The sequence below is a fragment of the Gymnoscopelus braueri genome, assembly GCF_963280865.1.
Source record: "Gymnoscopelus braueri genome assembly, chromosome: 9".
Lineage (NCBI taxonomy): Eukaryota > Metazoa > Chordata > Actinopteri > Myctophiformes > Myctophidae > Gymnoscopelus > Gymnoscopelus braueri.
The window spans coordinates 29,967,100-30,111,278 of record NC_137610.1 but is presented as its reverse complement, the minus strand read 5'-3'; the positions used below and the strand labels follow the sequence as shown (position 1 = coordinate 30,111,278).

General features: G+C 41.9%; 3 protein-coding genes across 6 annotated transcripts in view; 1 reads left to right on the top strand and 2 right to left on the bottom strand.

Annotated features, from left to right (window-relative positions):
• Window positions 1-17,036, bottom strand: part of acanb (aggrecan b) — a 25,122-nt gene extending 8,086 nt beyond the window's left edge. For both annotated transcript variants that reach the window (XR_013933720.1, XM_080437095.1), the window contains exons 1-13: window positions 16,914-17,036; window positions 7,710-7,788; window positions 7,169-7,552; window positions 6,154-6,328; window positions 5,511-5,638; window positions 4,466-4,759; window positions 2,925-3,161; window positions 2,466-2,640; window positions 2,093-2,220; window positions 1,654-1,947; window positions 1,113-1,214; window positions 558-677; window positions 1-464 (exon numbers count right to left, since the gene is read on the bottom strand). The exon at window positions 1-464 is cut by the window's left edge and continues 874 nt beyond it. Coding sequence is in view for 1 of the 2 variants with exons in the window: in XM_080437095.1 (XP_080293221.1) it covers window positions 1-464; window positions 558-677; window positions 1,113-1,214; window positions 1,654-1,947; window positions 2,093-2,220; window positions 2,466-2,640; window positions 2,925-3,161; window positions 4,466-4,759; window positions 5,511-5,638; window positions 6,154-6,328; window positions 7,169-7,552; window positions 7,710-7,782 (2,574 nt within the window). In the remaining variant the exon portion in view is untranslated. The remainder of the gene's footprint in view (window positions 465-557; window positions 678-1,112; window positions 1,215-1,653; window positions 1,948-2,092; window positions 2,221-2,465; window positions 2,641-2,924; window positions 3,162-4,465; window positions 4,760-5,510; window positions 5,639-6,153; window positions 6,329-7,168; window positions 7,553-7,709; window positions 7,789-16,913) is intronic.
• Window positions 17,037-35,453: 18,417 nt separating this feature from the next.
• On the top strand, window positions 35,454-103,470 carry ppip5k1b (diphosphoinositol pentakisphosphate kinase 1b). 3 transcript variants are annotated; one of them, XM_080436758.1, is made up of 29 exons: window positions 35,454-35,574; window positions 51,216-51,852; window positions 54,138-54,333; window positions 54,978-55,068; window positions 55,498-55,583; window positions 58,032-58,186; window positions 58,572-58,673; window positions 59,295-59,456; window positions 59,674-59,795; window positions 61,298-61,399; window positions 63,767-63,853; window positions 64,271-64,346; window positions 65,171-65,280; window positions 67,734-67,819; window positions 70,171-70,296; window positions 75,081-75,202; window positions 75,540-75,722; window positions 75,853-75,994; window positions 76,558-76,781; window positions 77,328-77,455; window positions 77,630-77,744; window positions 78,778-78,885; window positions 79,142-79,258; window positions 79,513-79,653; window positions 80,765-80,891; window positions 89,712-89,774; window positions 99,170-99,307; window positions 100,382-100,489; window positions 102,678-103,470. In XM_080436758.1, the coding sequence occupies exons 2-29, from the start codon at window positions 51,670-51,672 to the stop codon at window positions 102,767-102,769; spliced, it is 3,492 nt and encodes a 1,163-aa protein (XP_080292884.1). In that variant the 5' UTR covers window positions 35,454-35,574; window positions 51,216-51,669; the 3' UTR covers window positions 102,770-103,470. The 3 variants fall into 3 exon arrangements, with proteins under 3 accessions (XP_080292884.1, XP_080292883.1, XP_080292885.1); XM_080436757.1 differs by lacking the exon at window positions 89,712-89,774 and adding an exon at window positions 84,879-85,031; XM_080436759.1 differs by lacking the exon at window positions 89,712-89,774.
• A 13,712-nt stretch (window positions 103,471-117,182) lies between these two features.
• map1ab (microtubule-associated protein 1Ab) overlaps window positions 117,183-144,179 on the bottom strand; it is a 50,965-nt gene continuing 23,968 nt past the window's right edge. Inside the window, exons 2-6 of the mRNA XM_080438113.1 lie at window positions 134,417-134,499; window positions 133,631-133,768; window positions 119,659-131,650; window positions 118,804-119,036; window positions 117,183-117,756 (exon numbers count right to left, since the gene is read on the bottom strand). Of these exons, the coding sequence (XP_080294239.1) occupies window positions 117,601-117,756; window positions 118,804-119,036; window positions 119,659-131,494 (12,225 nt within the window). The 5' untranslated portion in view covers window positions 131,495-131,650; window positions 133,631-133,768; window positions 134,417-134,499 and the 3' untranslated portion in view covers window positions 117,183-117,600. The remainder of the gene's footprint in view (window positions 117,757-118,803; window positions 119,037-119,658; window positions 131,651-133,630; window positions 133,769-134,416; window positions 134,500-144,179) is intronic.

Sequence of the window (144,179 nt, the reverse complement as noted above, 5' to 3'; positions counted from 1 at the left end):
CGTGGGGTGAGCTTTGGAGATTTCCACCATCTGCCCGTCCACCATGATGACAGTTGTGTCCTCGCCGCTCACGTCTCCGCTTCCAGTGGTGGAACCCAAATCTGGATGTGGATGCAGTCCGCTGAAGCCAGGGTGGAATCTGTCCACCTCTAGACCAGACCCAGAGGCCGATCCAAGTCCACCAACTCCAGATTCAACCTCTCCGCTGGGGTAAACGGTGTCTACGCTTCCCTCGCCAGCCTCCTGGGGGCCTCCGTGGGTGGATCCCTCTCCGGAATCAATCTCATCCCCACGGCCGCTGAAGGAGACAGACACAGACCCATCGCCACTGGTACCCGACACACCGGACGCCCCAGACCCATCCCCACTAGGACCGACCACAACACCGCTGCCGCTGGCGGAGACCTCGGTTGAACCAGACTCAGACACGTCCACAGGCACCACAGGAGGGACGATGGGGCTCACTAGAGAACACACAGGAAGAAGAGAATATTGTCATCACAAGAATTGATCATTTTTTTGTCTGCAACTGTTCTTGGTTTGGTTTGCAATCTTACCAGGAGTAAGGTGGTGGTCTGTTGTGCTGGTTGTCTGATTGATGATGACCTCCTTTATCACTACAGTCACATTCACTGTAGTCTCATTCTGAATCTGAACTGGAGCTATAGTGGGCATAACTGGGAAAACAAAACAAAAAACAGTTCCACTTCACTGAGACAACCAGTTAATATCACTGTCAGTCCTGCTACAGGATTTCTTACCTACACAGTTCTGGGTTCAGAATTGATACAATGTACAAGAGAATTTTTGTGATGTTGTTAAATAAAACATCAGGTTAAAGTTCGTTATAGCAACAGCAATGACAATGGTAGTAGTAGTAGTAGTAATAATAATAACAATAATAATAATTATAATATAGGCTATTTGTACACTTTTGTCAAACTGCAACTTTGACCATTTTATGACAAGAAAAAAGTGTGTATTTTGATCATTCTTCATGATGAAGTATAGAAATCAAGGACCGTGTTGTATAGTAATGACAAAAGTATGGTTTTAATTAAAACATTAAGATATACCCTAGAACAAGTTTGTGTGTACAGTAGAAGTCTTACTTGGAATCATTTGGTCGGTTATAATGGTCTTCTTGGTTATAACTTCTTCCACAACAACAGTCGCTACTGTTTCATTTTCAAGCACAACAACAGGGGTCTCAGCTGAGGAAATGTAAAACCACCATCATTTTCAGCATAAGGTTAGGTTTCAAATTAATTCTGCTATAGTTAGCCCATTTACCCTGTTAAAACATAATGTGAGATTCCTGTGCAATACAACTGCTGAATATACAGTATTAACTGCAATTTACAATGAGTGTAAATTGTCCAAATTGAGTGTAACATTTGTATACCTTACATTTCTCTAGTCAAATAATAGTACAGTAATGCATTGAGAACCCATCTACTGTATAAGACAGAATCAGCATCCAATTTATTGTAAGTAAGTAAGTTTTCACATACTACATAGGAATTTGACTACTGTAGGTGTTTGCTCACATACACACACAGACATACTGCATAAATATCAGAAACAATAAATGTACAAGATTGAAGTGGGAAAATAAGTAGGATGGGCTATGTCTGCTTAAGGTTTCCCTACCTCTGACACAGTAGGCATCGTAGCGAGAGTGTTGGTCGGGGTATCCAGTCCGGTTAGGGAAGGCGTAGATGGTATGCACCCCGGCTCGGCCTCCTCCACAGTGAGCCCGGGGGTTGGTGATTGGGTAGCGGACACTATGGTCCAACAGCCAGCCAGGACGACACTTGTCCAGTCCCTGGTTCCAGGCTGCATACAGCTCTCCGCTCGTAGCCAGCGTGGTGTTGAGCTTCTGGCAGTGCTGCACAGCCTCCTCGTAGGAGAAGCTGTCGTAGTCGCTGGTGTAGAACACCTCACCTGGGGGACAGCGAGAGATCTATCGATAATACATTTCTAACCAAGGAATTGGTTAGTAAGTTGTACTGTCTTTCTCTTGTCACAGTCTTCTTGCAACACATCAGATTTGTGCATCTGCAGCTAACAGTGTGTTGATGTCTCTCACCTCGGAGACGATCGACGTAGCAGAAGACATCGTAGCGTTCAGTGGTGGGTCTCAGGCCATAGGACCTCACGCCTGGTAGGAGGTCCAGATTACCTGAACACCTGTCTCTGGGAGACACTATGGGATACCTGGACACAGAACAGAAAATGGGTTTCTTGGCTCTATATTGGTTTAATCGAGACACACTTTAGGTGTCAGTTCCAAAGACCAGTTTGAAATCGCCACTCTAATAGACCATAACCACCTAAACCCTGAATACTTTATCGCACATCAAATAGCTGAATGTTTGCCTATTTCTGCAGAAAGTTTGCCTATTATGACATGCCAAGAATAGGGAAGCCAGGGTTCATGTGGTTAATACAGTATGTCTCACCTGACAGTCTGGTCTCTGAGCCAGCCTGCATCACAGTGGTGCAGACCCTTCTCATAGGCAGCCTGGAGCTGCTGGCCGCTGGCTATGACAGCTCCTACCCGCTGACACGCGAGCTGGGCCTCCGGGAAGGTCAGGGCATACCGTCCAGTGATAGACCTGTAGTGGAACACCACTCCTGGGGGCAGGAAGGAGGGGGGGGGGCATTTGGACAAGAGAGGAAGAAGGAAGAACAGTGGAGATGGAGAAAGAAAGGGAGAGATGGAGGTACAATGAAAGAGTGGAATGGAGGACAATGGGAGAAGAGGGGAGGGGAGAAATGAGAGACAGAAAGGGATGGGGAAAGCGTAAATGTAAAGAAAACGACAACAATGGAATAAAGTTTTGATTTTGGCTTTAGAAATGAGTAGCAATTCAATTTAACATCACCCCTTCTATTATAAATTATAACTATTCACTGACCAGTAGCAGCCATAGCAGTGTCCAAGTGTCTTAGGTCCAGTCCTACTATCACTTTGCCAGATGTGTCGGTGACACTGGGGGGGACAGGCAGAGGGGAGAGGGTTGCCAGTTCTCCAAGGGCCTCCTCCTCCCTTCTCCCAGGTGTGGTGAGGTGGTCTGGGTAGCCCACGGGCGCAGGGGTGATGCGGATGATGTCAGGGAAGGGTGTGGTTAGCACCGGTCCAACAACCTCACCTTCTGTTATAGACAGCACATTATCATTATTCTACTGTATAAATGAATGAATGAATGAATTTTATTTGTATAGTGCTTTTCCAAACAAAGAAGTGCTTTACATACATGATTAAAAACCGCAAACATCAGCAAGAGAAAGAATAAAATAAGAAAACATAAGAAAACATAAACAAAAACATAAAAACATAAAATAAAATAAAATAAACGGCATTTGAAATCAGTCCATAAAACAATCCTTAGGAAAAACACTATATACAAATGTGTTTTCAAAAGCGATTTAAAAGAGGACACTGACTCTGCTAACCTAAGGTCTGAGGGTAGGGCATTCCAGAGCAACGGTGCCCGGGCCGAAAAGGCCCGCCCCCCCGTGTGACAAAGTGTGTTGTGGGAGGATCCAGGAGGGCCCAATCCGAGGATCTAAGCTGGCGAACTGGCTCATGAGGTTTTAGCATGTCCACAATGTATGGAAGGATCAGTGTGCATTGTACCATGATGTTTTATCTATTTATTATGTAGTGCAGTGTTGCTACTTTACTACACTTTACTGCACTTTTAATCCGATCTACAAGCTCACAATTATTTTCGCTATTTTTGAAAATAGGGCATAAGTGTTTAGGCAAGACCACCGCATATGGATGCATAATACAGTACCTTCAGTTATGCTAACAATGACTTTGACCTCTGATATTAGGCGCAGAATGCTTGAAGCCCTGAATGAATTAATGTAAGCCTTGCCGAGCCATGTGGCCCATAGGGCAGGAGCCTATCTCCTGTTTCTGTAGTGTGGATGTACGGCGGCTTGATGTACAAGTACACCCACTGGACATGACGCTAGTATGTCACAGGGACTTACTCCCAATCCAACCCTTGATGCTGAGTGCCAAGCAGGGAGGCATGGGGTCCCATTTATTTTGTCTTTGGTATGACCTGGCCAGGAAATAAACCTGAGCTCCAAATCTCAGGGCGGACACTTTAACCACAAGGCCACTGAGCTGGTGGAAGCTATATGTAATGAAGTTTCACCCAAATCGGAGCCCAAATGAAGGCAGTAGAGTGATGAGAATATTTTTCTATTCACACTGTTTGCAGTATAATAACAATGACCTTGACTTTTGACCTTGACCTCAGGCACAGAATCCTGTAATGCAAATTTCAGAAATAATGGGAAATGCAGTCACAAGGACCTACAGTACCAGTGACTTTTAGTGTCTTGTTTTTTGTCTTGATGGCCCTAACCTATTCCCAATAGTATTGATGGTGCATTATGTGGGTTGCGGTCCTTCAACCATCAACTCTAAAAGAGTTACCTTGATAACACACTGCGTCATAGCGTGAGTCAGGGTAGGGGTATCCTGTCTGGTTGGGGTGCAGGTAGACGGTTCTCACTCCCAGCAGCCCTCCTCCACACTGGGGCCTGGCGATGTTGATGGGGTAGCGAACACTCCGGTCACCCAGCCAGCCGGCACTGCACACATCCATGCCAGCCTGCCACGCCAGGTACAGCTCTCCAGTTGTGGCCAAACGTCCGCCCAATTTGCCACACTGGTCTCCGGCTTCGTAGAAGGTGAACTTCTCCACCGACGTGGAGTAGAAGACCCTGCCTGGGAGGACAGAGAGGAGGGTTTGGGTTACGTTTTTATGGTTAAACGTTTTCCATAAAGGATGGTAGGGGAGAGGGAAGGAACGAAAAGCGAGACCCGGTCTGTGATTTGATTGAATCAGTAGATTGAATCACTAACACAGGTATGTTTCTACAAATTGAGACTCAAGCCTTATCAAACCTTGATTGAATAAAATATGTAAGTTTATGGTGGGTTTCAAATGACCAGGTGCCAATTTCAATGGATATAGTTTACCACATATTATATATCTCTGCTGTCGGGCAGAAACCAGCTCCAAAACTCCAAAATGTTCATTTTTCAGGAAATGAAAAAAAACAAAACAAAAAGTGGAGTTAGGAGGTTTTGTCCATCATTGATAAAAACAGCTGAATGGACCTCCAAGCTCACAATGAGGTTGGAGGTCAAAAGGGGGTGGAGCCTGGAGTCAGCAAAACCAGCTAACTCCACCCCCTTTGGTGGAGTTAGCTGGTTTAGCAGACAGTTTGAGGATCCAATGGAGTTAGCTGGTTTTGTCAGAAGTGCTTTTTAATACTTTTCATTGGTTCAATATTTTTTTTACCAACACACAGACGTAAAGGGTGTTCAATAATCCGATACCATACTTTTATATGACAGTTTTTTATACTTTTATACAACTATATGACAGTTTGAATTATCCTGATGATACAGTATATCCCCCACACATCTGGCACAAATATAAAGTGTTCCCAGCACTGTCAGTGGTGTGTACCTGATATCTTCTCAGCAAAACAGTACACATCATAGGTCTCATTAGCATCTCTGACTCCATAGGTTCTCACTCCAGGGAATCCCTCTTTGTCTCCAAAGCAACCATCCCGGGGTTCGTGGATGGGGTACCTGCAGACAAACACACAGCAGGTGTCAATTAATTAACTGACATTTGTAGGCGAGGCAAGAACATGTATATTTTTGAATGTGTGTGATATGTTAACGGCAAGCCTGAACATCTGCCTTCAGACACGTTGAATGTATGCAGACATGACAAGCCTCAGTCAAAGTTATTTTTCTGCTACATTTCCAAAGCAAAATACCCACTGAAGGATAATAAATAGTTCAATGACGGCAGTGTTTTTGGGGGGAGATCAACATTTATTCATCCCCTTAAATCCAGATGGAAATGTCATCACGCTAACTTTTTCCATTTCCACTTTTAGACGTGTTGTAAATATTTTACAAGCCTCTCTATTTTAAGGTTTATATAAATATTTAATATTGTGCAATAGGTCTAAAGTAGCTGGACAAAAACATGAATAAATAGGGAATGAATAATAATGCTAGAATAATGTGCAGTTTTTTCCATCACATTTTGACTTTGTGTGGCGTCCAGAAGAACTGGTCTTTAAGTCCTATACCTGACGGTCTGGTCAGACAACCAGCCAGCGTCACACTGATGGAAGCCGTCGTCATAAGCAGCCTGGAGCTGAAGAGGGGTGGCGATGGCAGCACTGTTCTGAATACACGCTGCCTTGGCTTTCTCAAAGGTCAGGGTATAACGGGTAGAGATTGCTCTGTAATGGAACACAATACCTGGGAGGGAGGGAGGGAGGGTGAGAGAGAGAGAGAGAGAGAGAGAGAGATAGAGAGGTAGTGAGAGGGGGCGTAGAAAGAGAGAGGGGTGAGAGAGGAGAGAAGTGTGTATAGCATGCATTAATTAATGCAACAGACCTGTTGACCTTCAGGTCATACATCTGCTCTCAAATACTACTGGCTAGAACACTAACAATGAAAATAGTCACACCATCACTATAACGTTGGACCGGCTTCGAATGCATTGAATGGGACATTATCACATTTTATCAGACCATTGAATGGGCGAAGCAGGCGACATACCGACCTACCCACGATTTATCAGACCATTCATTGGGCGTAATCAGGTGATACCGACCTACCCGGAGGTAGAGCAGTCCTCACAGCATGATTTACGATTCTGTGCCTATCGGTACATAACTCGGACGGCGCTGAGTAGGCTCAAGCAAACGTCGCAACGTTCGGCACGGCAACTCGCTCCCTTTAATTCGCTCGGTGGTGCCTCACGTGGCTCCAGTTCGCTTGAGACTGCGTGCCTGGTCCGAATCCGAAACTGAAACTTAATTTTATACAAGTCATCTCCGTCGGTAGGTCAGTGTGTCCTGATAGCACCCAATGAATGGTCTGAAAATCGCGGGTAGGTCAGTATGTTGCCTACTTTGCCCATTCAATGGTCTGATAAAACGTGATAATGTCCCATTCACTCAAGGACCCGGCCACCTCAGACATCAGCAACATTATGAAAATCACATAATTACAATTGTTCGGGTGAAATTCACCCATGGTTAGTGTTCTAAATACATTTTAAATGTAAAACCAATGTGAACTATAGTGATGTACCTTGAACCTGAATGTCCACAGAGTCATAGTTGTCCTCGACGCCCTGCATCACCTCACAGCGGTACGTTCCAGAGTCTTTGGACCGCAGCTCCATGATCTCCACGGTGGCATCGGTGGGGACCAGCGGGTAGTTGACCATGGTCACGCGGTCTAGGTACTCCATCTCCACGTGAACTTTGCCGTCCGAGGCCACCAGGATGAGCGTGACCTTGTTCTTGGTGACGTAGGTCCACTTGATGCGGTGGGAGAGCGGGGCGATGGTCGGGGCCCCCGGGTCGTTGACTGTGTTGTCCTGGAAGTAGCACGGCACGACCACTTTACTGCCCAGCAGGGGGCGGAGGGGCATCTCCACGGGGATACTGACACTCAGTGTACCATCTAGGTCTGGAGGTGGAGAGCCATTGGGGTGTGGGTGTTAGTGGAGATAAATAACAGCTCTTTTTTTTCTTTTTTCTTTTTAAGAACAGCTCGAGTAAACAGAGAGAGAATCTAGAATTCAACTGTCTTTACAATCTGTCTGGTAACAGTGTAACAAACTCACCGTCATGGTCTTCAAATGAGATGGTAGCCGTGATGAAGGGCAGACACACGCACAGTAGAATGAGGGGGGTCATGGTTTCCTAGGGAACAGAACAAATGTAACAGTTGTGAAGATTACATTTTATGATTTTATTTAATCAGATTATATTAAAACAGATTAGTGTTTATTTATAAATCTTTGCAAAGTCAACAGTCTGTTGCTAGATGTGTGGAACCCTTCTAGCCTGGTAAACCCTCCCTCCGGAAATCGCATTTGTAATTTATTTCCTGAAATCAAATGGAAATGAGATTTTCCGGAGGGAGGGTTTACCAGGCTAGAACCCTTCATGCACCGTTAGCAAATTTAAAACAATAATACTAACGTCAAAAAAGCTAACTCATGGACATATTTGTAGGCTAGCCTTGTATTTAAAGTAGACATTAGACTCTGTTTCCATGCAACCTGCTTTCTGATCAGCATGATGGAATGGATGTCTATAGCCTATCAGTGGTGGACAAAGTACTCAACCCCATTACTCTTTCATACAATGTAGCAGCAGCATTGTCTGAAGGGAGGCAAACCAATTTTTTTTTAATCTTATGTACCTGACTGTGCACAATTGATGTAACAATAAAGCAGAACCTTGAACCTTGAGTCAAAGTATTGATACTCCTGGTCAAATACTACTACTCAACTACCAGTGAAAGTTGTCCAGTCAAATATTTACTTGAGCTACATTACTGGAGTACTTGTAAGTATTCAAAAGTAAAAATAATTCCAGAAGTCTTTTTAAAATCAATGCATTGCTGTATAAAACAATTCCGCAAAAATTAAATGTGTTACCAGATGAGAGTCAAATATAGTCAAATATTTGTCTTTGAAATATGTCATTAGATTCCAAAAAACAAATACTCAAGTAAAGCACAGATACTCACAAAATTTACTTAAATACAGTACTCAAGTAAATGTAGCCTACTTTATTACTGTCTATCACTGGTCTACGCTACAAGGACACGTAACCATAAATAGAAACCACACACATAATGGATCTACAAAATCCCATTGTGGTGCAAAAATTAAACTAAAGTTATTTAAACTCTTTACAAGAGATGCTTTGCCGTTTTATATGAATGAATGGTTCTATAAATAGCAGAAATCAATCGGAATCGAATGGTGTATTTTATTCAGAGCTGAGCTGAATAACTCTCATACATAGCTATGGGGTTTTCCCCATAGTGGTCATGTAAGCTAATAGTCATAGTGTATATTATTCAGGATGTACAGTAGATTAGCTGTTCAGGGCCCTTTAAACACCTTCCATTGACAAACATGGAAATATATGATGTCAAAAGTCTCTAAGCCATTTGGAAATACTAGACATGGTCAGTGAATGGAACCCTCTTTCTGTGCGCTGGCAGAGGAAACATTTTCACATTGGTACTTAAACTGATTTGTCATCACGGGCAAGAGAAAGAAGTACGACTCATTCACCCAAACGCTGTTTTCATTTGTCTTGTTAAGATCTGTGAAGAGTGGAAATAAGAAGTGGAGATAAATGGCTACGCAATGGACGATTCGTCTGGAACCAGGCTGTGTGTGTGTGTGTGTGTGTGTGTGAAAGAGAGAGAGTGTCAGAGTGAGACAGAACGTGCATGCGTGTGTGTGCCTTGTGTCTGCGATAGTTTTTTAGTGTGTTGTATGCATTTCTGTCTGACGGACAACACACACACACACACACACACACACACACACACACACACACACACACACACACACACACACACACACACACACACACACACACACACACACACACACACACACACACACACACACACACACACACACACAGGGTACATACTTTGTTGTCAATGTAAAGTCACCTTTCCCAACATTACAGCTCATTACTAATAGTTACCAGCAGCAACCTCATCTGAGAGTAGTGTACAGTCACCTTACAGTACAGTAGAGTCTCCTTACATTAGTTAGTCAGTATACTCATACAGTACCGTATTGTCACCTTACAGTAAAGTCAGTATACAATACAGCACAGTACAGTCACTTTAACGTATAGTCAGTATAGCCATACAGTATAGTCAGTATACCTATACAGTAAAGTACATTATAGTCATGTGATAAGAAGACATTTACGTAAGTTTTAAGTAACGTACTGTTGAATAATCTAGGGCACAGTGTAATGGCATGGAATAGGGATCTGTGTAACAAGACTACCATAATCTATATATTTTTTTATTTAATTATTTATCCTTTTGGAAATATGTCTTGTACACATTGTGACCGGCAGTGGCTCAGGGGTAGAGCGCATTGTGTGCGGCAATGGCTCAGGGGTAGAGTGGCCGATAGAGCGGCCGGATGTCCCAATTCGATCCCGGGCTCCCCAGAGTTAGTGTCGAAGTGTCCTTGAGAAAGTCCTAATTGCTGCCGATGAGCAGGTTGGTGCCTTGCATGGTTTCCTCCGCCATCGGTGTGTGAATGTAATGCACAATCTATGTAAATCGCTCTGGATAAATGCACCATTTTCTTTTTCTATATAAATGCAGCATTGTCAAACACGCTTGATGCAAACAACAATAACAACAACAAAAACAGCAACGACAATACAACATCAACAACAGCAGCGTGAGGTCTGTTCAGCAGCTCTGGTTCAGTTGGGTCTGGATGACTGTATTGAGGTGTTCTGAATATAATATCATTCTTCGGTCATACGGAGAGTAGCCAATAATAGGACTGAATCAGTGAGCCATCTGTGACGTGAGGTGATCTTTTAACCTGCTGTCCTCTGCTAGCTTATTATTGTATTGTAATGCTAGATGAAGCTAAAATGCTTCAAAATGTATTTTTTGTGTTCTACATTTTTATCCCACGATTTTTGTAACCCATTTTTTCACCCACTGCCAATTGCTTAAGCTGTTATCCTGGGCGCTACTCTCCCTCTGCCAGCCAGGGGAGAGCCCCGAACTGAGCTCATGTTTCCTTCAATGCATGAGGAGTGAGCAGGCCGCTTCTTATCACCTGACAGGGGAGAGTTTCCCCGGTAGGATGTAGCGTGTGGAAGGAACACGTTATTCAAACCAGTTCCTTTCCCCTCCATCAGGCGCCCCGGCTGACCAGGGGGAGGCAGTATAGAGACCAGGATTACTGCATGTTTTTTGTGAGGGTACCTACCCTAGGGGACACGGGGAGAACATGCAAACTCCACACAGAAAGGCCCTTTCACCTCAAATGCCTCAAAAGGTTAAAGGTGTTGTAAGAGATATTGTCTTGTTAAAATGAGTGTTAAACAGCTCCATGTTCTATATATTTGGAGTCTTAAACATTACTTATAAGCTGAGCCAGTCACTGTCTGGACTAGACTGACACTTTTCAGTTGAATATTGCTGTTGAATATTAGGCTCATAATACTCAAGATTCTTTGGTGCTGATGGGGGATTTCATTAGTGCTTGCATGGAACTTAGAGAGACTGCGCTGGGCAAGGCAAGGCAAGTTTATTTGTATAGCACATTTCACACAAAAGAGCAATTCAAAGTGCTACATAAGGCATGAAAGGGCATTCAATGGTGCAAAAAGGCATTTGAAGCAAAATAAAGTCTAGAAATTGACAAATGAAATAAAAAGGCATAAAATATAGAGACCAAAGTGCAATTATGGTTTTATTACTTCTTCTTATACTATCATGGGGTCCGGGGAGAGGGGAGAGACAGCTGGAGGATGGACAGACCCTAGTCTTGCATAGTAGATGATCAGCCTACGGATACGTGTGGGAAATCTAAATTCAATGGGCTTGCACAGCAGAGACATCCGGCGCTAACATCCTACACCCACTGCATTGAAAACCAATCCTCATACCGTCCCATATGAAGGACCAGCTTAAAGTCTTTGCATTGGTTCTGTGATGATGTTTTGTTTTAGCAAATTCATTGAATTTAGATGTCAGCAGACATATCACTATAGGTAGAGATCTGGCTACATGAGACTAGATAGACTCAGTTTCACCCAAAGGCTGACATGTTGCCTGTAGATTGGTGATCTTTCTGGTGCTAAGAGTGCATCAGGGTGGGGATAGTTGGGTAATGAAGACAAATAATACTTATTTAATGATAATTTGTACGTTAGTAGTTCCACTACTAATGATTGGTTCTCGTTTGCTCAGGAAAACATGTTTGTGCCCCAAGAAACAATTGAAGTTATCAATGTATTAATATTATTTATATTTGAATCCTCTTAAGTTGCAGGTTGTTCAATCCAAGCAGCCTGATAAACGTATTAACTCCTCTATCAAATATTGTTGTCCACTGGTAAATGATAGAAGTTGTAGTTTATTTCAGTCGGTGAAATCGTGCTTTAGCAGCTCAGATTGCAGATCTTACAAAGCACAGAGCCAATTATGACACGACAGCTATATGATCTGCTACAGTGTCCATCAAAACACGGACAGCTATGTCTAAAGGTCAAAGGTTGATTGAGATAAATACCATATCTCTTATCCAGCGTATAATTTAGTAATTACAATCTACTTACAGTAGTGCGATTTACAATGTGCAAGATCAGAGTGAATGGTGGGGACATTTGGCATCATTCTAACTGGCAGAATAGCACTGGCAGCTGTTGCATCGCTGATGATATTCACAGCAAATACGTTCTGCCAAGAAAATAAATATTTATACGAGTGAGTCATAGGCTACATCCTTCCTCCAGATTAACTGGGTGACGGTCACAGCCTCAGCTGGTTTGATATGTAGTTTGACACCCAGGCTGTACAATGAACATGACTCCATTTTAGCCTGACCACAGGACGAGAGTTACTACTAAACATGAGAGAGTGGTTCGCAACCTTTTTTGGATCAGGGCCCACATGAAAATCTTGAAAATGCCCACGGCCCACCCATCTGACCACTTAAGTGGTCAGATGGGTGAGCCGTATACATTTTCAGAGCATGTTTTTTGGTGTTCTGGCTTCTATCAATGGAACTAACATTTAGTGTATTGCCAATAATTTGGGGCCGCTTTCAGGTTAAGCTGCCCATGAATCATTGGCGTAATAATGAGCTGAGGTGACAGGCAGGTTAAGAGAAAGACAGTGACCTCAAGTTTAAAGGTTCATGTCAAGTTCATGACAAATGAGCCGACAGAACACCCGTTAAATGTTTGGCTCTGGTTCAGTGCTACTGCTGCTGTGTACTGAACACTATACAACACTACACGTGCTGCTGTGTGCACCCATAATGATACAATAACATGTACTGTACAGTCATGACCCATGCAGTCATAATTGTGCGTTTGTGCGCAATTGCCCATACATGTATGTTTGTAGGTGAAGGTGTTTATGTGAGGTGAATTTGTGCACTTTTAAGCTCTATCTGTTTGTGTGTGTGTGTGTGTGTGTGTGTGTGTGTGTGTGTGTGTGTGTGTGTGTGTGTGTGTGTGTGTGTGTGTGTGTGTGTGTGTGTGTGTGTGTGTGTGTGTGTGTGTGTGTGTGTGTGTGTGTGTGTGTGTGTGTGTGTGTGTGTGTGAGAGAGAGAGAGACCCAGGAAATGGAGAGGGCCCAATATTTGCTCTGTGGTCTCTGATGTATCCAGGATGGCACGCTGTTCCAGTTTGGACGGACACAGAGCAGATTGACTTTTAGTTGTACACCAGGCTGGCAGAGAGACAAAAGGCCTGGTTTGACATGAAAAGCACCTAAAATGTTTTCAATAAATGATGGATGAGTGGGTCATCAGCACTATCATTGTTCTCTTTTTTTCCATCAAAGAAAGTTTGTTAACCATTTTAAACCTGCCATTTCTATATTGTGTGCATGTCATTGTAGGCAAAAATGTAAGAAAAGTTAAAGATCTACAATATTCATCACACGTCACCGTCATATGACATATGACACCGTGTGGTGAAGTATAAAAAGGGGCATAAGTGGTTAAATGCATATCAGGTTAAGCTGCCCATGAAAATAAAATAAATTTAATTCTGGAAAATAAATGGTGAACTGTGATGACCTATGACCCTTGGTGCTGTCATTCCTTACACAGTAATATCTGCAGTGTTAATTTAACCCTAACAAATGGAATGAAATTGACCCATAAGGGTCTTTTGGTTCCATTCATTTATCCATCGACAAATAGATAAATTAACACAATTTACTGATTATAAGTCTGTGTATAAGGAAGCACATTTTATATTTAATAGAAGGCTACTTCTGCTTGAGTAAAGCATTACATACGCTGTTGCACCTCTGTTTTTTAAGTCAAATTAAGTCATTTACTATGTAAATATATACATTTTTATATTTGACAGAAGCATAAAATGTATTTGTGTCTTTGTGCTTGAGTGAACTAGACCTTGTTAGTAGTGGTGTCCATCACACTTATAGTTATGTAATTATTATTCTCAGAGTACGTCAGTGTTCATGTCTGTCCAGCTCAGTCAAGTAAAAGTATCTTGAAAGACTTCTTTCCACCCTTCTGTCTCTCATTTAAATTCATACTTCCCTCTTAAGCCCGATTTAACTTAAATTAAGCATTAGAGGAAATAAATGTCCTCTTATCAGCCAACTGCAGCAGAGCCCTGCTGGTTTTGAATGATAGAACCACCCTGGATGTGAGTTCATCATGTCATCAACACTGTCAGCACTAATTTACCTCCCAACAAAGACCCGCCTTGTAGCGGCTGTGGCTCTGTCAAGGTGGGCTTCCAGAAGAATGGATAAAGGCCCTGACAGGCCCTGCCAGCAATTAGCCAATAACCTCACAATACATAAACAGAGCAAATGCCAGGGAATACCATTCACTCCCCTGTTACTCTGTCTAGCCAACCAAAACCCTTTTACAGTACCTTTAGCACCTCTTATGGGGCTTACTATCCGATCGTTCAGCGGCTCCTTGTGTCTTTAAAATGCATCATTTAAATCCAGGACCACTTCATAATGTACGCTGGCATTGTGAGTGGGCCAAGCCTGGCCCAACTGGACCAAGCCGAGCCAAGCCAAGCCAATCAGCTCTTTCTACCTCTCCACAGTGTGTCCATTCAGTCATTTGGGCAGGACCCCCCCACCCACCCCACCCGCATTCAGCCACAGTGGTATGCTCCGTTCCCAGTTGAGGTGGAGTGTAATAAGGCCTTGGTCTGTTCCAGTGGTGGGTGGATGTGTGCGTGTGTGTGTGTGTGTGTGTGTGTGTGTGTGTGTGTGTGTGTGTGTGTGTGTGTGTGTGTGTGTGTGTGTGTGTGTGTGTGTGTGTGTGTGTGTGTGTGTGTGTGTGTGAGAGTGTGTTGGGGGGTGGGGGGGCAGAAAGGAGGGTAACCCAGCCAAGGTAAACACGTGCAGGCAAGCATCCAGGGCAGGCAGACCCCCCTCTGTTCTCAACACACACACACACACACACACACACACACACGCACGCACGCGCGTGCGCGCGCGCGCGCACACACACACACACACACACACACACACACACACACACACACACACACACACACACACACACACACACACACACACACACACACACACACACACACACACACACACACATACACACACACACACACACACACACACACACACACACACACACTGGCACTAGAACAGAGTGGACATTGATGCACACATGTGCACGGACACACACACATGCTATTGCCAAGGGAATGTGCAGGTTAGCAAACACATAGACACACATACACACACACACACACCCCCACACACACACACACACACACACGGACCACAACTGCGCACGTGAATGCGCGCACACACACACACACACACACACACACACACACACACACACACACACACCGCCTAGGGAATGTGCGGGAGAGCACGTCTGATGCCCTGCGGTAAAGAAAACCTATGGGAGTGTGTGTGTACTGTATGTATGTTGGTATTGATACATACTGTAACAGTGTGTATGAGAACACACACAGACGTCTATACAGTAGCTGTAATGGGTGGGGAAGGTAAATACATACTCAGCTGTTTACACACACATTAGCATGTACCTGGTCTATAGGATATCATCAAAAATATGAATGCACAGCAGGCACGTACCATATGCTCATATGTCTCCCCCCCCCCCACACACACACACACACACACACACACACACACACACACACACACACACACACATACACACACACACACACACACACACACACACACACACACACACAGTGTCTATCAAGATTCTTTGGAGGCAAAGATTGCGTGAATATTCAAATATATGCTCAATTCCATTTGAGAGTCGTAGCATAATGCCTTACTAGTTGTTTTTTAAATCAATCATTATTCAAAAATCATGAACGTACAATGTGCTACATTCATTCACTCTGCCAAACGTCTATAATACAGCATGGTCATTTGTTGTACACTACAGGACATGAATCTTGTCTCTCTTGTCAATTCAAGATGTCAAATATATTGCTTCACCCCTGCAGATAAACTATCTAGAAAATTCCAAATTTCTTCAATCTGCACATGTTGGTGACATTTACTAAAGCTCTGCCATACAAAAAAGCATTTTTGCATTCATTTCACTGGTAATTGACAACCAAGCACAGCTATCTATTACAGCAGTTCATATAGATATGCGTTTACATGTTTCTTATACAGTAGTTATATTCTCACAAGTCCATAGTATGTCATCATTTAGTGCAATAATTGTTCAAATAATCGAAATGTAACATACGTAGTTAAAAGTTGCGATGTCACTAGAACGCACTACTTCAGCTTTGAAATAAAATATCAAATAATACAATTTGATTAGACATTAACCCAGAATATACAGACTTCAGTCAAACTTGGACAAACCCGCTTATTCACAATAACCTCATGTCATAAAATTGGCTAATTACATTCCTAAATGTCATAAAAGTACATTCCATTAAAAGGATCTACCATCACCACATACTGTATAAACCTCATTATAGACAGACTCACTGCTTTTCTCACCTACATCCATCACTACAACAGATATCCTACACAATGTAATGAATAATGAAGTATTAAGCAAACCTCCCAGGATGCAACAGCATCATCAGTGCCAAAAACAGACCATCAAAACGTCTTGAGTTTGATGCCTCGGCACGGCACCTCAACAAACCTGTCTAGTCTGTTTCCCTCAGGCCTTGATGGTAAGGCCAATGTATCTCTAAAATGACACTAGTGTAGTAGTAGTAGTAGACGTAGTAGTAGTCGTATGTTATACACGTACCGTTCTTTGCTCCAAGGCTCCCAGCGCCAGAGACTCTAACCTGCGAGCCAAGAGTGTGTCTCGCTGGGTTCGTGACGGACGGAAGACTGAGGGCCTCTGACTCCCCTGTGTGTCAGAGAGCAGAAAGACGCTTTATTCAAACTGCTGCAAGGTTAGCTGTTGGAGAAAGAGAGAAAGAGAGAGAGAGAGAGAGAGAGAGAGAGAGAGAGAGAGAGAGAGAGAGAGAGAGAGAGAGAGGGGGGGTTGTGAAAAAAGGGAAAGAGGAAGGGGAAGAGAAGGATTGATGGAAGGAGTTGAAGAGAGAGTGAAGAGGAAGATGGAAAGAATGAAGTGGGGGAGAAAGGGAGAGAGGTAGAGGGAGGGGTGAAGAGGTAGAGATGATGAGAGGAACTAGATGGGGAGAGGAGCAAAAAAGAGGACAGAGAGACGGAGATGGAATGAGAGATGAAGAGAGAGAGAGAGAGAGAGAGAGAGAGAGAGAGAGAGAGAGAGAGAGAGGATGCCAGAGGATGAAGTCATTGAAACGGTTGGATTTGAACATCAGAGAATCAGACTGTTAAGTGTTCTTTGTCATATTCCCACGTGGACTTACTGTACCAGCTATGACTCACACTTATAAGATTCTAGCAGTGCTCAACTTCAGTCACAAAACTACATTTTGTGTAAATGTTTCTTCTAGTTTGATTTGACAGCACAATAGAAAGGCAGTGTTTTACTTGACAATACAAGTTAACTACATTACACAGTGAAGTGAATGGAGAGATTCACCACTAACAGTACACTAAATGATACACTCATCACCTGATTCAAATGTTTGCCAACTACAGTAGAACCAATAGAACACACACACACACACACACACACACACACACACACACACACACACACACACACACACACACACACACACACACACACACACACACACACACACACACACACACACACACACACACACACACACACACACACACACACACACACACACACACACAGTGCTCTCTCTCTGACCTAGTAACAGGTAGCTGTCATCTCATCTGTGTTATAGACTGACTGCTGCTGAGATACCTGTGCACACTCTTATATAATATTATGGTTGGCAGATGAATGCACCAATGTTATTTTTGAAACTCTTTAATTAAAATAAAAACTAAGCTTGTGTGAAAAACTAAACAAATTAAACTAGAAAGGTGCGCTCCTCTTAGCACAGATCTCCACCAGGTCTGGTTGCCTACCCAGGGCTTTGTCAGTTGTGGGGTGCAGCTGTCAAGTGTATTAAAGGTGGTTACACGAAATTATTCATTCCTGTATAAAAAGGTCATTTCCTGCTTTCTTGTTTATACTTGAAAAAGACCGAAAGGGTCGAAACGTCGTATACTATCTGCTGTTTGTTAATAAACCTTGGAGCATTGAAAAAGTGAGTTTTGAGCCCCCACTTTGTTCTCTCATATTACTGTTTTGCAGTTAAGGCTCAGCACCAAAGAACAGAGGATGTGCGTTATTTGTTTTTCTGAGTGCAGCTGTCAACACATGAGGAAACTGCGGGGGGTAATAGAGTTTGTAGGACATAAACTGTAGTACCTCCTATGGGCAGAAGTCGCTCTTTATAACATACAATTCTAATTTGGGTATGATTGGATGTTGTAAAATTTTTTATAGATTGGACACTGTTTATGATTTGGGGCATTTTTGGCAAAACACGCCCCTCCTGCAAACTTTGGAAGCCAATCGGAGCTAATCGGAACGGAATATGAAAAATCTGACTGATACATCTTCATCAAATGACTCAAGAGACAATGTGTACTGATATGTGTGTGTTTTGGACAAAATCTGTCGGGGCAGTATAAAAAAGTGGGTTTTGAAGAACACAAAATGGTGGAAATTCTAGTCAGTACTGTGTACTGTGTGTGTGTGTGTGTGTGTGTGTGTGTGTGTGTGTGTGTGTGTGTGTGTGTGTGTGTGTGTGTGTGTGTGTGTGTGTGTGTGTGTGTGTGTGTGTGTGTGTGTGTGTGTGTGTGTGTGTGTGTGTGTGTGTAAACGTATGTGGCAATGTAAACGTATGTTTTCTCATGCCAATAAAGCCCTTTGAATTGAATTGTTTGTTTGTGTGTGTGTGTGTGTGTGTGTGTGTGTGTGCGTGTGCGTGTGTGTGTGCACAGGAGCCACACAGGGTGGGTTTTGAAGAACACAAAATGGTGGACATTCTAGTCAGGCAGAAATGGGCATGGCCCTATATGGGAGCTGATCCAAGGAATCCGGGGAAATCTGTTTGATTGTCTGACCTACAGTCAAACAATTTAAACCTAACCTAGAGTTATGAAGCCAACATTTGAAGTGGCTTGTTACAGCAGTGCAGCTCAGTCGCCTTGTGGTTAGAGTGTCCGCCCTGAGACTGGGAGGTCGGTGTTTGATCCCCGGCTGGGTCATACCAAAGACTAAAAACAGGACCCAATGCCTCCCTGGCATTCAGAATCAAGGGCTGGATTGGGGATAAGTCCCTGCGACATACTAGCATCACGTCCAGGTGGTGTACTTGTACATCAAATACTTCCCCCATTACTACTAGCAATGGGGGTGCAGTTAGGATCATGGCAGTGTACTAATAAAACACATAGCTTTTTAATTATGGCTTTTACTTAATCTTAGCTTTTGCTCTTGCTTACACGTCCTTCCAGTATGGACAACGCAAGTGTTTCACTTGAAATCTCTTCTCTCTTTCAGTCTCTCAGTTTGGACTCAGTGATGCTTGCCCTCTTCCAGCACTTTAGCAAAGATTTAACTAACTGAATGTTGAGGACCTGCAGTATGTAGTATGCACATTAGCCAAGTGACCTACTAGGACATTAGTCAGTGTGAATGTTGGTATAAACTGACTGTTAGATAACAAATGAATGTTGTCGTACATGTTTAGTGTCAGTCGAAAGTCATGTGATTTGACTATACGGGCTGGGAATGTGCAACATATGTTGCCTGCTTTAAGTCAGCGATATCAAGACATATTAGGTGTGTGTGTGTGTGTGTGTGTGTGTGTGTGTGTGTGTGTGTGTGTGTGTGTGTGTGTGTGTGTGTGTGTGTGTGTGTGTGTGTGTGTGTGTGTGTGTGTGTGTGTGTGTGTGTGTGTGTGTGTGTGTGTGTGTGTGCATGAGATTTAAATTAGGCATGTATATTTTTGTGTGCATGAGCTTTATCTGGAGTCGACAAACGCGTGTGAGTGCGTGCGTGACGTGTATGTTTATGCTTGTGCATGCGTGTGTGTACGCACACATCTACCCTCTGTGTCTACGTGCGTTGAGTTCAGAGTTATGTGAACTAACATTGGGCTGAGGTTAAGGAAAACTCGTCGTTTCTAATGGTACCCACTCTGCTCTATTCACAAGCCTTCCATACTGGCTGTGTTCTCCTCTCTGACGCACACTTAACCTTCTGCATCTCTATAAGGAAGCTTGTTAAAAGTCCTGCCACACTAATTTGGTTCTTATTTACCGAGCTCGTAGCTCCACAGTGTTTGTCCAGTAGTTATTCCTGAGAGAAATAGCATCTCGATGGTTTACTCTCCGTCACGTGGGTCAACAAACTGTTTCCTCATGTGACATCAAAGGTTTGAAGAAATAATAACCTTTATTTGTACAGGTTTGTCGTTTGATAGATACGTGTATATATACGCGTATAAATGCAAGAATACCGATGCTGGACTATAAATATCACTTCCTCTGTTGAACTGCATTCTGGGTATTTGTGTATACACGTGAGATGACCAGCACGGAATTTGGTCGGGAATGAGCATTTGGTGTGTATGATATATGAGACCCATGCATGTCAGCCCATTCAGCAGACTTCCTCCGTGAATGTGAGAATGTACTGTGTACTGTGTGTGTGTGTGTGTGTGTGTGTGTGTGTGTGTGTGTGTGTGTGTGTGTGTGTGTGTGTGTGTGTGTGTGTGTGTGTGTGTGTGTGTGTGTGTAAACGTATGTGGCAATGTAAACGTATGTTTTCTCATGCCAATAAAGCCCTTTGAATTGAATTGAATTGTTTGTGTGTGTCTGTGTGTGTGTGTGTGTGTGTGTGTGTGTGTGTGTGTGTGTGTGTGTGTGTGTGTGTGTGCGTGTGCGTGTGCGTGTGCGTGTGTGTGTGCGCAGGAGCCACACAGGGTGGCTCCCTCACCCCACAGAGACACAGATTACGTAAATAGAAACTGAGGTCATCATCAGATACTGTAACATAGTCTGTCCTATGTCCATCACAGCACAATACACTGAATGCTGAACCAGTTCATACAGTATGTTTCTTTCAAATAGAAGCCACACAGTGCATTATAATAGCACTGAGTGGTCCCATAGTGAACCTTTATGCATGCTAACCAGCCCCCCCATAAGTGTCACCGGTATTATTATAGCAGTATTCACAGCAGACGTGTAAGTTAACTGAAACACTAATGTTCTTTGTCTGCAGGCAGAGAACTGAACATTAACAGTGTTGAAGGCGAGACATTTCATTGAGGCAGTTAAAAGTGCAGAGTGGACGGGCTTTATGGGTGGGGGACGGTTTGTGTGTACTTATGTGTACTGCATGTATATGTGTGTGTATATGTATGGAGGTGTCGATCTTATATACCTAGGCCCCTGGGAACCTAGACAGACAGACAGACAGACAGACAGACAGACAGACAGACAGACAGACAGACAGACAGACAGACAGACAGACAGACAGGCAGAATTGTTCTCATAGTCTGCACTTTAAATAGAGGGTATTGTGTTAAAAATAAATAAATAAATGTCAAGGATGTTGTTTTATTTATTTGGTTTAGATGTTCAAGTGAGTTAGTTTGACAGTGAAGTTCTGTTAAAGACGTTGGAGCTGTCAACACATAGATAGACTGGTATGGTACTGTAGCATGTTCATTTGGGTTTTGTTAATTAAGCGTGTGTGTGTCTGTGTGTGTGCATGCATGCGTGTGTGCATGAGTGTGTGCATACGTGCATGTGTGTTGTATGTAGAATTTCACCTCTGACCTATCTGCAATTCTCCATGAATCCAGTTTGAAACAGCTTGATAGCATTACACAACACAGACTCCACCCGAATGCGCTCTCAGAGTGGGCGAGAGAGGTAAACACAAAGCTACCTGTGTCTTCTCTCTCTCTCCCAGACTCTAAATTATCCAAATATAAGCAGCCGCATGCTGGAAACCAGCAGGAATACTGCTGAGTCTGCCGGCTGTTGGGATCAACAGGAACTACAAACAGACACTGATTTTCTTCACTGGGACAAATTGCAAGCTGAAGAAAAAGTGCTGAGGCAACTTATGTTGTATGGGTGGATAAACACACACTTTAAATGCTTTATTTGAAATGTATGATTTAAAATAGCTAATCTGTTTGCATGATATTCAGATGTGAAAGAGGTTCATTCAAATATTGAGGTTAGTTAAATGTTTGGTAAGCCTGCATTAATTTACAGATACAGAGAGATACAGATACCTGTACGCACACACATACACACTAAGCAACATCCCTGCAGAATCAGTCCCAAGAGCCTTATGTAATAACCGGGCAGAGAGAGGGGTTATTAACTACTTCACTACGCCAGTTGGTTTTATACCAACAAGCCAATTAAGGCTTGCTAACTTTAAAAAGAAGGTTCATACTAGAACTTTAAGAACTGGGTAGGGGGTGCAGCAAAGACACCAGAGGTTGCAACATTTTTATTTCCCATTAAAACCACAAACACAATCATATTTTAGGCCACATACTGTTACAGCTAATACAATTATGTATGTCCTCCTCAATAGGAAACCATACTAAAGATTTAACCCAGTAGACCATCAAAGAAAATAAATTATGCGCAGGACACAGAATGAGCTTTTCACCCATTACTAGTAAGTTAAGGAGTCACCACGACTTCAAACGATTTTAAGAATTGTATTTAAGAAAATGAATAGAAGATTAAAACCTGTATGGAATAAAAGGAATGAAGGATGAGGGGATGAAGGGATGAAAGGGTGAGGTGAGGTGAGGGTATATGAACAGAGGGAAGAATGATGAGGAAGAATGGAGGTGGGGTGAAGACAATAGCGGTCATATATTATGACATTTTGCATAGAGGACTATTTCCAGACCTCAGTACCGGTATGTTAGACTGAAGAAGAATCATATGGCCTCAGACAGGTGCTCCATAAGGCACTCTTATGTCTGTGTTTATTTACATTGCATACAGGTGAGTATAAGAATAGGGAGGGGTCCTGTTACTGACTCTGTCCTTACTGGCCTCATATCAAATGACAGTGACTCGGCTTATATAAGTCTGAGGTTGAGAACTTTGTCACATGGTGTTAAACCTTAACATTAAAACAAAGAAACTAGTCACCCCCACACACACACACACACACACACACACACACACACACACACACACACACACACACACACACACTGTCAATGTTCTCTCTCCATCACGGTGAAATAACAGGGATTACAAGACAATATTTTCGAGCTGCGTTCGCTTCCAGCGTTCGCGCGTCTTACTTGTAATCAAAAGCCACCAGGTGTAGATTGACGACCAGTCCTTACAAGTGCCTGGGTGTTTAAGTGGATAAACTGAACTGGAAAGAGAATACAATTCACCTCCATTTTTAAGAAGGCTCGGTAGGTTATTTTTCCTTGAATGCCTTTTAACATGGGTAGGAAACCTTTAGAAACTTTTTATCATATTTTGTGACTAGTGATTTATGTCCTCTAAAGTATACTCAGGGAAAGTGGTGTAGCCTCCTGAGATGGTTTCAGATGCTGAGCTCGTGGGAGAACAAACAGACCATGATGGACTGAGTGATTGCATTGCAGTCCATCCAGTTTCTAAGGCGGGGAGATGGGACTGGAGTGGTGGAAGACGTACACAATGTCAAAACAGTAAAAGTAACAGTAAAAGTAACAGTAAAAGTCCTGTATACAACTTTTTACTTGAGCAAAAGTACAAAAGTATTGGTATCAAAATATGCTTACAGAACTAAAAGTAAAAGTACTCCTTATGACTGCCAGGCTCCTATACAGACGGGACTGTGATGCCTTTGCCAATGACGAAAATGAGCAAATGAGGCTACTTGTCTTAAAATCCCACAATGCACAGGGGGCCCCTGCAAATTCAAGAAAAACATGGAGCTGAAGAGAGGCTCTCCAAGTGGTGGAATTGAAGCTGACAGTGAAAAAAAGACCTGAGCCTGAAAATGGCAAATTTACAAGCTCACAGTGCGTCACATGATCACATCGTGGCACATTGTGAGCTTGTAGATCTACTATTTTTGATGTGTGACACTATCGTTCACCATAACCTGAACCATTATTTCATTTGACAAAGAAAAGATAGGAGAAATACATTACATCATAATAACCATAATTAGTATTCTTTTAAATAAAAATAACTAAATATTAGAATTATGAGAAAACAGTATCGTTAACCCAGTATCGTGATTCGTATAGAATCATGAGTTGGTTGAATCGCTACAACCCCTGTGTGTGTGTGTGTGTGTGTGTGTGTGTGTGTGTGTGTGTGTGTGTGTGTGTGTGTGTGTGTGTGTGTGTGTGTGTGTGTGTGTGTGTGTGTGTGTGTGTGTGTGTGTGTGTGTGTGTGTGTGTGTGTGTGCGTGCGTGCGTGTGTATGTGTGCGTGTGCGTGTGTATGCGTGCGTGCGTCTGTGCGTGTGTGTGTGTACTGTATGTCCGTCCTGTCATAAGCCTCCTTTCACACATGCCTGGCTGACCATCTCCCCCTCCTCCAGGTGTGCGTGCGTGCGTGCGTGCGTGCGTGCGTGCGTGCGTGCGTGCGTGCGTGCGTGCGTGCGTGCGTGCGTGCGTGCGTGTGTTTCTGCGTATTCTGTTGACACAACCTCTTACTGTCTATCAGGGGAAAGGGGCCTTTCTACAGCTCCTCTCCATATAAATGAAAGGGAGCTTTATGGCCACCAGTGGGCTAAATATGTTCCTGTATATCGGTGTACATGTGTATGCATATGTGTATGTATACTGTATAGTGTGATCCCTGCTAGCAGCACTGGGGAGTCTGGACAACCTGGATGTGCAGGACTCTCATCACTCTTGACAGACTTCAACTACAATACCATAAGCAGCTATTATGAATGTTTCTGTCCCAGTTGTTGCACAGTACATAGTCCTGTACACTTAAAATCATTGTGAATATGGATATGAACACATGGCCCCCTGCAGACATATCCCACGTTATATCATGTACAGCAGCCAACATACATTTTGTTACAGCTGCACTAATATCGCAGCCTGGGGAGAATTCAAGTACAAGTACTTACAAGTACTTAATTGTCACATTTATGGGGCATAAGCCTGGATGAGTTCAGCAGCCTGACAGCAGGCGGCGCAGACTTTTCTGGCTCTTCCTGAACACACCTGTGGATTATACCAGGGACAATGACTTGGACTTTAGCCCCCCCTCGGACACACCTGTGGACTACACCAGGTACAAATGACTTTTTGTTGCACTCCCTCATGGAGCTACTTGCGGATTATACTAGGGTCAGTCCACTCTAGGTGGACACGCACTGACCTTTTGCACCTTAATCCCTTGTATAACGCACTGACTTTTTTTTGGTCTTTTTTTATTGTGCTCCTTTTCCTCTAAGCACCTTAACGTCCATTGTCTATCATGCACAGTATAAGTATAACATGCACAGTATACAATACATTGCTGCTATGCTCAGGCACCTTAGTTTAGTTTTTTTTAGTTTTTTTTATTATCTCAGGTAATTTGTAAATATGTAGATAACTTGTCTGGCCTTCTGTTGCTCTCTTGTTTTGATCTCCTTCCCACCTGCCCCCCACCCTCTTCTTCTCCCCCTCCCCTCTTCTTTCTATGGAAACTAACGTTGCGATGGGAACGATGTACAAAAAAGAATTTCACCCACTTTTTTACCTTGTAAACCTGTGATGTGACAATAAAACTGATTCTGATTCTGATTATGATTATGATACTAGCTGGTAGCAACATTGTAGGCAGTGATATTCTTGAACATCAGCATTCCTCAACTGTGTGAAGTGAAGAAATAACTACTGTACAGCCTTGCGGCCATGGCTGAAGCATCTTCCTTATCAGGCATTGATGCAGCCAGTCAGGGTGCACCTGTAGAAGCTGCAGAGAATCCATGTTGAACCCCTTCAGTTTGTGGAGGAAGAAGAGCCATTGTCTCAGCGCCTTGACAGCGGTGCCCTTATGGTGTGACCAGCCCAGGTCCTCACTCATGTGGACCCCGAGGAACATGAAGTTGCTCACTCTCTCTCCACTCCAGTCCCATTAGCGGTGCCGGGTGCGTGTGTTCCCTATAGCCTCCTATTGTCTACGATCGTCTCGTTTGTTTTGCTGAAGCCCTTATCTTGGGCGTTGCCTTACCTTTATGCCTAAATCTTTTAGAACGTTTAAAACGTCTAGGCCATAAGCCTTAGGGGTAAGGCGACGCGCAAGAAGATAGGGCCCTAGTTCCTCCCTGCACTCTTCCTCACCCAAGTTGTCTGTAATCAAGTCGATTACAGTGATGATGTCATCAACAAACTTTGTGATAGTGTTGGAGCTGTGTTTGGCCACACAGTTGTGAGTGAACGGGGAGTACAAGCAGAGGCAGAGCACTCATACTTGGGTAGCCCTGGTTGTCAGTGCAGGAGGTACTGGCGACATTCTGTACCACCTGGGAACGGCCTGTCAGGAAGTCCATCATCAAGTTGCACAGGGTGCTGTTGAGTCCTACAAATAGGTCTATCTATGAGCTTGATGACAAGCTTTGAGGGCACAATAGTGAACTGCAGTCAATGAACGGCATTGACAGTGGACGGTGGATCTGAGAAGAGTTCTCAGTGGGACTTTTTTCTTTTCATCATCTCCGCTAGACTGAAGGCAGGGGGAGATTATGTTTTTGACCCTGTGTACCTGTGTCTCTGTCCATGGCTAATCTCACAAACCACTACACCGATCAGTGTTAGATTTCTTGTACACACTGCCAGTATTCCTATACATGTAGGCAATCGATTCCTGAATATTTTTCACATAGAGTCAGTCATCAATTTTTTTGTGTGAATATAAAATCTCAGATCCACCAAGCTTATGGTCAGTCGGGAGCCATAATTCATGTGGAACTCCATATTTAGGCATGACTGACTCATGGCGGAGATTTACACTCCACTGAGTGCACCTTAGGTGCAAACCTACCTATACAAGGATTCTGAAATGATGGTGTTGAGGAATTCTGTATCAATTAGTAATTGTTGAGGCAAACAGAGTCGGAGACGGAGACACTTCACGTTATAAGATAGACGTTTAATACATGAGCTCTAGGGAGGAGTACATTAAACATTCAGGGTGGTGGTAAAGTAGTTATTTGAGGAAAGCAGGAAGGAAGCCCAGTTGTAGGCTACAAAGATAAGCGAGGAACTCGCTTGTGTCACGTGACCAAGCTGTACCCAAAACTACCACACCAGTCCTCTGCCGTGGTACAGTATATGGACTCTATGATACTCAGATGACCAAAATATCAAGAGGCAAAAGGTGAACAACATACTGTAATAACAATTTGCGGTGTATTCTACCATGATTATTGTATAATCCTTATATTTTTCATGTACTTTAGGCTGTTTGGTTTTAGCTGATGTGGATGCTGACTCACCAGTTTCATTCATTACTTTCACTGAGTGCTGCCAGTGTGTTTTCCTGACTCAGCAACCATAGTTGACTCACATTCATAACTCAGTACTTCTATGATCATTATGAACCTCAACCACAGTCACATAACAGACACGTCTATGTGCTGTAGTTAATGCATCATGGCAACTGATCACATTCTGCCCCTTTCTGGGCATCTCTCTCTCTCTCTCTCTCTCTCTCTCTCTCTCTCTCTCTCTCTCTCTCTCTCTCTCTCTCTCTCTCTCTCACTCACTCACACACACACACACACACACACACACACACACACACACACACACACACACACACACACACACACACACACACACACACACACACACACACACACACACACACACACACACACACACACACACACACACACACACACACACATTGAACATGCACTGCCCTTTTAATCCACCATTAGTGACTAAGTACACATCACTCCCATCAGTGGAAAGTCTGTGAGGGAAGTTTCCTGTTTTAACGGTTTTTATTTGGCAATGAAGTTAATTTAGTAACAGGACACATTTTTTAACAGTCTTCACTCTATAGCCTGATACCGCTACACACACACACACACACACACACACACACACACACACACACACACACACACACACACACACACACACACACACACACACACACACACACACACACACACACACACACACACACACACACACTCCTGTCTGTCATCTCTGTATTTTGTTGTGAGGCATATCAAGATTGTATATTTTTAAAGATGCTGAATTAATGAACAAACCAAATACAAATACAAATACCACATTCAAACACAAATCAATCATTTACAAACATTTGCTAATAAATCAGTTGTATACAAAACTATTCACCCCGGGTTTCCTCTCTGCTTCTCGCTGTCGATTAGCACTATAAATCTCAGACAAAGGCCTGTTTTCTTCACAGACTGTCCAAATCCAAGACGGCTACTAACTCAATCTGCTGCCAAGGGTGCAGCACCACGGGAGCCACTTTTACTCATACATGGGTGAGACACAATTAATTTCAGTTGATGCTATATTGTACCCATCAATGGTTACTAGAGTTGTTAGAGTTGAATAGTATCTAATGCAAAAAGCAACACACATTTTTATTCAACCAATCCACATGCAGGAAGGAGGCGCTTTGTCTGGTACAATGACCTTCTTAGATAAGACAAATCAATAAAGCTGATTCATTATCTATTCCAATATGACATAGTTCAGGGTTCTTAGTTGATTTAAGAACCCTGAGCCATATGGCTTGTCATCTTAAGACTTTTAAGAGAAAATGATTTCCAGCTTTGCAACTTCAATCAGTCGGTAACAAGCGTCTTACTGAGGAACCCGTCGACCCGACGAACTCTGAAGGAGAAGAAGAAAGAGCTTCTCAGAGATGTTTCATCACATTCATTTTTTTTCAGTCACATTACATAATTTCTAATGAATGCTTAAAGAGTCTTGAATGTTGCCAGGGATGCAGGGACGAGAGAGAGCGAGAGAGAGCGAGAGAGCGCGAGAGAGAGCGAGAGAGAGCGAGAGAGAGAGAAAGAGAGACACACACAGACAGACAGGCAGACAGACAGACAGACAGACAGACAGACAGACAGACAGACAGACAGACAGACAGACAGACAGACAGACAGACAGACAGACAGACAGACAGACAGACAGACAGACAGACAGACAGACAGACAGACAGACAGACAGACAGACAGACAGACAGACAGACAGACAGACAGAGTCAGGGAGACAGAGTCAGGGAGACAGAGTCAGGGAGACAGACAGAGTCAGGGAGACAGACAGAGTCAGGGAGACAGAGTCAGGGAGAAGAGGAAGAAAAGAGGAAAGGAGCAGAAGAGAAGAGAAGAGCAGATGGATGGTGAAGAGATGAAAGGCAGGGGGGGAGTGGATATCAGGGAGAGAGACCGGATTAGAGTAAGAGAGGAAGTGAAGCTGGGGAGAGGAGCGAGAGAAGAGGAGAGAAGAGTCGCTTATTGGCTTTTAGGGAACACTAATTCCTTATGCCACTGCACAGACTGGGCACTCATTCCCCTGTTACATGATGGGATTGGGAGCCTCCTCTCCACATTCTCCTGTCAGACTGCCAGGCCCACATTAGCCACAGCAGCCAGTCCGTCTGGCTACCCAGCAGAGACCAACGGACATGGCCTTATAAGTTGCTGCAGACCGACTACAGACACAGCCTTTTAGCCGTCTATAAGCTCTGTTCCATCACAGACCGACTATAGTCACGGCCTTATACGTTGCCCTCTATAGGAGAATGGGAGTCCACTGCCACGCCTCAGCCACCTTATAAGTTGCCATCTATAGGCTCTGTGCCACCAGAGACCGACTTATAAGAGGTTGTTTATAGTCTCAAGTTTAAAACCAGAGACCAACTACGGAGTGGACACAGCCTTATAAGTGGCTATAGACACTCTCTAGCCAGAGACTGACTAGTATGTATTGTACGTCTTATAGGGATAGGGAAATTCATGCGCCAGAGAGACAGCATAGCAGTTCAAGTTACAAGTACAGATACAGATACATGTGGTTCATAGTAGTTAATAAATAACAGCCTGACATATCCCCCATCCGTGTTGTATTCTAGGTGGGAGAGGGTGGCATGCAATACCTTGGAGTGAGATAGTGTCATCGGTAGAGACTGACAATGGACACAGCCTTATCAGAGGCTGTCTATAGATACAGTCCCACCAGAGACTGTCTGCAGTATGTTCCATCCTAGAGACTCAATGCAGCACCACTAGTATCAATTTGTTATAGAACACTTGTTATAGGACACTAGTACAAGTCTAGTATAGCACACTAGTAGAAATCTGTTATAGAACATTAGGAACAATTAGTACAATCTGTTATAACAGTAGTGCTACCAGTCGTGTATGGGATAAGGAGTGTGGAAATCAGACATGGGAGAAGACCTCAAGAGGCGGCTGTTCATAGCTACAGTGGAGTCAGTACTGCTGTATGGGGCTGAGACATGGACCCTCACAGCAAAACAGGAATTGGATGGAGTCCACACAAGAATGCTACGAATGGCACTAGATCGTGTCACATGGACCTCGGGTCACAGACAAAGTCAGAGAGTGAAGGAGGAGGCTGGCAGGGCACTGCGTCAGGCACCCAGTGGCAAGCAAACCGAAACTATGGGAGCCAACCCAGGGCAAAGCCAGGAAAGGCAAGAAGCGCACCGCCTACGTAGATGCACTGCGGTGCGACATCTTAGCTAACAACACTGTAGAGCTCAAGACCCTGATAGGACCCTGATAGGAGAGTGTGGAGGGCAGCTATTCAGGAGTCCCAAGATGGTGTTGGCTAGACCGCACTCTCACATCGCAGCGCATCACACTACCATTCTGTTATAGAAAACGAGTACAATCTGTTAAATAACAGTAGTACCAATGTGTTATAGAACACTAGTAACAGAGAACACTAGTACAAGTTAAACCATATAGTGCCAGTCTGCTATACAGTAAGACACTGCCAGTCCATTATAGAACAGTAGTACCAGCCTGGTTATAGAACATGGTTGTCTTCATTACTAGAATCAAACACCTGTATGTTCTGTTTAAATCTGCTGTGTTAAGAAGAACTTGAACATCCAAGATTCCACATACCGATGTGGAAAACTGTCCCGACAAATGAAAAGGTAGTCCGGCTGGGATTTCACGGGATTTCACGACAATGTAGGCAGGAAGTTGTTTGAAATCTCTACTGGCTGCTGGCCTCTCTATTATACAGTCATTCTGTGAACCATCAAAGGTCGCAGTTTTACACTCAGTGTTTTGCTTCCATTCTGCGCCTGTGTAAACTCCAATGTTTCCTTAGCTGAGAATCTCAAGCAGCAGTGTTTGTTGGATGTGTTTCATTGATGTTTGACACAGGGAATTCCTTAAGCAGAGAGGTTGGGTCACACACAGCGACAGTCACCTTGTCACTTGGTCATCTGTCGCATAACCCATAGGGAGGATACAGCTTTAACTTGTGCCAATTGGTCAGTTGCCATATAACCCCTAGTGCAGTGTTTCCCAACCCCGGCTTCCGAGACCCCTTTGAGGGGGCGCCAAAGATCTCAGGGGGGGTGAGAGGCCTTGTCTGTTTTGAGGTAGGCCTAGTAAAAAAAAAAATCACAAAATCATAATAGAATTTTCTGAAAACATTTTAAATTTGTCAAAATAGCCCATCTACATCGACGCGTTGTGAACTTGTAGATCGGTTGTTTTCACTATTTTAAAATGTTTTCCAAAAATAAAAATAAAAGCCTAATAAGATTAGACATAAGGGATAAGGCCCGAGGTCTTCACCTATAGTGTATGCTTTCATTTCAGCACCTTGGTACAATGAACGATGAGTGGCTCCCTCATCTGGATGGTCAGGGATTACACAGAAATGTGAGAACATGCAGGTCATAAAACTAAAACTCTGTTTGTATTCAAAAGACTATTCTATTCTATTCTATTCTATTCTATTCTATTCTATTCTATTCTATTCTTCATCTTCACTGACCTTCTTGTTTTCTGGATGTCAGACAGTCGATTAGTTATTTGTTATTTGATTAGTTTTTTTTTTAAAACATCACAATTACATTGGACGGAACCAGATGCATTGTTTACAGTGTATATAGCACGAGTGCTAATTTTCAACACCTGTCCACAGGAAGCTTTTTTAAAATACAGTAACACCAATCTAAAACAATCAGGTACAAAAAATTATATATATATATATATATATATATATATATATATATATATATATATATATATATATATATATATATATATATATATATTTATATATATATATATATATATACATACATACATACATACATACATACATACATACATACAATGTATGTATGTATGTATGTATGTATGTATGTATGTATGTATGTATGTATGTATGTATGTATGTATGTATGTATGTATGTATGTATGTCATACATACATACATACATACATACATACATACATACATACATACATACATACATACATACATACATACATACATACATACATACATACATACATACATACAGTACATACATACATACATACATACATACATATATATGTATACACATATAGGCTACCTTGTACACACATGAAAGCAACAGGATAGATGGCAGATGCAATCTTTGTGAAGATGTTTCATAGGCCTATACATATCGAGGTTTGACACATCTGCTCCATGTTTATTTAGTGTGAGTTTATTTTTATCTGGGAAATATTCTGTTCTCATACCAGTGTTATTCCACAGACTGGAGGCACACACACGCACGCATGCACGCACGCACGCACGCACGCACGCACGCACACACACACACACACACACACACACACACACACACACACACACACACACACACACACACACACACACACACCAGCTGACATTGTTTGATCTGATTAAGTGTGGTTGTTAATTCATTGCAAAGATTACATATTTTTCTCATTCCCAACAGTCTGTAAAGATTCTGAAATGTGGGAGCTATTAATGGACATTGAGCACGAGGATGTCCCACACAAACGTACATGCATGGTTATGCCACATTGCCACTGGAGGGCTCGACCGATAGACTGTAAAAAGGAACGACCCTGAACCTGGAGAGTATCATTTGGGAAGGAAAAAATATGCAGAATTCTGAAACAGTGCAATACTTCAATCTTACCGCCAGGTGGCAACGACAAAGCACTTTCTGAACTTTAAACAGCTGTTTCCTGTTACACCGAACTTTGTGACTTACAGTACAGTTACAGTATAAGATGGTGTTTGACTTTCAGATTATTTCAACCAAGTGTTGAATGCACAAAAACTTCATTCATTTAGAAATAGTTGATTTGTTTTCCTCAGCATTCATATTGAATGTTATAGGCCTACTAGGGGTCACCATAGCTGAGTGGTTAGTGAGCCCGCCTAGGGAGCCAGAGGCCCTGGTTGCCCCAGGTTCGAATCCAGGCCAGGTCAGCATATGTGTCGATGAAATGATAACTGTCCCTGAGCAAGACTCTTAACCCCTAACTGCTCACAGGTTCTCATTGTAAACAAGACCGCAAGGACTTAACTGAACGACCTGTTAAAAAAAGGATTATCCATTATCCATACTGTGATTCACATGAAATGCAAGTGTACCAGAGATTATTTCAACATGTTTAAGTCTGGGATATTAAATCCTTGACTTTATGCTGTCCTGTCCCTATAGACATATATAGTCTAGGTCCTAGAGGTCAATGACCGATTGGTTGCAGTTGCAGACGATGAGATAATCAACCATGGTGCTACAGCCAACTGTGCCTCACTCAAACGCTAATGAGGGGAGGCTCCCATTACCCCATCACTCATGGTGTCTTCCAAAATAAATACAACAAAGGTTAACTGAACACAATAATAAAGTTGATTGTGTTCAGTTTACCATTATTTGTTGTACATATAGAAAAACGTACATAATATTTAGTTATGTATCACCATAAGTAAGTTAATAATTATTACACATGTATTCAAACAATGAAAATTGTAAAACATGAACTGTCCTAATTTGTTATTCCTTTTATAACTACAACTCAATATTTAATCACAAGATTATCCTTGTTTTCATTTATTCGTTTTAATTTAAAAGAGGGAGCTTACAAATTGTATATTGTGCATAAGACTTATACAGATACAGTACAGTATCACATAATGTTTCACGGGCGTGGGAAATTAAAATGAAGGTATGTTGGTGCTTGTATACAAGCTCCCGCCTTTATTGATTGACTGAGTTGAATTTTAAGTTTCAATCAATCAATCAATCAATCAATCAATCAATCAATCAATTTTGATTGGAAGATAACATGCTGCATAAACATGCTGCTAGAATGAAAGGTAAAATGACTGGATCTATTTTTCAAAACTATGTATAGATGTAATAACATACTGTATAACCCTGTTGTAGACATAACAGTCTACAGGACAATACAATTTGTAGATCATGAACACTTAGGAAGGAAGTGTACAGTACTGGAAAGATATTTGGATGCCATTATTGCATTTTCCTGACTATCTTTCTCAAAGACACTGCTGATCTAATGTGACTGAATTGATCTAAAAAAAAGAGACTAAACACTGACTGACTGCATCACCGGGAACTGCGGGAAGGTCACGACTTTTTTGTTCACTCAAATCCTCCAGTGAATCTTTTATTTATGCATTCTGAAAATAAGGAACCATAGCGGTAGCGACCTCTGTAGTCACCCATTTGAATGGGGTCACCAAGTTCTTTTCAACACCCTGACTAAGAGGAAGGAGAAACCATGGGAGAAACTCGTTGCTGCCAGGCGTGAACTTTGGCTCTGCGTCAAATAATGAAACACAGCGGAATTGGATCGTCTTATATCTTCGAAATAATTGCATTGTGTTAAATTTGGTGTCATACGTAAAGCTACTTTAAAACTGCATTTGGTTTAAAACATTATTCACATATAGATGTTTTACTACAGGTGGTTGTATTGGTAACCGGGGAAGACTCGCCCCAAAACACACTCGCCCTCATTTATTTTGTTCGCGGACCGCTCGCCCGGCCCCCGGAGGTTCTTGTACTCTTGTGTTCATTTTACTGAGGTTACGTTTAGGAATAAGGTTAGGTTCAGGCATAGTTTTACTGAGGTTACGTAATTTACGTTTAGGAGTAAAAAAAAGAGGTGACCGTTCCGATGTCGCCGGATTAGACCCGCGGTGACTCGGTGAGCGTGTTTTGGGGCGAGCATACTTGTAATTCGTTGTGTGTACATTTTATTTTGAAACGTGCACCCGGAAGCCGTGTCTTTGTTTGTGACGATGCACTTGACAGCAGCAACTTTGGTGTGTTGTACTCATGTGTGCCAGTCAGTCTGCCACAGAGCTGCATCCCACAGACACAGTATAGTAACAAAGCACAACGATAAGGAAGTTGACAGCTGATCGTATTCAGCCGGTGAGTTCAGCATACTTTCTAAGTTTTCACTGTCGTCTTGCTGGGGTTGTGTTGTGTCACTTGAAAGTGACTTAAAAGTTGACTTCCTCAGGATATGAAGGAAGATGGTTTCAGTGTCAGAAAGAATTATATTTTGACAGGTTATAGGCCGACGAGATTTTATGTTTTAATTGTTTTGTTAGCTTTGTGTGGTCTGGGGCGTACACTTTACTACTTTGGGATGTGCCTTCCTTAAACAATCTGTAGTGTTGTGGCTTATACATCATTTGATTGCTACACTCACGCTTTGTTGATGATGCCAACTGAGTTAGAGAACTAGAATGTTTCATTCTGTGATAATAAAACGTACAGCTTGTCTCCGCAGTAAATGAATGGTCAGCCAGCCAGCTAGTGGTCAAAGCGTCGTGCCTGCATGTCAGCAGCTATAGTGGTGGGAAAAATTACTCAAATTTGTACTTAAGTCAAAGTATCAATACTGCAATATAGAAATGCTCTGTTACAAGAGTCTGGAATTCAAAATTTACTTGAGTGAAAGGTATTGGTATCTAAATGTACAAATGTACTTAAAGTACAAAAGTAGAAAGTACTACACTAAGTATTGTGCAGAATGTCCCATTTCAAGTTTTCAAATTCATAAAATGTATACAAATATTTTGAAAATAGCAGATCTTCAAGCTCACAGAGCTTAGATCGGCCATTTTCAAATGGCCGAAATGTATATAGGGCTGAAGTGGTTAATGTATGTTTTGTAATAATTATCAAAATCTACAAAGTAACTAGTAACTAAAGTTTTCAAATAATTGTAGTGGAGTAAAAGTGCAATGTTTGCCTCTGAGATGTTTGGAGTAGAAGTGAAAGTACAGCAAATTGGAAAAAGTAAAGATACCTCAAAATTGTACTTAAGTACAGTACTTGAGTAAATGTACTTGGTTTCTTTACACCACTGTTAATGGTCAATGGTTGTGCCTGTCTTGTGCTGTCATATTATGTTCTAGTTCTGAATCTATAGGAGATATTACTTTATAATGTAACTTTGTTTTTGCCAATTCTGCACGCACGGGGATTAGCATTGTCTCATTGTCATGTTCTCTTCTTTATGTGGACAGACAGAGGTATACGCATCGTCTTCTCCATGACTCACGTTTCACTGTTCACTCAGTCACAGTCATGCAGGGTGATTTATTGCTTTACTTACTGTTAGTGTTTCCTCTTTTAAGGCGGTGTCAGAATGTCTGAACAGCTGTGACCTGGGGAACCCTGCATGGTTCTCATCAGAATAGGCCAGTAACCTGGCATACAGACTTCTTAACCACCCCAGGGTTGACCAGAGTCCCTCAGCAGGGCTCTGTCCTAGTGTCTTTTTATGTTTTCTGTTATTGTGGAGAAAGCTTTCGCTGAAAATAGCCGATCGACAAGCTCACAACGCGATCTGCTATTTTCTGCGAAAGCCTTCCCCACAAATAATAAGGATGCTGGGGTTTAAGTGGTTAAACAACAGAGGACAATATACCTGTACACTATGTTGTACACACTGTGTGTGTGTGTGTGTGTGTGTGTGTGTGTGTGTGTGTGTGTGTGTGTGTGCGCGGGTGTGGTAGAAGATCTCAGCAGCTTCAGTGACACGTGACAGTGTCTGTATGTATCCATATATTTGTGGCCTCAAGTCTGTAATGTGTTGCATTCCCTTTCGCTAGAGGCTTATGAGATGTGCATGTTGTCTTAGCCAGTGCGACCAGTTCAAATTCCTGTACTGTAAATTCCCTGTTCTTTGTGAAAGTAGATTCTTCTAGCACAAATATGCACTTGGCTACTGTGGCCCTGTGGGGTAAAAGGTACACCTGTTGCCTAGTTACATACTGGCGAAGTATTGTCAACATTATTGGAAATAATGTCAGAGCAATGTACTGTCAGCATCATTTGTCTATTGTCTATAGTAGTAGAAGTTGCATCTCGCATTTAGCTATCCAGCGTCGCTTAAAATGAACTGAATAGTAAAGCTGGCATTCTTGCATAGATCACCAACATTGTACACACTTTCAGTATTTAGTTAAATATCATGATTATCCAGAGTGTCTTACAGTGAGTGCAACTTAGTGTGTTTTAACTTGATAAGTAACAGTTACTGTACAATTAGTAAGACAATAAGCTGTTGCTCTTACACAAAGCAGCTGTCAGTGGAATAATCTTCAACACCATAAACAATAACAACCAACCAAGGGCAAGGTCATAGGCTTCCTAATTACTAGATTATTTTAGTACACTGACATCATCTTTGTCTTGATGTTTTACATTTGGAGCACCTAGAGTAGGCAGCTGTAATAAATTCCGGAATAGAGGGCCATGGTCACAGAAGGCAGACAAGTCCATGTAAAGTCCCTAGACATTTTCATTTATATTAGAGGTACATGGTAAAGACAATATATTTTGTATATCCCGGTTGCTAATTTATTCTCCCATTTAGGCTATATTCTTCCTATTCTATATTCTGTATTTCTTTGGGCTGCAACTATCGATTATCTTATTCTTATTCTATCTATTTATTTTAATTATTTGAATAATCAAGAAGCAGTTTTTGATATTTTTATATATTAATGAATCAATGCCAACTAATTTTCTTTTTATGAAATATTCTGATTAACTGTGAAGTTTATGGGGCACCTGATAGCCGAGTGGTTAGGGCCCGTACCACAGCTCTGATGCCTAATATTCTGTTATCTCCTTGAGTCTATTGTATGAATCAGGGTGTACGTGCATTCCTACTCTATAGGGTGTCTTCTGCAACCCTATAAGGATTATTGAATCTAATCATTAACAGGTTTGTTAATGATTTGGACTCATGGCTCCTCATACTGCTTACATGGCGGTTAGATAAGGATTTCAGACCATTCAATTCTAATGACCTTAGACCATTTCACAATAAATGCTCCTTGTCATTCTATATTTTGATCTTGATCTGCACTGTTGTATATGTGTTATTTATACCCGTGACTTTAGCATTTCGGTGGCTAAAACACTGACTGTATACAGTCACTGTGCAGCAGGTGACGGCCTATTTATGAAGGCATAACCCCAGTGTCTTCGATGACAGCTTAAGGAGGAGAGAGAGTCGAGTAGCATTTAAACAGCTTATCCATAGTTCAGACAGATCAAACTCCATAACTAAAACATTTGGGGGTTTATAGCAAAACATTTGCGGCCCTATGTAGTCGTGGAGGAATGCAGGATTTCTGCGTTATTAAAGTGAGCTGAGCTTTCCGCTCTTCCTCTGACATTTCAGCAAATTATTATTATAACTATATAAACAGACATGTCTAGGAATGGTCAAGTAAACACGTATACTATACTTAAATAAAGCCTTGCATTTTTTAAACTTTGACTTGGAAACATGGCTTAGCAGCAAATTCCAAAAATGATGGTGGCAGTTAAAGGTAGGGTAAGTGATATTTGTTTGTTAAAATAAGTGTTAAATTGCTTTATATTCTGATAGTACTCATTGGTGTAGAGTGTTTGTTCAGTAACAAGGGTCTCCCTGTCCCTCCAGCTCTTGATTAAACAGAAAATGTATTTTCAGGTCAGGATACCAATTTCAGCCAATCAGGAGAAAGAACTCAGGATAGTGTTTGAAGTGAATTTGGAGGTGATGATGACACAAAGAAATGACTAGACAAAATTGGAACACTATAACATTGAAGCAGATAAATGGGTACTTTCTCCTGATTGGCTGAAGATTGGCCACCCACCTGAAAATGTATTTTCTGTTTATAAAGAGCTGGAGAGGTGCAGAGACCCAGGCTGCTACTGAACAAACACTCTATAGACGAATCCACAGAAGCGCTGCCTGTAGGCAGCCATAGCTGCGGTGTCGCGGTGTCGCGGTGCGGACACCGCAGCTATGGCTGCTTACAGGCAGCGCGTCTGTGGATTCGTGTATAGTAATGATTACTATCAACATATAGTGCTTTAACCTTTTAACAAAAACATTTTGTTTTAACCTAGAAATATCACTTACCCTACCTTTTACAATATTATTCTTGATACTGACGTCAAATAATCAGTCTGCAAAACCGTAATTGGTCACATCTCTAGTCAGAATCATTAACTTCTGAAGACAGAAGTGACCATATTTGGTCAAGAGGGTGGAGCTGGGCGACAATCACAATGAAGCCATGTCCTAAGCATACCCTGCTTTGTCTGTTTTACTCTAAATGGGACTATCATTTACAAAATGGACATCATGTTGTTTTGAAGAAGACTTGAAATTAGTGATTGAGAACATAAACCCTTTAGGAACATCTTTACTGAGCTAATAATTCTTGAATTGTCATTTTCTCATAGACTTCTTTTTGCAGCCTGTGGAGTCGCCCCTTGCTGGTCTTTAGATAGAATGCAGGTTTAAGTCACTTCCACAATTATTTTTCAGACCAGGAGCTCAGCATATAAAGATCATCTGTAATGGAGGCAGACTCACAAAATCGGCACAAAGTTGTGCTAGGGTTTAGTTCCCATTTATGTCCTTTTTGTTTTCCGATTTAAAAAAAGATAAATGGGGGGGAGGGGTGGGGCATGCCTTTATTTTAACAGTGTAGATTGACAGGAAATGGGGAGAGAGCTCGGGAATCTAACCCGGGACTCGCTGTCAGGCTGCATCAGAGCCTCAGCCTAACTACTGTGATCACCGTCCCCCATTTAAGTCCCTTTACAGGAAAAGCCCCAGATATTCCATACCTTGTGTAATCTGTAATTTCATAGAGGGATTACGATATGATTGAATCCATCCACACTGTTTAATCATTTCACACAATATCTTGCCTATATACATCTGTTTTCATATTAGGACGGTAAACATAATGAACCAAAGGGACACTGAACCTTTATGGTCAATAAAAAACCTATTTGCACTGCCATCTATCTCTCCTAATGGCTTTTGCTTTCAATGTAAACAGCAAAAAAAAAAAAACTCACCAACCCAACTATCTGTTATAAAATGTCCATTTTAAAGGCAGAAGAAGAAGTGAATAATAACAACCTTACTGACTGTATATCCTTTCATAAACCACAGTATATTAGTTACTAATATGTATGTTTTGACTGGAAGCTGTTTCACCCATCGACACTAATGACCATTATTGTCAAATGGCAATACGAAAGTCCCCAAAAACATTGCATCTAATTCACAAACGCCTCATATTGCAGCGTCCCTTACTTTTGTTACTTCATCTTGTTGTCTTGTTTCAATACACCCTAATGGATAGCTTATCATTTGCACAGCGCTCCACAGCAGTTCTATTTTGCCATCTTATCAGTGACACAGCGATAGTGCGAAAAAGAGCTAATGACCTCTGTCATACAACCAGCAGACTTCCTACAGCAGACGGACTCAAAGGTTAAAAGCCTTTTATAGGAGCTGTCGTGTTGATCTGTTTGGCTTGCATTTGTGACAGAGGTGACTCATTGAGGGCCGATGACATGGGAGGGGATGTTTTCAATCAGCCTCCTTTCATGTTATTTCAGGCAGTTAAGGAACTCCTTGTTGCTTGTGGATTGTTTGTGTGTCCTTGTTCTTTGTTCCAGATCAGCTCTTAAGTACAGCTCATTTTACATTTTAGGCTGATGTTCTTCACCAAACCTTTTTTTATAATGAGCGCTACAGTAGAATATTGGCTTCAGTTCTTGCGTGCTGAGACAACACTACACATACATACAACATACATGTACTGACATGGATACAAGCACATGCAGCGGTAGTGCAAGGCCTATGGTGATCATTAAACTATAATATCTCTTCATGTTCAGCATTGAACACACACACACACACACACACACAGTTTAACAATTTATTTATGTCCACACACAGGGAAAGCATACAGGGACACAAATATTTTTTAGACGCAGTAAAGGTTACATTCACAAACTCATGGATATGTCCTCATGATACAACACGCTTGTCACTCAGCACTCCAAGTAGCGGCGGCTCCGCCACATATGGCAGCAGAGACGGCACAATACTTTGCCAGCCTTTCTGCCTCGTCTTTGGGCATCCCAAGTTGTTCGAAACCCTCCAACAACCAGTCCGTGGGTATAATGTCCTTGGCTGGATCACCAGAGGAAACAAACTGCTTAGTCTTGCACTGCTGCTTGGTGTTAAAGCGCCCTCTGTAGTTGTTCTCATGGGCCTGGAGGTCCACCCGTTCCTATTCCGACAGCAGACGGACCCACCGCGGGAAGGCCGCCGGGTCTATTGCCTCTCTTCCCGGTAGCTGTTCACGGGAAGGAGGGGCCGTCAGGTAGCGTCGGCTGTTGGTAGAGTCCATCGGTGAGAAGTGCCTTCTTGTATGCAAGCTACATAGTCCACAGAAATTGCAAATGCATCCACTGCACCTACTACATTGATGATGGTAGTTACAACGGGGCAGTTTAACGTCATGCCCAGAACACTTACATACACACTTACATATTTTATTATCAATAAAGAGGTCAAAGTCAGCGGAGGGAGAAGATTCAGAAAATTATAATAGGCCAGTCATTCATCCATATGGTTCCCCAAAACATACATTGTAACGCCCCCTGACTTCACATTCTCATCTTCTTTTTTTTGTTTAAGTTATTTTCGGGGGCTTTTCTGCCTTTATTGATAGTACAGTGGCGATTATACAGGAAACAAGGCAGGAGAGTAGGGAAGTGACATGCAGCAAATGGTCTCTCCCTCCTCCCGGCCCGGGAATCAAACCAGGGACTTGCTGTCAGTCATCAGAACCTGTGTGGTACACGCCTTAACCATTCAGCTATTGGCGCTCCAGCATCCTCGTTTTCAAATTAGTCCATGGCTGAACTTTTTACTCAGGAGTTTGTTCAAGTATTTGTCGTTTTGAAATACAAATACATTATTTTGTGAAGTAAATTAAATAGCTCTTTTTATTTAATTATTTCATATTGCGTATTAAAAATAAAACCATCCCCAACAAGGCAAGGAAAATGTATTCGTATAGCACAGTCAACAAGGGAATTAAATATTTGGATGTGTTGTCAGTTTTTTCAGGTCAGAATATGGGCTCATAATGTAAATCATCCCAAAAGAATAGCCAAGCCTCGTTGGTACTGGTTTTAAAATAAACAAAAAACACAAATGTTGAACTAGACTGAGATTGGGGTGTGGAGATAGCATTCATACTTGTGGTTTATTATAGTGTAGCGGAAAGATGATCTCCCTGACACTACAGCACACTAAAAGTTTCACTCACTTCTGTCAGTCCTATTAAAAACCTGGACAGCTCTTTCATAGTACTACATTTTAGCTGATACAAACATACAAGAGATTAGTTTTTTCTGTAGCAGTCCTTCAAGTATCAGTGAGCTTTCTTTTTTTCTTCTTTTTACTTAGAGTAGGCAATTATTTTTTACCCCTTTTTCTTCACAATTTAGTCATTACGCCAATTGATTCCTCCCCACACACATTTCTGTGTTGTCACTGCTGTCATATCCTACTGACTCACCTGCCAGTGAGGAGCCCCCACCGGGAGGACGTAGAGCCATCGTCCTACTCCTCCCGCCCAACACTCCCCGCTGACAGGTGCCGCCCAGACCAATGTCACCCTCCCCGCCCGGCTACCCTCCCCTGAACACGGGCCAATTGTGTTCGTAGACGCTCGACAAAGCCGGATGCACCACAGTGGCTTCGAACCCGCAACCTACGTGGTGGTGGGCAGTGACTTTACCACTGCGCCACCCGAGCACCATCAGTGAGCTTTCAGTTACATTTGTGTTATACATTACTGTAGAGAGTAAAAAGTCAGAGTGTTTATTGTATTGATCTGGACAATATCCCCCAGCTTCTAGAAAGCATGGAAATGGCTCAGGCAGGGTTGTTTCATAACTGTTTATTTATGAGTTTGTTTATAAGTGTTGGTGTTACTGGGTGATCCCCCCCAGCACCGAGAGAGGAGCTTCCTTTGGGTTTAGTGAGGCCTGTCAACACCTGCAGGGCTCAAAGCTGATGAGTTATCACTGGGTCACTGTATCCCCAGCAAACGATACCTGACACCTCAACCCCGGCTACCCTATGTCACACACACACACACACACACACACACACACACACACACACACACACACACACACACACACACACACACACACACACACACACACACACACACACACACACACACACACACACACACACACTCTCTCTCTTATGTTCACTGTGGGGGGGTGCCGGACAGGGCTATTCTAGGTTCCAAGATTACGTGAGGCCACATGTGAGACTGAGTTGAGATCTAAGTTGTCAGTAAGTGTCCGTGTTGCTGCAAGACTGCACTTTCAGCTTTCCTTCTGAGACTGTGTAATGTTGTACGTACCGCTAGTCATATACTGTATAGGGCTGGGATGGTATGGAATTTATTTTAGCTAACCCCCCTGTCTTTTATGTATGTGCCTTGTGTATGTACTATATTCAATTCAATAATATCTGTAGAAGTACTCAAGCCGAAACTTGATTAATTATTGGATACACACAAACCCGACCCCCATAGCCCCTCCCCTTAGTCTGAAGTGACTTCTATGTGAAGTGCACTCATGAAACCTTCATCTACAAAAAATAAATGCAAATAAAAGTAAAAAATTGCAGTAATGACTTCAACCCCTTGATATTGTGCGGTGCAGTATATGCATCACATAACTGTGGTAATGCAGTTATTGTCCCAGCGCTAGTCATATACTGTTCATCATTTTAAGTTTCCACAATTAACAGTACGAATAGAATATTGGCAGTAATAATGTAGTAGTTAACCTACAGTGAGCTGCTGAACAATAAAGAACAATAAAGACTAAAGAATAATGCATTTGTATTTTTGTACATTGTGGCTAACAATCAGCATTACTAATAATGATATGTATGAGAAATGAATCATTCTGTTTTTGCATGTCGTCATGCACTCCTAGCCATGTGTGTTCTGTGTTTACCAGAAACGTTAGTTAACTGATCTCCAGCCAACTTGTTCATTTAATACCAGTGGTGCATAAGGGTATTCAGTATCACGCTACTGTATGTCATAATGGGAGTGGCCACCTTACCACAGGCATTCAAACACTGCATGGACTGGAGTTCAGTATTTGGCTTGTAGAGGAAGAAACATTATTCGGTTGCAAGAAGAAGCATGGGTGTACAATTTATCTTGTATACCGTAGTTTTCATTTTAGTTATAGTTTTCTTTTCAACAATTGCCTAATACAGAAGTTTTGTTAATACTATTAACATAGCCTATTTAATCAAAATTATTATTATAATAATTTTGATTATATTATAATATTTGATTATATTTTTGATTATCTGTAATTTATGTGGTTGTGGTTTTGCAGTAAACGCATTGATAAAACGTTCAAAAAATATACCAAGAGTAATCTTTTTTTACAAGAAAATGAATCCACTTTATCTGTAGATGTGTTTGAATACCACTTAATTTCCTAATGGCGTCACTACCAACACTAAAAGCGATAATCAACGAGTGCCTACAGTATCTGCGTCTGTTGAAGAGCTGTTTAATGCATCATGCATGTCTTTTGGTGCGGGAGGAAACCGGAGCAGACGGGTGAACATGCAACCTCTACATAGAAAGACCCCCTTCAGGTTTCAAACACTGAGCCGCCCCAGAGCAGTGTTGCCATGTCTGCTTATCATAAGCGACTTTGACTTGTTTCTTTGTAAAGTTTCTTGTAAAAAATTGGTGCTTGCGTTTTTTTGGGCTTGTTTCTAAAGTGTATAGTTGCTTATTTGGGCTTGCTTCCTAATGTTGTTTAAACCAGTGGTTCTCAAACATTCTCATGTCAAGGACGCCCAATTTAACATTTGTCTGCAGACTGCCATCTGAAAATATTTTGTGCCAGGGACCCACGTACCAGATATGTGCTGTTAACTCTCTCAGTGCCACGCCCGACATATCCCGAGTTTTTCCCGAGTACCCTCAGTGCCAGCACGAGAAATCCCGAGTTTTTACTTTTGACTGTGGTCGCGCTATTCTGTATATTTTTCATGATCACTTTCGCTTCCTGACTACATCAGACTCACCCGGAGCCGGATGTAAAAAAAAAAATTCATTTCCGGGTCACGTTGTTTTTCTCCGGTGATTTTCGGCCAGAATAGGGAAAGTCACGGTTTTTCACACGGTATAAAAAGCGAACGGAGAGGTCCACGTCTACTCTCTTTGGTCTGGGTGACGATCAGTCATCGTAGTCGTGTATCGCATTGTAATTTAGCCCGATCAACGATTATCGAAAATGTCAACATCCGGTTCTGACCGGATATGACGTGAGCCTGTTTGGGAGGGGGCGAGTGAGCCAGCGAGATCATCAATGTGTCGATTTGTTGCTCTCTACTGGTAGAACTGTATTATGGGTTTAAAACCCCAATCAGATCATTTATTTGAATGAAAAATTACAAAATTACAAAATAAAAAAAAACGCAAATTCCTGGCAGTTTGGGAGTACTTTATGAAAATACTCTTGGCACTGAAAGAGTTAAAGGGGAAGACCACCCATTTTCAATATTTAACTATGTCATTAATATAGCATAAAGGAGTTGTGTGGAAATAAGAAAAATTTTAAATGTTAAAAATTTTAAATGTTAAACCCAAATTGATTTTGGGTTTAACATTGCAAATTACACCATGATGAGTCATCACGGTGTAATTTGCAATGTTAAACCCAAAATCAATCCTCCAGTTCAACGCAACACAGAAAGGGGGGAACTTTTTTCTTATTTCCACACAACTCCTTTATGCTATATTAATGACATAGTTAAATATTGAAAATGGGTGGTCTTCCCCTTTAAGATATTTCAAAAAACTATTCCACATTTGTCACTTTTTTCAAGATTTTCTTTTGAAAATAGCAGATCTACAAGCTCACAACACGTCACATCGTAACGTGTTGTGAGCTTGTAGATCGGCCATTGGCTATAAATAGCCAATGTACTGTATATAGGTTTGTGCTCATGTGGCCTAGTCGCTTCTTTCGGGCTTGTTTTCATAGACCTGGTTGCTTATATCTCTCGCAAAATCTGGCAACACCGCCACAGAGTTTTGCAGTTGTGAAGCACCTCATGAACCTCTGCTGTATCATGTTTAATGTGCAAACAAACAATATTGTGATTAAAAAAAGAGTTTCTAAGTGTTTCTGATTGCTTTTCCAGGTGGCTGGTTAGCTACAAACATGATCCACATGAGCTAACTTTAGCTTCTGTTGAACCGATGCCAAAGCATCCTAACACTAAACACTGTTAGAGATAACATCGTTTTTTTGCAATGTCAATGTCATGCATCCAATCAGGAGGTGTCCTGTAACATTAGCTAATCAGATGTCATTATCTTTTTTTTAATGTCCCCGTTACCAATTACCTACAGTGCAATCCCTAGGGTCCAAATGTGCAACACACATTGAAGGTGGCCTCCTTGATCATTACTATGATCATGTGTGTAATTAATTGATGACATTGAAACATCTGAAACCACAACTGGAACTGGCCCAAATTCTTCTCCAATCACGATGCTGTGTACATAATTAAATGTGCACATGTCATATAATTAAATTAAAAGCACAGCCACAAGGGTAGTACAGAATCTCCTTGGAGGACACACAAATGGAGGACAGTAAAAACCTTGGATGCTTTCATATATTCTGTAAGTTTGATCTACTGAATTTGAGAAATGCTCAGTTTAATTTGCCATCATTCTTTCGTTTTTTTATTTGAGATATCTGATCATTTACAAAATGTTCCAATGTCTCACACTGCTGGACCATCAACACATCTGAAGGACATGCTTAAATTAACTCATGAGTTGTTGTCTCAGTCCCCCTTAATGTTCAACTCGAATCTGCGCCCTTGACCTAGATTGGGGACAGGAACACTGGTGGAGTGCCAGGCGTGAGAGTTGAGTCAAAGGCACTAATGGTGTGTGTATGAAAGACACTCTCCTGTATGTGACAGCAGGGGAAGCGTGTGCGCGAAAATGTTTTTCCGGCTTTGTTACTTTTTAAATTATTTTTTGTTACTTTCATTCGGTACAAAAAATGTACTCCATGAAGTGTAGATGTCGGAGGTTTCCCCCCCTCCTGCGTCCCTGCTTCAGCATCCTAGGACTGCTTGGACTGTGCTGTTGGCTTATAGGACTGTGTTAGCTGTCATATGAGCTTCTGTCTCTTTCTGGAGACTTTCCTCTGAAGTCAGCTGTTTGGATTGAGGATCAGGACACACTGCTGAGCTGACACACTCTGTTTGTGTGCGCGTGGTGGGGGTGGGGGGTTGTGTGTGTGTGTCTGTGTGTGTGTATACTATACACGTGTATGTGACGGAGAGATGTGTGTCTGTGTTCGTTCGTATGAGGATGTGAGAGAGAACCTGACTGAGTGCGTATATATGCATACGCAGTTACGCACGCACTGTAGGCTGTGTGTGCGTCTGTGCATGCATCTGTGTTATGTGTTTACTACTTTGTGTGTGTGCTGTGCTTGACATGTCTGTGTACAACTACTTTATTGTCACATCACAGGTTTACAGGTGTAAGTGGATCCATTCGCAGTTTTGGGGATGGGTAGACGAGTAGAGATACGGGTCAGGTAGTCAAAATATTCCTGACATGAGTAGACTAAAATATACATACATACATAAGGTGCATGGTTACAAGAAATGGCTATGGAATGAGGCAGTTAAAATAGCAGCAGGTACAACACTACGGTATGGTAACAGCCTTTGACCTTTGCTTCGTGCATATAGTCTCACATGCAGGCTAGACATCATTTAGCAGCATATATCAGACATGTCAGTGTAAACCTAGGTGGGAGTTCGAGTATGTGTCAATACGTCTTACTGTCAATGTGTGTCACTCAGACTGCACATGTGTTCTTTCACATCCGTGTTCTTTTGCTTGCGCATGCGCGACATGTCTGTGTACAACATGTGTCAGACTGTCCATACTCTTTCACGTCCATGTTCTTTCGCTTTCATATGTGTACTGTATGTACAGTATGTGGCTATATTGCATGTGTACTTAGAAAACTTCCCTCAGAGCACCCTGCCATGCTATGCCATATCACAGCAAATTCCATGGCAATCCAGCCAATAGTTATGAAAATATGTTGTTCAGGAGTCAGGACGAGTATTGCTGGATGGACGCATTGAACGGATGGTCTGACATTGCCATCCCTTTAGCCCCACTGCCAGCAAGGCTAAATATACTGTTGTTGTGTTTGGACGTGGTCAAATTTAATGTGGTTAAGGATCTGGGAGGGCATCTGAGAGGTGCAGTTCTACTAATGTGACTGTGCTAGTGAGTCTATCCTGTGCTTTGGCTGCAGTTTGTTCAGTCCCTGTATTGCTGTGTGCTGTTGGGCTGGTCTGAGAGGGAACAGCATTGTTAATGGTGATGCTTAGGCTATGTGCTTCTGTATTATGTGGAAGCAGACCATATTCAAGATTTAATTGTATTTGTCACATGCTCACAAGTGTGTGTGCAGTCAAATGTTGGCTAGAAGTAATGACTGTGCTGTCCAACATAAATAGTACACAAGATATATATATAGGCTAATACAAGTAAGGTAATAACACACATAATATAGGCTAATACAAGTAAGGTATTAACACACATAATATAGACTAATACAAGTAAGGGGTAATAACACACATACACAAGCACGCAAGCAGCCACGCACGAATGCACAGTCACTCACACACACACACACACACACACACACACACACACACACACCTTTCAGGTGTAACCAAACACACCCAGTTTATTGTTAAAGGATGTAATTATGGACACAGAGGAACACGAAAACAATAATATTCCAATATGAAAGGGAGCCACAAGATCGTGAGAAAGTTTAGAAATTCAACAACACTGATTGTTACCTTAAACACTGGGCTTCAAATGTTTTGAGTAAATGTTCTGCAGTTCAACGCTTGGGTCTACAGCTGCTGTAAGGCCTATCATATAGCTTAAATTTGTATTTTGGCAAGGAGGACAATTTGTGTTTTGCTATACAGCAAAATAAAATATTCTATAATGTGTTTTTGTCAAGATTTATCAGCTGGAGTCAGAACAGTGGTTCACAAATACTTTCATGTCTAACACCTCCAAATTGATGTATGTATTAGGCCGCAGACCACCATTTGAAAACTTTTTTTTTATTGTTGGAATAGATTTGACCTATTAGATAATTGTCTATACTGTATGAATGGAGATAATAGTGAAGAGTATGAAACCTATGATCTGAATAGTCATTCCTAAAGACATTGTATGTAACTTTGCCCTGCGTTTGTTAACAAAACAATACATATTTATTTTTCCAATCATTTCCCACTAATACCAGCAGTTATGAACTACTGGAATAGTGTGGTCAGTGGTGTTTACCTGCAGAAACACATTGCCCTCTGGCCTTTTCTGTTGTTTTCACTGTTTGTTTTGGTAGTTGGGGATGTTTTTGGGCAACCAAAACAAACAGTGAAAACACCAAAATACAGCAAGAGGGCAATGCGTTTCTGCATGCAAACACCACCACACTACTCCAGTGACTGAGAACTGCTGGTATAGAGGGAAATGATTCTTTATTGTTTTGTTTTGTAAATACAGGTAAAAGTTACATACTATGCCTTTAAATATTCTCTCATTGGGCTAACTTCAAGCATATTATGAAATAATAGTGAAATCAAACTGTTTCTCATTTTGCAAACCACTGAGATAGGACAGAGTGAGTGAGGAAAGTGTCAGCCAACAGGAGAGATGATTTGCATCAGAGGTCGTAAACGCAGAATGTCGTAGGTCATGTGATCAGTACATTAACTTGTGGAGTCATTCATTTCTCTGAATTGAGTTCATCTCAAAGTAGTATCATACAGTACTACTGCTTTAGACTGGTTGTGATTGGATTTCGATGCCCCCAAAGTTGTGGGGCACCAATCAGGTCCCAGTATGCAAATATGGGGCAGGTTGAGACCCAAAAGGGAAATCTCTCCTCGGCCCGGGAACCAAACTAGTGAAAATAGCCTATCTACAAGCTCTCAACCCGTCCGGTCCCGATACGAACCTTTGTGAGCTTGCAGATTTGCAATATTCACTACTTTATTAAAAGTGTATTTTCTTTTTTTATTTATGGAATTATAAATTAAATTTGTTTTGAATTCATTTTAAATTTGTATCTCGCTTCCTAAGCACTTTTGTTTCACTAAATTTAAAATTTTAATAAAAATTGTAATGGCCAGAAATAGATATTAATAATTATGGCACTCAATGAGTTAAAATAATAATTATAAACAAAATGTAAGAAACCAGAAATGAATGGATATTTACTTGTGTCCCATAAAAATTGGTCCTTGACCCAAACTTGGGTCCCGACCCAGTGTTTGGGAAACACTGACACAGACCCTCGTTGATTGATTACTTCCTCTTTTGAGTACTTTTCTAAGGCTCCACCTGTGACATTCTGGCCATGTTATGGCCTGTAGTTGGAATATGTTTTTAACTAATATAAAGCTGTCCTCTTCCTTGTTTGTTTTCACAGGAGATAAGAAACACAAGACATCTCACCTGCAATCACTTTACCCCTTTCATCAACTGAATTAAACGCTTTTTTCTTTTTTTAATCTCTTTCAGGGCCTATACTTTCAAGTCAGATCCTAGCTTTGATTCTCCTCTCTGCTTGGACCATGTTGGCCTGGAGGACTAGAAAAACCCTACCCTGATACTGACTACCTCAAAACAAACACACTCTCTCTCTCTCTCTAGTGGGAGTGTGTGTGTGTGTGGTTGCTATTCTACCTCTCAGGACATTATCATATGTTGTGCTACCTCAGCGCACACACACACATTCAAGTGTCTAGTGTCTACCCCCTGCAGTGTAACCAAACACAGCCTGAATCAGCCAGCTTAATTACACTCTCCATCGCCACCCACCACGACCAGCCAGCCTAGCATCGTCCAGTCAGTCAGTAAGCCAGACACAGTGGTCCCCGGAGTCCCACCATAGACTAGAGTCTGGTCTGCGTTCCTCTGTACCACTTGTTGGGAGGAGCCAGTCTGCAGCAGCCATGTGCCCGAGAGCCTGGTGATGTCAGAGGCGCTCGCAGGAGGAGGAGGGACACGGGGGCGGAATCCGAGAGACCTTCCAAGGTTTGTGATTGGCAGTGAGGATGAGGACCATCATCACACAGGACCAATAGAGGACAACATGAAGAACGAGGTGTTCCGAGAAGACGACTATGTGGAGGATGACGATGACGACGATTACTCGGTGAGGGTCAAGATTTGAATGAATAGTTTATTGATGATGTGCTTAATAGTTGTTGTACTTACTAGGATATTTACCTATTTAACTATTTTTTAACAACACCCGGGGAGCAGTTCCGGGTTAAGTGTCTCGCTCAGGGTCACTTAACTTGGGATCAAACCGCGACCTCACGATTCCCTCACAATTCCCTCTCTACCTTTACGGCCGTCCAGCTAGACCGCAGGAAGGGTAGCTACTAGTAGCTAATGGGGATCCAAATAAACAATAAACAAGAGCTGAAAATAAATGAATAAATAGCAATTGCTTTAGTTTCTGAAATCACAAGGCTGTGACTTCTTAAATAGATGGACAATTCAGATGACAACAAACTATATTGTCTGACCTACAGATCAGAATTTTAAAGTTGGAGAACATTCAACATTTCTTTAGGTGGTTCTATGGTCATTGTTGTTGATGTTATTTATTGTTTTAAGTTGTTTATTAACCTTTTTAAGATCCATTAATGTGAAGAGGGGTGAGGGGAGGAGTTGGAGAGCAGATCCCCTGAATCTGAATCACTAGATCAAGGAAGTACGTTCAGCTGATCATCTGACTGGATGGAATGAAGAGACAGAGATGAGAGTCATACCGAGAGAGTTGAAGGGGGTGAAGAACGATTAGAGGAAGAGAAAAACGGGCGTGGAATGAGGAAAGTTGCTAAAGTCTCTGGTTAGATCACAGTGTCTGTGCAATAAGGAAGTCATGTTTGAGGTTACACTTAAAGACTGAGGCCGTCTTCAGGGTTTGTCTCGGCACTAAAGAGATCACAGGGAAGATATTGCCAGATATATCAATAGGTATTTATTAAAAATGATAGGATTGCAGTAGGGATACTCAGATCCTCAGGCTAACAGAGGGAAGTACAGTTATTGGTATGATGGTATGTATGATACATTAATATGGTTCTGTAGAGCTACTACAGTCTTTCACAGTTGAAATAGAATCTTAAAAGGCTTAACCTGGTGGTTTATAGTTAAGTCTGTATTTGTCTGCATTGCCTGACATTCATTCAGGTAATGAATGTCAACCTGACTTTGAACTTGGTTCTTGGTGGGTTTCTTGTCTGTTTATGTCGTGTTTTTTTCCCAGACTGAGGTTTAGGAGCTGGGAAGAGAAGAATTGGTGTTTTAGGTCTGTTGGAAATTAGGAGATTTGAAAGCTATAAATGGAGGATGCTGTGTGGGAGGTAATAGATAATAGATAATGTGATGTTGTTTCTATGTTTGATACAACAGTGATAGATTATCCGTCTGTCTCTCTAACACACTCTTTGTCTTTATTTCTCTCTCTGTTCAACAAGGTGCCTCTCTTGTCCTCTCTTCATAAGCTTTCTCTTGTGTTCTGGAAGAGCTTCTGGAAGTATTTTCTCTCTGATACAATGATACATACTGTACATATGGAATGAGGACAATGAGATTTCACTTACTGGTGCTGGACACACGATAGACAAATAGTCTATAGCCTACATATCAGTCAACAAGGCTTTATTCATAGATCACTTAATGACATAACAATATGTCTTCCAGACCGCCACCATAGTGGGAGTCCATATCATGAACCTTCTTTATGCAAGAATAATCTTAATCCATTTCATTTACAGAATTACCGTACACTAAATGTTATACTAGTAGACTTCCTGGGTGACATTATTGTGTTTGTGAACAGTGTACATACTAGTTCAGGTAATACCTAGTAGTTAGATACTTCTATGGTCATTAAAAACTTTCAGGTGTAATTCCTGGTAAAGACTTACCAAGAAATACATGCTGTAAATTACCTACAGTCATATCACCATGTCCCATAGTGACATACTTGTATGTAAAGACGTCTCAGTGGTCTGTCCATACTGTCACATCAGTACAAGGAGGAGAGTGTAGGATTACAATAGAGAGCAGTTGCTTTATTATCCCCGGCGAGGGATTATGTTTTCACTCCTGTGAGTCTGTCTTTCTGTCCATCTGTCTGTCCGTCTCCAAGCAGCTAATCTTGGACAGAGGCTAGCCCTCTCACAGATCCTCTCAGCCTTTTTACTGTCTGTCTCTTCTAAGCCATCTCTCTCTCAGCTTTCGTACTGTCTGTCTCTCCTGCAGTACACTGCGGTACACTATCTCCCTCTCAGCCATCCTACTGTCTCTCTCCTAGACTGTCTACCTCTCTACTATCCTACTGTCTGTGGGAATAGAAATGCAGTGTACTGTAAATGCTAAAACTATGCATGCAACCACGTCTAACGACTTCCCGTCCTGCAGCCGGGAGAGCGTCAGATCGTCGTGGGAATCTGCTGCATGATGAAGAAGTCCAAGTCCAAACCCATGACTCAGATCCTGGAGCGTCTGTGTCGCTTTGACTACATTGATGTGGTGATCTTCCCTGAGGAGGTGATCCTGGAGGAACCCGTGGAGAACTGGCCTCTCTGCCACTGCCTCATCTCCTTTCACTCCAAAGGTACAGCAACATCTATAGTCAGACAAAGGTCTGAAGAACAACAATAGAATAGCAATAGAACAACATTGAAACAATGTAGCATCAGAACACACACACACACACACACACACACACACACACACACACACACACACACACACACACACACACACACACACACACACACACACACACACACACACACACTTTTGTCATGGCAAAAGCTAATCCTTTTTCTAATTAACAATAAAACAATAAATAAAACACACTCACAGTATGTGTTCAGATGTTCAGTGAGTTAGGCTTACGTAACATTAAGCTGTTACTTCTTGAAGAGGATTCTCTGAGTGGTTTAATACAGCAAACCTCAAACATGAGTGAAATGAAAATATGCATTCACATGTGATGGCCATATAATGGGATTCTAAACATGTTCTATAAATGTGTCTAAATATATACGTAACGTATCAGAAGTATTCATTCATATTCTTATTCTCTTGCATTGTTTTGCTCTTCACTCATGTGTCTCTCACACATAATGTGTTTGTTACCCAGACTTCATTGTGATGTGTTTTCAGAAAGGTTCAACTGTGATTACTCCACATTGTATCTGTGTATGGATACAGTACTGACTATACATTCAAACATAGATGGTTGTATTTCAGGGTTTCCTCTGGATAAAGCTGCAGAGTATGTCAAACTAAGAAACCCTTTGCTCATCAACGACCTCAACATGCAGTACTTCATACAGGACAGGTACCGTACCCCCCACACACACACACACACACACACACACACACACACACACACACACACACACACACACACACACACACACACACAGATGCATGCTGCTATGCACTCATACCTGTACATTTTTTTTTTATTGTATTCAAGTGTTTTTTAATACAATAAATGTTTTTATAATGTGTTTCTTTAATTTGCACTTAATGCTCTGTGTCTTAATGTCTATGCTTAATGTTTTGTGTAAAGCCTTTTAATTTGCCTTATTGCAGAAATGTTCTGTACAAATAAACTTGCCTTGCATACACACATGCTGGATTCCCCTCCCTGTTATGACGTACGTGTGTGTGTGTGTGTGTGTGTGTGTGTGTGTGTGTGTGTGTGTGTGTGTGTGTGTGTGTGTGTTGTTTGTGTGCACACGTACATGTGTTTTCCTGTCAGGAGGGAAGTGTATCGTATCCTGCAGGAAGAGGGCATTGACCTACCTCGTTACGGCATTTTGAACAGAGACCCTGATAGACCTGAGGGTCAGTTCTACTCTCCTACTGTCTGTCTCTCCTACACTGTCTCCCTCTCAGCTGTCCTACTGTCTGTCTCTCCTACACTGTCTCCCTCTCAGCTTTCCTACTATCTGTCTCTCCTACACTGTCTCCCTCTCAGATTTCCTACTGTCTGTCTCTACTACACTGTCTCCCTCTCAGCTTTCCTACTATCTGTCTCTCTCTCAGCTTTCCTACTATATGTCTCTCTCTCAGTTTTCCTAATATCTGTCTCTCCTACACTGTCTCCCTCACAGCTTTCCTACTGTCTGTCTCTACTACACTGTCTCGCTCTCAGCTTTCCTACTATCTGTCTCTCTCTCAGCTTTCCTAATATCTGTCTCTCCTACACTGTCTCCCTCTCAGCTTTCCTACTGTCAGTCTCTCCTACACTGTCTCCCTCTCAGCTTTCCTACTGTCAGTCTCTCCTACACTGTCTCCCTCTCAGCTTTCCTACTGTCAGTCTCTCTTACACTGTCTCCCGCTCAGCTTTCCTACTATCTGTCCCTCCTACACTGTCTTGCTCCCAGCTTCCCTACTGTCTGTCTCCTCCACTGTCTCCCTTACAGCTCTCCTACTGTCTCTCTCCTACACTGTGTCCCTCCCAGCTTTCCTACTGTCTCTCTCCTACATTCTCCCGCTCAGCTTTCCTACTGTCTGTCTCTTCTACACTGTCTCCCTCTCAGCTTTCCTACTGTCTGTCTCTTCTACACTGTCTTCATCTCAGCTTTCCTACTGTCTGTCTCTCCTACACTGTCTCCCTCTCAGCTTTCCTACTGTCAGTCTCTCCTACACTGTCTCCCGCTCAGCTTTCCTACTATCTGTCCCTCCTACACTGTCTTGCTCCCAGCTTCCCTACTGTCTGTCTCCTCCACTGTCTCCCTTACAGCTCTCCTACTGTCTCTCTCCTACACTGTGTCCCTCTCAGCTTTCCTACTGTCTGTCTCTTCTACACTGTCTCCCTCTCAGCTTTCCTACTGTCTGTCTCTTCTACACTGTCTTCATCTCAGCTTTCCTACTGTCAGTCTCTCCTACACTGACTCCCTCTAAGATTGTCCTACTGTCTGTCTCTTCTACACGGTCATAATTACATACAAAGTCAACTTCCTCATCTTCACGCAAGTTGAAATATTTCAACATAAGCATCAAAACAGCCAATCAGTGTGCCTTTTCAGATTTATTGATTTGGACACACCAATAATGAAATTGCAACTCACTGAAGACATATAGACAAGCGCTCCGCAGCTGGGATCGCCGACCTTAGCCAATAGCCCACCGAACTTGTTTGGTAGACTACAGTTACAACAGGTGCTATAACATGGTTGATGGCAGAAAAGAAGGGGCTTGGTATTTTCTTGAAGTAAAGGGTGAGAGTTAGGGGGAGGGGGAGAGTTAAATAGTAACTGGTAAATGAATGCTGGAGGGGTCCTGTGTATAGTTTCTCTCTGCTTTTATGTGCCTGCTAACAAAACAAGCCCCTGAGTAGTCTTTGAGTCAACAAGCCGCTTTGTATTTACTCCCGACATCCGACATCTCACCTAGCAGGAGCTCCACAATCAGTCGTTCTGCGTAGGAGAGCTGACGGGTTGGAGGAGAAAAACACACACTTGGTGTGCGTCTTTGACAGCTTCACTGTAAGCTTCATGGCTGCGGTGGGGTAACTAGTAGCTATTGCAGTAGACGTTTATGTTTAATTTGGGCTTCTCACAGTACTGTCTAGTGTCTACTCTGTATTAATGATTAATAAGTTATGTTCAAGCGGATGGGGAACTGTATATCGGAGAAATAATTCATTTGTGTGGATGGTGGAAGGAGGATTTATGTGCACATGCATATTCGAGTCACATCAGAGCCGATCCATGCATCTTTATTGCCTAGTACTAGCAAGACCCTACTCTATTCTGTGTCTCCTCTTAGCTTTCCTACTGTCTGTCTCTCCTACACTGTCTGCCTCACAATTAATGTAATGCATAAATGGAGATAAGCTTGGAAAATGACAGTGTTCCTTAAAGTCATCCCAAATAACCAGACTAAACACGGGTGCTTTTTCTATCGTACTGATTTCCTTATTTTCTTGGTGGTGTGCCCCTTGTATTCCACTTCAAGGTCAAGGTTCTTTATTGTCATTTGTACAGACTATAATGAAATTCTTACTTTCGTGTTTCCCACAAACAATGAATAAAAACAACAAATAAAAGCAAAAACATTCAATAATACATACATACAAAAGTATTAATGACAATAAAACTAATATAAGCCAGTGACTATTACACGCGTGAATAGACAAGCAAGTGACTATTCCAGTTGATAGTAATGTATGTAAATACCATGGATGTATTAAAAATAGAATTCAGGTGCATCATGCTGTATAATGACAGATGATGAAGAAAACATCTCGTAAGTGTTATCTGATTGGCTGTCTCTGCTGTCACTCAGACTGTAGTCTGGTGGAAGGGGAGGACCATGTTGAGGTGGATGGGGTGGTGTTTCCCAAACCATTTGTGGAGAAACCTGTGTGCGCTGAGGACCACAATGTGTACATCTACTACCCTACCTCAGCTGGAGGAGGCAGCCAGAGACTCTTCAGGAAGGTAATATTCCCAAACCATAAAGGTCATGTTCCATTTTCTTCCATTTGTACACTCCTACGGACTGGGGCGGCACCTAAATATTGAACGGGAGGAGTGGGACGAAGGCTCTATGTCCTCCCGGTGGGGGCTCCTCACTGGCAGGTGAGCCAATAGGATACAGCAGCAGTGGGAGGAATTAATTGGCATAATGACTAAATGGGGGATAAATAATTGGTTACCTAAAAAAAACATGAATACACACACTGTTAAATTAACACTGTGTATTCTACCGGAGGGAGCAGTTTGAGGCTCTTTAGAAAGGTTTCCCAAACCCATTTCTGCACAGAAACAATATGTTTCTCTCTCGCTCTCTCCCCCTCCATATTTTCTTCTCTCTCTGCTGTAGATAGGAAGTCGTAGCAGTGTTTATTCTCCAGAGAGCAACGTGAGGAAGACTGGATCCTACATCTACGAGGAGTTCATGCCTACAGATGGTACCGACGTCAAGGTACTGTGTTCAGTTACTAGTTGTTTAGTGCTTGTCTTTTATCGTCTCTCGCTGCCAAGGCGAACGGCCAAAGGCCGGAGACTGTTTTTGCCCCTGTCAGTCTGTCTGTTTGTCTATCTGTCTGCGAACATTTAATCTCGAAAACCACAGAATCGATCGGAGTGAAATTTGCACGCACACTCCTAGTAGGCCAAGGAAGAACCTCCACCCCCAATTTTTTAAATCAGCCTCATGGTCTTTCTATAACAGGCCGCTTCACGTTTTGGCATATAACTCTTGAACTGTAGGTTGTTCAGTAAAAAAACTCATGACTCATGATGCAACTCCCCATACAGGCCAATCCCATTTACGCCTGACAAGATTTTCCGCCATTTTCCGTTTTCTTCAAAATACTTTTAGCTACTACTCCTACAGAAATTGACCAAACGTCTCAAAAAACATTTATCTTTGGAGTCAGTCAGAACCAGTCAGATTTTTCATATTCCATTCCGATCGGCTACAATTGACTGGTGGGGCCCGTTTTGCAAAAAAAATCAGCAAATAATCCGATCTGCCCCAAATTTTTATCCCACATTGAGGGGCCTCTAAATGTGTGTGTCTGGTGGTTGTTTTGGGCTCCAGGTATACACGGTGGGTCCAGATTATGCCCATGCTGAGGCACGGAAGTCCCCGGCTCTGGATGGGAAGGTTGAGCGGGACAGCGAGGGGAAGGAGATCCGGTACCCCGTCATGCTCACAGCCATGGAGAAGCTGGTAGCACGCAAGGTCTGCCTCGCCTTCAAGGTAACTTCATCAGCTTTGCCATATGACATGATTCATGCACTGTTTGAACAGATCAAAAGCTCAGCCAGTAAAAGTCGTATTGAAAATAGGGTACCAAACTCCGACTGTAGATATAACCTTTTTTATTATTTTCATGAAGCATTGATTTACACTTAGCAAATATCATGAAGCATTGATTAACATTTAGCAAATATCATTATTTTCTGTCTTCCTGCAGCAAACGGTGTGTGGCTTTGACCTTCTCAGAGCTAATGGACACTCGTTCGTCTGTGACGTCAATGGCTTCTCCTTTGTCAAAAACTCCATGAAATACTATGATGACTGTGCCAAAGTACTAGGGTGGGTGTTAAGAGTTTATATTCATTTAAGGTACAAAATGATAGGCAGGGAGGAAATAGAGAATAATAAAATGGAGATAAAAAATTACATAATCTTTGCTTTGAAAAATCTGATTTCCTGAGGTAAGCATAGTTTTTTACAGTAATACAGTAGGATGCAATAAAATTGCATAGAACAACAGACCCATTGTCTTCAGGTTATGGTTAGGTTATTACACACTTGATAAGAACATTGTTTCTTTTGCACTAGATGGATTGATTAAAAGATAATACAGTTGGTAATTTTTCTTCACAAATTAAATGGGAATTTTACTTTCGCCTGAAATTTTGGCATAATTTTGCCCAGCTATTCCTTGTATCTTTATAAACTCTCAGCTTTCCAAGAGCTTCTCTAGTCTTCACGGTTTCGTTTACTCAACATCATGTCAAAGATGTTGTTGTTCTTAGAATGAGTACTAGCATAGCTGTAATTTAGCCTTGTATCACTTTGAAGTGTAAGGATAGAGATATCACCGTAACATCTCAATTAGCCCCATGATTTATCTCCTGTACCACAGAGTAACTGAACCTTTACGACCTCAGCTCTCAGTCTCTCTACACACTAATGCAAACCAAGTGAAAACTTAGCTGTTCCTGTGCATGCAGTAATGGATATTAATAAACGAGTTCATGATACTCTTGTCCATGATGACTTGTCACATACTGAGAACATGCATGTGTTTCAACATATATAAAGCATGACCAAAAGGCATGAAAACGTTTTTGAGATGTTTGACTGTTTTTCTTTTACTTTTTTTGTGGGGTTTTTTTTCACTAATTTTCTCCCCAATCTATTTTGTCGTCTATCCCTTGTGTGTAACGTGGTCCCTTGTCTCTGCCAATGCCACTCACAGTCCCTCTGTCGGTCTATGGAGGGTGAAGACCAGTGGTTCCCAAACATTTTAGCTCGAGACCCAAAAGAGAAATTTGATGTCTCCCCAGGAGATCTACAAGCTCACTTGTCTCCCCTGGAGATTGATGCGTTGTGAGCTTGTAGATTGGATATTTTCGCGACTTCTTAAACATTTGTTTTCTAATTTATGGAATTTCCTTTTTCTTTTCTTTTTTTTCTTTTTTTATGAAATTCTTTTGAAAAATCATTGAATTTGTTTTTAATTCATGAACAATTGTTTTAAATAATAATAATAAAAACAAAATGTAGGAAACAAAAAATAAAGGGATATTTACTCTACGCCCTTAACTCACTGAGTGCCAGAATTATTTCTGTCTATTTCTGGCCAGTGCGATTTTTTTTTCTTTTTTCTTCAAAGTAAAAAAAAAGTGCTTATACAGCCCTTTTCAGTTATAAGTTAAACAAGGAGTGGATGGAGCTGGGAATTGAACCTGAGTCTCTGGTGTGCATGCGTTTTTTTTCTCTACGCCTCCCAAACTCGGTTGTTGGTTATTTTTCAGTATTTGCAATTCAAGGATTATGAGTATGTTGTTGTTGTACTATCCTACCAGGAACATGGTGATGAGAGAATTGGCTCCTCAGTTCCATATCCCCTGGTCCATCCCCATGGAGGCTGAAGACATCCCCATTGTCCCCACAACCTCAGGAACCATGTAAGTACCTTTCCATCAATGTGCTGAGGCTACCTTAAGTTAGCATAATACAGCATTGTAATAACAATTTGGGAGCCAGAAGGTAGAAGAGTCGTGTGGAGCAATGTTTTAGGGAAGGTTCTGATAGCTTCCCTATGCTAGCTGATCTGAGTGAGCGGGAGGGGTTGTAGGGTTGGAGCCAATGGAGGGTGCGTAGAAGGGGGGAGACGTGTGAAAGATCTTGTCTGGTTGAAGACCAAGCGTGCTGCGGCTTTCTGGATCATTTGGAGGGGCTTAAGTGCACATGCCGGGAGGCCAGTAAAAAGTGAGTTACAGTAGTCAAGTTTTGATATGACTGAGGTCTGGATAAGGAGCTGGGCTGACTCCTGGGTGAGGAAGGGTCTGATCCTTCAAATGTTATAGAGTGTAAACCTACAGGACCGAGTGACCGCTGCAATGTGTGCCTTGAATAAGAGCTGACTGTCCAGGACAACACCAAGGTTATTGGCTGTTGGAACCGAAGTCACCAGGGCATTGTCTATGGAAATAGTTAGATCCTGCATGGGGCAGGACTTACCTGGGAAGAAGAGAAGCTCTGTCTTGTCTGGGTATTAGTCTGTCTTAACTTGAGGTATTGAGAACTGAGAAGACATCCACTGTGAGATGTCAGCCAGACATGTGGCGATGCGCTCTTCCACCTGAGTGGCAGAGGGGGTAGGGGGGTCATCGGCATAGCAGTGATAAAATGGATTGTGAGCAGAGATAACAGAGCCAAGAGATTTTGTTTGCTGGGAGAAAAGGTGGGGGCCAAGTACAGATCCCTGTGGGATCCCGATCAGGAGGGTGTGGGGGAATGAAAGCAAACCTTTCCAAGAAACCTGGTACAATAGGTGCAGTCAGTCAGGTAGGAGGAGAAACACTTTAGTTCCGTCCCAGCGATGCCTAGGTCAGCCAGGGTGTCCAGGAGCAGCTGGTGGTTCACTGTGTCAAATGCTGCTGATAGGTCTAGAACAATCAGGACTGCAGAGTGGGAGGCAGCCTGGGCAGCATGTACAGTAGTGCTATGGTGCAATGGTCTACTAGAATATTCGCAATTCTGGGAAATTGCAAAGTGTGCTTGCGCCGACGCGAGTCGCGGGTCGCGGCCGCCGGGACTCGAGGAATACGCCGGGAGGAATACCGTCGGGGGCTGCGTTAATTACATTGTCACGTCACTCCTCTCACGTCACTCCACTTGCGTTTCATTTTTAGAGGATTGATCCCCCCAGAAATAATGTTTTTGCATCAAACGGTTACATTTTGTGCATTTCTGGCGCTCCCTATGGATCAAAGTGGAATTTTATTCTACGACCTACGGTTCAAGAGTTATAGGCCAAAACGTAAAGTGGGCTGTTATAGCGCTACCATTAAAATAATTTCGCACTAAATTATGAACCTCCCCTCCAAGTCTTGTAACTTTAGCCCTTACGGTTTCTGAGAAAAAAATACTTGAATGGGAGTTTTTCATTTTCCCATTAAAGTGGATGGGGAAATTTAATGCACTAATAAATCAATATCAATTAAACTATGTAACCAATCTCTTAGCAAAATACACGCACACGATTCCCGGTGAAGCCGGTCATTTTGACATAGGGCACTGAATTGGGGAAAAAAAACTGTGGGAGGAGTAGCGCGGCAAAATCAAGTTTATCTAGAATAAACATGACATAAAGTCGGAAGAGTACTATAGTCTGGTTGCAACCACACTAATAATACAGTATACTTAAAGTTATTTTAACTTGGTTGATGCCATAGTGTGTAACAAAAGTTTGTTGTTACAATTTCAGGAAGAGGAAAGCTCCCATTGCCATTGGTCATGTCATGTAACTTTGGATTCTGACACAAGATATGTCCCAGCAAAATGTCTTAAAATGTGCTGTCTAGGGAAGGGCACTAAGAGTGGTGTGATATTCTCATGACTTTAGGACTCCAGCTCATGGCTGTAGCAACAGCTGACATGTTGTTAGGTAGTAGGATGGTTTGGAATAGTTAGTCCAGGTTTTGTTATTTAAGGCTGTTCTGTCTTTTCCTCACCTTCTCCTTCTGGCTCTTCCTCTACTTGATCCACCTCGTATGTGTATTACATAGTTTGATTGTTTTCATTAGATTAGCTTCATTAGATTACCTATGTTGAATACACTTATTGTAAGTCGCTTTGGATAAAAGCGTCTGCTAAATGACTGTAATGTAATGTAATGTAGTCGTGCTTTCTAGTTTACCACCCTTATGCCAAGGACATTTTATTCTGCAGTGAGTTCTGTTCTGTTATATTCTACTCTGTTATATGATTTTACGTTACGTTACACGTAACGTTATGTTATGTTCCGCTCCGTTCCTCCCCTACTTCAGGATGGAGCTGCGTTGTGTCATCGCCGTCATGCGTCATGGCGACCGGACACCCAAGCAGAAGATGAAAATGGAAGTCAGACACCCTTTGTAAGTCCAATTCCGTGTTACTCTTTTTATTTTATTACAATTTGATTTATTTGTTTTGTGTTTAGCTGTTGTACAGTGTTATAGCTGTTGTATTGATCTGCTGTCTTGGCACCAATTCATTTTTGATGGATTTTTCATCTCAGCATAACAGGTGGTTTCAAGGAACAGACTGCCGAGGATTGTCCCTCCTCAACCATCTTAGCCCAATAAGTCACTATTAGTTTAGCTTTGATGATGAAGTCATGACCACATGTATTAATGTCTTTGGCCTGGACAAGAACATCTTTATGAACCTTTTAGGTCAAGATCCAGTTGTGGAGAAACACTGATCTGTACCTGTGGATTCATAACACTGCTGTCTCTGTCATATGTGTCTGTCTGTCTGTCTGTCTGTCCCTGTCTCTGTGTGTTGTCCAGATTCTTTGAGTTGTTTGAGAAGTGTGGAGGCTACAAGTCAGGAAAGCTAAAGCTTAAAAAACCAAAACAACTACAGGTCTGTTTCCGTCCGTTTCTCTCTGTCCGTGTTTTTCAGTGTCATCTTTCACTTCGAATCTATTTGATCATATATCTGTTCAAACTGTATAGTAAAGTGATTTAGATTATCTTCCTTTTTGACCTTCTGCTCTTATTATTAAATATTTGCAGTCCAGAATCAGAAATAGTTTAGAGATTCGATATTAGACACAGGATCACAGACTGAAACTGTGCAGCAGACATCGACTCAATGACATGGGAACATTTTATCCAATGTTAGTAAAAGTTTGGGAAAATGTACCTCAATAATTGAGTCCATGTAATAGACATCTGAATTTTGTTCAAAGTAATTATGATATAATAATTATAATAAATGTGTTAAAATGCAACGTTAACTTAAATATCTGCACTGAAGTTGAGTGTATTGCATTACCTATCTCAAGCAAGTTTCATATCTCTGCAAGTTAATCATAGTGTACTGAAAGGAATGGAATGCAATGGCTTCCTCAAAATTATAACAAGTATATAAAGTGAGTCATAGTCAAACAGACTAAACATGCAACATGCAAGACCATCAGTGGTCCTTCAACATTTAAAAGTAGGTTCCATGGACAACTGTCAGCTGTAGGTTTACTAATAACACACAAGTGCCAGTTAGTGCTGCCATGAGAATAGTGAGTTGTTGCAGGCAGAGGAACACAGATAGACATAATAGACAAAAATAGACATACTATATACACAGTGATTAAAATACGCTAAATCTACTGAAATCTATTCCCCAAACGTCAGTGTCATTATTCTGTCTGCTCATGCAGTTGCATGGTAACTTCCTGTGTGTTTCAGGAAGTGCTGGACATTGCCCGTCTGTTATTGGTGGAGCTGGGTCAACACAACGACTGTGAGATCGAAGAGAAGAAATCGAAACTGCAACAACTCAAGACTGTCCTGGAGATGTAAGACAACACACATGCACAATTATGCACACAATGATTCACACATGTACACGTGCGCGCACACACACACACACACACACACACACACACACACACACACACACACACACACACACACACACACACACACACACACACACACACACACACACACACACACACTTCTTTAAAACGCTGCTTTTCTCCAGAGTCTAACTCCCTTTTTTATTTTCTGTTTTCTCTATCCCTCTCTTTTCCTACTTCTTCCTCTCCATTCCTCCATACATCTCTCTCCATCATCCCCCTTTCTTCCTCTGACTCTCTCTCTCCCTCGTCTATTGTCTGGTCCCTCACACGTCTCTTTCAACTCCACTCACACTGATTTCTCTTCTACCTCCATCCATCTCTTCCTGTTCTCTCTCTCTCTCTCCCCCTTCTCTGTCTCTCTTGAAGGGAGTCCAGTTTGAATGACACTCAGTGAGTCAGTGACTCAGTCAGTCTGTGTATAAATAATGCGGTTACACTCTGTACCAGACATTAGGAACATTTCACTCACTTCACAGTGACTTATGAGTGAGCAGGATTGTAGGGTACAGTGTCTTGCTCAAGGACACTTTGACAGGATTCAAAGACTAGGGTTCAGACTTGGGAATGTTCCTTTACTGGGCAGCCTCGACCACTTGATGCGACTAGTCTTCTCTATTAAACAGAAAGACCAGGCAAGAAGTGTTCAGTCATGAGAGAGGTACTTTTTAACGTTTCAGATGTATTTCATAGATTTATATTAAGCCTATTTTAAGTCAGTTGAGACATTAGATTTGCAAAAAAGATTTACAACGTTTGCAAAGTGTTCCTAATGTTTAGTATGCAGTGTATTAGTCCCATTAACAACAGTAGTCATTAACCTAGCTGTACACACAGGGGAAAATGATTACATGACTTATGTCTCTGCTGCGTGCGTGCGTGTGCGTGCGTGGCTGTTTTTGCCACTTTATAGCCATGATTACTTTGCATGTCATTCTTACCACTCAGTAACTGACTGTCTTTCTCACCTTACCTCCCTCTGTTGTTATATTCTGTTCCCTCCACCTGTTACTGTAAGAACCCATCAACACGGAAGAAATACTGAAATATTTAGTATTGACCATCATTCTGACAATAACCTAGAGACAACTAGTCTACCGACTAGAGTGTTGTTACCTTCGAACTCGCACTGGGCAATTTCCAATTCTCCAATATGCAAGATATATTTTTCATAGTGACATTTTGAAAATATTCTTTCATTAAAATAATACAGCAAATTCATCTCTCCTCTGTGTCTCATAACCTGTGTTATTCACAAGTCTGAATCACAAGTCTGAATCCACTAAATAAGAACCGAAACATAGAGGTGCATTGTGGTTCCAGCAGTAAATGCTGTACTGGACTTCCTTATTTTTTGTTTTATCACACTCCAGATACAAAATCCTGAGTCTTTATTTAACTCTGAGAATGTACAAATGGAACAAAATGGGCATAAGCGTGTGTCTTTACTGTATATAGAACACAATGAAATTATGTGAAACAAATATTTACTGTTTATTAGTTGTCACAGACAAATCAAAAATCTATCTGATATCTGTGGCAAACACCCCCTGTCTAGTTCTCCAAGTATACCTGTCATAATTATTGCATAATCACCTGAACGCAATTATTTGAGATTATCACAATTCTTTTTCCATAATTGTCATAATCGTCATTATAGTTTCCATGTTGAATAAAAGGTTCATACATGTTCAAGCATTTTCAAAAGAATCGTGGAAATAGCCAATCTACAAGCCAATCGACACATTGTGAGCTTGTACGACAATTAATCGTCCAATAAAATGTCGTGATAGTTTCTCTGAACAGATGTCTGTTCTATTACAGAATTCTATGTGGTCATTAAACGGAGGCCAAATGTGCCAAATAATTACCATACTGGCTATCAAAAGGTCCTTTGAGTGTTGTGTGTGTGTGTGTGTGTGTGTGTGTGTGTGTGTGTAAGTGTGCGCGCGCTGTGCACTTTGTGACCGTGCATACTGTTGATGTCATAACCTCTTACAAAGTAAAGGGCAAGCCCTCAAACAATGGGCATTAACGCACGCACACATACACACACACACACACACACACACACACACACACACACACACACACACACACACACACACACACACACAGAAATCATACTTTGTCAACTCTTGTAGTTAACGTACTATAGCTCTAAAGCACTGAACTGAATGACTGACTCCTAGACAAACACCTGTTATCCTGCATTTGTTTGTGTGAAACCTTATGTGTGTGTGTGTGTATTTCTAGTTCCATTCTGCTTATTGTCATGGACACAGAATGGAACAGAAGTGTGAGGGTGTTGCCAAACATGACATGTTTGATTCATTGTTAGAGGACAACAATGATACATGGCCTGTATGTCTGGTGTGTGCACGGTGTAGGTACGGTCACTTCTCTGGCATCAACAGGAAGGTTCAGATGACCTACCTTCCCAACGGACAACTTAAAGCCTCCAGCGAAGAGGAAGGTATACACATACACACACGCACAGCTGAACACATACTGTACTGTAGGGCTAGCTGGCATCATTGTTTATATATCTATATACAGTAGCTCTTTTTTGTGTGTTTAAGTGTGTTGTAGAAGCACAACCTGTGTGTGTGTGTACAGTACACATACATATCCACTTGACACTGTGGGAATGAGCTTTAAGGGCCGTTCACACTGAGCACTATAACTATATAGTTTACTATAAAATATATAGTTTTAATAATCGTCAAAGTGGTCAAGTGGATGGCAGAGTGACACCAACTATGAAAATAATACAATGGTGAACGACATAGTTATAGTTATATCTTATAGTTATAGTGCTCAGTGTGAACGGCCCTTAACTCTTTAACTGCCGGGTTTCACTGTGCTTCCGCAAAAGAAATCATCGCGACCTCCCGTTCGCTTGTTATACGTCGTTAAAAAATAGCATGCAACACAAAAACAACAACACAGGAGCCGAGATACAGGATTTTAAGTAATAAGTTAACCAGGAAGTGAATGGAGCAGTAACTCTTTGGATCACGTTATCTCCTGGTTCTGTTTTTTTTTTTTTTACTCGTCCAAACTCGTCGTTGGCAGTATTGGGCACTGGCAGAATTCGACGAGTTAACTCGTCCATGGCAGTCAATGAGTTAACTGTATCTTGTGTGTGTGTGTGTGTGTAAATACTAAACATACAGTAAACATTCATCCCATTGCGCATAGTTTTCGAAAATAATAGGTCCATCCAGATTAATGACAACCTAATTGAAAGTCTTGTGGAGGAGAATGTAATTGTTGTTACCCGACAGGTACATGTATTTATGTATCATTCATTCATTCATTCATTCATTCATTTACTGATCAGCAGTTAGTCCAGCTCACTGTGTCTCTGTCCAAGTGCTGAAATTGTCAAATCCCTTTCCGTCTTTCCGTTTGTATTTGGGTCTCAATTAAAATGTTGCAGGAGCAGGCAGCACTTAAACTTTGCTGTGGGCAGGGCAGGACAGGTTGAAAAACCATTAGCGGTAATGGTAACAGAAATCCAGCTGGAGTGGGCGGGTGTGGGATTAGGTTAACAGTCCCGGAGAGGGCTATACTGTGCACCTTCATGCTCCCTGGAGGATGAAGTCTAATTTTTTTGGTGACCCCATGGCATTTCCACAAGTGCCATACTGTCAGGTATGGCACAAAAATGTCAGGTTTGCACACAAGATATCTCATAATCTAAGGCAGATTGTAGGATGAACCTGAGCTTGTAGCTCGGCTATTTTTGCAATACATTTTTATATTTTACCGTGTTTGTCAGCTCCCATACACACATTAGTAATTTCTTACCAACAGGAAGTAAATGCTTGCGAACAGGAATGACGGTAGCTTGCCAGGTTTAAACCTTCACTTATTTCTGACATTTTGAAGGCTATTTTATTATACAGTATTGTAGGTCAACAGGTATACGTCAATATACGTGCTGGCAAATTAAAGATAGTGCCAGCAAAATTGTGTTTACTTACCGATTTTACTAAATCCATCTTGTATTGTATTAGTAATAAGCAATATGGAAACGTGATCAACATGATTACGTTTAGTTTACAAACGATAAAACGTAGCATTGCACTGTGGATGGTTTTGCAGTGTAGGCGACTCATTCGTGGTAGTGCATGTTGTGTTTCTAGTACATTGTCTGAGGACGACCTACAGACACAACACACATTTATTACAGCAGCTTGTGGCTGCTATAGTTGTACACACCAAACGCAAAAACACAATGCAAGAACTATCAGAAGAAGGGAATGTCTGAGCCAACTGGGTAAAAGATGAGAGATTACACAGACACCCAGTGCGTTATTTGCAAAGTCTTACATATCTAAACAGCTGACAAAACGGCTGACTCCACCAGCTACTGTTAATTGTCAAGGTTTCTCTGATCCAGTGTCCGTGAACCTGTTACATGAAATGATAAATGAACAAGCTTGTCTTTGTCAACATGCGGAATTGAGGACTGCTTGTGTCACACAACAATCAGTGTCAGTGACCTATCTAATGTAACCAGCTGTCTGTGTTGGTCTAAATAAAATAAGCTGTGCCAACATGCATATTATGAATTTGAAACCAGTGAAAGAGGTGAGCTGAAAGTTGGTATTACCGGGTTGGATCTGTGTTTGACCAATTAAAAAAGTTTAGTCGCATTTTTGGGCACATTTGTGGCCAAAATGATGGAGCCCTGGCACAAAGAAGTATAACTCAGATTTACATGACCTCTTATGTAGTTACTTTGAGTCACCATTGTGTCTATATGAATTGTAATGGATAATGTGTGTGTGTGTGTGCGTGTGCTTGTGCTTGCAGATAGTCACAGGGAGGGTCCTTCTCTGCTGCTGGTTTTGAAGTGGGGTGGAGAGCTGACGCCAGCAGGCAGGGTGCAGGCAGAGGAGCTGGGTAGAGCCTTCCGATGCATGTATCCTGGAGGACAAGGTATCGCGTATCACCCACACACAATGTACAGTGTCACATACACCCGCTGAATAACAGAAAACACACACATGCTTGTGGACATACCGTACATGAACTCACATGTAGACACACACACATGTATACATACAGAACACATTCTGTACACCAGCAAGCATGTTGATGTATACACATGCTGGCCCCCACACACACATACACACACCTATCTTCGTCAGTAACATTACAGCCAATAATTTCCTTGACTAAAAAAAAAGTCACATGTTGACTGTATGTACTGAATGTAGAGCAGAGAGTAGAGGTCTGCACACTCCACCCACCACCTGTTTGTTTACAACAAACATTACCTGTCGTGTGTGTTTAAAAATAACAAAAGGAAGTGATCAACTCCCCTTGGTGTTCTTTATCAAAGATGATCTGAAATGAAGAATGTGTCTTTCACCCTTTTAGAGCGTATCATTCTGTGGTCGTAATTAGGGCTGTCACTATTATGAAATTTTACTTGACGATTAATTGTCGCTCAAATAATTGCGATTAACGATTTAATTGTGTTTCTGTCATTGAACACTGGAACATTACGAATAACAAATACAAATAAAAAAACTAAACATGAATAGTGGAAATGACCAATCTACAAGCTCAAAACGTGTGCTTGTAGATCGGCTATTTCCACTATTTTTTAAATAAGGTATGGCTCGAAACGTCATGTCCAATGGTGTAAAGGAACCAATATATTTTAAACTTTGGACAGATGATCCAGTGTGCAGACTTTCTTGTTTTTGGATTCTGACCTCTGCCCAGCACCTGGTCTTTAGTGAGTGGATGACGTGCGTGCTTTATTGTTTGTTTCTACATCTTCAGGTTACCAACCAATTCCAACCAATATCATGACATCCATACATCAGTCCACACAGACCTGATCTAGCATGCAGCGGTGCTGCATATTGAATATAAACAAACATACAACAATCTTTTTTGAAGGCTAAATGGTACACTAAAATATGTTTATGAAAACATTACATAGGCCATGCAGTAACAGGAACTTAATACTGCACTATGATATTGTTTTTACTTGTGGTCTGATATGGCCTCCAGACAGGTCATGGTACTGTACTGATATATTTTTTTAATTGTGGTCTGATACAGTATGGCCTCCAGGCAGTTCATGGTACTGTACTCACATGTCCAAAATGAGTCCTCGTAGCTGGGTAAAAGGCAAGCATGTGCACAGTGTCTGCTCTGGAGGTTTAGAAACTTGGTGCGATACAGTGGTCCCGATCAAACGTGTTGATCATCTACTGGATGTAGGATTTTCCTCATTTAAAAGATTCCATCGGCTACTGTCAGTTTGTTAAAGGAATACTCTACTGTTTTTCAACCTTATCTCCATGTCTTTATTGGTAGGAGGAGTGATCAATATATGGTGTTGTTAACACATTCACTGCCAGGGGCTTTCTAATGCTGGCAGGTAGCTTTCTGCCATCATTTTTAAGCATTCTGACAAATTTTTCAAGAACCACAGAATATTTATCTCCAGTATGATCGATCCCTGATGGTTGCTAATCAAGGAGGAAATCACTGTGCTTCCGTGAAAAAAAACATGTCATCGTGACCTCCCGTTCTCTTGTTATACCTAGTTGAAAATAGCATGTTTCGCCAAAAATACATAGTAAAAAAAATAATGACACAGGAGCCAAGATACAAGATTTTAAAGTAATAAGTTAACCAGGAAGTGAATGGAGCAGTAAATCTTCGGATCACGTTATCTTGGGTTCTGGACGTTCCCACCCCCCCCCCCCCCCCCACCCATTTAAAAAAAAAATCACGGATATGTCCGTGAATGGCTACATTCTGTCAGTGAATGTGTTAAGTGTGTTAATGCTCATTAGGATTTTCCTCACAATCAGACATCCTTGCACATTTTATCCTCATTTGGTCCTCTTCTAACGGAGTAATGTCAACTCTACAGACAAATGAAAAACTGAAAAAGTACCAAATTCATGGCACTGACGCTTTAAGAGAGACACTGAGTTGTGCAGTCCTGTTTGAGTTTCAACCTGTTAACATGTTGTTGCAAAAGATTTAACTGAACTATCACTGTACTCTGTATCTCTTAAAAGATACACTTCTAGATGCTTTATGCTTTATGCTTCATATAGTGCATGAGATGCAAACAATCAAATTAATTAATTAAAATTAAAACAACTGGATGTGCATTTATACTTCTCTTCCTACTTCCTCCTCCTTTGAAACAAAGGACAGTTTCTTTTCCTCCTCTGTTCTCTCCAGCATCGGTTTTGTTCTATTAACTCTGCTCTTCTCTTCTTACCTGTTGTTGTTGCTCTGTGTAAACTGCTATAGCCGCTAACCGGCGCTCCCTGGGCTGTGAATCTCCTATGGGTAAGAGAAGGACTTACTGGGTCAAACCAAGGAATCTTTTAAAGCAGGAAGGGACAGCAGGTCACTGTGCGGTACAGGAGAGTCCATGTGAGCGCTGAATACAGCTCGCATTGTCGTTAAGTGTTGAAATTGATCACCGCTTCCTCTTTGAATCCCTTAGATTTTCACGTGATCAGTCTAGCTAATGACATTTTGTTCAACATTTATAGAGGCAGCCGATTATTGTTTCATGTATTTTCCAAATGCATTGTTTGACAGTTATCCTCTGGGGTTTCGAAAGAACAATGTATACTGTATGTATGTATGTTGGTTTCCTTGGGGTTATTTAGATGTGGCGTCATTGCTAGCCTGACCAAATCTTCGTTTGACATAACATAAAGCTTGTAGAGGCCCACTCCTTGGCTTAAAAAAACATAACATAAAATCTAATTAATCCCAGATAACTATCCCATACAGAAAGGACATATATTTCCTATGTTCCAAAATGCACCAAACAAATGGCCAGACATACTTATATATGCAATACATTTCATATATAATGTGTATGGGAGAAAATATATTTGGTCCCTTGAAAATATATTTTCACTATACATTTTAGCCAGTATTTGTAGATTTTGAAACATATATATATATGTGAAGTATTTACATATAGTTATGGGAATAAATGACAGCAGAATCCACTAATGACTGCTGGCTGACCTGTGAATCCGGCAGGTCATTAGGAATCCCTGTGTGTCTCTCATTTTGACTCCCTTGTAATGTAAGCTCAGACGCCTCACAGCGACAGTCCTGGCCCTTCCTTAGGTTCCTTGGACGTTCTCACACCCCGACCTTCGCTTCCTTCATCGTCGGCCTCCATTCAGCTTTCCATCTGCTAGCTAACTTTCTTCTCGTGTAAATGTTATCTAACTTCATCTTCATCCTGGGGCCCACACACTGCACACAGTGGTCTCTATATCACGTTGCAGTGGGTTGTGTGTCCTGGTTGACGTGTTCTCATCCAGAGACTCTTAGATGTACAATTTAAAACACATAGGCTGAGCTGAGTACAAGCTCAGCATAAACTTAAATTCAGTTCACCAACATACAAGGGTTAGAAGAACCAGTGAAGACAGTGTGAACTCCCAGCTTCAGAACAGGGAATGACAAGCAAAGGGGATTAGAATGTGTTTATCTTTCGTAATGAGTAAGACGGTAGAAGAATCACTTTATTGGCATAAGCTTGTACACACAGTAACACATTTCATGAGAGAGTTCAGCTGCAGCGCAGTAGCATCCCTGAAGCGTTTTTGGCGTCCAGTGCCTTGCTCATGGGCATTTTGGATTTGGTGGCCACTATAGATGTACTGTAGTATCAGCCACCCAGCTTGGACCAGTTACTGGTTGGTCGCTCTGCGATGTAGAGTCTACAGTACAGTATGTCAAAGCTTGCATGTATGACCAACACGTTAGCAGTTAGTAGCACAAGGTTCAGAGCCATAGTGTACAAACAGTCCTGTGAACCAGGGACAGACACTTTGACAAGGATTTGAAGTACAATAGACTGTACATTCTCTGATTGCCAACATTACTGTACATGCAGACAATAAGTCAAATGTATTTTGGCCACCTGCTCGAAGGAGTTATAGCGTGACTGTGTGAAACTGAGCTAACAGCGACCATCGCACTAATTTCATAGCTGTTGTTTTCCAGTGCATTCTGTTTAAGAAAATGAATGTTGTGTGGCAAACTTACAGTATACTGATCCTTGGCTGGGAATGGAGACAGCTTGTCTCGATGTCAAAGCATGATAATCCAATATTAAAGCCATTTACAACCACAGTCTACCTACCTAGATATTTAGTATTGTTATACAGATTGATTGAGAGATGAACAGTTACTATTGATAGAAATGTGACAGACAGATGGCTATACAGTAGATACTGTAGATGGACATACAGTACAGTCGTTCTGTACTGTACATATTAACATAAGTCCATGTGGTTTGATGTTCAGAGCTGTATAAGTATAACTGACTGAATACAGATTGACACATTACAATATGTTTCACTTTCTCTGAGACTAGGGCTGCTGATGTCTTAAATGAGTTGGGCTTTAACCTAATAACAAATGCATTACCTCACTTTCAATTCAGCCTGCTCATAAAGCTGACCAAAATATAATTTAATATGCATTGTTAAGCCATTTTGAAAGACCAAGAAACACTCAATTTGAAGAAAACAGGCTTGGAATTGAAAGTGACTTTGTGCCACTCCAAGAGCCATCAGAATCTATGGTCCATGTGGGTTCACTTTTTCCTGACATCCTCTCCTCCCAGAGAGGAGATGATGTGACTGTACTGCTACATTGTGTCTTAAGTGACGGTCATGTGTCCCTCCGGTGTACTGTAGGTGACTATGCAGGATTCCCAGGCTGTGGTCTCCTACGTCTCCACAGCACCTACAGACATGATCTGAAGATCTATGCCTCAGACGAGGGCAGAGTGCAGATGACTGCTGCTGCTTTTGCTAAGGTAACGCTGTGTGTGTGTGTGTGTGTGTGTGTGTGTGTGTGTGTGTGTGTGTGTGTGTGTGTGTGTGTGTGTGTGTGTGTGTGTGTGTGTGTGTGTGTGTGTGTGTGTGTGTGTGTGTGTGTGTGTGTGTGTGTGCATACACTATATACAGCCCTATTATGCATCTTTTACCAAGGTTACAATGATTCCGTCAACACTATTCTTTCCTCAATGCATTTTCTTACCAATAACATAGTCTGTAATGTGTTTTTCATTGTCATTTAATTTCTCATGCATAGTACATACTACATACCATAACTCTATAAGGAAGTAATCTTGACCATGTGTTTCTCCTCAGGGCCTGCTGGCTCTGGAAGGTGAGTTGACCCCCATCCTGGTTCAGATGGTAAAGAGTGCCAACATGAACGGCCTTCTAGACAGTGACAGTGACTCTCTGACGGACTGCCAGCAGAAAGTCAAAACCAGACTGCATGATATCATGCAGAAACCCAAGGACTTCACCCAGGATGACTACCAGAAGGTACTGTACAGTAGGTCCAATGTAGTGCTTCTGACTGGAGAGTGTCTAGGAATTCAAATGGAAAAGATTGTGTATATTCATGCAGTGTACAGGACGTGATGTAATGGTGACTGTGTCCTCGTGGTTTCAGTTGGCCCCGACCGACAGCCCATCTCTGGTCAACTCCATGAAACTCATTGAGAACCCAGTCACGACCTGTGACAAGGTCTACACCCTCATCCAGTCTCTCACCTCTCAGATACGCAAGAGACTGGAGGACCCCAAGTCTGCAGGTAAGACAACCATATATTGCTCAGTATATGACCCAGCGGTAAGAAAAGGGGGGGCCATAGCGTCTATTCAGATTTTGGTGAATAATTTGTTAAACACAAGATTTACAATCTTCAAGTGCTTAAAACTGAAATTGTAAAATATTAAGGTCAGGCTTAGTCATGTGATCATGCAGTAACATTGCATGTCAAATTTGTTGAGTTTGTAGGGTGGGTCGAGTACATCTTGTTCTCTCTAGTTGTAATCCAAACAGAAGTTTGGAAGGTTATATTATCTCTTGCCGGTGATGAGAGGCCAGAAAAATACACATTGGTCTTGGCCTGATATGGGAACATTCGAAAAATACCATCTCTACAGCAGCAAGGACCCTGAGGATATCAGCTGTTATGTTTCCCATTCATATCAGCAGTGCCTGTGTGACACATGTGACACAAGGTGAAGGCAACCCTGTCCGAGCCACACAGTGCCATGCGGGTCCCCCTGACTCTTTCTAGTTTCAGCATGTGAATGTGCGTATGTATGTGTGTTTTTGTGTGTGTTAAATAGTTGTTTTTATTTAACACAGACCTGCAGTTGTACCACAGTGAGACTCTGGAGTTGATGTTACAACGCTGGTCAAAGTTAGAAAGAGACTTCCGCATGAAGAATGGCCGCTATGACATCAGTAAGATCCCCGATATCTACGATTGTGTGAAATATGACACACAACATAACTCTTCGCTGGGTCTGGACGATACACTGGAGCTGTTTACACTGTCCCGTGCACTGGCTGACATAGTCATACCACAGGTATATATGCACTCACACAGTCTCTCTCTCTCTCTCTCTCTCGCTCGCTCGCTCGTCTGAGGTCTTCTGTATCCTAGTTTTGCTGATATAATTATTCCAAAATGTAAAAAGTTCTTATTAGAGAACAATAAATGACTAAAGGGAAGAATAAATGAATAGGTGGATGAATTGTAGACATGATAAGATATCTTATACCTGTATTTGCCCTGGGTATATGGGGAGTGGCTAAAGAACCGAGAGAGCAATTTGCTTTATTAGCTATAGGACTGATGCGGTAGTAGCTGACCAATCAGCATACGTAAAAGTTTGACCACATACTTTGCTGTCACATGTCACAAAATGTTCTCTTATGGGTGTCCCTGCCAAAACATATTTTCAAATGGGGGTCCGCAGCCAATACCAATTTTGGGGGCCTTGACATGAAAGTGTTTGAGAACCACTGGGCTAAGCTCTCTGTGAGCAACGCACTTTCTTTCCATCAGTGAAGCTTGTCAGGCAGCAACTGAGAATGTATTATTGTTTTCAGCCTCCCTCTCTGTTCCCCAGGAGTATGGGATCACTAAAGCAGAGAAGCTGGACATCGCCCAGGCTTACTGTGTTCCTCTGATGAAGAAGATCCAGCTGGATCTGCAGAGGACACATGAAGATGAGGCTGTCAACAAACTGCACCCACTGTGAGTCTGAGAACACTCACACACACACACACACACACACACACACACACACACACACACACACACACACACACACACACACACACACACACACACACATACACAGAAACATGTCTGGTCAAACCTCCGCACCTTCCAGGGGTAAGAAACAGTCCTATATGTGTTGTGTTTCAGTTATTCTCGTGGTGTGATGTCTCCTGGTCGCCATGTCAGGACCCGCCTGTACTTCACCAGCGAGAGTCACGTCCATTCTCTGCTTAGCATCTTCAGATACGGAGGACTGTTAAACGTACGTAACATAGAATGTTTCATCTTTTTCTACGACTCATGATCTGACATCCGTGAGCTCTCTGCTATTCCCCTTAACATTCGTAATGAGGTTATAATCAGATAGCACTAAATCAAATCAAAGCAAATCCCCAAGGAGTGACATCATAGTACTGACATCAGTGCATGTAACGTTTGTGACGTCCTCTGTCGACGTCATTGGACGATATAATTGCAAAGCCTGTCCATTTAGTTTAAACAGTTGTGTTACGAGCAGGTCTGCTGATTATGTGGGGGGGAGTGGGGGTCCCAAGTGAAATGTGCCAAATTACTCCGCCAAAGTCAAAGAGGGTATTGTACTGTTGGTATTCACTCCATTGACAGCTGGTTTGTGCTGTACGTGTTATGTGAGTAGCTTAACAATTGCATCCATGTTGGCTGACCTGCAATGAATCCTGGTTGAGGAATGGAATGCCATCCCACAGCAACGTGTGACTAGACTGGTAAAATTGCCTGTTTATTCCTTGTTACTAGAGAGTTCATAGGTATTTTTAGCGCAGATAATGACAAGTTTGGCACATTTCACTTGGGACACCCTACCACCACCACCACCACATATAATCAGCTGTGCTGCTCATCCCACAAATGGATGATCATTACAAATGGGACATGATTCTAAAGGGAAATGGGTGGGCATGCTACTAGTACTTGTACGGTAACGACAGAGTTATGATTTACTAAATACGTTTTTCCAAGCATTTTTGAGGAGCTTATATTGAAGGAAATAAACAGACACAATCATGACATTAGGTATGGAACACAATAGTATGTTACAAGTTTGAAGGAAGTTGTGAATGCAGATCACTGAACTCACGACTTCCTTGTAATATTATATGTGTACATTTAATGAAATGATCCGGATATGAGATGAGATGATGGTTGCATCTCTTAAAGAGGCCATTGAGCTGTTCCATTTCCAGGTGCAAACCTGTCCCCAATATTAGTTAGATTATGAATGTTTTTTTTGTTGCTCACATTGTATGTGTGTATGTCAGGAGGAGAAGGACCAGCAATGGCAGCAGGCTATGGACTACCTGAGTGCCGTGTCTGAACTCAACTACATGACTCAGGTAGTCATCATGCTGTATGAAGACAACAACCAGGTAAATTGACCAGACTGACCGCTAGATGAACCAGTAGACTAACCAACAGACCATCCAGTAGATTAACCACTGGACTGACCAATAGACCAACCAGTAAATGTACTAGTTGACCAACCAATTAACCAGTAGACCAACCAGTAGATTAAACGACCAGTAGGCTGGTGTACAACAGTACATACTGTTCATGTGTACGTGTGTGTGTGTGTGTGTGTGTGTTTGTGTGTGTGTGTGTGTATGTGTATGTGTGTGTGTTCAGGACCCCCTCTCAGAGGAACGTTTCCATGTTGAGCTTCATTTCAGTCCAGGGGTCAAAGTTTGCGAGGAGGAGGAGAACGCTCCACTAGGCTTCGGCTTCAGGCCTGCCTCCTCTGAGGTTTGTGTGTGTGCAGGTTGAGGGTTAAGTGTCTTGCTCAAGGAGACTGGTGCCACATGCCAGATACATTGGCTGTTATGGGAGTCAATATTGTGAATTCCTGGTCACAAGACCGAAGGCTCTCCAATCACCAAGCCATTCTGCCACTATTATGTATTTACATTTATCATTTGGATACTAAAATGTATTCTGTACTTCACTTCCTTATTTTTCATTTTGGCATAACTTCCATCATGTGTCCTCTGGCCAATCAGAACGATGCCAAGCAGACCAATCAGGGCAGTTGTGAGGATCTGTCCCAAGACCAACTGGACCAGGCACCTCCTCTATCTGAGCCAATCAGCATCCAGAAGAAATCTCCCATGATCCGCAACCGAAAGACTGGTTCCATGGAGGTACTGTACCGAGGGGACAGATTCAGCACTGGTTCATGTGCTTCAGTCCACTCACTCAGAACAGGATAGCAGGGTAGTGAAGGGGCTTCTGGGTAACTTCTGAACACCTGAAACCACAGAAGCAGATTCTTACAGATGCAAAGATGTTTTCATTAATGCGTCTTCATCAGAGTCAAAGAAAATACCCTGCATGTTTCAAAAGGCTGTTGCTTATTGTTGCTGTCGGTTGGAAAACTCGTATGTCCAAAGCTATTACTTTTCAGGATTCAAATAAAAAAATAGCAGAATGGCCAATTTTGCTACTTTTGTGTAGCAAATATAATTAAGACATTCATTTATGAAAAACATAAAAAGTTAAGTTGGTTTTCTGCTCGGCAGCGACGTTAAACCGACGTTATTATGACAGCAGACTCAAGCATTAAACACTCTCCTCAGGGACCATACAAGTGAAATCTGAACACAGAGTGATAAACTCAACTCAAATATATAGTCATATCGCAAGGTTTACAGGTGTAAGAAGCAGTTGGTGATATTGTTTGTCGTACAAGCTCCATCATTGCATTTTCAAGAAAGGAGAAAGAAGAAGTTCTTTATAAAGACCCATATACAGTACATGCCTGTGGGACATGGGTACTGTATGTACTGAGATCGCCAGGCAGTGCTTCCTCTTGTGATTTCCTGAGAATGTTCTCTGTCTCCAGCCTAGTCTCGCGTAGCCAGACAACTATTCCACAATCTCCGAATGCTATATAGTCTGGAACGGCACCTCCCGAAAGCCGAGAGAGGAAGCTGTCATTTCAGTTCACGAAGATATATTTTAAAATAACTTTACATTTTATTTTTGAATTTTCATTCCTGATAAGCTATAGATTATTAGATTATTATTAGATATACATTTCCGCGATTGTAAAGACGAAACGGAAGCGGGGAGGAGGCGTCACACCCACTTTATCGCTTGACCATTTTCAGAGCTTCCGTGCTCCAGAGTCCAGACAGTATGACAGAAGCATTCGAAAATTGTGGGAGACAACAGTCTGGCTCGCGAGTCTATCTCCACCCTGTCATCCTCCCCCCTCCCTTTTTTCTCCTCGGTGTCCCTGGTCTCACTCAGGTCCTCTCTGAGACGTCTCCCACTCACTCCTCCAAGGGCTCCTCATGCTCCTCCACTTCCTCCTACAGACTCTTCACTTCTTCCTGTTCCAGACAGTCGCCTGAGATCAAACCTGCCAGTGGCCTAGGTGTGTGTGTCCGTGTGTGTGTCCGTCCGTCCTCTACACACATTTATCATCAGCCATCATCATCATCTCGATCTCCTTCCCTGTCGTCTCTTTTTCATCTTTCGTCTTTCTCGCTCATGCCTTCCTTGTCATACCCTGCCGTATTCCCCCTCTCTTTCATGTTCCATCATTTATGTTCCTTTCCTGTCTTAATCTCCTGTCCTCCTCTCACCACTGTATCTCTACCCCTTTCTCTCTTTCATCTCTCTGTACCTATCTGTGTCTCTGTCAGTGGCGGAAAGTAACTAAGTACATGTACTCAGGTACTGTACTTAAGTAAAGTTTTGAGGTATTTTTTACTTGACTTGAGTATTTACAAATTTCATTTTTTTTTACTTTTATGACACTACATCTCAGAGGCAATTACCGTACTTTTTTTTACTCCACTACAATTATTTGAAAACTTTAGTTACTTTGTAAATTTTGATTATATTACAAAACATACATTAACCACTTCAGCCCTATACTGTATATACTTTGGCTATTTGAAAATATCCAATCTATAAGCTCACAACACGTTGCGATTCGAGCTTATAGATATGCTATTTTCAAAAGATTTGTATACGTTTGAAAACGGTACATGCTGCATAGTGAGTACTTTCACTGTTAGTACTTTAAATATATTTTGATGACAATACTTTTGTACTCTTTTAATACATTTATTTTTAGTGTAACAACAGAGAATTTCTACATTGGGATATTGCTACTTTTACTTAAGTAAAAATTGTTTAGTACAACTTCCACCACTGGTCTCTGTATCTGTATCTCTCTATCCCTCCCACTCTGTGTCCCTCTGTATGTCTGTCTGTCCCCCCCCTCTCTCTCTCTGTCTCTCTGCTGCTTGTATATCTACCATGACAGTGTTCAAAGAGGTGAATCTGTATATACTCAGACCTGACAGACAGGAAGTGAGATTTGAGGTAACTTCAGTGTTGCAATGATGTATTGGGTGATAACATGGGGATATTAATTTATGTACAGTACTGTAGCACACTTATTACAATGACGAACGCGAGACCTGTTCTAGTCCAGACCTCTGCTATGATAATCTGCTATAATAAATGCTAAGCAACATTAACATTCAGACAACAATAACCAAGTACCAAATCTAGAGAAATGATAATAATAATAAGATGCCTCATGCAGTCACAGGATTGATGACAGTATTAATCAACTATAATACAAGTATTTTGCATCACACTGAAATGTACACTTTCACAACTGTTTAATAGTTTGCCATATATGTTCCCAGCGTGAGATGAATACATTGGATAAAAGACCAGGCTTCATTGGGTTCATTCATCTTTGATTATTGAGCTGCTTGACTTACAAAAGTCGCAGAAACATTTAATTGTTAGACATTAACGTCATACTGTATAATGGATGGATAGAAGGGCAATTGTGTTGTTACATAAAGTCAGTACAGCGATATATAGATGCAGTCAGACCCCTGTGTTATGTGTACCAAAGGCTTCTAACCCCCCCCCCCAACACACACACACACACGTGCCCCCTCCTCCAGTCTAAATGGAGAATAGTGGAGTAGACAATAACATGGTTAATGTTAAGCCTGATTTATACTCTGTTGCGTGCCGGTGCCCCAAAAATAGCAAATATTTTTTGGTGCGCAACAGGATGCATAACTAAGTATAACTCAGGCTTTAGACTGGGAACAATCCTCGCTGACTGGAATAACTCTGTGGAAAGAATGTCGCCGTCTGAACTCCAGTCTGTGTAAGCTGCCACTATATTTGGCTGCACTGACACTGCTCCACCACTACTAACGCAGTATCACTTCGATTACTGTGTGGTCACATTCAATATTGCAACCCAATATCCATCAACATTAAACTAATGCGAAATTTGACATTTTCCCTAAAATGTAAACTGTTCTATCCATTTAGCCAAAGTACCGTAAGGTTTAGAACAGAGCCCTCAAACTGTGGTAGAAGATCTTTTCTCAGTGTGCACTGCAGTCCTACCTCAAAACACATTTATTTATTGTCCTACTATAATATGACAATATTACACTCAATAACTTAGAATAAGTGGGTGAAATGTGGGCATTGCAACTTTAGCAGTGACTTTACAAGGCTACTGCCTTGCATGCCTGCATCAGCCACATTACACCAGGGGTCATTTTGACCTACTTGTGCTGTCACTGTCCCACAGCACACTGGCCAGCCTGTGACTCCTTATATGAATGTGTTCAGTCCTTCAATCATAAGGACTCTGTGTTCGCACAGCTTCAAAGGCTCTGAAGTGGCTGGTGTCCTCTTAGAGGAGCCTGGCAGGTGATAAAGGACAGAGTGTAATGTCCTCATAAAGAGGTTGCTACTGAGTCACCCACATTCACATGTTCACAGCTGTTCCACCAGATACTTGACCTCTTTCAGCCTGGCTTCCCTATTTTGGGCATGTCGTTAGGTAAAAAATCATTAAAAAATCATGCAAATTAGCTCAAATAGCTGATCCCCAAGCTCACAGCACACGTCGCAGAAAATGTATTAATTTAACAACAGGGCCTAAGTGGTTAAGCAATATTACATGAGAGGGGGTGCTTTACCCTACTTATTGGCCTGAGAGTGATCTGGTAGGACCAAGGGCTTGCACCCAGTTCCCTAAGCATAACTGAAGTGTGATATGACAACCTATGACACTGGACCCCCAATATTTGTTACAAAGCTGTCTATAAACCTTTGAGGGCCCTTGGAACCTTTGACCCCAATTTGATTAGATTGGCAGTTGACTGACCCAATCAGGCATACTGACCCTGGTTGGTTCAGTCAGGGAAACGAGCAATACAGATCAACGTTTTTTGAGCGGTGCAACCGCTCCTATAAGAGGGTTTAGGACCCATCCGTGGTGAAAGTTTTTCTTTCCGTCATGAAAATTTGTCTTTCGCTGTGACGCCATGCTGTGGAAAACACGCCCATAGGCTAAGCTTTGCAGGACGTGCTGTGATTGGCCAGCGAGACGCATGATGAAATTAATAATAATGTAAAAAATTTAAGCACGTCACTTCGCAGGACGTGCTGTGATTGGCTACCGAGATGCATGATGAAATTAATAACTCATAAATAGCACCGCTCACTTCACAGTTCACACTGGGTGTGATTTTTATGTCTTTAAACAGAGTTAAGTCAAGTTCATAGTGCTCACCACCAGAATGTACATAATGTTTGAATGGTATGCACGGCAGAAAAGAATAGCACACATTCAACACCTACACTTGTTTAGCGGAGGTTAATGGTTGTGAGTGCAACAGGAGGAGAATAATGACATCACATTTTTTGCATAACTATTCAAAATAACAAATGACAAAACAAAACATAAGCAGCTCGACAGATTAGATTACAACTAGCTGACAACCTGACAAGGCTGTTTATCCAGCTGGAAACTCAATGAAACTGTAATCCCAAAGGATTACAGGAGATGAACAGAGAAATGCCAAAGTCATAGTGTTACTGAAATGCAGTAGCATTGTCACCAGCATAGTTTTAATGGACTTCTAAATGCACTCATACCGTGTGCTTTCACTCTCATACTCTGGCATGCACGGAAATACACACACAGATACTGTAATGCACACACACATGCGCACGCACGCACACACTCATACACGCACAGGCATACACAACCAGGGGCATGATGTGCATGCATACATAATACCCTTCCACACACATACTTAATGCATAGTAAGAATGTGGGTTTGTTATTTATAATAACTGCATGGTGACAAAATAACTAATCCCTCCCTCCCCTCTCATTCCCCTCTCATTCCCCTTCACCCTTCACACAATTCTCCTCTACCTCCATCACTCTCTCTCTCTCCATGCACATGGACCATTGCCCCACCGTCTCTCCCTCTCTTTCCCCTCTACTCCCCCCAACACATCCTCCCCTCTCATCCAACCGTTCCGTCTCTCCAATCCTCCCCCTACACAGGCTCCTGTTCAGGTCTCTTCAGTGCTTCTGTGCTGGGGGTGTCCTCTAGTGCCCCCAACCTGCGGGACTATGTGCGCTCGCACCACCACCACCATCACCACCGCAAACCACCCTTGTCCCCTGGCAGTCTGCCCTGCCACAGCGGCTCCTTTGGTACGTCTGCTCCTCCTCCTCCTCCTCGCTCTCCTCTTCATCCTCAGACTGTTGTCTTGTGGACTTTTCCCTTTTACTCAGTTGTCGGCCGTCGAACGGTCGACCCAGCTGTCTCTGAACTCCTTCCAGACTCGTTTCTTGGTCTGTCATTTGTTCTTTCTTGTATCGTTCTACAGTACGTTCCACACCACAGTATGTCCTTCTATACCCTCTGACCTTCTTCTCCCAGCTCAATGTGGGTTTGTTTCAAGGGATCTTTGAATATATATTTTTCTCTTTCCTTATTTTTCCTTTCTCTGCAATTTAATTAAAGGAAATTATCACTTTCAGAGAAGCCTGGTGGCTGAACCAGGTACTGCGTGAGCCACAGAATGGTTTTAATTTAACTGTGTCATAATGTCACCTCCTCTCCCTGTCTCTCTTTATCTAATGACGAATCATTCCACCAAACCTGTCTGTGTAATCTGCCTTCCCCAAAACCCGTTTGAATCAGCTGTTGGAAACCAGTGCCTGGTGTTTGTGGAGTGATTTACTGAGCACTGTGACACTGGAATGATTGTCTGTCTAGTTTATACTGAGCTCACAATATGCTTGTGTTGGATTATGTGATGGATCAGGGCAATTAATGATCAATACTCTCACATCCTGCTTGATTGGGCATGTTTCTGACCCCACCAATGTCTGAATGTGTTTTGTGCGTTTGTTTCCTCTGTGCAGTGTGCGTGTTATTGCTGTGTGATTATTAAATCACGTCGCTCTTGGAGAAAGCAATTTGATAATCAATTGTAAATTGGGTTGGCTGTCTGGTTGTCTTGTCATTAATCACAAATTAATCCTGAAGTTGAGAAATGTGTGTTCGGCAAACAATCTTTGATTACATAATTATACACCTCAGTTTCATACTCAGCCCCACCTATTTCCTGGGTGTCGCAATCCTCACTGTTAATTTAACTACATGAATCGTAGCGTCCCTATTCTGGAGTGAACATTTGGTGAAAATAGCAGATCTACAAGCTCACAATGCGTCACAACAGGACACATTGTGAGCTTACGGATTGGCTATTTTTGGCAAGGAGATTTGGTGTAGAGGGGAAAAAGGAGCAGACCAAGTATAAAGCCCTGTCAATTCAGTATATAGGATTTGAATATTTACAGTAACTCTGAAAATGGAATATGGTTCATTCGGTTCTCTTTGTGTCACTCTCGGAAGCTTCTGGTCAAAATTAGGCCCTGATTAAGCGCAATACATACCTGTGACATTCCAAAGTTTCAGAGACCCTGCCATTGGCACTTCAGTGAAACATCAGTGAATTGTCCAAGCATTGTCACAGACAAAGGGGGGGGATTTCTCAAGTGTGAAATGGTGCCAGGTGCGATTTGGCCTCTTTTCACACTAGGCAAATCAGGCACAACAAGGGGGAAAAAAGGCTTTTCAGGTTTCAACGTTTCTTCGTAAAGGAAGGTGATAGAACTACAAATTGACGGTTTTAAGGGTTAAAGGAGAGATCCAGTCATTTTAGGTGTTTGCTTTGATATGTCGCTAATCACTCACCAACATACCAGGGGCAGTTTGTTTTTTTCCCACTAATCCTCATTATTTAGTGTCCTGACACTCAAACATGCACTGAATGTCCCTCATGAGCTTCCGTTCATGCAGAACGACATGGAGCTGATTGCTTGTTTCTCTCACAGAATTTGGCAACACCGAGGACTAGCTTCCACGTCGTTCTGCATGAACGGCAGCTCATAAGGGACATTCAGTGCATGTTTGAGTGTCAGGACACTGCATAATGAGGATTAGTGGGGAAAAAACGAACTTTGGAGATGCTAAAATAGGTGATTTTCGTTTATACACATTACTCCATTATGCCAGTGGAAGGGGTCTCCACAATGGACAACAGGGGCTTCTATTAAAAAAGTCAACTGCCCCTGGTATGTTGGTGAGTGATTAGCGACACATCAAAGCAAACACTTAAAATGACTGGATCTCTCCTTTAAACTCCTCATGCCTTATGCTTCACCTGTCTTCAAAGCTACCTCTGATAAAAGTAGCTCATTGTCTTAATATTGCGATTTATTTAGTCGATATGTTGATAAAACAAAGTAGGTAGAGCAAATCCTACTCAGGTCCTCAAGACCTAAATCAAAGGTTGCTTTAAAGAGTGTTATTGAGTTTTGACCACATAATCGTAACATGCCGTGTTCAATTCTCACTTAGCTCCTCTCTACCCTGGCTGTCTTGTCACTAATGCACTGTAATTTTGACTGAACTACTTTTTTATTGATATGTATGTGTTTTTATAGCCACTAGGGGGCTCTAAGAGATCCTGCATGATCACAACCTCAACATGCTCTCAAGTCTTAACAGTGTGACCCAAAAGTACACATACACACCAGTCAGTAAGAGAGTATATCAAATTGCTGTGGTCTGACCATATAATATTTATGAACCTAAACAGTAAACATACAATATGGAGTTGAGTTGAGAAAGCTATAGAATAGGGCCTACAGATTTTGGGAGTTTAAACGGCATACATTTTGCAACTCCACAGAATAAGGCACCAATATTTTTTTTATGCTGAGGTTGATTCACCATTAACAGTATCAGTTAGCAGGTTAGTTTGTTAGTTAGTGACATGAGAGAACAGGAAACAGCATCTTCACTTCCACTGCATTAATTCAATTTCACCACTAGGTGTCACTGTGGCTGCAAGGCCAGACAACACACTACCCATAGGGAGCAGATGCATGTACCCCCCACCACAATCTCTCTCTCTCTTCTCTCTCTCTCTCTGCTTCTCTCTCTCTGCTTCTCTCTCTCTCTCTCTCTCTCTCTCTCTCTCTCTCTCTCTCTCTCTCTCTCTCTCTCTCTCTCTCTCTCTGCTTCTCTCTCTCTGCTTCTCTCTCTCTGCTTCTCTTTCTCTTTCTCTCTCTCTCTCTCTCTCTCTCTCTCTGCAGTTACATCATGTTTTGTTCTGTAGTCTGGGAGACAGGTGTGGGTCTGAGCTGACGTCAACGCTGTTCATTTTAGAAAAGGGTTCAGATCTCTGTATCTCCTGGGTCACTTTTACAGGAAGCCTCTAACTGGCTTAGTGCTGTAACATCAAGCATAATTATCTGTAGGCTTCAAATTTCAAGGTTTTGCCCACATTTCATGCATTCATTTCATTTGGTTAGATTCATTTTTTTTAAAAATCTTTCAGTTTATTGAGCACATGGCAATAACTGGTGGCAAAACTCTAGACACAAGTGAGTAGGCGGTGATTCTGTACCCTCTCCAGTCATTAACTTTGTTCATCACTGTGCTAACGCTACTGAGGGAAGATATTAAAGAAGGAAGGGATATAGGAAATAACCATGCAGGGAAGAAAAGGATGGTGAGAAAATAAAGCGTGGGAAGGAGGATAGAGGAAAGAAAGCCTGGAAAGAAGAACAAAGGTTAGAAGTGAAGTTGGAGTCTCTGTATACATGACATCACCTCAGTGGCAGTCCTCTGCATGCCTCCATTCATCCAAAACATCCATCTACTCTCTCCTCTCCCTTTCTTCTCTCTCTACCTCCTCTGTCCTCCTGGCTGGCAAATAAACAAACACACTGATGATCTGACAGAACTAGCTACTCTCTCTCTCCATCTGACAATGTTTTCATTCTCATTCTCACTCTCATTCTCTATATCTCTCTCTCTCGCACGCACGCACGCACGCACGCACGCACGCACGCACGCACGCACGCACGCACGCACACACGCACACACACACACACACACACAGATGATGTGTGTGTCAGGGATTTGTCCATCTGATGGTTTGGCTAACCCCATCTCATCAACATTTTTCTAAAACAAAACTCACTGTAGGGGGCCATATTTGGAATGCTGTCATACACACACATACACACACACCAGGCAGCATTGCTGTTTGTATCAACAGCTTCAATAGATTCAGTACTAACTGATGGTAAAAGTACCTGCTGATGCGGATAATAGGGTTTTCCATTACCTTTCCTGCAGGCCAAGTAATCACACACAAACACACACACACACAACACACGTGCACCCTCATCCATCCAATAGTCGGATGGGATACAGGATAGGTGGGCACTAGGAACATCTGGGCACCTTGATGTAAAATTGGCTAAATTGTCCAAAATTAAAAAAAAGAAAATAATTCAAAAATGGTCTTAACTCTTTCACTGACAGATATAAATAAATAAATAAATCGCCCACTGCCAGCGATTTTTGGTTTTTCAACTAGTCACAGAATATTTATATCCAGTATGATCGATCCCCCAACGGTTGCTAAACACGGAGGGTTTCACTGTGCTTCCGCGAGACAAAAAAAATCATTGTGACCCCCCGTTTGCTTGTTATAGGCCGTTGAATATAGCATGTCTCGTTAAAAATGCAGGAAGAAAAAAAGATACTGCCGTTTCCCCAAATACGCTAAGCAGGAAGGAACTCATTCACTGCCAAGGATGACTTATGACGACTTTTTTGCATCCATGTGATTTTTCGATAATCTTGTATACTTTACTTGTAACATTTTGGAAAACATAGCCAATTTAACATGGAGGTGCCCACTCTTCCATGGTGCCCACCTATCCTCTTACCGTCAGATGTACACATGGTGAACCCTGAAGCCTACCTGCCCAGTAACACAGTTGCCTCTCTTATCTCCTCAGAGCTGCTCTCTATGCCACCAGTAAAGAGATTTTCTGTGTCGTTTGCCAGGCATCCGACTAATGGTATGTCTGTCTTTATTCAAGTATTCATCACTCCTCCAGTTCTCCTCTCATCTTGCATGCTCCTCTTTTACTAGAGGGAAAGAGGGACGTTCTGAGTGTACCGTCGTTTTGGGGGAGTTTGTCGTTGGTTTGCGTAATTCCTATTAAATGTGCCGTATTCCAGATCATGGTTTGAATCTCTCCAGAGTTTTCCTTTTTATTAAATCTTTTTTACAACACGTCTTTTGTGTTTGTATGTTGTGTTGGTGTCAACACTCACCTCTAACGCTGATCTGCCCGTTCCTCTTGATTCATACAGCAAAAAACTACATTTCACCTGTGCTTAAAAATATATTCATATATATGATTCCTAAGATGCAAAAATGTTAAGTAATTTTTTTTTAGGCAAAAATATACTACAAATCTGTTTAGAGTATATTTGTAGTAATTATAAGAAGAATTAATTATTTGACCAGTTCCCAAAATACTGCCTCAGACACATTACTGTCTGATTCTTGTATGTTTAGGAACATATCTTTGAGCATATTCATAAATGTATAAGAAATGTGCTATTTTTCTGTATGGGAATATGTCTGACCTTTGACTTCAGTCTCTCCACAGGATATACTGTATGTATGTATGTATGGATAAGGAATCCTTTTATATATTCCCACGTGTGGCTTTACATCATCACATGTCCTCCAATCCAACCCGTTCCCTGAAGTGATGCTTTCATTCTGTTGGGTTTGAGCGCATGTTCATACATAGTGTCTTTGCCAGGCGGAGATATTGTGTTCAGCCCTGTGTGTGTGTGTGTGTGTGTGTGTGTGCGTGTGTGCGTGTGTGTGTGTATGTGTGCGTGCGTGCGTCCCCACAGCTAATCTCGCAAATGACTAGGCCGATCAGCGTCATATTTCTTATGCACGCTACCAGCAGGCCAAGGGCCCTGAATATGTTTCAAACCAGTCAATGACAACTGTCAATTTTGTGAATGAATAATTACAGAGCAATCACCCCTCCAGGCTATGGGATATGCGTCCCACGAGGCTATGGACTGGAATTTGCCCATCGGGCGCAAGCTGTGTGTCCGGCTTACGGGACACACAGCTCCGGTCCCTCCGGGCTCATTGGATGTACCGGTACCATGCAATACGCTGGCACAAGCCAAGGCTCCAGACTGAAATGCCAACTTATCAATGTTGCATTGTAGCTGATCATTTATGCATGTAAAAACAAATGTCCCATAGTCGTTAGTCACACCAACATTGTTCTTGTGAAGTAGAACGCTAGGCACTGTGCAGTCGCGACAATTGCGCTTTGCATGGACATTCCCAGTCAGACGTATGCTGAGGTCCACTATAGAGTACAGAAGTCCTGACGTCACTCGTTCATCCCCAGGTTCGTAAAGTAATTTCGCTAGGGAGAATAACATTGGGTCATCATAGAATCGTCTCATATAAGAATTGTGGTCCAAAAATAAACAAACTGTCCTGGCGATATTGTCAGGGAGGAGGTTCTGTATCGTTTATGATAGTCAGTCACTTATATTTGATACAGTCTGTTTCTGGCGAAAATTTAACTAATTCGGCGGAAGTAACATTAGCGTTTTCTCACCGTCAGTTGATGCTTCATATCCATAAGAGTAAAACCGCCAGGGTCATTTGTTTATTTTTGGAACACAGTTCTTATTTGACGCGATATTAAATACGTCTATGGGGATTCAGAATGGGGGTGGAAAACCGCAAACCAGGTAGAAAAACAAAGGATGTGTAAATTATGTCAGACTTCGTCGCTCTATTGTCTTTCATTTTAGTCCACACGAACCGCAGTGGAGTCAGAGCATGTATGTTACACATAGATTAAAGTTCTCGACTGATTTCAGTCATTTGGATTCCATAGCAGTCAGCATGTCTTTTATGGAAGCAGTTATCAGTTATTTTAAGATTAAAGAGTATTTTAAGTGGTCAAACTAGCAATGGAATACATCTTCCATAAACATGAACTGGTCTCAGAAATGTCATAAAAGCAGCAAAGGTTAAAGCCTCAATCTGTGATTTGTTCGACTGTTTGGCTGTACAAGTAGGTGGCCAGTGACTTTGGCCAGTTTCACTTTCAAAACCTTGTGTCACACAAACAGAATGCGATGCGTTTTTGTTGATATAACAAGTTTGTTCATATAGAGTCCTATCCACAAATCCACCATTTAACTTCCACAATCCACATTATCAAAACCAGTGGTGTTGTGTGCTGGATTCCAACATCATCTCGGGTCACGCGCTCCGTGCAGGAGGTGTGGAAGGAAAATGGCCAAAGTCAATAGAACAGCAGCAACATTTTCAGTCAAATCAGAATTTATTTTGCTTTATTCCATGGTTACATTTGGATGTTTGTCCTAGTGATGGCAACATGGCACACCACTTTTTGATCCAGTTCACTGTCCAAACAGTCTGTCACCATGGTTTTAATGATGCAATGTTGTGTAACAGTCCTTTATTATATCAAGGCTGTCCTGTGCGGCCGTGCATAATGAGTTGGTCTCACTTGGATGAAATCGTCAATACCAGTTTGTATGGTCTCTGAGAAGGAGGAAAGGAGCAGATGAAAATTGAGCGTGAAGGCTTGAAGCACTCTCTCCTTCTCTGTGGGTGTAGTGTCTCTTTTTAAGCTTTTACTGTTTTACATTGTATTGCCTCACATCAATTGTCCCGAAACAGCCTGTCAATGTGACAGTCTGTTCAGAGACAGAATGAATAAGTCTGAAGTTGAATGGACTTTTGAGTGGCTATGTTCTGTAACTCATTGACGGTTGAGTGGTTAAGTATTCCGTCTTGGACCTTCTTCACGTTGGAAGGGCCTTTATGGCCTAGGATTGAATCCCATATCTGAACATTGTACGGAATAAGGATTTGTCCACCACCCTAGATAGAAGTTAGGTTTGAATCCCAGCAGAGTTGCCTACAGTATGTGTTTGTCTCTCTCCAAGTGACAAACAGTGGAACAAAATTAATAGAAACGTGTACGTGTGTATGTGTGTGTGTGTGTGTGTGTGTGTGTGTGTGTGTGTGTGTGTGTGTTGTACCAGATGGAGAAGCAGAAGTCTGTGTAAATATGTTGCGCTACCAACAGATTTGAATGAATGACTGGTGTTCCACAGAGTCTGGTTAAGTGAATTGACCGCGAAGTACATTTATATATAGACAGAATGAGTCCTCTGTATTGAAGCCATCTTAACCATTAGGAGCAGTGGACAGCCTGGGACCAGCTGCGTTTGTAATCAAGGGCAGTGGCACGGTCATGTACCAGTACTGTAACATGCATGTCTTTTGGTGGTTGAAAACCCACATGGACACGGGGATAACATGCCAACTGTACACAGACCCCAGTCGACACCCAGTAGCATTCATACATACAGCATTCATAGGACATTAATACAGCATTCATACAGTCACAGCCATACCAGAATTCATACAGCCATTCGTATACAATCAACAACATTAATACAGTGTAGCAGAGTGGCTCAGATCCTCTGCCTGATGACAAAAAGTCTAATATCTCCCCCCGCCAAGGGGGAATTCCCATTTAGGCTTTAAGTGGATAAGATGTTGGCTTTCCACCCGGGAGACCAGCATTCATACAACAATTTACATAGCATTCAATCATTCATACAATATTCACATAACCATTTATATGGTATCATCCACCCATCCATAAAAGATTCAAACGTCACTTCATGCAGTATTGATACACCGTTCATAAAACATTCATACTGTACAGCTTCCATACAACATTCAAACATCATTCATACAACATTCATAGTTACCACCCCAGTCACACTGCAGTATGACTGGATGATACTGGTCGAGGTTCATTCTGTTTCAGAGAGGTCAATGAGCCAATTGGCAGCAGAATCCCAGATGAATGAGGCATCATGCAGCATGTGGCCGGCTGGGCTCACCAGAGGGTTCATAACCACGCTGTTGCTTTGTTATCATCCATTAAGTTGCAGTTTCACCTCATGTTTTGAACTAAGTGAACTATGTCTATCGATCATTCTATTATTTTGTCGTACAATTTTACAATTTAGGCATTTACCGTAGCAGACACTCTTATCCAGAGCAACTTAAAATAAAGCATTGTTCTAGTTATCATTCCACTGTTCCATCTGTTAATTTACAAATGCCATTTTTGAATAATCCTGTCGAAAAGCTGCAGGTTCATATCTTCAGATGTACTGTTATCAAATCAAACTTCATCAAACTTCATTTTTACGACATGTATTATACACAGTGAAAGTCAAATTTACGAGATTATAAATGCCAACACTTAACGTATGACCCCGGCATCAGCTACTCCTTTCTCATCGTCTGAACAACCCTGTTTAAACAAGCATCCCTATAAACTAAAGCCTTAGGTATCAGGTAAAGGTTGAATTGTTGTTGCGTTTCTGATGGTATTGATGATTTTTAGCCAAGCGGTTCACATGTTGATAAGATGAAGGGTTATTGATATCTGAGAGGGAATCTGGTATCTGTATTCCACCGGTGACTCTGTAGCCCTTTTATTGTTTGATTCATTGATTCCTTTTATTTGTACTAACTTGGCTTTGATGTCTCCTGCTGTTGTCTATTTGACATGAAGGTTGTCCTTTTTTTTGCTTAGTTAGCTTTTAAATCAAAAGGGAGTTGCTTCTAAAATGCAATATGTGCAGCATAGAACTTTGTCTTAGAGGCGTTTGTTCCTCAGTACATAACAACAATGGACCTCTTATACGTCATCTCTTATACACATCTCAGTCCTCATGTAAAGTATTTATGTTCAATGCAGTATTCTATAGCTGTGTGTAGGGTCACAATATACCAATTTCACGATACGCTGTTGGGCTCACAATAACAATATGATGCAATATTTTGTATTCTTTTTTTCAATTATCATCAACATTGCCAATCTTCAGTTTGCTGTGGTGGAATCGGAGTACATTTAATATATTTTCTTTGTAAAGCACTTTTCCATGATACCAGAGAAGGTGCTTGTGAATCCTTTGATGCAGTCATATCTACTTGATGGGGCAGAAATTGCCTCTTGCTGGACTTTACATTAAAGTAGGTCAACGAGGCTCGTTGAACAAGGGCAGCTGTGACTAGTCAGTTGTCAACTTAACAATGATTAATGTAAGCTTTAATTTCATATCACACAGTATCCACTCCTGTAAATGTCACCAGCAATACAGTTGCAATTGCAATATTTCTTGGCCGGTTATATTGTGACACACCTAGCTGTGTGTGATTGAAACATTAGGTTATTATTTGTTTACGTTGTTGGCACTAACAGAAAAAAGGCTGACACAATCCCAACGTATGTGATTTTATCGGAAACATTCCCTCCTCTCTGACTCAGTTTTTCTCCTCTATACATTTATCTGGCATCCATCATTTCAACCACAACCGTCAGCACAGCTCCTCCCCATCATACCACCTCCTCTCCTTTTCTCCTACTATGCTTTCTCTTTTTCTCCTCCTCCTCCTCTTCATCCCTTCTTCCCCAGAGCCCACAGAGGAGCACTCTGTGGTCCAGTTGTCCTCTGAGCCAGCGCCCCCAGACTGCCCCTCTTTGTGTGTGGACCGGGTGCTGGCCCAGTACCCCCATCGCTGCCCATACCACCACCTGCTACTCCTTGGGAGCCTGTCGTCGTCCAGCCGGGAACATCCTGAGTGTCCCTACGGTCAGACGCTGTAGAACCCCGCTGCCGCCTCCTTCTTTTTCTTCTCCTTTCTACCCCCCCCCCCTCTCTCCTGCTCCTCTAAGCTGTGTTCAGTCAGTGTTCAGACCTTCAGTGAATCCTGAGCTTTTCACAGCACTCTTTGCTACTCCTCCCATCAGTCACTTGAATGCCAGAGTTTAACTTTGTCGCTCGGTTTCTCTGAATGTCTTTTTTTGCTGTTTGTCACTTTGAATGCCTGTCACAATAAGCATCAGTTGCATCCGGTCTATTTCATGACAAAGATCCCATTCTCTGTTTTGCGGCTAGCCTTAACTTGCACACCATTGCGAGTTAAAGGTGTAGTTTTGGCTTGTTTGCAAGTGGGTCATACGCTCCATTTGTTTGAATGATGATACTGTGTTATAACACAGTATTGTGTGAAATCTGTACATTAGAGAGTGCAAAAGAAGGCAGCCTATGCAGCGTGAACAGAAGGTGCTGACCAACCACGCCTCTCCGCCAGAAGGGTTTGAAGCGTGCATGCAGTGTTCCATATGCATGCACTGTCTTCAAGTCCCAATTCCTAACTGCAGTATGGCGCCCCATGGTGAGACGGTATTGCTCCACTGCATAGCGATTCAGTGAATTAAAGATGTTCAGTTTCCTTCGTTTCACACTTTGAAGCTTTAAAATGTTTGTTTAGATTAATGTTTGCATGCATACATCAGTGAAAAGACCTACATTTTGGATATGGATAGTAAAAAAACAACAACAAAAAAATAAATTCAGTAAATTATTCAGTGTAATGGAGTCCAGGTTGTATTCTGGACTCCAGTACTACTGCCATCTGGAGCACACAGCTTGTCAAGGTTTTGGAACCAGAGATGTTCTGGCAGGAGTTGATGTAATTGATTTGGCCACAATTCTCTGGGAACCACTAAAGCACTTAGTTTCGCACTGGTGTTGCGCACCGATAATAGCTTATCCACAAGCTCACAGTGCATCGAGCTGTGACGCGTGGTGAGCTTGTAGATCGGATATTTTTGGTGCGTGACACTTATGCACTAGTATCAGAGCCTTCCTCGGCACACAGACAAAGACGTTTCTGACTTCTTGACCAGATGACAGATATTTGCGATTAAAATCCTGTCCCGTCATTAGCTTCTTTTGGTTCGTGCGGGCTGCTCATAAACTGCTGATGTTCATGGAGAATTATTTATAGGACACGTTTTGATGCAGCTTGTCAATCCTCACGTTCTTCCGAGTCATCAGAGAAGAACGGAATCACTGCCAGAGGTTTTGATTTGTTCACACCTGGTTCACACTTTCTCTTGGGCAGAACAGTGAGATTTTGGCATGATGCATTTGTTTATGCATGCATGATGTGTGTTCATGTGGACTGCGATTTACTAGTTGTCTACATGTGTTACTTGAAGAGAGCTGAGCTGTTTTCTGTTTCTTGGCTTACGTAGTTCCTCCTCTCTGTTCTCCATTCTGTGTGCGTGCCTGTGTGCAAGAGAGAGAGTGTGAGATAAGTGTTGAGTGAATGGTGCATTGTAGTATCACATAGTTCTTTGGATGTATGAGCTGAATGTCAATGATATAGAGAGGACAGGGAGAGAGAGTTAGAACAAGGTGGGGTAGATGGAGATAGAAAGAGAGGGACGTGGAGACAGAGGAAGAGAAAAAAAGCAGAGGAAGAGAAGACACTTAATGAGGTTGTTTTTGATCGCTTTTTGCATTATTAATAAAGGCAGATGTAGTTCTGAATGAAACTCCTACCACTGACAGTATTATCACAGGTATATATTATCCCAGGGGTGATAAAAGGACCAAGAGGGTGATAATAAGCTTGTTCTGATTCTGTACAGTAGGTCAGCTGCCATATCAGTCCTAGGGGTAATACCGCAGCTGACCAATCGGCACAAGCTGAGCTCTCACTGCGAACGTCCTCACTGCTGAAGGAACTCACCATGTAAAACACGGTTGCTGCAGATGTTGTGTTAAAATTCACAGCTGAGGAGACACTGGAGTTTATGTGACACTGGAGTTTACTGGAGTGCAATGAAACGCAAGAGCGGAAACCGGTGACCTTTCACCAGTTCATATAACGTGGCTGCATAATGGCAAGACCGGCAGCCTGCAGCACCTGCTGTATTTTTAGCCAACTCCCTCGCTTGGGGAATCGCCAGGGCGGTCCACTGCTGACAATAACTGTAATGTTGAATTAAAGTATTTATAATCAATGCTTTCTTGTTAATAAATAAGTCAATGGGTATTATCAAATTATGGCCAGCATTCGTCATTGCTCTCATTATCCAACCTCGGGCGCGGCGACAGTACATCAGACTAGCCTACACCTTGCGTACTGAAGATACACAGGCCTTCGGTTTCGATAAGCTTGGGAAAAGACAAATACCAGTGGGTGTAGCATTTGTTTAGTGGGTTTATTATTTCTGCTGTGCCAGAGAGTATACATACAGTGGAGAGGGACAGAGTAAGAATGGCCACCACACCACTCATCCAAGCCCATGGAATGTTATCCATCCATAAGATTATTTAACATCCTGCTGGTGGTGCTTGAACTCAGGGGATTGTCTCTAACCTCTAGTACCCACTATTGGGCATTGATTATCACACCGTGATACACAGCCTATATGATATACAGTAAATATTGACAGATCATTACTTGCTGTTTGGATGAATTAATTGATGGCATGTAACATGCAAAGCGGGTCAGATTTTTTGTGATGTGCTTCCTTTCTATTACTTGTTACTTCTATTACTTGTATGTTTATTTATAGCAACTTTATAATTTATAGAAACCCACACTGAAGATCCTTTGAATGTAACTACTGTACAAACGCCTCCCTTTAGGCCTGCAGCTCGTTGTCTCTGTTCCCAGACATGCTGTGTAGCTTTTTCACTTGTTGTTCACCCGTTATAATTCTGTAGATTACTGATGGAGGAATGCAAGGCTGATGGCTGATTGTTTCTTCGGGGAGAGGTGAAACTGAAGCATCCTCTTTCCTCTCCATTCCGCTTCGCCAAGATACCGGTTTATCGTTGTGTCCTTTGGTCGGGCTACACTGAATGCCACTGGACTGGATTGGCTGCGCATGTGTTTATATGTGTCAGCTTGCTGTAGTGCAGTTGCTGCAGTGGTTTTTATTTTTACAGTACACCATTTTATGATGAAATGCTTAAAAGGGAACTAAAGACTTGGCTTCTTTTGTGCCATCTACGGGTTAAATGGTTAAAATGATTGAATTCGATATGGTCCTTTATTATGGTGCCTTATGGGACACCCCATGTCTTTAATGGTGTTTGTACCTAATGATATATTACAGGGCTGGGTCGAGTAATTTTCTGTTCAATGAGTTAAGGAAGTGGCTTTTGGCACTTACAGATTCTCATATCCAACGTATACGGAAATGTTTTTAATCAATGCCTACTTTTGTTTTTGTTTAGGTTTGAATCGAAAGTGATTTAATCCTATCCCTTATACACATTTCATTATCCTGTATGGTCAGAACTGCTCTGCACCATTAGACGAACCCACATTGAAGTCAATGTGGTCTAATCACCAGAGAATGGGCGGCTGCTTGGACATGTGCACACACAGGACTGTAGTATTGGTACAGCATACTGGAGTACTGTTTGTTGTGTCAGGTCGAGAGAGGTGAGGTTTGATTGGCTGGTCTGTCTCCCTGTGTAGGCTTTGAAGGCTGTTCCATGGTGCCCTCTATATACCCCCTGGAGACCCTCCACAACTCCCTGTCTCTGAAGCAGGTGGATGAGTTCCTTGGCACCATGTGTGAGAGCAGCAGTGAGGCCCACGCCAAGACCATGAAGGGTACGTATGTCTGAAGAATACGAGCGCTTACCAATGATGCTATGGGTACTGAAGTGTAAATATGATGTACTTTATATACTACATGTGTGTACTGTATAGAGCAGGGGTCTTCAATAGGGGGTCCTCAGAGTTACTACACGGGGAACGCCAAATCTTTGTGTGGTGGGAAACATTAGCCGAAAATAGCAGATCTACAAATGAGGCGTTGTGAGCTTGTATATCGACTATTTTCAGAGAGTCGGTGTAGAGGGGATAAGAGCAGACAAAGTACAGAGCCAACGGTCAAGTTGACTAAATATTGAGGGTTTAAAGGTTAACTATCTGAAAATACACATTAACATGAATCCAGCTATCTATTAAATCTATGAAAAAAAGTTTAATCTGCAACACAGTTTTATACAGTATGTAGTGGGGGTCCCTGCTTCATCTCTCTCAGCTAAGGGGTCCTTGAAAAACTTTGAAGACCCCTGGTATAGAGTATACACTTTATATATACTCTATGTATATGTATTACTGTAGCATACCTGTATAAAGTGTGTCTAATAGTAATCCTATATTAAAATTGCCTAGAGGGTGGGTGGACCGACAGTGGACGTCACAAACGTATCATCCGGACTTGTGAGGCGCACGTTTCTCCGATCTGCACCAAATCTGGCACAAACGCTTTTCAGGGGTCTGCCGTGAGAATAGCCACACCAGTATTTAACATTTCAAATGGCCATAACTCATGACCATTGCTCTGATCAGTGCAATATACAGGACTAGATTTGACTGGGCTCCAGTTGCAGAATCTTGTATTGCGCCTGAGTGCTGCTGTGACGTTTTCAGGCTCTCGCCTTTCCTCATCAGATTCATGTCAGGCCTGCGTCACCCTGTCGGGTGGATTGTCGCTGTCTATTATCCTGCTTATTACATGGCTACTTAAAACGCGATGTAAGCTTGTACAGATCTGCTATTCCACCAGCGTACTGTATCAGGCTCAGGCATATATCAGTATAAATCAGGCATATTATGTAAAATGTAGGCCAGACTGCAGATATAAATGTAATTGTTCCCTGTGTGTGTCTCCCCTAGCCCTGTCTGCCCTGTTTGACTCCCAGAGCCAGCTCTACAGCCCTCCGCAGCCGCTGTCCTCCTCGGGGTCCGAGGCGTCCCTGCTTCCCACCAGCAGACCTACATGGTGTAAGTTAACTCACTCTATACTATACTTATGCAGGTGTAGCATTGTGAGCTTATAGATCAGGGTTCCAAAACTTTGTGTGATAGGAACCTTTTTTTTTGTTTTACTTGAATCCTAGCATTTCTGTTCTGGGTGGATCATTTGCCAAAAATAGCAGATCTATAAGTTCCCAAGCGCGACACGGTGTGAGCTTATAGATCGGCTATTTTCGGCAAAGACATTTGCCGAACTTTACTAAGTATTGAGGGGTTAAGTGGTTAAATGTCTGAAAATATGAACAAAAACCATTAATTTACACAACACTGATGATAGTGCTGTCAAACAAGTCTGTGAAGCTTTTAACAGCCCAACTAGATAACAGGGTTGAGTGTGAACCGCTGTGCCAGTGCTCATGGATAATACCCACCCCCGCATCCTAACCGTCAGCTGAGCTAAATTAAAACAAACCCTGTGTAGAAGAAGATAACAATTAAGAGCAGAGAAAAGTAGGCCTGGAAGAACAACACGACCCCTTTACATTTACTGTCAACTCTCTCCCTTCACCCCATCCCTCTCTTATCCTTTCATCTCTTCTCAAGGCCTTGGCTTGTCTTCTCCTCTTGATTGAGTCATTAATTTTGAACTTCATGCGTGTTGTCAATTAGTGGAACCGCTACTTTGACTTGTCCCTATCTCTCTCTTACTTCACCTTTTCTGTGTTCTTCTTCTTTCTTGCCTCACTCCCTTTATTTCTTTCCCTTTTTTCCCCCTAGCGGTTTCACCATTGTTTGGTTTCCTCCTTTTCTTGTCTTTTCTTGCATGTCAATATAGGCTCATATTTGATTAACAATAAAAAAAAAATGCAGATCTACAAGCTCACAGCGCATTACAATGTAACGCTTTGTGAGCTTGTGGATCGCCTATTTTAGAAAATAGGGCTTGTAAGTGGTTACCTAAATAAGTATTCTGTATGAATACAACTGTACATGGTCTGACTTTGCCACAGAGAGAGAGAGAGAGAGAGAGAGAGAGAGAGAGAGAGAGAGAGAGAGAGAGAGAGAGAGAGAGAGAGAGAGAGAGAGAGAGAGAGAGAGAGAGAGAGAGAGAGGAGAGAGAGAGAGAGAGAGAGAGAGAGAGAGAGAGAGAGAGAGAGAGAGAGAGAGAGAGAGAGAGAGAGAGATGGAGAGAGAGAGAGAGAGAGAGAGAGAGAGAGAGAGAGAGAGAGAGAGAGAGAATTAAAAAAAAGATGAATGGAAAAGAGAAAGGTTAACAAAGTCATTCCACTAGCATCACATAAACTGAAGACAAGACCAGACAGAGAGAGAGACGGATAGAGAGATGGACGGATGGATAGAGGAAGGAAAGTATGAGTCAGCATTAGAGCCACATCATCTGAAGACAGAAGACCAGGCAGTGATATACATTTATACAGTGTATATATAGAGGGATGAATGGAAGAAGGGAGGGATGAGTCAGCATTACAGCCAGATATTGACCACCAGAGGAAGCAGTGATGGAAGAAGTACTCACATTGTTTACTTAAGTAAAAGTATCAATAGTGCAATGTAGAAATACTCTGTTACAAGTAAAAGTCTGTTAATTGAGTAAAAGTACAAAAGTATTGACATCAAAATATACAAAAAGTACCAAAAGTAAAAGTCCTCATTATGCAGAATGTACCCTTTCACAAGTTATATGTTAAAAATGTATACAAATCTTTTGAAAGCTCTTTCAAAAGAGCTATTTTCAAATAGCCGAAGTATATATAGGGCTGAAGTGTAGTAGAGTAAAATTACAATATTTGCCTCAGAGATATAGTGGAGTAAAAGTATTGAAAATTGGAAATACTCCATTAAAGTAAAAAAAATACCTCAAAATTGTACTTAACTCATTCCCTGCCTAGAACGTAAAAAACATAATTATTTCCAATTACCAATTCTGCCAAGACGTAAAAAACGCAATTTTTATTTATTTTTTCTTCAAATTTGACCCAAAGACCAGTGGCAGTGGGCAAAACGCGGCCAGAAATAATTCAGGCAGTGAATGAGTTAAGTACAGTACTTGAGTAAATGTACTTAGTTACTTAACACCACTGAGAGGAAGTGATGTTCATGCTGTTAGGATGCTGTATGTGTTCATATGATGACATTGTACAATTTGTACAACAGTACGACAGTAACACAAAAATTGTGTGTGTGTGTGTGTGTGCAGACTGCAGTGTTCCCTCCAGTGCTGTGTCCAGTGCTGGCCCCTCCTCTCCCGTCGCAGAGAGCCCTGCCCTGCACTTCGACCTAAGTGATTGAACACCTGTACCTACACCTGAAAACCTGAATCACTACCTGAACTAAACCCATTCTACACCAAGAGACATGAGGATTTACTTTTACAATTTACTCACGCATCCATCCTTCCCCCTCTCCCTCCCAGCAACCATTTTATTTTGAGGAGGTAGTCTGTCTGTGTTGTCCTCAGGTGAGACCCCAGCAAGATGGGACAAATCTCTCTCTCTCTCTCCCCCTCTCCCCAATGAACACCAAGGACTAAATACCATAAGACACAGGGCTGTTCGTCTGTCTGTCCAGCCATCTGTCTGTCAGACTATGTGCCTATCCACATCTTCTACATTTGAGCGCAAACAAATAATGTAAACCAATGCTCCAATCTAAGCCAGGACAACATGACATCATTAAACCTGCCTGTCCATCCATTCTTAAAGCATTTTATTCTATGTACCAGCAGTATGTCCTCACCACGAAAAACCCAAAGACAAAACCTGCTCAGAGTGGGACATTCATTTACCTGCCTGTCAGTCGGACTGTCTGTCCAATTCACAGCTGGTCCCACGCCACTCCGTCAGTCTCACATCCTGAATCCACTGCTGGAAACACTGTACATGTTTATATACACACACACACACACACACACACACACACACACACACACACACACACACACACACACACACACACACACACACACACACACACACACACACACACACACACCTACATAAATGCATGTGTGTAGATACAGATGCGCATGCATGCACTCACACCTGGGGCCTCATTCCTGAAACCATCATTTAACATTTTGTAGTTACATGAACCTAATATTATGGCACTGCAATCCTGTTAGGATCGTGGTTGAATGAGTTTAATTTACAGGTTAGACTTTATCCTTATTAGTGGGGCTGCTTACTGTGCATTTCTATTTTAGGCATTTTCTTACACAGAGGCTTGCACTGAGCAGGTAGCGTGTTCGGTGTCTTTGCTCAAGGGCAATCCACTGGGGACTGTGAGTGCAGGTCTGGGTTTGGACCATCCACCCCGCCAAAACCCTTTGTACTGTCCAGTACATGTTTCTACCAATGATTTCTACTGCTGTTTTTAAAATACCACACTGCCTCTGTTTTTCTGACTGTGATTGTTTGGAGATGCAGGGTTTAAATGCTGAGCCACATGGATCAATCATCTCTCAGTTCACTCTGTATGGTTGACTGTATTCACATTTACACACGGGTGACTCCTGAGAGAAAGAAGCACCCACCAATGCAACTCAGTACAATCATTTACACATAGTTGCAACCAAATGTCTCTCAAAGTGCTGGAGACCCAATGCTGTTCTGTACTTGTTTTTTGTCTCTTTGGGTTAACCCAGAACTGCTCCATATGTAGTATTAATGAACTGTATTTGTCTGTATCTACAGTAATCATACAACATGATGATCAGGCTGTACATGTGTGTTAGCTGTCTGCTCTCAAACCTGTGGTTGAAGTGAAAACATCTCTGCTGATGTGTTCCTCATGGTGAAAGTATATCAGCACATGGCTGGCAAAGTATCGTTGGATATAATATGGGTTCTCTGTCGTGTTGCTACAGTAGGTGCCTTATTTCACACAATGAGGTTGTGATAGTTCCAATCAAACATACAACTGAAAAGAAGTGTGAAATAATATGTCATCAAGTTTAGAAAAGCTCATTTACATGAATAAGTGTCTTATGATTGTCTAAGAATTCAGGGTTAGTGGTCAAAACTGTAACTGGGCATCAATTCATTTTCATTTCAGCTGATTCAACAAATTGATTATGTAATATTCAAAATAAAGAACAGGGAAAGTAAAACATTTTTGATTTTCTTTTTTGTGACGAATCCTTTGGGGGTAAATAAAATAATCAATATGACATCTTGTTTTGGGGCAAAATTCTAAATGTTGAGCATATTTTATACAGACAAGTAAATAAATTAATTAGTGCTTTGTTGCTAAGCATAAAATTGCATTTGAACTTCCTTCCTGAAAGTTGATTGACCCCAGTTCCAGTTAAACCATAATGGATGTTTGATCTCTTGTCAGCTGTTGTGGAACAAAACCTGCATATTTTCATTCTTTTAAAACAAAAGGTTTTAGATTGAAGGTAAATTGTTTATTAATTTTATGACTGTATTTATGTAATTATTTCATACTGTATTTAAAGAGACTGCATCTCTGTGAAGCTGAACTCAAATAAAAGATGAAAAAAAGTACATTAAAAAGATATGTACTTTAAACAAGTCCTCTGGGAACTATGGTGTCTGTCCATAGGTGGGTATTTGTACTGCTATTGTTGTGAGAACCTAGTGTCCTTAGGAGGATATAAAGATTAGGATTATGTTGAGGTCAGGCATGCAGGGTGCTGGTTAGAACTACAGTAGTTAGGTTAAAGGAGTAGTTCACCGAAAGAGTGACTTACTTTTCTATCAATTGCACACCCCATGAAGCCTTGAATTCATGGACTTGTTTTTGTTTTGTCACTGAATGGCAGGTAACATGTTACCGGCTCTGTGACAGGGCCTGACATCTTTGTCACAGTGCTGTGAGGGCGGCCTGATGCGACATCGCTGTGACAGCCCTGCGACACAATACTGACATGATACTGACACGATACTGACCATGATACTGACATGATATACTGATGATACTGACCATGCTACTGACATGATATACTGATGATACTGACCATGCTACTGACATGATATACTGATGACACTGACCATTACTGACATGATACTAACCATGATACTGATATGATAATGTGCACTTGAATATAGAATACCTCAGCGAACCCCTTTAAAAAATATTGCTTCCAGCACCCCACAAACTTCTCTGTACGTCCCCTGGGGGGCTGTACCGCCCCCGTCGAGAAACACTATAATAAATGGAAATCATTTGAAAAGTCACATGAACGTCCTCACAAGTATATCTGTGTGTGTGTGTGCGCGCACGCTCGCATGTGACTCTGTGTTTTATTACACTGGTCCAGACCTCATTGTTCTATAATGACTCCTGTCTGACAGCTAAGTACCAAGGTACCACCTCTATCTGCCTGTGTCTCGCTCTTTCTCTCTCTCTCTCTCTCTCTCTCTCTCTCTCTCTCTCTCTCTCTCTCTCTCTTTCTCCCTCCCTCTCTCCCCCTGTCTCTCTGTTTAACTCTCCTGTTTCTCTCAGCTCTCATTTGGCTTTCCTCCTTTTCTCTCATCTAGATCTTATTTCACTTTTTCTCCTTTACCTGTTCATACTCTCCTCTCCATTCGTCTCATCTCTTCTGCTCTCCGTGACTCTCCTGTCTCCTCTCCTCTATTACCCTTCCCCCTCCTCTCCTTGATTCTCCTCTCCTCTCCTTTTTCGTCACCGGAATGATGACTCATGCCTGTGCTCTCCTACTCCAAGGCGTTGCTATGGCAACGCCCACAGATGCAATTGACTGAGCGATGGAGGCTGAATGGAGCCACAGAGAGAGAAAGAAAGAGTGTGTGTGTGTGTGTGTGTGTGTGTGTGCGGGTGTCTGCGGGTGTGTGTGTGTGTGTGCGTGTGTGTGCGTGTTGTGGGGAGGTGGGGGTTATAGTGACACTTCGGGTTTCAAGGAGCCAAAAGCTGATCTCATTCATCCCTGTTTCACAGTACATCCCTCTCTCCACTCTCTCTCTTCTCTCTTTCAAACTCACAATATGTTCACTTGTTTACACAAGCTGCCATTCATTCTGTCATTAACATTTCAGTCAAATACATATCGTACACACACACACACACACATTTGACACTTTTTGTTTCAGGAAGACGACTGTTAAGGGAAACATTCATTTCCTCCACATTAGTATGAACGTTGTTTTCTTTCATCCTGATGTCATCCTGTCTACACCGCAAACTCACAGTAGGGGAGACAGGGATCAAAAGTAACACTATTCACAGACTACTTGAAATATACTAGTTGTCTTTTGATAAAAGAGACCTATACTGTACAGTATGTGCCTTAATTAATAATACCATTTATAAATGTATCTGTAACTCACAGCTTGGACAATCAATATGTTTATGTATTGTATTTGTGGACACCTGGGTATATGTTAATTTTGTAAGTGTCTTGTAAGCCACTGGGCATCTTGTGGTGCAGGATACAAAAATGTCATTCAATTAAAAAAGTATATATATAAAATATATATATACACTTTCACTAATAAAGCAAAAAAAAACAAAAACACAAATGTTACTTTTAATGCAATAAGTCAGAGTTTTACAATTTCCCCCGTGACGGGGGCATTTGTAACACATCACAAAAAGCACATCACTAAGTAATCACAAGTACTGCTGTGGTGTTTAATATTTTTACTTAAGATTTTATTTATATAATTACAATTATTTCAATTTTCACCATCGAATAATTGTTTTTATTCTTCTATGGTGCTTCCCTGTGATCTATGGTGCTTCCCTGTCATCTATGGTGCTTCCCTTGGTGCTTCCTATGGTGTATCCCTGTCACCCATCGTGCATCCTATGGTGCTTACTATGGTGCTTACCTGTCATCTATGGTGCTTACTATGGTGCTTCCTTGTCACCTATGGTGCTTTCCTGTCATATAGGGTGCTTACTATGGTGCTTCCTTGTCACCTATGGTGCTTTCCTGTCATCTAGGGTGCTTACTATGGTGCTTCCTTGTCACCTATGGTGCTTCCCTGTCACCTATGATGCTTCCTATGGTGCTTCCCTGCCACCTATGGTGCTTACCACAGTGTTTACCATGGGTACTTACTATGGTGCTACTGCTTACCTGTTTTCTATGGTGCTTACTATGGTGCATCAGTCTATACCTGTAGTCTAGTGTTTTGACCCCTTCTGAATCCTTCTGACTAATTCTCACTCCTTCTGACCCACTCTGCCCCATTCATCCCAGGGTTCAGAAGGAAACATAGGGGTTTCAGGAGGGTTCAGAAGGTGAGAAGGGTTCAAAAGGGGTCTGAGGTGTTAAAAGCCGATGAACCCATACATTTTTCCCATAGAGTTTTCCGAAAATATTTATGTAAATTATTTTAAGCCTGGAACTAAGCCATCCAGGCTCCTGGTGAATCATGACCATAAAACATTTGATTCTGTGTCAAAAAAATATTTAAAAACAGCCACAAAAAAAAGGGTATTTATTAAATATAGTATATAATATAATTAAATATTCAAATATTTTTTCTGGTACCCCATGAAGACAAAGGCAGACATTTGGATCACTATATAGGCGAGGGTCGCTCTGCTGAATGGATACATGGATAAATGGTGGTGATTAGCTGCCTGCCCGCATGAATGGACGAGGAGGTGGGCTAACGGTCCGATGGCCACTATTCTGTTTGGATTTTTTTCACTGTCTGTTTTTCAGTCAGTCTTTTACTTCATTTTCTAGGGGAGGCAAGATTTTAGTTCCTGCCTCTACGGTGGGTACGCCACTGATAGCGTCACAATCATTTTTAACCACTTAGCTTTGGCTATTCAAAAATAGCAGATCTACAAGCTCATAGTGCGGCACCGAGTGCCACGCTATGAGCTTGTTGCTACATTTTTAAAGCGAGCATTTTTAACTCAAATCTTTGCTTCTGGGGGTCCCTGGCACAAAACTTTTTCAGTTGGGGGTCCGCGGCCAAATGTATATCAATTTAGGGGTCCTTGGCATGAAAAGGGTTGAAAATCACTGTTCTAAATGGCAGTGGTTCACAAACTTTTTAGCTCAAGAGCCTTGAGGCTTGGGTCCCGGCTCCCGGGAGACTTCAAATTTCTCTTTTGGGTCTTGAGTCCCAAGACTTAAGACCCAAAAGAGAAATTTTATGTCTCCCCGGGAGCCTGGGTCTTGACTCAAAACCTAAAAGAGAAATTTGATGTCTCCCCGGAATCATAAGAGGAAGTAAAATGCAAGAAAGGAAACACGGCCGCAATAAATGGATCCAGGGAGAAAGCGTGGCAAAGTATTTATTAAATGCACAAGTCGTCCAAAAATATATAATTCAGTTAGGCTTAAACATGAGGAGTGTATAGTGAATATTGGAATTATCGCCTACTAATCTACAATGAGATGCACTTCCAACCAATATGTCTGAGTCTGTGCTCAGGAATGTGTCAAAAAACAAAAAAAATGTCCATGAATTCAAGGCTTCATGGAGTGTGTAATTGATAGAAAATAAGAAATTTTTGGGTGAACAATTTTTTTCAGTGTCTTGTTCAGGGACACTTTGACACATTGCGGAGGCCTGGGATCGAACCTGGGATATATAGCTTGCCAGGCAGGTTCTCCAACCATTCAGCTATAGCCACATCATCAGCAGTGATTCTAAGGCAGTTCTACTCAGGGGAAACCAGTAAAATGAGGAATAATATAATAAAAGACTGTCTTGCTAATAAAGCGTCATGTCTCTAATTTTTTACAATGTATTTGATATTACCTTCATATTATTTAACAAATTATGCATTTCATCCTCTATATATTGTCCAGCAACCTTTATGATGAAGGCGAAAAAAGATAGTAGACCCGTGGTAGCGGGATTGCTCAGATGCCAAGGATCCTGTGCTGGGATTCGATCCCATGATCTTGTAGTCTGAAGTCAAGAGCTCTACCGACTGGGCTATGGATAGAGCAGCCGCATAATAAGCAACTCCCACCCTCGCCAGGGTCAAAAATGTTATATTTGAAATCCGAACGTTTATGTAGATGAATGAACGGGTCAAAAATGGAGAAAGTGCAAACACCAGGTTGAAGTTCATCCATGACGGTCATGACAGATCCAGACTGCACTAGCGATTTGTTTACATTGGACCGCATGGCTCATTTGCATAAGACGTGACCATATTGATTTTATCCCACTGTTGAGGGTTAGGGTTATGTTTTATATATATTTTTTAAGTAGGCTGCCTTGCCCCACTGGAACAGTGACTGATATGAATGAATAATATACTGGACCATATGTAAAATGAAGAATACCTTGTGATGTCAGTGACATTTTATTACAAATGAAAATAAAAATAAGAAACAGTGCAGTAACAATACGTTTTCGTATAGCAATTTTGCATGTACAATATAAATATGAATATATTTTCTGTCGGGCGGAAACCTCATTATGGCCAAAACTGTTACTTTTCAGCATAAACATTCTAAAATAGCAAAAACAGCAGATCAACAACAAGACTCGCGCAACATAATTTGGCAAAACACACCATCTCCGGTTTACTTCCCGTATCTGCATAGTCTCGTGTCTCGCGTAGCTATCTGCGTGAAGTGGGCGGACGCCAACCTGCTTCCGGTCTCCTAAAAAGGCATCCGCCCACTTCACGCAGATAGCTACGCGAGACTGAGATGGTGTGTCTTGTCGATTTTTGTTATGCGAGTCTTGTTTTTTTTTCAGGACTTTCAAAAAGCGTTAAGCATTGGTTCTCAATTGGAACCCCCCAAGGACCCCTGGGGGGTCCTTGGGGGTTCCCACGGGGTTCCCTGCAAAATGTTATTATTAAATATGGCTCTTTTATTGCTACTTTTAACTTTTTAATGGATCCTATGTAAGTAAAGCCTGATAAAAGTGTCAAACTCCCCAAATCCACCAGAATACTGGAAATTACATCTACTCTGTTAAAAGTTTCCTGGGGGGGGGGGGGCAGCATGGTCAAGAGCCCCCCCCCCCCTGGGAAAAAATCTCCTGTTAGCGGACAGTCTGAGGTTGGCAGGTATGGGTTCAGTGCCTATCTCATGAACGTGGTGATACATTACCGGGGCCGTAAGACCTTCTGCTTTTCAGGTGGGTTCTCTACCCATTCAGCTATGGCAGCCAGTTTAAACAATACAGTGGTTCTCAAACATGTGCATGTACAGTAGAGAGCATCTTAACACAGTGAACTATTGTACTGGCTGTGCAATAAAAAGCCAAATGTATTGTTAACAAAAAAGCCAGAGGCTTGTTTCCATTGAGCATGGTACAGTAGGTCACTGTGTTAGAACTCTGTCTACATGATCCAAAGGTCATGGGTTCAAATCTTCCTGCTTCTTTACTCTGAAGCACGTTTTGAAGACTAACATCCAGAAACGACACTTAAAAGCACTAAAAGAAACATGTGTAAATGTGTGGAGGTGCCCGTAGGGCAGCGGATAGTTGGTGGGCACCTCTGTGGTCTTTGGCAAAAAGGGCCACTTGGCGACCAGGGCCACAAGTTGAAGCCCCCTCTCTGCAAGCAAGGCCACAGGTTCAAGTCTGTGTTACCACAGGTTCAGCCTAGGGAGGCACTGAAGCCAATACTTATGATGTACTCAGTACAGTGAGGGCGGGGAGCAGTGATGCTCCCTGCTGTTTCCACACAGTCAATTTGGGGGGTTATGGCAACAACAATAACACTCACCTGACCTTTTATGTAACCAAGGTAACAATATATATAGGATAGGAAGGATATATAGGCCTATAAACTTCTCAAAAAAAGTTCGGAAACTTTATTTCAGTCGATTATTTCTCCACTTCAATAATACCAATTGGTATTGTATTTTGTATAGTTGGAAAGCCTGATTAGTCACCTTTACAAGGTACAACTTGTAAGGATCGTGCATTCGTGGAATGAGCAACACAGCTAACTGTGTGGGTAGCGCCCCCCAAAAATCTCCTGTATATTCTTCTGTTGGTATTCACTCTTGTTTTGAGTTGTTTGGTGGATTGGATGATTGCACTCTCCCACAATAATAAGGAAAAAACAACACATATTTTTACACTTTATTAATTTCATCCAATTTTCATTCACAATGTCAGGGACCTCAGTAACATGTGGTAGATCCACATTCCCTGACCATTATTCTGACATGATACTGACATGATACTGACCATTATACTGACCGTGATACTGACATGATACTGACCATTATACTGACCATGATACTGACCATTATACTGATCGTGATACTGGCATGATACTGACCATGATACTGACCATGATACTGACATGATACTGACCATTATACTGACCATGATACTGACCATAATACTAACCATGATACTAACCATGATACTGACCATGATACTGACCATGATACTGACATGATATTGACCATAATACTGACCATGATACTGATTTAAAAACCTTCAAAAATTATAGCAGTTTTTTAACTTTTTTTATGGCCAGTTGTCATGATATACATATTTGGTTGATTTCATATTCTCACATATCTTCTTGTTGCGCCCTGCTACTGTAGGTCATATACGTAATATCTATATAGAAATTCTCATAACGTTGAAAGAAAAAGCACCGCCAGGAGACACTTGAAGATTTCAATGTTGTTTATTTGATCTCCAGGCTGTTTCCCTTTACAGAGGATCTGCAGTTCTACTTTTACATGGTAGACTTAAAGACAGAGAGATAGAGAAAGAGAGAGAATACACACAATATTGCACTGAAGGAGGAGTACAACATAACTAAGATGTTTTACAATGCCCAAATTATGATCAAACTGAACTACAAGTCGTTAATGTCTTCTTACCAACTTGTTATTAATAATAATAATTTGCTAATAATAATGATAATAATAGGGCAAAAAAAAAGAACAAATGTAAAACAAACAAATGTAAAAAGAGTAAAAGCACAGCCCAGTATTATATTATGACATTTCAATACCAGTTAAGACAATTAGCTTTTCTTTTTTTTTCAAATATAGTATGTCTTTAAAATAGCTTGTTTTTCTTACAATAATTTCCATGTTAAACGATTACATTCAGGTTTATCAACTAAATCAATCACATGCAGAGAGATTAGATGGGACGAAAACTGTATCATTGAGCAAATGATTACTTCTTTTCAATGCAGGTAATGAGACTGGAAACAGAATGATCCCTTGGTTTAATTGTATTTTGTTCTAAGTCAGTGGTTGTGTCGAGTTGTCTGTACATTGTCTGAAAAGACAATGTATCGCAAGAAGGAATCATATCTTATAGGATTTATACCTTTTGAGATATATTCACAAATTTGTGTATACAGTACATCAATGTACATGTTTTTGCTTGCGTTTTATGATATTTTTTTTTAGTCTGCATGTGTTTCAAGTCATATTCAGGAAAATACAAAGTTGTAGCTGTGGTTAATACTGTTTTGTCTTAGTGTTGGTTTGAGTGGGACCTCTCTAGCTTTCTGAAACATCAAAACATTATGAACTTTCCACCCTCTCACTGGGACAGAACTGTAAAGGATCATTTATATTGTACCTCGTATAAATTAGCCTTAAGTGACGACAGAATCACAATACAGTTTGCCCACTTTCAATCTGTCCTTAAACTGATTTCTGTCTCTGTCGGTGTGAATGTATTTGTAGTTTTTATTATATTAATCCAGCAGCCTTCATAGTAAGTAGGAACTCTACATTCAGAAAAATACATTACCATCTTTAGTGCATTCGGCTTCAGTACAATCACACAGACAGACGCGCACTGGCTTCTCAGGGACGCCATAACATAAAATAATGTATCCAACAACACATGAGAAACCATTCAGAAAAACCCATTTCACACACTTAGAAAGCTTCATTCTGGATTTTTTGGAAATCTGTGCAATTATTAATACATCATACACAGCCCAGATGGGGAGGACTAGACGTTTCTGCTTGAATAGTTGATTCACAAATGCTTGGCTGTGATTACCAAGAGCTAATTCTTACAAAATGTCCTCGTCCTCTGTGCGCCTTCAAAAGAAGTATGCACTTCTTCCATACTAGGCTGTGAGTGTGTACTTGTGCGTACCCAGCAGTTTAACAAGCATCCTTTGCCTGAACCTGTCAAGACTTCCCTCACAATGAGGAACAAAATCTACAGTAGGCTACATCTACTTCAGTAACTTATATGACTGTTGTCAGGTAAAAAGAAAAACGCTTGAATTCAATATTTACATTCTCATTGATGTGTTGGGTTAAACTTGTCTTTGAAAGTGTTCAAAGGAGCTTGAAAGAAAGGCAATGAAAGAATATCCAATATGTTTTCCATACCTTGCCGGTATTGCAGGCACATTATTACTTCTTTTTTTTTTAACCTGACAGCAGCAGCAGCAGCAATAGGCATGAGGTTGCATACCATAGCAGGTCTACAGCCAAGCACAATACTGAGAAACATTAGCAGCCTTGTAACTCATCTTATCATGGTGGTGATGGTGGAGAGGAGGGCTGGGCCTAAAAAAAGAGTGTGTGGGCTGATGGTAGATACAGTATCGATTACAATACTGTCTGACTTGAGTTCTGAAGGATCCAGACAGTAGATGTGGTATTTAACCTCTTATGACTGATCCAAATAGACAGACTCGATGGAATTGGAAAAACCTCTTCCATCTCTGTCCTTGAATCATGTATCTCATACTGGCACTTGGCCCTCACATGGTCATTGTACAGTAGGATCATGAAGCCTATAATATTGAACTATGATTGTATGTTGTTTTTTTGTACCTTCTTTTTGAGTTAGCACGTTTATCACCTTGCACTTACACTACTGTTCCAGGGGTCAATAAACAGGTCAAACAGTTGCAAACTGCAAAGTGTGTTGTGTTATGACAGACTGCCTTTTCTGGAATTCCCCCAGTCTGCTCCACCTATCCAGCCCAGCCCCTAGATACCTAGCTAAAATAGGGAATAAGTGAAGTTAGCAGAAATGCATAGAACAATCATGAAGAGAAACATGTAAACAGAAATTAAGCATGACTTAATTCAGCACAAATGAACAAGTGTGTGTGTGTGTGTGTGTGTGTGTGTGTGTGTGTGTGTGTGTGTGTGTGTGTGTGTGTGTGTGTGTGTGTGTGTGTGTGTGCGTGTGTGCGTGTGCGTGTGTGTGTGTGGGCTATATACAGTATATAGTGAGCCCCACTACACATGACAAAAAATAAAGTTGTTAATGATTCATACATTTGAACTGAAAACTGACTGTCAAGCACATTAGGCAATGAACTATGCTGCATCATCAAATCTAGCTTCTTGTCTTTGTATTAAATAATAACTCGTAAGACATTCCAGAACTGTACCTGATACAACTATCATCTTCACATTCATTAAGTAAATATTATTTTGGGGTTTCAATGGGGTTAAAAAGTCAACTATTACAATAATAGTCATCCTTTAAAAACACGTACAGTGCTTTATTTCTACCTAGATACTTGAAAAACATGATAACACGAGTTCCATCCGCGCTTCTCTCATTAGAAAGAAACACCTCCTAATCCGTTCCACAACCTCTGGAAAGTGCATTCTGGTTTGGTGCAATACTTTGCTCTTGACATTCAGACTGATTTAATATAGTTTTCTCTGCATTATATTAGGGTTATGGGACACAAGCGTATGCTATTTCAATATACAGTAGGCTACATCACTCACAATCAATCATGGTTTGATACAGTAAGTTGCACCCATGATCGGTGATGTTAGAGTCTGAGGCGTAATGAGTTCAGTTTCTACCGTCGTCTACCCTGGTTCCAGGCTTTATTTCAAAATGGCTGACTTGAGGTCTTCAAAATGTTTTCCTGCCTGACCGAATACCACATTCTAAAGGCACATGAGAACGGCCTACCGCAACACAATTAGTGAAGATTTATTTGGGGAGAATAAATACAAGCCCTAATGGATAGGTTCCCCAGTGGAAATCACACATTCACACGAGCATCGGACATGCTCCCCATTGCTACATTTGTCAATAGTCTTTCCTTCACTCAAAATTACATCTACACAGAAAATGCATTTTAACTGAACAGAAGAAGAAAAAGTCATGAACATGGGCTACTAATAATCCCCTCTACATTCCTGCAGAACCAAACAAACATCATTCAACTCATCATCATACTAATGTATCATAATTCACAAAATAGATCATTTAGTTACATCATAACCTCTATGTTTCATATAGAAATCTTTATCCTAGTAGTATACTTGACTACATACAGCCAACAAAGACCATGACTTAAGATAATTCAAAAAGAAAAACAACCATTACATCCAGCAGAGATGAATTATGGGTGATAATATAGGAATGTCATCCCTTTGCCTGGTGCCTACAGTATTTATTTACGTTCAATTTAGCATTTTTACACACAGCCAAAACTATCTCAAACCTAGCTACACTACGACACATTCCCCACTGGCTAAGCCAAAGGATTTCATTTAATCCTATGCAAATTCTCTAAACTGTCGCAGAGAGAGAGAGCCCAAGCAAGAAAATGCAAGCATCATGCGCCAGCTAAGTTCATGAAAGCCGAGGGGAACAGGTCTGAGGAGAAGCTAGTTCTTTGAAGAATAGTGGCGACTTCACGCACCTCCTAAAACTTTACGACATCAAACGACAGGGTAGCATCAGTTGGAGTAGTTATTGAGTTTAAACCAGACAGTATTATACTTTAGTACTCTATAGTCAGCCCTGCATACAGCAGTATCTTATGCAACAGAGATCATGTCTCTATGTAAAACCTCACAGAAAACAAAAGCCCCGTCTAAAGAAATATAATCAACAACAACAATGTACTACCAAATCTCATCGCACTGCGTATAAACAAGAGATCAACAAATCGTTCATCTCTGAATAATTATTCTGCATGTTTTGTTTAGTTGAGTGAGTGAATTAACATTGGATCATGGTTGACTGTGTTTGGCACTTGTTTTGGCCCTTTGGATCAGAAGATTATGCCGTTCAAGGGAGATATTTCATCATGTCTAGGGCCAATCTTAACAGTAACTTAAATGCAACTGTTAATTAAGTGCAAACAATGGTCTTTCATTTTGGGAGAGAGAAGTCTCTTTGCCTGCTAGATGCTAGGGAATGTCTGCTTTAAAGTGTTCTGATCACTATGATCACTAAAAATGTTCATTATCAAATAGAATGTGTCATCAATTAATCACACGTCCTAGTATATGAACTTATGAAGTGTGTGTGTGTGTGTGTGTGTGTGTGTGTGTGTGTGTGTGTGTGTGTGTGTGTGTGTGTGTGTGTGTGTGTGTGTGTGTGTGTGTGTGTGTGTGTGTGTGTGTGTGTGTGTGTGTGTGTGTGTGTGTGTGTGTGTGTGTGAGAGAGTGGTGGGAGGGAGGCAGGTAGCAGGACTACATCCAACCCATGGCTCATGCAAACTGGGTTCATTCAAAGCCAGAATCAAATAAACACAAACATTACAACACCTTTTGTCACAGAAAGCATGGATCCTGCTGTGTGTGGTTACAACATGACTGAGTTTCCTGCTCATCAGGAGGTTAGAGAGAGAGAGAGAGGGGGGGGGGGCTAGTGGATCAGTAGAGCACTGGTTCTCAACCTTTTCAGGCCGCGACTCCCCAAAATAATCATATTTGAACTGGGGACGCCCCAAAATAATCATATTTGAACTGAGGACGCCCCAAAATAATCATATTTGAACTGAGGACGCCCCAAAATAATCATATTTGAACTGGGGACCCCCCACCCTGACAAGCACTTGGAATTACAGGAGTTGAGGAATTACATTAAGTTTGACTCGGTTCCACAGATAAATATTGTGAAAATAGCAGATGTACAAGCTCTGAGCTTGTATATCGGCTATTTTCAAAATGTTTGCCTCTTTCTTATATTGTTTTAGCCTTAAACCCTCCCGGTCGTGGGTTACCAGGCTAGTATTATTTGACAATTCGGCCAATGTTTGACCAGTTTTTATAGTATAGTTTGTATATTTTTATTTCATTTTTTTCTTAAAAGTCCTTAAATTGTCACTTCACTGTCATCTGGGGACCCCCCTCAAAATCATGTGGTGACCCCCCGGGGGTCCCGACCCACAGGTTGAGAACCACTGCAGTAGAGGAGATGAAAAGTAGAGAAGAGCTTGAGGAGCAGGAAGGAGAAGAGTTTTTTTTAGAACTCGATCTTGCAGGCGGGGAAGGACTCGTCCTGCATCACCACGGTGCTGCTGGAGGCCAGCACCATTATGTTCAGGTCTTGCTGCCTCTCATGGGTCTGCTGATACCAGTCTCTGGTCACCTCCGTGTCATGGGTTGGAATAAGAGTTACCTGGTGGAGAAGGAGGTGGGGGTGGGGTTGGGGGATGGGTAAAGAAGGAAGAGAAAAAACAACACAAACGTAACTTTAATCGCTGCTCAATCAATCAAGTAATTATTGATGAAAGATCATATTACTGGTGATAGTTTGTACATTATACTATAGAACTATATTACACTTATATTTATTAATTGTCTGTGAATTTCATCAGTCCAAGAGCAGATGGCTAGATCAGAACTAAAGTCTTTATTAATCTTAGTTGTGTCCCTCTACTCTTACAGTACATTTACCTTTCCTGTTTACTGCAGGCTGTGATCTCTGCATTTCCCCACAGGATCAAATCTATTATGAATATGAAATCTTTTTGTTTTTGATAAATCAAACATTCTCAAGAAGCATTAATGGTAACAGATATGTTACCATTAATTTATATTATTTAAATATTGAGGGGGAAAAGACACAAGAGTGCTTTAGAAAGAAATTCTTCACTTTGGTTCAGTCTTTCATTTACTGTAGTAAGTGACAAACTGATTTGACAGACAGTCATGAATCTGAGTCTCTATGGGCTCAGCAATCTGTTGAGTCGTAAAAGACTGATCACAGCTTCCCCTCCAAAAAAATATTGGCAGATGCTATAAAGGTCTTCATCAAAACACTTTACAAGTGAACCAGGTGAGGGATGAGCAGAGGTTGTTACTGAAACACACAGAAGACCCCACGATGAAAATACATTTTGGATAAACACAGACCATCTGGCTTCCCACAGCTGACTGACTATGACTGCCAACAGTCTCCCTTAATGTGTTTGAATTAAATAAAAAATAAAAAAAGATTCACCATTACAGACACCGGAATATAAGATGACAAGCTGGTAAAACTGTAGAATAGATACACAATACTGTCGATGTGTACAGTTTTCTGATCTATTCACTTGCTGCTGTGTTATTTTCCTCCATGCATTGATACTGAAGCCACACACGTGTTCAGAACATGAATATTGAACACATTTGCCTGCAGAAAGCAATACAATTGTGGGGAAATTAATTAATTAAAAATTACCTGCAGATTGGATCCCCATTGAGCCTTGCCCTCCAGCAAGGCATCTAAGACTGCACGGCTGGGCTCGCCGCTTCCTGGGTCATTGCCGCTCACCACGTAGTATGAAGCCCGAACTCTCTTAAAGAACTCCTGGTCGACATTCTTGGCACTGCAGTGGTTGGGCACGTAGGCCAGATCCACGTAAATGGGAGGTCCGGGTGGCACGGCTGAGCTGGCCTTCTGGGTATTGTTACCTGGAGTACAACCGGAATGGAAGTCAGCATGAGGCGCTTTTCCTCATTTTGTGTTTTTCTTTTTTTCACTTGCAGAAAACATCTAAAAATCTAATGGGTAGATTGCAGAATGAACCCTGCTGATTTTGGGGACTCCTGTAGTGCCTCTTTCAGTAAATATACAATACGAATACAATGTCCCTCACCAATTCTACCTCTAACAATAATTTTTAATTTTCCTTTTTAGCTTTACTAATGAAAGACCACAGTGTTCGACAGTTCAAACCACTTTGGTCAGGTTCAGAGTAAGAAGCGGCACAGCCTCTGCTGTAGTAACTGAGAATTTAAATACTTCTCTATTTCTGTCTCACAGCTTTCATGTCAGTCTCAATAAAGTGAAAAATATAAGTGGTGTTAATGGTTTTGTTTTTAGAAAAGAGCTATTAGGTCATTAGGTAATTTTGTAGAATAGAACATTCTGGCCTATTACATAATGTTTTTGGTGAAAAGGGGAACTCTTCACTTTAGTAGGCTATAAAAACACAAGGCAAACATTTTATCACTGATGTTAACACTACAGTGAGAAGTATGATATAACGACCACTGATATCTGATACAGATAGCTCTTGAGTTGTTTGCACACCTGAACTGTTCTTGACCCCGTTCACCAGGCCTTTCCCAGGGCTGTGGATTTCACTCTTGGACCCCTGGGTCTCCGACATCTTGGCCAGTCTGGAACTCCTTTCTGAGTCTTTCCTCTTCAGTGAGCCTGAACGGGGCGAGGCTGATTCCTTAGAGACCTGCTTCACTGGAGTGGATGACCTCCTCCTGACCTCTCCCTTCCGAGCAGGTGAAGCGGATTTGGTCTTGCCCTTTCTGAGGACCTTGGTGGTCTTGTGCTCCTTCTTGAGGAGTTTCTCTGTGCCACTGAGGTCGTTGAGAAGAGCCTCAGGGTCTACCATGCACACGTCTGGGTGGGGGGGGTCGGGGACAGGGTCTTTCATTGGGGCGGGCAGTGGGTCATGGGTTTTTTGGCTTGATTGTGGTGATGGTGGGTGGTGGCCTCCTCCGCCAGCACCAGATGCAGATTGCTTGTCTACAGGGAGATGTTCGGCATCTTCGTCTGAATCCAAGTTTCCTTCAGCTGACACTGATGGACACTCCTCTGTCTCTGGAGGTACGTCAGAATCTGACTGCGAAGGCAAGGATTCGCTGGCTGATGTCGGCGGTGTCTCCTCTCCAGCTAATGTCACCACACCCATCCCAGGTGACGTGGTGCCAGGCAACTGATGTGAGCCCTGACCACCGTCCCCAGGGTGACTCTGGGGAGGGTGGGGGCGCCTCTGCTTGTGCGACCTCCTCTTCACCGAGTGTTGTTCGCGGTCATCCTCGTCCCCTTCGCAGGAGCGGTCACTTCGTTTGTCCTCCGCCTCGCCCTCATCACTGGACAGCGGATGGGGGCTGGGGTTGATGAAGGATGGAGACAGTTCTCCTTTGCGGTGTTTGTATTCACAGGAGGAGTATCCCGGAGGAGCGAACGAGGAGGAGGTGGCTCCCATCTGCAAGTCAGTGGGGCGGTCAGATAGGCGGTCTGCTTTGCTGGATGTTTCTGTGTGGTGTTCATCGTCCTCATCATCACCATAACCTGGGGGAGGGGCACTTGGGTAGTCATCAGGTCTCTGGAGGAGCTCCCAGTCCGAGATGCTGCTCTTTCTCCTCACATCTAGTCTCCCCTGAGGTATCTCCAAGGTCTTCTGCTCCAGTTTTTCAGTCAATCCCTCCTCTTTGTCACTTTTCATTGGATCAGATGTGACTTTCTTTTCCTCCACTTTGCTGTCTTTCTGTGGCTCCTCTTCAGATTTCCTCTTCACTTTCCCCTTTTCTTCAATCTTTTCTTCAGTTACTTTTGTCTTTTCAGATGCCTCTTTTACTTCCTTTTGTTCTTGCTCGGTCACCTTAGTGTCTTCTTTCAGGCTTTTAACCTCTTCATCTTTCTTCTTCTCCTGCTGTTTTAAGCTCTCTGTTTGAGGCAGGTCTGGCGTGGTGTCACATGAGGCTTCTTGAGGTCTAACCCCTGAGGCCTGTTGAGACACTGTGGTAGTAGAGGTTGTGGTAACTGTCTTTGATTCAGTGGTATGTGTGACACTTTCTACCACACAGGACTCAGTCACAGATGAGACATGGTCTTTCTGTTGAATTGTTGTGGTCTTTGAACATTCAACATGGCAGGGGAGTGTACTATCCTTGATTTCAATTCTGTCAGAGACCTCCTTGCTTTCAGTTGACTCTTGGGATTCCCTGTCCGTGCAGCCAGCGCTTTTCAGGGGAGACACTTCAACGATAGCTCCTGATGGTTTTACCTGTTCTGTACTTTGGGATGTTGTAATGGATGTTGTGATCTTGGTTTCTACAGCATTAAAACTATCAGTGCTGCTCTGCTTCTTTTCTGTTTCAGGATCTTTGGCAGTGGCAGACACGGCTGAAGGGGGTGATTTAGTCTCCTCAAACTGACCGGGTAAAGAGTCTTTTGAAAACTTGGAAGTATCTGTTCCAGGCTTCTCCATCACTTCCAAGTACTCATACTTCAGCAGCCCGCCACAGCTTGACATTGTAGACTTGTGTTCATCTTTCACCAAAGTACTATGAGATTCATGCTTCAGAGTAGAACTTGATAATGTCTTTGAGGTCTCCTGCTGTTCTCTAAGTGGCTGGATAACAGGCACAGAGGCTGAGGAAGCTGAAGAGTAGCTGTATGATAGAGAGGAGTATGATGATGAAGAGTATCCTGCAGTAGTGTGTGTATGGACAGATGATGTAGCTTCCTCCATTTTTTTGGTGCCACCAGGGGTTAGCCTCTCATCTGAACTTGGAGTTGGTGCTTCAGCTTCAATGGCCCCTTGCTTGGAACTTTTGTCCACACTGAGTTTGGACAGCAGAGAGACGCCTGAAACTTCAAGACTGTCCTCACTGACAGAATACTCGGACGACTCAGAAGGATATCCGCCAGATTCGTTCTGTCCTATATCAGCATAACTGCCTGCTAGGAGAGGGGAAGCACTCATTGTAGGACTAGATGAAGGTTCTGCTGTTTCTGGAGGCACAGAGCTGCTGGTCAAGGCTTTTGTTGTGATTGGCTGACAGAGTTCTGTCTTTGTCAGGACGCTTGGTTCGGGTGACACAGATGTTTGCTCTTTGTCTTCTCTCTCTGACTCTAGGACATGAGAGGAGGTAGCATGCTCACACTCAGGTGCACAGCTTCCCTGTTTTTCGAGACAGACTGGTTCAGGTGTGGAATGCCTTTCGGTTGCATCTTTTTCTTTCTGTGTTTCTTTCTGTGTTTCTTTCTGTGTTTCTTTCTGTGTTTCAACAGTTTTAGCTGATGTAGCTGATGTAGTTATGCAGATTTCATCCTTTTTGACAGAGATTGGGTCAGGTGCTGAACTCTTTTGGTCTATGTCATCCTCTTTTGTCAATTGGGGAACTTTAGAAGTGGTGCTGACGACTGATTTAGTTACACTCACTTCCTCCTTTTTCAGGGGACTTGGTTCGGATGCTGGAGTGCTTTTATCATCTTCTTTCTTTGGTAGTTTAGGGGTTGCTGCATCATCCGTTTGACATATTTCTTCTTTTGGGGGAAGAATTGTTTCAGGAGATTGTGCCTTTTCATGCAAGTCATCTTCTTTTGTCTTGAGTATGGAAGTGGATGGATGATCAGCTGTAGCAGTAGATATTCTGTCATCTTTAAGAGGGACTGATATTTTGTTGGAGTCATCCTTGTCCACTAACTGAGAGCTGGAACTCATGTCAGATGTACCCCTGCAGATCTCTTTTTCGGATTGCTCTCTAGCACCTTTCTCCATATCCACATCGCTGACCTCCTCTTCATCTTCTTCCTCCTCTTCCTCATCCTCATCATCCTCATCATCACCATCAACAGTAAAATCTTCACCTTCAACAAGTAGCCTTTTATCGACCATGCCAGATGGAGTAGCACCCCTTTCTGGAAAATCTAACATAGACTTGGTGGCTGAGATTGCCATCTGACTGTTCTCTGAAGCAAGAACATTGTCATCTATTTGACTTCCTGAAAGTGCAGCAGAAGATGTTGAAACACTGCCTTTGTCTTCCTTCTCCGCAGTCAAAACTTGCGTGGGTAGGATATCTTTCTCTGCTGGCGAGTACCTGCCTGAGGGAGACCCTTCTCTTTCACTGTCAGAATTTTCCCTCTTGTCTTTCATTGACTCAGAGGCCATTTCTCTATCTTTCTCTTTCTCTGTTGTCTTTCTCTCAGGGTAATCACCCAATGGTATGGAAGTAGTAGAGGCTTGGTCACTGAGGTGTGAGGGTGTTTCCTGTCTTGGTGATGGATCTGGTAATTGTGTATTTATGCTGGTAGAAACCTTGTCTCCTGCAGATGGTTGAGGCGCACTCTCCATCTTCTCTTCTTTCTCCTTCTCTGTTCTTTCAGGTTTGTCCTCTTTCGGACCAGCGGTATAGGAGCAGGACTCTGCAGCTTGGCTCATTTTGTTGTCTGGCACATCTAAAGCGGCACAGCTCTTTTCCACATAAGGTGTGTCTGGTCTTTCCTCTCTTTCTCTCTCTTCTTCTTGGCCTTTCTCTCTGTCTTCATATTCAGGGGAGGCAATTGGACTGTGATGGCTGCTTCGTTCGCTCTCTGTGAGGGATGTGGGGCTGTAGTCAACCCTACTGAAGGACAGTGGTTCTTCTTTGTAATGCTCATCCAGGAGATACATGGCCCCTCCAGACTCTGTTGGGCTCGCTCTCCTGTTATCATCAGAGCCAATGTCAGAGGCGTGATCAGACCCTACAGACATCTCACTTCCTTCTCTCGAGTCTGAATCATGGTCTTTCAGGATAGGTTTCTCGTATGGATCATATTTAGACGCTCCAACTAGCTGCATCTCTCCGTCTAGGCTTCCACTGATCGTCTCCCTCTCCGGAGCTATTTTCTCAGTGCCCGCTGCTTTTGCAACAGAACTGTCTGATTTTGCACCGTCAACATCACTTGATGGTGCATCTCTAGAAATGTTGTCAGAATCTTTATCCAACATAAAATATGAACATGGTTGCTGTAACCCTGGAGAAGCTACCTCTCGCTCTCCTTCCATTTCCCTCTCTGCTTCCTTGTGTGGTTTCTCAGCTTCTTTCTGAGATGCCTGCATTGTTTTGTCATCTGTAGTGACTGCTGGGCTCGTCAAAGCTGTTGTTGTTTTGTCAAGTTGGGACGGCTCTCCCACGCTGCCATGGCTGTCCGTGCTTGAAAGTGTTGAACTCATGTGTTGGCTGTCTGTGCTGGATATTGTGGAAAACATAGGTATTTTTTCTGCAGAGATGGATTCTAGGACTGGTTCCTCTTTGGCCCTCTCAGAAACCGGTTGTTCCTTCGAAATTAATGTGCTAGACGTTAGTTCCTCCTTTGATGAAGTTAATGTAATTGTTGAATCTGACTGGGAAGGTGCTTCAGATATAATTTCCATTTTCTTATCATCCATTTTCTTATCATCCATTTTCTTATCATCCATTTTCTTATCATCCATTTTCTTATCATCCATTTTCTTATCATCCATTTCAGGCAAGATAGTAGGTTTGTCTATCCCATGCTCTTTTATATCATCATCAATAGAAGGTTCCTGCATTGTAAGAGTTGGAATGCTCACTGTTATCTTCTCAGAGGTAACCTCCTTAGTTTGGTCACCAGACACCTGCTGTGGTGTTTGAGATGAGACTAGGTCTGTCGAGGTAATATCATGTTCTGAGTGACAGGGTTCAATTGACAGCGGTCTGGAGCCTGCCCCACCCATGCACATGACCTCTTCCTCTTCTTCCTCCCTGTCTTCATCAGAAGAATGAACCACAAAGGCTGGTTTGTGATCTGACTTTGATGCCAGCAGTGGTTCTCCTGATGCTGTTGCTGCAGTTTGCATGGCAGCCTTCTCCTGAAGCTCCTCTTTCTCCCATTTCTCCTCTTTGGTGTGGTCAGCCTCAAGTGAATCCTCCTGGTCTGCCTTTGTCTCTGTGATATCATCATCCTTCTCTTTCACCTTAACCTCACACACATCATCTGTCTTTTTCTTTGTCTTCTCACCTTTGAAGTCATCCATCTCAGCACATTCTTTTTCCTTCTCCTGTTCTTTCTCCATTTTCTGTTCTTTACTCACTTCGGCAATGTGCGTGTCATCTTTCTCTCTCTCCATCCTCTCCTCCTGACTGCTGATGACTTGAACTTGTTGATCTTTTTCCTGTTCCTTTTTCTGTGTGTCATGGATGGTGGTAGAAGCTTTACCTTCCTCTCTTTCCTCCTTGTTTTCAATTGATGGAGCTGCAATCGTTTCTTTACAGCTTTGCTCCTCTTTTATGGGAGTAGCATCAGAGTCGTCCTTTTCTTTCTGTGTTTCCTGGAGCTTATCAGATGTATCTTCTGCTAGCCTGCTAACTGCAGCAGCCTCGCTAATCATCTCAATTTCACTCTTCAGTTTCAAGGCTTCAGACAAAGGAAGCTGTTTTTCTTTGTTCTCCTCTGTGCTCGGTTCAGGCATGGGACGATCATCTCTGTCTGTCTGTTTTTTCTCATCCTCACCCTGTTTTTCTTTCTCTCCCCTCTCGCTCTCTGCTTTGTTTTCTGCTGTTTTCACCTCCTCAACATCAACTGTATCCTTGTCTGTTTCTCTCGCCCCCTCTTCCATCTCAATTTTCTTATCTTTCTTTTCATCTGTAATAGGTTTAAAATCACCTATTTCTTTGTTGTCATCCATCTTGAGAGGTTCAATGTCCCCTTTTCCTTCCTGTCCCTCCTTTTGTATGTCTTCTTTTTCTTTTGATTTGATAACTGCTGTATCCTCCTTTACTGGCTCTCTTTCCTCCTTCACACCTGGGACAGATTCAATATCAGAAATATCACTCTTATCCTTTACTTTTTCCTTTTCGTCCTTTTGTCTTTCCTCTTTGGTGGGTGTGATACTAGAGCCCTCATCCAATGAGGTTTCCATTTCTTCTTTGATAGGCTTCACATCAGAAGTCTCCATGCTGATTTTTACACCAGATGTTTCATCCTTACTCATCACTGTGACCTGTTCTTCTAATCCGATGTCTTTTCCAGCAGCTTCCTTTATGTCTTTAGCCATTTCCTCGGTTGGTTTGGTGGCGTGAGAGTCATCTTTACTGACAGTTTCTTCTATGGTGGGTTTAGCGGCAGATGTATCATCCTTACTAACATCTTTTTCTTCTGCCATTTCCTTGGTTGGCTTGGCAATAGAAGAATCCTCTTTGCTTGGTTTGTCTTCCTTGGTGGTTGTAAAAGAAGTATCCTCTGTAAGATCTAGTTCTATTTCTTCTTGGTTAGTAAGTGTAATAACAGAAATATCAACTATGTTCAATGTTTTCTCATCTTCTCCCTCCTTGGTGGGCTTAACATCACAAGAATTGTCTTTATCGCTCTCTTTCTCTGTTTTTGTGTCTGATTGGACAGTGGAAGTATCCTCTTTACCTACAGTTTGTTTATCAGTGGAAGTTTTCTTTTCTGTTAATTCTTCCACAGTGACTTCAGTGACAGTAGAACTATCTTTTTTTGTTTCGTCTGTTACTTCTTCTGTTGTAGATTTTACAACAGAGGTATCAACTTTACTTGTGTCTTTCTCTAGCTCTTCACTGGTGGACTTCAGAGAGGAAATGATGTCTTCCTTTGTATCTTCTTTGGCTGATTCAATAGCACAAGTATCATCTGTCTTCACCTTTTTTTCCTCGTCTTCCATGGAGGGTTTGAAAACACAAGTATCTTCTTTACTCATGTCTCGCTGGAGTTCTTCTTCCTTGGCAAGAGTCACAGGAAGACTGTCCTCCTTACTCTTTTCCTCTACCTCTGTCTTGGTTGGTTTACCAGTGGTTGTATCATCTTTCAGCTTTTCTTCTATAGAGGGTTTAGAAGCAAACGTATCATCTGGACTACTCTTTTTCTCAGTTTTCACATCTTTCTGCTCTTCCTCAGATGATAGGAGAGTAGAAGTAGCATCTATGCTCACTGCTAGCTCATTGTCTTCCTTGATGGTGGCTTTGACAGCAGAAGAATCATCTTTACTTGTATATTTCTCTTTTCCTTCTTCTATGGTTGGTTTGAGGATAAGAGTATCATCTTTACCTGCCTTGCTGTCCCTTTCTTCTTTTTCCATGATGATTTTAGCAGCAGAACTATCGTCCTTGCTTGTAATTTCTTCTCCTGTGGTTGGTTTGATTGAGGAAGCATCAATTGTTGTGTGTTGTTCTTTTACTAACTTGTCATCCCCCTCTGTAACAGGTCTAAGATCAGATGTAATATCCTTTTTAATTTCTTCTTCTATTATTACATCTTTGGGGGGTTTCATATCAGGTGAATGGTCGTGTTTGATTGTCTGCTGTTCATCTCTCTCTGTTTCGTTTACCTTTTGTTCATCTTTGATTGAAGGAATCTCAGAGGTATCATCCTTTCCTGTCTCTTTCTCCATCATCTCTTCTTTGATGGGTTTGACATCCATCCCTTTGTCTTTCTGCCCCAGCTCACCTTTGACTACAGCAGCAGTGGCGTCCATGTCTTTCTCTTTATCTGGTTCCTCCTTGATAGCTTTAACTACAGAGGCATCTTCATCTGTGTCGTCTCCCTTATCCTCTTGGTCAACATCCAGGAAGCGTCTCTTCATGGATGCTTTGGGTACTTTTTCTTGAAGGTCATCAAGCTCTTTATCGTCATGCCCAGGTGCCTTCTCACCACTGAGTGAGTCTTTCCCTAACATAGGTGCCTCAACTTTCTCTGCTATTGGGCCAGTAATGTGAGGCACTGTCTCTTTCTGTTGGCTCATCAGGGGTGAAGTGTCGCTCACAGTCTCCTGGCTGTCCTTTTCTAAAGGCTTATCCAAAGATGGAGTATCTGCTTGGTAAAAATTGCCATTCTGCATGTCATCAACTGCTTTTTGGGTCATATCATCCAATTCTGTTTGATAATTGTCCACAGCTTTGATGGCTATATCTGGGACATTTTCTTGTAATTCTTGCATTTTATCTTCTGTTTCTGTATCCATTTTAATGTCTTTAACTTCATCTTTAGTAGCTACAGCAGCGACATGTGTCTTATCCTCTATTTGTACTTCATCTTTCTTTACCTCTTTATCTTCTGGCGGGGTGACTACGTCAGACAGCTTTTCTTGTAATTGAGGTGACAGTTCAGGGAAACCCTTTGCTTTGCTTGCCTCTGCTGGTGACTGTGGAGCAGGTGAATGTGCTGCACTAGGAGGTCCAGACTGTGTGGGCGAGGCCATTTTCATAGTGCTGTCATCTGGACTAAAGCAACGCTCTTCACTCTCTGATGTGATTGAGTCAGATCCAAAAGGTTTCGTTGGTGTAACAGATGATATGTCTTTAATAGGGACTGGGAGGAGAGGCTCATCTTTAGCTGATGGTTGGGCTGATTCAGTTTCCTGGACACACTGTGACAAAGGTGATACTGGACCAGAGATCTTTTCAATCTTCCCTTTATCTTGGAGAAGATAGGCCTCCTGAAGTTTCTCAAGTGAAATATCAACATTTGGAGTTTGGTCTTCCTCTTCCTCATCTTCCTCCTCATCATCATCATGAGCTTCAGGGGCCTTGACAGCGGACTTGACCTTAGGGAGCTGTGAGTCATCAGATGACTTAAAACACTTGTCGTCCTCTAAAGAAGAACTAGGTGAGATGGTCCCAGCAGAATGTAGGTACTCTTTGCAATGGGTGGATTCCATTGCCAGAGAGCTTTTAACTGTCTCTTCAGTTTGAGGTGCTGTGACAGATGCTACAGACTGGTCTTCAGCTATAGAGGTGGGGAGCGAGGATAGTTTATCGTATTCTGTGATGGATGTTGCTGAAGACACATGTTCTTCCTCTGCCAATGGAGCAGCAATGATGTTAGTGAACACTGACACTTGCTCCTGTACGCCTGGTATAAAGCCTTTATCAATCATCAGGGCTGCCGCCTGCATCTCCCTCATGCCGTGAATGTTTACAAAGGAGCCTGTCTGGTCTGGAACTGAGATGTCATAGGTACCAACGTCATACTGGAGGTGTGGGATCCTGTCCTCCGCCTCTTCGTGGATTTCTTCATCAGAGATTGTCTGCTCTGTTTCAGAGTAGCCAGGAATGGTCTCATCCTGGATATAAGATATTGGTTCTGCTGCCACAGCTCCAAGGGCAACTGAGGTTATGGGAACTGTAGCTCCTCCCACATGCGACAAGTATCCCTCTTCCTCTTCCTCATCTTTGACTGTAGCTTCAGGTTCCATGACCTGGTCCGTTTGTTGTTTCTCAGCATCTTCAGGCTTGTCTTTGATCTCCTCATCTGCAATCACATCCAAATCCTCGACTTCCTCCAGCTCAGCTTTTTCAACAGCGTCTTCCTCCTCCATCTCTTCCTCTCCTTCTGGATCCTTGGATAGAGCCTCTTTTGTTTCCAGATTAGCTGCATGTTTGTCAGGTTTTTCCATTTTCTCCTCCTCATGCTTCCTATCAAGCCCATTGTCTTTCTCTTCTTTCCATTTGGCCTCATCTTCTTCCTCTCCTATGCCCATGTCTTCTTCCTCCTCTGCCATTTCCCTCTGCATGGTGTGGGCCTTTTCTTGCTCTTCCTCTTCCTCCTCTTCATCCTCAATGGCTGCTCCCTCATCCTCAAACTTTTCTGCGTCCTCTGCTTCTAATTCTTCCTCAGGCACTTTAACTTCTGTGGCTGCTGCTTCCTTTTCAGGAGACTTCAGTCCTGGTGGTATTTCAGAGACTGTTTCTTGTGTTTTGCGCTCCTCGTGGGAAAGACTTTGTGTGGTTACCTCTGATGGGGCTTCAACCCCTTCAACTTCCTCTGATGATACTGTCACATCTTCTGTATGTTTCAGTTCTTCAAAGTCCTTGGTGAGGTCCTCTGGAGTGGAGGTAGTTGACACACCCATTACAGCGCCATTCTCCACTGGTTCAGGTTCAATGGTTTTGGTTGTTGTTTCCTCTGGCTTAGGGGCAGCAACCTCTGCCTTGGCTGCTTTGACCTTACTGGTCTTGGCTTTACTTGACACTTTAGCTTTGTGCAGCGTCTTTCTGACCTCTGGTGTTAGAGGCTTTAGGTCAGGCCTGGTAATCTTTCTGAGCTCAAGTTTGGATGCATCCTTCTTCTTGTCTTCTTTGGATTTTCCATCCTTTTTCTCATCTTTCTTAGCTGAGTCATCTTTCTTTATTTTCTTGATCTCTTTCTTCTCTTTGTCTTTTTTCTCATCCATTTTCAATGCTCTCTCCTTAGAGTGCTTTTTTACAGACTTTTCTTTCAAGAGTTTCTTCTTTTCAGGCACGTCAGTCTTAGATTTGAGTGTTTTAGTTGTCTTTTTCTCCTCCTTTTTCTCTACCTTATTTTCTTTCACAGAGTCACTCTTTGCCTCTGTAGTGACTGATATGTCATCAGTCACTACATCACTTTCTTTCTTTGAGGTCTTTGCAGTGGTCTTAGGGGATGATTTGAGGCTTTCCTTACTGTCTGTTCTTTGTTTCAGCTTTGTCTGCTTTATGACAGAGGGCGGAGCCCCAGAGGCCATGTCCTTCTGTGTGGCTACTGGATGGCGCAAGAAGTCAAGGTGCTTTAACCTTTCAAGCCCGTCCAGGATCTTATTCTGTGGTGCGTTCCCTGGGAACAGCACCCTGACGATCTTCTCTGAAGGATTGGCTGGCAGCCAAACGACTAAAGCTGTAACTGATGTCAGATAGGGCACAGATATTTCTCCTTCTTTCCCATTGGGGAGAATGACACCAGTCTTGGCCTTGCTGTTCCCAGCCCACTTCTGCATTAAGAACTGCATCTCTTTACTGTCCTTGACAGGGTTCAGCACATACATATCTAGCTTGCCCACTCCCATCTTGTGGAACAGCGTGATGGGCTCAATAGTGTTGCTGACCACGCGTAAAAGGGGCTCGGGCTTGACTCCCAGTTTGTTCAGGTACTGCAGTGTGAGAGAGGCCTCTTCGATGCTGCGCTTGACTTTGAGATTTGACTCTGGCATGCGTAACTTCTCTGGCACATTAAAGAACACTACGCCAAGCTCTGGCGAGATCAGGTTCTTCATCCAGTCATTGTAATTAGTTGATCCTTGTGACTGTTCCTCCTCCTGCTCAGCTATCTTCCTCTGGAGGAGCCCGTTGATGCCGGGGAGATTGTCGGCACCGATGTGTGTGAGCAGAATGGAGTCGATGCGATCAAGGTGTCGGACCAGCTTCCAGAAGCAGGACCTCCGGTCAGAGCCTCCGTCCACCAGTATGTTGAAGCCATTCACTGCAAAAAGAGCAGAGTCACCCCTCCCTCCAGGGAAGATGTAGCAGCAAGGTTTGGACAGCTTCAGGAAGCCTCCGGAGGTGGGAGGCTCCAGGAGGTCGAACGGCGAGGGCACGTCGACCGTCTCGGAGATGTACTCCGTGAACTCGGTAACGCCCTCCATCTTGGGGAGCTTGGGGTCCGAGTTCAGTCTGTACTCCAATAAATCCCGTAAGTGATGCTGCTCGTGTCCCAGGGAGCTCCAGCCCACGTCCCCACGGCAGGACACAGTGAGTGTTGCCTGCTGCTTTGGGGCCGCTCTTCCCAGTAAAGCACTGACCTGAAGAACACACAATATGACACAACCAGACACAACAAGGTCAGGAATGATGTATGAAAGATTCACACAGCTAAAATAATGTCCCTACTTTCAGACAAGAAAATGTCAGAAGAGAAGGGGTGGGTGCATTTGTGTTCGTTTTTTAGGCTGTACTGATTCGTGGCCTAAAGGCAGAAAATACCTTGGTGGACCACAATCCTGTAAAACACTCAAAATGTGGGGGGGAAAATATCCACAGAAGAGAATTATTTGGTTCATCTGGAAAAAGGAGAGGGTGGTGTCAGAGTGAACTATATTTTCCTCTGTACAGTACTTCTGAGCAACGGAATATATTTTCGTACAGCCCCACAAAAGGTTTCAAGTGATGAGTGCTTTATGCCGTTGCAGCTAAAATGGAGGCTTCTGCAGCATCACTGAATTTCACATTATGAAGCATATTGTTGCTGTCGGGTAGAAACCTTGTATGTCCAAAACCATTGATTTTCAGGAACTGGAAAAGGAACATGTGTTCCAATGGATCCAATGTAGTTATTATTTAGTCACAAGCTCTTGTTAAAGGACCACATCTTAATATAATTGGTCCTCACTAATGCTCATGTGATGCCACCATTTCTGTCTTGGTCTTGGTCACTTGGTCTGTGTCTCAGAGGAAGGCTTTTGACAGTTCAGGAACCTGCCTATCAGTGACATTATCGGTAGGCAGGTTTGGACATTTCAAACAAGATTAACTTTTTTTTAAATTAATGCCAGATCAATGGCTTCTATTTCAGTATGCTAATTTTCCAGGAAGAGAAAGGCTGTAGTTTCTATGAACTAAAGGTAAAGGTTTCTGAACTGTCCATAGCCCCCCAATGAGACGCAGAGTGAGTAGATAATAATTGTGCAATCTAATGAACATTAGTGAGGACCATTTATATGAAGATAGGACAGGAAAATTGGTGAATGCTCCTTCAATACTTTTCATTGGTTCAGTATATTAAAATTGGCTAATGGGAGGGCGGGCCGGCGGACCACGGCCACGTCACTCTGACTCAGACATAACTATAAACAAACCCGACACGCCCATATATAGGCAGGACTACGGCCAAGTCCCTATGACTCAGATATAACCATAAACAAACCTGATACGCCAATATGCATGTCACTATGACTCAGATATAACCATAAACAAACCCGATATGCCCATATATAGGCATATATGGAGATCCGGTTGTCCAGAGCCACAGATCCGACAGCTATGCCCATATATGGTCATGTGCATATATGAGACCGACCGACCTCAAACTTGGCTCGTGCAGGGGTGAGGACTCAAGGGAGTGTGGTGCCCGGCGTCAAGTACTTCGGATATGCGGTTGTCCAGAACCACCGATTCATATATGAATATCCAGTTGATCCAACCGATATGCTCATATATGGGCATCCCAATATATGGTCATATACTTATCAGGGATCACCATGTACGGGCATAGAAGGGACAAGGATTGACAGATACAGAAATCTCTATCGGCATTAAAGGGACACAGGTACTCTGACAAAGCCCCCATCACTATGACTCAGACATATTGGTCAGATCGGTGGTGCGAGTCGTGCGACATAGGTGTGAGGCCCATAGCAGCCCGAAACTCTAGTTTATAAAACCCACAGACACACATAACTGTAACTACTTTCACTTTCAAACATTTTCAGAAATAGCAAAAATAACAGATCTACAAGCTCACAACACATCACGATGAAATGTGTGGTGAGCTTATAGATTAGCTGTGAGCTTGTAGATGTTTGTGACTTTCCATAACACTGTTGTATGACAAAGTAATTGAAAATAATGAAGATACAAGGTTTCTGCCCGACAGCAGCAATATAAATGTAAATGTGTGTGAGTCACCTTTTATAATAACCTATAAACACCAGGGCTGTTTATGTTTGTAATCTCTCACTTTCATCAACGTATGCTATATTTAGCATGATCATGATATGACTCACCCCAGGTTCAGCGAAGACACGTGAAAAAGTCTGGTAGGTGAAAACCCCAGTTTGAAGAAGAAGGTCACCGTGATCTGAGCTCTGGCCACTCAGGACCAAGAGCTTCTGGCCTGCAGGGTCTGTGACCAGAGCCTGGATCTGGGACAGAGAGACAGAGAGAGAGAGAGAGAGAGAGAGAGAGAGAGAGAGAGAGAGAGAGAGAGAGAGAGAGAGAGAGAGAGGAGGTATACAGAAGATGAAGGAAGAGAGATGTTTGAGAGAAGACAAGGACATATTGGGCTAAAGTAGAGGAGAGTAATGCTTAATTATACTCCGCCATACAACAAGGTATAAATATTTAGAGTCTATATAAACAATCAGGACACAAATAGAAAGACAGCAGCTGTGTCGTCAACTAGGGAAATTGCATCTCAATCCTGTCAAAACAAACAAATTTAAGAACCAATTTCAAGAGGAAATAGTAGGAAATTCAAATTGAGAATCGACAAAACGTCGTCCAGGTTTGAACAGCAGCCAACCAAAGAGGTAACAGAGACTAATCAATAAATCAATGTGATGGAGAGAAGTGAAAGATCTGTATCTGTACGTAATCTCTGTAATCACTAAATCCGATTTAGCTCAGTTCAGTCCAGTTGTTTGTTTTCTCATATACTGTAGGAGGACATTTAGGTTACAGAAATGTTTTAATTAATACAAAGTTAAACACAATAATTGAGTAAACAAAAAACTAATTAACAAAACTTAATAGCACCAAAGTCAGTACAAAAACATCTCATAAAGTATTACCTCTGATAAAACAGTGTCCTCTGATGGGTTGACAAGGACAACTGTCTCCAGGACATCACTTCTGTGATGAAGAGTCCTCTGTCCTGTGTGACACAGTTCAAAGAACAACATAAGTGAAAGAGACAGGCACACTATGCTATGCAATCACCACGAACCTGACAAAGTTGTGTGTGTGTGTGTGTGTGTGTGTGTGTGTGTGCATGCTGGGGGGCTTATTTTCCTGCAGTGGTTAGCATTAACCACTTAAACCCTATGATTGAGCGGAGTCTCACTGGGCTCTATACTAGTGTCTTTTCAGTTTTTTTCCTCACTCTACATTAAATATCTTCGCTGAAAATAGCCGATCAGCTCTTAACGTGTGACAACATGTTGGACCACTGCTGTGAGCTTGTCGATCTGCTATTAGTGTGGTGGTGTTTACCTGCAGAAACACACTGCCCTCTTCCTATATTTTGGTGTTTTCTCTGTTTGTTTTGGTAGACGGGGATGTCTTGGGGCAACCAAAACAAACAGTGAAAAACACCAACGTACAGTGAGAGGGCAATCTGTTTCTGCAGGTAAACACCACCCACACTAATTCAGTGGCTGGTATAGAGATAGATTATGGGTAAAATTGTATATATATAGTTTTACTATGTAAACACAGGGCAAAGTTACATACTAATATGCCTTTAAGTACTTTTACTTCCATATTTTACACTAGATGTCCAAAGTCCACCCCGGACGCGGGCCAATTTTACATGGCCCGCAGCTGCCTTCCTTAAATGTATTATTTATGGCCCGCCAGTATAGCGTTTTTAAATTAACATGAGCAGATACTCCGTAGAAATTGCAAGGATTCCTAACCGCTTGTTCCTTGTGTTGTTTCATTCTCAAGATTCTAAAGAAAGGCCATTTCCATGTTATTTATTTACATTTTTGTACACTTTCTCCACACCTGCTGGTGACATTTGACTTTGTTTTGTTCACAGCACAGATGAGTGACTTACATTTGGCTACAAAGGCCAACAAAAGACTTCATATTGCACAGTGGTTAAAGTGGCACTATGTAATTTTCTTTTAATGAATAAAATGTAATTTTGTCCAATCTATTTGTTAGAGTATGTTAATACATTATAACTTATTCAATTGGTGTGGTTGTATTTAGTCTCCCTGCTCTTCTATTGAGACATTTAGATTGCGTCAAAATCCCCTGAGCATGCAGCTCAATGGTAAAAATGTCAGCACTTGCGTGGGAAACTAGGTTCAAATCCGGGGTAGAATAGGAAAGTTACATAGTGCAGCTTTAAATAAAATTTGAGTAATGCGTACATTATGTGACTTTGTTATGATCCAAAGATACAGTATGACAGGAGGTGCAGTCGGCCCTGATGTATGTATGTCCCCCTTTGAAAAACCTTTGTACACCCCTGCTTTACACCACTAGAAAAATCTATTAATCTCATCTCTTTGAGGCAGAGAGAGTTAGTACTCTATGTGAATGTACACGCATACATATCTCTATATGTACACACAGTATATCCTACGGAGCCCCTTAGGGGACATTACTAGGTAGATTGTTTTAAGGGTAGGTACATTATTTTAAGAGCTAGGTAGATTGTTTTAAGGGTAGGTACATTATTTTAAGAGCTAGGTAGATTGTTTTAAGGGTAGGTACATTATTTTAAGAGCTGGTGGTTTATGTTTTCTGGTATGGAAAAAAAAAACATAGGCTATAACATTTTTTTTGAGGGATGAGTTTTTTTTTTTGAGGGATGAGGTATTTTTTTTGAGGGATAAGTTTTTATTTTTGAGGGATGAGTTTTTTTTTTTGAGGGATACATTTTTTTTTTTGAGGGATGAGTTTTTTTTTTTTGAGGGATGAGTTAATTTTTTTGAGGGATGAGGTTTTTTTTTTTGAGGGATGAGTTTTTTTTTTAGGAGGGATGAGTTATTTTTTTTGAGGGATGAGTTTTTTTTTTAGGAGGGATGAGTTTTTTTTTAAAAAGAGGGATGAGGTTAGTTTTTTTTTTCATGCATGACAAAAAAAAAAAACTTTGAAAAAAAAAAAAAACTTGGACAAAAAAAAAATATTATGCCTATCTTGAAAATAAAACCTCTCCTTTTCAAAGTCGCTATTTATAGAATAGTGGAGCGGCTAAGAGAAAAATCGTTCACTTTGTGATGCAAGCATGAAATTTGGTACATTTACTCTTCAAACCCCACTCTTTTCAAAAATACCGCTGGCCACGCAAAATTCCAAAATGGCGGCCCACAAATCCAAGATGTCTGTCCAAAAGTGAGGTTTTTCCTTTATAACTCGAAATGTATTGATTTTAAGCACCATAAATGTATTAAAGTTGAATATAAATTTCGGCATTGTGGATATTTTGGTACCACGTACATGACTGTATCTATTACGGTTCTTGAGATACAGCATATAGGTACTTTTACAGACTCAGGAGAGTAAGAAATGTGCAACATTGATTGTTAATAAGTGAATATGGTGATATTTGGTGTTATTTTCATAACCTGTTATTTTCAGTAGGGTTATAACATACAATTCTAAATCCAAGATGGCGTCCAAGATGGCTGCCATTAACTTGAAGTAATCATATCTTAGCAACTATGATACTTTTTTTTTGGCGTGCATATGTTTTTTGGTCTATGAATCCAATGGGGCCATTGCAGTACAGAATTTAGACGTTGATAAAAGTGGATATTTTGGTACCTAGTGCATGTCTATATCTATTGCGGTTCTTGAGATACAGCTTATAGGTTCTTTTACGGAATCGGGAGAGCATAAAAAAGAGGTTTTGAGTTACACCTCACAGTTGCAACTGCACAGAGCTGTACACATGAGACCCAGTTTATAGCACTTGCACCTGCCACGACAGCCACATTTACAGCCACATTTGGTAAGCTGTTTGCACGTCTTGGCTATTGGAGAGTTGGCTGTCCAGAAGACCTGCCATTCCTCACCAACCTTCTGCCATCCCCAGTCTGCAGGGTCCTCTGCTCCTGGCTGACACTGGGTTGCCTGGGCCCACACACAACCAGCCTGGTAGGCAGCACGCCTGGTGTGTTGGAGCAAAGCTGCTCTGGTTGGTGGGATTGACTCATAAGGCCTCTGCTTTCTGGCAAACATGTCAAACCTGGCCTCATCCACAGTAGCAGCTGTGCTGGATCTGTCATACATTAGGATGACAAACCTCTCCAGAATCTGTAGGTCACAATCCTCCACTGTGGGAGGGTAAATACCCAGTTTGGAGAATACAGGCGAGACCTCTGGGCATATGTCCCATGTCTGCCAAGCAGTTTTCTTGCCTTTGTTGCGGAAGGCTGACACGGTGTCACATCCTGTAAAGGCATGAAAGAATAGCATGCCTTTGACCTTCTCCTGGCCAACAAAATGAAATAGGTCATGCACACTGATCCAGCGCAGGCTCTGACCTTGTCCAAATGCAACCCACATCTGCTGTAGTCCAGCCTCTTGAAGAGCAGCGAAGACACTTGCTAAGATGAGAACATCTGTGTCATTTGCCTTGATCAGGATGGATTGGCTACCATGTTCTGCAGCATGTTTGGCGTGCACAAAGATGCGGCTATCAGCTTGCTATTCTTTCATGCCTTTACAGGATGTGACACCGTGTCAGCCTTCCGCGACAAAGGCAAGAAAACTGCTTGGCAGACATGGGACATATGCCCAGAGGTCTCGCCTGTATTCTCCAAACTGGGTATTTACCCTCCCACAGTGGAGGATTGTGACCTACAGATTCTGGAGAGGTTTGTCATCCTAATGTATGACAGATCCAGCACAGCTGCTACTGTGGATGAGGCCAGGTTTGACATGTTTGCCAGAAAGCAGAGGCCTTATGAGTCAATCCCACCAACCAGAGCAGCTTTGCTCCAACACACCAGGCGTGCTGCCTACCAGGCTGGTTGTGTGTGGGCCCAGGCAACCCAGTGTCAGCCAGGAGCAGAGGACCCTGCAGACTGGGGATGGCAGAAGGTTGGTGAGGAATGGCAGGTCTTCTGGACAGCCAACTCTCCAATAGCCAAGACGTGCAAACAGCTTACCAAATGTGGCTGTAAATGTGGCTGTCGTGGCAGGTGCAAGTGCTATAAACTGGGTCTCATGTGTACAGCTCTGTGCAGTTGCAACTGTGAGGTGTAACTCAAAACCTCTTTTTTATGCTCTCCCGATTCCGTAAAAGAACCTATAAGCTGTATCTCAAGAACCGCAATAGATATAGACATGCACTAGGTACCAAAATATCCACTTTTATCAACGTCTAAATTCTGTACTGCAATGGCCCCATTGGATTCATAGACCAAACAAGAAATGACAAAGTCATAATATACCCGCTTGCGGCAGGCTCATTGTGCAGAATGTCCCAGCCAATGCAACCGGGTGTTGTTAAAACATTTAGAACACGTGCACGCCTTCTCTGTTGCAGCCAGGCCATTATATCTTTGTAGGTTGCAGGTATGAGGGGATATAATTACTTTGTCACTTACTTTAGGCCTATAGAGTAGGTCTACATGTACATAAAGGTTCGTCATCATCAAGACTGGAATACTTTTTAACTCCGTGGCATTATGAACGTCCGAGGATTATGCCTCTGTTCTGAACGATGTTGCCAGATTTGGCGAGAGAAATAAGCAACCAGGTCTATGAAAACAATCTCAAAAGAAATGACTATATATAGGCCACCCAAGCACTTTAAAGTTTAAACCTATATAGAAATACATTGAATATTTGAAAATAGCCGATCTACAAGCTCGTTGTGATCGGCTAGAAAAATCTGGGAAAAAAATGTTTTGAAAATGTATGAATATTTTCCAAATTCACACAGATCTTGCATGGGGGGTTATATGTGACTGGGTACAATGCTTTATGCCGCAAGTTGGCATTTTTCAAAATTGGAACATATTTGAAGAAGATGTGATCATTTGAATCTGGTTATCTATAATAGTGCAAACTGAGATAATCCCTTCTAAAGAATTGTCACTTCGGAGCACCTCTCAGCTCCAGGTAATGGGCGTGAACAATGGGTAATTTATTCAGCCTAGCCACTCCTCTAATCACTCCCCCATTGACACCTTTCAGTCAGCTGTCCACTTTATTTAGTGCCAGGGACCCCCATAGAGGATCTGTGTTGTAAAAAAAAAGGCATAATAAGTAATCATCATCATAATAGATTTAATACAATATTTATTTGAAAATAGCAGATCTACAAGCTCACAATGCATGCTTGTAGATCGGTAATGTTCTAATTGCCGATGTAAGTAAATGTATTGATACAATCCAGTGCTAGTGTTGTATGTGTATATCTATAAAGTAACTAAAGTTTTCAAATAATTGTAGTGGAGTAAAAGTACAATATTTGCCTGTGAGATGTAGTTGAGTAGAAGTAAAAGTACTGATAATTGGAAATACTCCAGTTAAGTAAAAGTACCTCAACTGGTTAATTATAAAAAAAAAAATTTAGCATATTAAGTAATCATCATCATAATAGATTTAATAAAATATTTATTTGAAAATAGCAGATCTACAAGCTCACAATGCATGCTTGTAGATCGGCAATTTTCAAATTGCCGATGTAAGTAAATGTATTGATAAAATCCAGTGCTGGTGTTGTGCTGTGAGAGAAACAAGCTACGAGGTCTATGAAAACAAGCCCAAAAGAAACGACCAGTTTCGCCACTTGAGGTGAAATACATCAGCTATTTTCAAAAAGAGTCTTGAAAGCAAGGCCAAATAAGCAGTGGTGGGAAAAGTACTCAAATTCTCTACTTAAGTAAAAGTACCAATACTGCAATATAAAAATACTCTGTTACAAGTAAAAGTCCAGAATTAAAAATGTACTTGAGTAAAAGTACAAAAGTATTGGCATCAAAATGTACTTGAAGTACCAAAAGTACTAAATATTTGAAAATAGCAGATCTACAAGCTCACAACGCGTCGAATGTGAGCTTAAGTAGAGTACTTGAGTAAATGTACTTAGGTACTTTCCACCACTGCAAATAAACGGCTACATGTCGTCGTGACGTCTTTGTTGAACTGCAACATGGCGTTTGCACTTTGTTCATTTACAGCCTGTACATCTACATAAACGTTCAGATTTGCAATATAAAGTGCTTACCCCATGGCCACGGATGTTACACATCATTTCGGGTGGGTCTAAGTACCCGTATCTTCCGTATTGTTAATTAAAAAGCATTTTATTCCGATCGGCGGCCATTTTCTCATAGAGTTATAATGTGTCAGAGTGCATACACCCCCCAACCGCTACAGCCGCGTAGTTGAGAAAAACGGAGACAATGGCCACCAATCGGATCAAAATGCTGTTTATTCAACGATACGGAAGATACGGGTACTTATGAGGGCCCGTGTATAATTATAACACCCGTAGCCATGAGATAAGCACTTTATATTTTAAATCTGAACGTTTATGTAGATGTACGAGTTGTAAATGGAGAAATGCAAACACCAGGTGTAAGTTCAACCATGACGCTTGACGTCAAGCTAACAATGCTAAAATCGTCGACTAGGCTCGTCACTCCACCGTTGTTTTTGTCCACATCTACAGTGAAATTCTTCCATACAAACGAACATCGAGCGGCCTGTTGTTTAGCTGGAGCCGCCCTCACCAATAGCTGCTGTGTTTGCAACATGTGAGCAACATATATCCGCTATAGCTTGAAGTGCTAATATCTCTCTCTCTCTCTCTCTCTCTCTCTCTCTCTCTCTCTCTCTCTCTCCCCCCGGGGGGGGGGTTAGCAGCTCTGTAGCCTGAGGCTAAGTAAGATGCAATGGTGTAAGGAAGTGCTGGGAGGGGCGAGGGGAGGCGGGTGCTGCAAAGGAGGAGAGGCATTGGCTTAAACGGGAAAGTGTCCCCATTGGCTTAAAGTAGTGAAGGACAGCCAGGACAGCCAATGACAAATAGGTGTCGCATATGTGTCAAGTGGCCCAGCCTGTCTGTAGACCCGCCAGCTTTCAGCAAGCGGGTAAAAACATATGCACGCCAAAAAAAAAGTATCATAGTTGGTAAGATATGATTACTTAAGTTAAGTTAATGGCAGCCATCTTGGACGCCATCTTGGATTTAGAATTGTATGTTATAACCCTACTGAAAATAACAGGTTATGAAAATAACACCAAATATCACCATATTCACTTATTAACAATCAATGTTGCACATTTCTTACTCTCCTGAGTCTGTAAAAGTACCTATATGCTGTATCTCAAGAACCGTAATAGATACAGTCATGTACGTGGTACCAAAATATCCACAATGCCGAAATTTATATTCAACTTTAATACATTTATGGTGCTTAAAATCAATACATTTCGAGTTATAAAGGAAAAACCTCACTTTTGGACAGACATCTTGGATTTGTGGGCCGCCATTTTGGAATTTTGCGTGGCCAGCGGTATTTTTGAAAAGAGTGGGGTTTGAAGAGTAAATGTACCAAATTTCATGCTTGCATCACAAAGTGAACGATTTTTCTCTTAGCCGCTCCACTATTCTATAAATAGCGACTTTGAAAAGGAGAGGTTTTATTTTCAAGATAGGCATAATATTTTTTTTTGGTCCAAGTTTTTTTTTTTTTTTTCAAAGTTTTTTTTTTTTGTCATGCATGAAAAAAAAAACTAACCTAAAAAAAAAATTTCATCCCTCTTTTTTTAAAAAAACTCATCCCTCCTAAAAAAAACCTCATCCCTCTTTAAAAAAAAAAACTCCCCTCCTAAAAAAAAAACCTCATCCCTCTTTTTAAAAAAAAACTCATCCCTCCTAAAAAAAAAACTCATCCCTCAAAAAAAACAACTCATCCCTCAAAAAAAAACCTCATCCCTCAAAAAAAAAAACCTCATCCCTCAAAAAAATTAACTCATCCCTCAAAAAAAAAAACTCATCCCTCAAAAAAAAAAACTTATCCCTCAAAAAAAAAAACTCATCCCTCAAAAAAAAAAACTCATCCCTCAAAAAAAATGTTATAGCCTATGTTTTTTTTTTCCATACCAGAAAACATAAACCACCAGCTCTTAAAATAATGTACCTACCCTTAAAACAATCTACCTAGCTCTTAAAATAATGTACCTACCCTTAAAACAATCTACCTAGCTCTTAAAATAATGTACCTACCCTTAAAACAATCTACCTAGTAATGTCCCCTAAGGGGCTCCGTAATATCCAGAGCAGATGGGTGTTGTGTGAGGACCTCTTTGTGTCAGGTAGGTTTACAGTACCATAATGCATCCTGTCTCATATGTGGGACAAACACTATATAGAGAGACAGGCAGCCCACTGGAGCATCAAGACAAGAACAAAAAGTTGGAAGAGGAAATGGGTCAGAGATGTCTGCTGGCAGCACCATGGATATAACTGGGAATATAAATTACAATGTACTTTATAAATGGATGCACTGTTATCCCTGGGTTATACCAGAACTGAACTGTGTCCTGTATATATAGAATCAAGAGTCAAGAGTTTTTTTTGTTCGTTTTGGCTCTGAATGTTGGAGAACGACAAGCTGTCAACCTTGCACACAAACAGCCGATGGAAAATACTGGGAAAGTTTTGACCCAAACAAACAGCAAACAAGAAAACATGGTGACCATCATTAAGAGAAGGCAATGGAAATTGATTGGGTTGATTTTGCTCTCTGAAAAGAATAGGTTGTCCTGACACCGACTGCCCTTCACTAGACATGGTGTCAAGTGAAGGGCAGTTGTTGTTGTTATGATGCTGACCATCAGGTCGGACCTGTCGGTAAGCGAAAAAGAGGCTGACACAAGAACACCTGGGACAGGACAGTACAGTGGAGGGAGAGCTGAAGACCCTGCATCACATCTGCAGTTCTGTAAAGACACTAGCCCAGCAGAGACAGGAGTGAAACTCCTTTGTTGTTGCCCTACATAAAGGGCAGTAGGTAAGTAATTGAATTAATAACTCGGTAACACTTTAGAATAACTATTCGTTATAAGTAGTCAATAGATCATTCATAAACTGTTAGTTAATGAGTTATTAATGACTTGTTAATCATTTATTAATAGTTAGTTAAGGATTAATAACAGTGCCTTATAACTGCTTAATAGATAATTTATAAACCATTAGTTAATTAGTTATTAATGTCTTGTTAAATGTTTGTTAACAGCTAGTTAAGGAGTTGTAACCATGCCTTATAGATAGTTAATAGATTACTAACAAACTATTAGTTAATGAGTTATCAATGACTTGTTAAATATGTTTCAATAGTAAGTTAAGGATTTATAAATATGCCTTATAGATAGCTAATAGATCACTCACAGAGTATTAGTTAACTGACTTATTAACTGTATGCTTATTATTTATAACTATGTCTTATAAATGCCTTATAACTAGTTAATAGATCATTTATAAACCATTAGTTAATGAGTTACTACTGTTTTGTTCAATATTTGTTAACAGTTAGTTAAGGGGGTATAACTATCCCTTATAGATCATTTATATATTACTCACAAACTATTAGTTAATGACTTGTTAATAGCTTGTTAAATATTTACTACCTGTATGCTAATGATTTATAACTATGCCTTATATATGTTCAAAGGATTATGAACAAGCTATTAGTAAAACACTTACTAATGGCTAGTTAAGTATTTGTTAATAGTTAATATATGTTATTGGGTAGTTATTCTAAAGTTGCAACTATTCCTAATTTACTAACATGAGTTAAGTATTTGTTAATGGTTAATTTATGTTATTGGGTAGTTATTCTAAAGTTGCAACTACTC

What these genes read in the sequence shown, in the direction of transcription:
- ppip5k1b (XM_080436757.1), top strand. Translation starts at nt 51,670, where the DNA reads ATGTCAGAGGCGCTCGCAGGAGGAGGAGGGACACGGGGGCGGAATCCG. An exon ending in CAAACCTGCCAGTGGCCTAG is followed by an intron (nt 80,892 to 84,878) that starts GTGTGTGTGTCC and finishes CCCCCTACACAG; the next exon opens with GCTCCTGTTCAGGTCTCTTC. An exon ending in CACCAGCAGACCTACATGGT is followed by an intron (nt 100,490 to 102,677) that starts GTAAGTTAACTC and finishes GTGTGTGTGCAG; the next exon opens with ACTGCAGTGTTCCCTCCAGT.